At 40.0% G+C, this 125,325-nt stretch overlaps 5 protein-coding genes, 1 long non-coding RNA gene and 1 other non-coding gene across 12 annotated transcripts; 6 read left to right on the top strand and 1 right to left on the bottom strand.

The window, feature by feature from the left end:
• The first annotated feature begins 5,648 nt into the window (after positions 1 to 5,648).
• On the top strand, positions 5,649 to 52,996 carry LOC124303150 (scavenger receptor class B member 1). 4 transcript variants are annotated; one of them, XM_046760031.1, is made up of 10 exons: positions 5,649 to 6,590; positions 16,193 to 16,788; positions 32,481 to 32,572; positions 32,855 to 33,015; positions 46,979 to 47,117; positions 48,760 to 48,963; positions 49,503 to 49,647; positions 49,733 to 49,987; positions 50,141 to 50,259; positions 50,905 to 52,996. In XM_046760031.1, the coding sequence occupies exons 2-10, from the start codon at positions 16,608 to 16,610 to the stop codon at positions 51,334 to 51,336; spliced, it is 1,728 nt and encodes a 575-aa protein (XP_046615987.1). In that variant the 5' UTR covers positions 5,649 to 6,590; positions 16,193 to 16,607; the 3' UTR covers positions 51,337 to 52,996. The 4 variants fall into 4 exon arrangements, with proteins under 4 accessions (XP_046615987.1, XP_046615985.1, XP_046615988.1 ...); XM_046760029.1 differs by having other exon boundaries at positions 5,649 to 6,597; XM_046760030.1 differs by lacking the exon at positions 5,649 to 6,590 and adding an exon at positions 11,504 to 12,714.
• On the top strand, positions 26,380 to 26,503 carry LOC124304175 (U5 spliceosomal RNA). The gene has a single exon (XR_006908076.1). It is a non-coding gene; the product is annotated as a U5 spliceosomal RNA (small nuclear RNA).
• On the bottom strand, positions 37,833 to 56,822 carry LOC124303153 (uncharacterized). The gene is made up of 3 exons (XR_006907848.1): positions 56,419 to 56,822; positions 48,407 to 48,510; positions 37,833 to 38,364 (listed from the first exon to the last, which is right to left on the bottom strand). It is a non-coding gene; the product is annotated as an uncharacterized LOC124303153 (long non-coding RNA).
• A 97-nt stretch (positions 56,823 to 56,919) lies between these two features.
• LOC124303147 (uncharacterized) lies at positions 56,920 to 70,870 on the top strand. 3 transcript variants are annotated; one of them, XM_046760024.1, is made up of 9 exons: positions 56,920 to 57,296; positions 57,447 to 60,470; positions 62,345 to 62,506; positions 66,901 to 67,278; positions 68,204 to 68,910; positions 69,046 to 69,232; positions 69,359 to 69,604; positions 69,830 to 70,064; positions 70,147 to 70,870. In XM_046760024.1, the coding sequence occupies exons 2-9, from the start codon at positions 57,774 to 57,776 to the stop codon at positions 70,179 to 70,181; spliced, it is 4,647 nt and encodes a 1,548-aa protein (XP_046615980.1). In that variant the 5' UTR covers positions 56,920 to 57,296; positions 57,447 to 57,773; the 3' UTR covers positions 70,182 to 70,870. The 3 variants fall into 3 exon arrangements, with proteins under 3 accessions (XP_046615980.1, XP_046615979.1, XP_046615981.1); XM_046760023.1 differs by having other exon boundaries at positions 57,442 to 60,470; XM_046760025.1 differs by lacking the exon at positions 62,345 to 62,506 and having other exon boundaries at positions 56,921 to 57,296; positions 57,442 to 60,470; positions 70,147 to 70,869.
• A 250-nt stretch (positions 70,871 to 71,120) lies between these two features.
• LOC124303152 (cytochrome c oxidase assembly protein COX20, mitochondrial) lies at positions 71,121 to 71,824 on the top strand. The gene has a single exon (XM_046760034.1). The coding sequence runs from the start codon at positions 71,297 to 71,299 to the stop codon at positions 71,630 to 71,632; it is 336 nt and encodes a 111-aa protein (XP_046615990.1). The 5' UTR covers positions 71,121 to 71,296; the 3' UTR covers positions 71,633 to 71,824.
• A 309-nt stretch (positions 71,825 to 72,133) lies between these two features.
• On the top strand, positions 72,134 to 80,926 carry LOC124303149 (protein suppressor of forked). The gene is made up of 13 exons (XM_046760028.1): positions 72,134 to 72,491; positions 72,814 to 73,005; positions 73,236 to 73,268; positions 76,494 to 76,591; positions 76,746 to 76,899; positions 76,973 to 77,206; positions 77,291 to 77,674; positions 77,802 to 78,048; positions 78,157 to 78,226; positions 78,572 to 78,668; positions 78,768 to 79,026; positions 79,135 to 79,269; positions 79,386 to 80,926. Exons 1-13 carry the CDS (start codon positions 72,468 to 72,470, stop codon positions 79,598 to 79,600), a joined length of 2,142 nt encoding a protein of 713 aa, XP_046615984.1. The 5' UTR covers positions 72,134 to 72,467; the 3' UTR covers positions 79,601 to 80,926.
• A 6,273-nt stretch (positions 80,927 to 87,199) lies between these two features.
• Positions 87,200 to 89,008, top strand: LOC124302873 (uncharacterized). Its single transcript, XM_046759443.1, has one exon. The coding sequence runs from the start codon at positions 87,200 to 87,202 to the stop codon at positions 89,006 to 89,008; it is 1,809 nt and encodes a 602-aa protein (XP_046615399.1).
• Positions 89,009 to 125,325: the final 36,317 nt, after the last annotated feature.

The following is a 125,325-nucleotide window of genomic DNA, read 5'->3' as shown; positions in this document are numbered from 1 at the left end:
TCCGCATGTTGTTCTCTGTGGTGTGAAATTTTCCATTGTGGTAGAGATTTCGAGCCGTGTAGCTCTTTTACGGTCTTGAGTTGGTGAAATTTATTTTTTCTATATTTTCTTGTATCACGAAATCATTATTTTTCCATTCGAATTACGCATCTCCCAAGGATTCATGGTCTTCCATTGCGGTTTCTCTGATTGCACAAAAACCAGAAATAACCAGTGACATCTCAGTGTGTATAATGTGCCGAAAAAACAAGCCTCTACGTTCCGAATCATGTTCGCAACATTCCATGACACAATTTCTTGCTTCTTGTTTTAAACAGGCAAATTTTTCGCAAGTCAAGTAGCAAGAAAAATATTACTATTGAGACGTAAAAATTACTTCCTTATTCATCTTATGCACCATAACTGCACTATGCCCGCCTGCTGTGGTTGGCAAAGCCGTCCTTGGTCAGTTAAACAGTGAATAAAAAACTTGAATGCTCCTGGAATATTTTGTTGTTTTTTTCCTTGTGCATTGCGTTTCGCTAGCTTTCTTCCTCCCTTGCCCTCTGTATGCTGGGTGAGGTAATGTTTATTTTTGTCTGGGTAGAAATTCACGAAGGGTAAGTTCAAATGACGCTGGGGAATTCTCTGAGGCTAAGGTTCAAATAATCAGTGAGAAAATAGAATTAATAACGAGGGTGTTGTTGCAGTATGTTTTATACCAGGCAATAGACACAAGGATGGAGCAGAAACGCTACGGACACGGAAGAAGAATATTAATGTTGAAAGAGAAAAAATGCTTCCTGATTATTCATCTGATGCGCCATAATTGCAGTATACTCGCCAGGTGTATTTGTCAAACCCGTCCTGGCTCATTGTCAGTCTCAGTGAAACAGCGTATAAAAAACTTGCGCGCCCTTGACAAATTTTTTTTCTGTCTTTTTCCCCTCGTGCACTGTTTTTCTCTACCTCTCTCTATCTCCCTTACCCTCCGTTTTGTTAGCTAAGCTAATACTTATTTTTCTCTGGGTAGGAATTCATGGAGGCTAATTTCAAATGAGGCTGGGGTCTTCTAGGCTTGATTGTGAGGTTTAAATTGTCAGCGTACTTCCTGTGCGAAATTTTGTGAAATAAAAATTTGAACATCAACGTCACGAATGACTCTAAAAAGTAACAACTTTATACATCTGAGATGATCTCAGATCAGGAGTTAATTCATCTTGTAAGGGAACCTCTGAACAGTGCTTTTTCAAAATGATCAATCTCGTTTTTGCTACCAGAAAACATCCAGACACTGCACCGCTCTGCAGTATTAATGGATCGTTAAAGACAAACTGTTAAACTCATTTGCAGCCATGACCGAAATCATGATCCCAGAAAATATCTAGAAAATTTTTATATCAAACGGGAGGGGTGGAAATTAAAGCTAAGTAGGTATAATTTACATTCACGCTGAATATTTTCATTATATCGCAAAGAGTTGAACACAGTCCAACAAGTCGATGGGGTTGCGGTTACTCGGAAAATCTTCGGAACCACATGCACACCCATTGAATAAATATGAGTTTTAAATACCATCAATTATCTATCGGTTGCGGTTGTCGGTCGCAACTCCTAACTCGATGGTTAGTGTGTTTTTACTTCTTATAGAATAATGGAGCTGCTCATGTAGTTTGGTGAACACAGGCACTTTTTGCTAAGGCAATTCACCATCAGTTCGTAAAAATGAAGAGTTCCAATGCTGATGCAAATGCTTAAGGTATCTCGATCACGCGTTAAGTATCACAGGCATAAAGGTAAATTCAACAAACGCTGTATCACCTTGTGGCAGAAGCTGGATTTTAATTGATCTCTTGTCACAGGAATTAAATGAAGTAAAACAAATCAACTTGTTGCATTACTATATTCAAGGCAATAGTTAATAAGCTAACATTAAGCTGAACTTAAAAATGCATCGCGCGTATAATCTGCATAAATAGCGAATCCCACGTGCCAGCATCCAGATAATTAAAATATGAAACATAGTCTAAGGTGTTTGTTCAATATTGTTACTTTAATTATCGTTTTCCAGTACACGCAAAAGGTATACGGTGAGATTTTCGAAACGAGTACTTTTAGGCAGATGGCAATTCAGGGTAAATCTTGTACCCCATTACGTGACTGAAACCACGTGGTTATATTCGCCATACCTGAACCTACGTGCCAGCTTCCACTAAAGAGCCAAGATCCTTCCTCTCAGCGAATCATCGCCTCATGCACCGAATGAACGCCGAATACTATGGTGCGGAATTACGAGTATTGGTAAAAGTTACTACACTGATGTCACAATAACTGGGTGACGGAATTTTAAGAAGTATAACCACATCGCAACCTTGTAACATTTTTCACAACGCATCGGAAAGGTCATATCTGTGTTACCTATATCTATAAATTTCCACGAGATGGTCGTTTGTCACCTTATATGACGTGGTAACGAAAATCCACTGCAGTATCAAAACCGTGACACTACGGTGTCATTGGGGCCGAAGTCGCCTGAAAATTTGCGCTACGTGAATTAAAAGTGAGGTCATAGTGGTGTCCAAATAACGTGCAGTGTATTCGTGTCCGTAGTATGAGAACGTTAGCACCTGTTATCTGATTTGCGTCGAGTTGAATAGAGTGAAAATAAAATTAACTTCGGCGACGGGTATTAGGGTCTGGTAGGTAGAGTCGTGTGACTCTTGAATTGGAGACTATTGTGGCGGAGAAACCCAGCAAGAGACTCACATAGTGCGGGAATCTTCTCCGACCAGGATCTACAGAGTTTGAACATTTGATTAGCACAAAGAATGTTTAAGCAGCCCATCCGGTTTGCAAATTCCGTGAGCGACCAACCTTTTTCTAACAACGTGACTCAAACGTGATTTTGTGATGCATTATAGTTTAAACAATCTATTCCACTACGATTTTTGAGGCATGGTTGCTTATACCGGCGACCGAGTGAGTGAAGTTTTATCCAATATAATCTGCATATCTAAGAAGAAAAATCGATGAAGCTTAGTATTCGAGTATCTCTACAGCACTGAGGTGAGCAACAACTCGGTCTATGATGGTAGGTTATTGGAATGAAATCATTGTCAATGCTTTCGAAAATAGCACTATAAGCTCCAAAAATAACTTATTTTATATCAACCGACATTCTTCAGAAGAATAAAAACAATTTCCTGCCATGCACATCTGGCCACTCGATAATCGTTAAAATCCGAAGTTTTTCGATTGTTCGAGTGCGGTCCATTAATTTATGCCCTGGTCGTTCAGGGCCGGCAAGTTTTGCATTTTTGATACCGCAGTGACGACACTCGAAAAAATTTCCGCGCGTTGAAAAACAAGATACGAGGTTCCACCATCGCGGCAAAAATTTTTACAACACTTTACCCGAAGAGAAATATACGGGCAACAACTAGTCGACGTATCACGCAACTAGCTAATTTTCCAAATTTTAATGCGCACAAAGAATTTGGATATGCTTGAAAAAAAAAAATATTCTAAGCAATAAATTTTACTCTAAGCGAATTCCTACCAAAAAAAGTATTTTCATTAATCCAAACGACAGTCTACTACACGTGAAATATCATTGACAAGTTGCCAGCCCTGCCGGGTCGTTAATGGGATAGAGATTTTTTTTTCCCTACACACGTTGGCATTGACGTCAGAGCTGCAATGAAATAAAAAAATCCTGACGCTCGTTATCGCGAACGAAAAAAGTGCATTACTATGCTACGGTACTGTATTACTATATATATATGCGTTGTCTTATGTTGGGATCCCGAAAATGGAAATAAAAACGAAATTCAAGTTGGAATTCTTGGTCCTGCAATTAAGGAAGCTGCATTATAAAATATGTCCGCCGTTTGAGTCATTAATTGAAAAACTTTCCAGTCAACAGATGACAAAAAATATTGCATGACGAGCGTAACTTATTATAAAGTCTCAACTCCTAAGATCGAAACAATGATTGGAATTTTTCAGAACAAGTCGAATTCTCCAGCGTAGAAGGACATTAGTCCACAGAATTTTATTCTAGCAATAAGAAGATTATGAAATAAAGCAGGATGTTCAGTCAATTACACGTTACATAATCGCACATCTCAGTGCTACACGACGGACGAGAATTTTTGATACGGACAGAAAAAAGTGATGATATAAAATTGGCAAAAATTCGTTGTCTGTATTACCAACAGAATTCTACGTCGTATGTATATATACAATTTATGAAGCCAGTAAGTTATTTTTACTGCAGACGAAAAATACTGGATGCTGGGATCCGTCGAAGAAATTTTTTTCCAACAGATACCAATCATTTACTTACTACGATCTTTTTTCCAAATGCACAAGTGCTCCAACATATTTTGCAAAAGATAAAAACACATCCAACGTAGTTAGCATTATTCTGATACCATGTTGTACACGTAATGTAAAGTCATTGCTAGAGATTTAAAGTTACTTTTCATTCTTTTTCATTGATTCGTTCAAACAGAGGCTCGTTTTGGTAAGTCTAAAAAATATTTTTTGCAGCTGTATTCGCTAGCTCTCGATATTGGTTTAATCGAGTGATACTTCAGGCAGCATAAATCACCGGTGAGTATAGCTGTAAGAACAACGTGCCATGCATAATTCAATTGGAGTGCAAAAAGCGGCTCATTCTATTTTAATATGAAATATGCCGTTTAATCACAGTTAAATAATATTGATTAAGGTCATAAAGCAGGTAATACAAGATAGTGTTACTACAAGCTACAAGCCGATTGCAAAAACAACGTGTTGTCCCTCATGTAAAGAATCTTAAATACATTGAAAAATATTACATTTCCCCAGAAGCCCAAATTGTCTTTATACCCGTGGGAAAAAAACTATTTCTAGCCTAGTGCAAATACAATATAAACTTGCGGTCTTTTGTTCGTAATGAAACAAGAGTTGTAAGGATGACGTTAGAGGTTTGACAAAGAATCCGTTGTCCTTAATTATACGCAATAGACTTTGATTTATTCCCAGCATCACAGCACAGGTGCGAAGCATAAGTATATTATTATTTTTCAACTACCCATTTCCGGTTAATATGCACGAATTGTTCGCCAACAAAGGCTACTCGACAAGTGTGGCCGATCATTGCATTTAGCTTCATTTCGCATGATCCGATCATAAGTTAATCGGTGACAGGGACAAATTTGGCTGTTCAATATTCCGCTCACTTCCTAACTGCAATTGCATTGTACAAATGTTTTTACGCTGTGTCACGACGAAAAATTAAATTATGGACTATCTGTGACTAATTTCTACGGCATCCCGTATATAATCACATAAATATATCCAGCAAATCCATATGATTCTCAATTAACCGCTCATTCTTAGATGTACGGTATGCATAACTAATCCTTGGGCAGAAATCGTGTACAATAAGGAATAGTAGGTATACATCTACATATTAACTACATTCGTTCTTCGACAGGATTTTTTCTCTCACTTTATCGATTTTTCTTCTCTCTATATTGTTGCAAAAACTTGTAACACCGGCTTCTAGCCAACATGAATAATACACCCTGCCATGGCACAAGCTTGTTCAAGTACAATCGTGGATCGATAAATCATCGCAAATTTTTCAAATCAATTCAGACAGAGCAAAACGTTCATCCAGTAAACAGTTATCAACGCGAGCAAGTCGAGTCAAGTTCGATACTGATAGTAATTGTTTCGCCCGGCATTGAACCGTTGAAATCGTTAAACGGACGAAAATTCGCGGGTTGAATTACCGAGTCACGAGGCACAACACGCCATGTGGTTAAAAGCATAAAGATCGATCGAAAATTGAACTTGGTTTAAATTTTGACGGCAGAGAAAAAGTAGCACGCTACACCTATTTGGCTGAGAAAACACGCAGGTGAATCGCTGAGAGGACGGCGCTTACTTCGAATGACTATACATACAAGCAAACTTGAACCACACGATTAGCCGGGTGTGACGCGTATCCGTTGTTGTGTGTGTTATAAGTCTTTCATTTGTTTGGTGACGCAGATCCACGCCGCGGATCTTGACTTTATATCGAAGCAACACGGGCTGCCGGGCTCATTTGCACGCACCCTTCTCGACGTAGGAAGAGCAGGAGGTTCGTTTCGTTGACGAGGTTTTTCTCCATAGTACCGGGGTTCTAATCGATAATCGCATGATCAGTGCAATCTTTGTGTCATTACTGATGATTTCAAATTTTATACGTCAATTTATTTCATGATTTATGTGCTGAAACAAGTGCTTGAAATAAACCGAGCGATCATTTTGAAAAAGTCAAACGGGCTGAAACATTCCATTTCTCGAATTCACTGCTGAATTTTTTTTATTCAAATAACTGCTCGCGACAGAAAGTTTCGAGGTACACGATAAATCAATATTCAAGTATTGTGCACTGCATGATGGAGTGTATCGAATGAGTTGAGAAAAGTTAATCTCTTGTGCGAACTAACAATAAGTAACGTATTCCGGGGGTTGCTCTGGAGAGCTTTGACCGTGAAAGAGAACCGAAGGCCGGGTTTGCCACAACAAATTGGGTCAGCAATCCAGACCGGTTGAATTCTCCTTGAACAGTAGGTGGTGAGTAATAATATATTCTTGCAGCAATTTGGCATTCCATATTCGATCATTTGTTTTTTCCAGTAATCAAAAAGCCTATTGGGAAACATTCTTTCGTGAAAATGAAAATAATATTCGTTACTTCAAATGAAGTAAAAAACTAAAATGGGAACCGTACGTTACACATATATTTTGTTGAGTTATCACTCAGATCACAACATGAACCAATAAGAAAATAGTATAACTGCCATTTTCAATTTCAAATTAGTACTGAAAAGATTTAAAAAATTGCTTAACTTCATGACCTTCTGGTGAAATCGTTTGATAAATACAACGTACAACCCAATTTCGCGGAATAATCAGGTTGCCGAGGCAATTATATTTAAACAAGGCCGAAATTTCTAAAAGTTTAGTACACGGTGTAGTAAAAATTGAACATACGCTGGGAGAGTGTGAACTTGTATCTCTGTCATAACCCGTAGATCATAAATATTATCTATCTCTTTGCCATATTACACGGAAAAATTAAGAATTAAGCTTGTTGGATATTCTCGGCAGTGTTGAAAAATCGCAGAATCTCAAACTGTCAAACGTTTGCTTTGTTCATTCCGTGGAATGGCTATGATGCTATTTTCGAGCAGACAATCACGCGTCACAATGAATCTTCTGCACAAACTTTTCTAGTACCCCCGAACGATACGATGGATCGGAATAAATTTGAGACGTCTTGTGGAGTCTCGGACCCTTGACTCGACAGCTCTCGATTACACGGCACGTGTTTATTTGGAAATTAGTAATTGACGATACGTGACTGTACTGCATTATAAACGCCTCGCTCATGAAATATTCAAAGCTCTGCTAGTCTTCTTCGGGTGCAAACGTATTTAACTTCTCGCGGTCAGTCACATGGAGCCGCTATTCGGTGAATGGGCATCTCATTGTAAGCAGGTATCGTCACGGCTCACATGAAGATGCAAAAATGACATCCACTACATCCTTCACCAGATATAATTGGCAGTAATCAGGTATATTCGGTGGATTCGACTATCTATCTGCATAATTTTACACATCCGTTTACACAAGGTCCAGCCCCACTCGCATCGCTGGAAATAACGAATGCAAACAACTGGCAGTTCGCGTTTTCCCGAAAGACGTTTGTTTCCCTTGATGCGAAACCCATCCTACACGCGTGTCAATTCACGGTAACAATAAATTAGTATTCGCGTAACGCAAATAGAGTAAGTAAACTGATGAGACACTGCCCGAACGATATCGTATTTATTCGCGAGTTGCGTTTACCGGAGTTCCTCGAGTTCTACGTCAGTTCCGACAGTAAGTCAATAGTCGAGTGCCCTCCGAAAGCACGTTGCGAACCTTTGACTTTATTTATTTTTGCTTACGGGGAGTAATCCACCCAGGGTTTTGTGAGTGAATGATTATCTGGAAAGGTAAACCAACGGACGAGTCACTTTACAGCGAAACGTAACTTGGGCAACAGTGTTGCGATGCGTTTCTGTAGGGACATTAGTACTTTACAAGCTCCTGCCAGTGAGGCCTCGAGAATCTTGCTCAGCGTCGTGACACGAATACCAGAACCTGCGAATGACACGATATCGAAGTGATTCGCGTTATACAGGTTATGTGTGCTAAAAATAATCCCGTCCTGTGAGTAAGGTATTGGACGGCTAAAGCAGTAATAACATTTTTCATCTCCCGAGGCTCTCAACACGTACTACGTCACTCCAGTCGTCTAGCAATGCAGAGGCTCGGCGGCTTATTTCACAGCGAAAAAAAGTTGATTCGAAAATGACGATCCGTTGGAATGTTTAAAATAGAGAGTGCAACTTTACCACGAACACACGCAAAGCTGTAACGTGCCATTATGCGAAGAAAAATGACTATAAACCTTGATAATTCACCCAATTTGCATTGCGGATGATGTCGTATTCTTTTCATACGACGTGATCACCACATCGTACGTATAATAATATTCATATACCTGTTCTCGTCGAGTTATATTTGACAATTATGTCGTGTGTAACACGTGCCTTGTTGCTGGCATACACAAGGTAATTATCGTACTATTAATTGTTACGCAATCAGGGAATAAAAGTGAAACAAATAGTTTATAAAGCAAAAAGCTTGCACATCTGAAACGATATAACGGTGTAAATAAGTACAACCAAACTGTTGATATTGAAAACATCGCGCCACATTAGCGAATAATCGACGATTATAGTGGACAGAAATCAATTTATCGGTCGAAGAATACGGCTATCCTGTAAATTGTTTAGCATTGATTCTCGTCTTTTTTCCCACTTTGATACGTTTTATCCTTTAGACGTTACCACTTCGTATTTCGGTATTCGGCATCTTATTTACATAACGATGACTGGTCAGTAGTGCTAATTTAAAGAGATAAGGCTTGAATAATTCATTCGAACATTGAATAATCAAGACCAGTTTAATTTTGAAAACTTGCCATCCACACAAGCTTTACAGAAAAGTCGTACGGAAAATTCGTCCACCTAAATTGCACTAGAAGTAAAAACGGCATGTCAAGAATGTGGTAGTCATGTAATAATGCGTTGGCAGAATTCATTGTCTGCTTATGACGAACAATTATCAAAATCAACAACACCAGCTTGAAGTTTACTAAACAATCGTGCACGGTAATGTAACACGTGGACGAGAGCTGTAACAGGCAATTGCAGACTTGATTTAAATTTCTCTTGACTTCCGTTCTATTTTAGGCTCGTTGGTCTTCTTTGTAAAGATTTTTTCTTTTTCTTTGTACCCGTGTGTTCAATCCCTCTAGGCAGGTAATTAGTACAACAACTATTTAATCTCCTGCAATTTTATCAGTGATTCAGATGAAACAAGGCACCAGTGATATTTTCTCCAATTACGCTACATTTCACCACGATACACACGACAAGTTTGCAGTTTTTTCATATCACATGCGTCGTCTAATTTGTACACATATAGGTTCATGTAACTTGATACGAGTTCTCCGCAACTTCTTACACACAGCTTAGATATTCCATAAATGGTATTGTAATGGTGTGAAGCCGAATTTAACATGCGCAATGTGACGAAAGCAATTTGCACGCATACTTATCGCGTAAAGAATGTGTAAAATTATTTTCACAATCTTGTCCGATTGTACGGGAGTTTTGAAAAATCAATATGTAATCACATCAACTTGCACTTTCGGTGTTGGCACTCAACGGGCGTGATCGAAACCGCCTGTTTCGATTGCACAGACAATTATCAACGTTCCGTAACGCCGTGGTTGCAATAAATTTATTCTAACCTTTTGAAAATATTGTACCGCTTGGCAAAATCTTAGAAATAAAAACGCTACTAACCTGTCCAACTATTGCTAATGTTTACTAAGAATACAAATAATCATTACCAGCGCGTCGTACGCAACACCAAAACTCTATCCATCCACACCAACGAACGGAGAACTCGCCGGCTTTGGATTGATCTCCTCAGATGACCCTGTAGCCTGGTCAGCTTGTCCATCAGTTGCGAGATGAATCAGTGGAAGCGTGCGTGCTTATATGGAATGGCTTTCTTTTCGCCGGAGGATAGTACAATTTGTCAGTGCGCGGCAGTTCAAGGTGGCTTTATCACGTGGCGCATCGGTATGAGGTCGACGGAGTAAGACCGATGGTTGCGTATATGTTTGTTTAATCGGGAAAGTAAGAATATCCCGTACGTTAGAAAAGTACGTATGAGGCACTGGTTACATCGAAACGTAAGAGTAGAAATTACCAGTGGCAAACCGTGCATAGTGGCACTCTCGCAATGCTCGCCAGCGACCCTATCCGTTCGTCCATTCGCTTGTGTCCGCCTTCTGAACTTTCCTTGTTACTGCATGTCGAGTTTTGCTCACATGTTTACTGCGAATTCGATTCAGCAGCTTCGGGGAACCAGCAAGAGTCGATACTGATGCGTATATATGAATATACTGGAGAAGTATCAGATGTTTGATGAAAGAAAAAATAGAAAAATCGGTGATAAGCGATTGACCTGAGTTTAATAAAGAAATCGATAAGAACTACCAAATTCATTCGGAAAAATGAGCAGTAGTCGTAAGCCTCCGAGTAGATCGCCGTTTTGACGGCAATTGTTACGGTGTCTGACTCTGCGGAAAAAGGAGCCTTTCCGTCGTACGAAAAACGGAAATTTTGTGTTGAAAACACAAACGAGAAAATCCGTTAGCCTAGACAACAAAACTTTGAGAAAATACAAATTGAACGCGTTGTCTTCGTGTGTTCGAGGATTAATTATTTTATTCATTCATTTTTTTTTTTATGTAGAACCAAACGACCAACTAGGAGTTAAAATCAGAATAATAAATTAAAACGAGACCAGATCTAGATTCTCGTCAATCATTGCTGATTTCTTTATATACGTGATCCAGAGAACGAATGCAAAGTGAATTGAATTCTCTGAACTGAGAATTTCTCTTCACATGAATCATCATTTGCGAATTTGAAATTATACGCAAGAAATGAGGGTAAAAAAATTCCAAAGAGCTCGACAAATGCCGAACGCGTATTCACACGACGCGTGAAATGAACGAGCATTGCTAACTCAGAGAAGAGGTCTGATTAGAACCTTCTTGCTAACCGTTTGCCCATAAAATTAAGGCCCACGTGCCGAGATGCATTTGCGGTACGTAGGACAACACAAAGCCACTTACGATACGTGGAACGAAAGGTAGAGAGGCTTCCAGGTGGCATTCACCAGCCGAAAAAGCTACCCGTACCAACTCGACGGCATTCACCTGATGCGAAGGTAGTACTGACCACCGGAATGACCACTGTCCCTACCACCGGTGGGAGAGTCTTGGCGAAGCTGAGAGACCAACTCGGTAAAGCCAGGCAAGTCCGTGATTGCCCACTATATTGCTCACCGCGCCACGAAGACCGCGGTCCACGGACTGATCCACAATCTCCCGTGATTACTACCCGGTCAGAGCTGAACGGAACGTGTATTCCCATCGCGTCCCGCGAGTTTTGGACTTCCGTCGATATTTCGAGGGGAATTCGAAGAGGTACGAATTTCTGCTTCCCGCTACAAACGGCGGTCCGCAGCTTCTCGATCCATTTCTCCGGAGTGCCCGGCCGAGTGTTGCCGATTATAATATAAAAGATCGGAAGTAAGGAGAGAAAAGCTCGGGAACAGTTGATGCTGGACGACGAGAGAATTCATGTGGTTTTACGAAAATTCAATTCAGTGATACTCAGTGGAATAGTCAAACGTGATTTCGTTCGGTTTGCACTATCGACATTCGGTACGAATAATGGTGCCATCTCAACCGGGACATGCGACATGTACAATTGAAAGCATTACTCACCGTGTATCAAGATGACTTTTGCTAAGTGCCAAAGAAAGGATCAGAGCGAACTTTCCCTCGGCTGTGTCGCAATCTTATTCTCCGGCAGGGTTTTTAACTCGAGCAGTCAATGATCTGTGGAATTGTAACATAACCGCGTTACTCGTACACGTTCCGTTGCACACGAAGGTAAAGAAAAAGAAAAGAAGAAAATGTCAGAGAACGGCTGACGCGGTAAATTAAATTCATTCTGAATCCCTACATCCGGAATTCGATCTCCCGCGTCACGATCACAGGAGTGTTCACAGATTTGGTTTATTCCTGCATTAATAGTTCATTCCTGGAAGGTGTGATACAAATTCGTGCAAATTTCACCAACGACAAAATTAAACATAGCAACATTCTAGGCAAATGAATAAATGAAATATAAAAACTCCCCTCGAGCCTTAAAAGCGCGGGTCGTTGCAGCTGACGCGTTTCTTAATTCTCTGGGAAATGGTAAAGGAACATAGTGGACTTCAAAGGTACTCCACCGGGACTTTCGAGGTCTCTGCTCTCGAAGCATTATATTTGTCCTTCCGTTGGTCCCTACAACGATCCCCTGCACTCACCGACAACGGATTCAGGAAAGTGTGGGTAATGCACCTTAACGCTAGTGAAACTCTCTCGTGCCGAACATCGAGACTGCCTTGTGTTACGTAAAGTTCTGAACGGAGCGAATTTTTTCGAGGACTCGATAAAGCCGGTTTCGAACACGTGGAAGCCCGAGTGTCCGTTAATCTTACGTAAGTAAAAACGCATCTCTGACTATAATATGCATAGATTTATGGGTGAAAAGCAGAATGGTGGTAATAAATACGGGAAAATACAGTGAACGTTTTTTGCGGAAGTACGAGCGGCATGCTTAGCTGCACATTGCGTATGGGCAATGCGGGCATTTTCTTCGATCTGTGTAATATAACGTGTACAACGATTTGATGTAAGGATGAGCGCTTTCCAATTATACCGGTAGCACGTAACACATTTATTTGTCTGTAATCAGAACGTAGAAACTAGACTGTGCGATTACTGCTATAAGCTCATCCAGCGTGAAAACTGATTCCAAGGTTCGCCACGTTCTTTAAATTACTAATTATTCTCATAACGTAAAATGATTAAATAGAATTTTCAGCAGTGCAATGTACGCAGTCACGCTTGCACAAGATTCGGGCTCAACTTTGCTCGCTTCCGATATCGTTGTATGCAGCGCACAAGTCGCCGAAGCCAGAATCGTACTGTGCAAATGTGAAACTGCGAGTATTTATGTACAATATGTACATATTGAAACTTTGGATTACAAGCAATTGAAAGGGGTTCTTCGATTAATAAGTTAATGTAGTAAAAAAAAGAAAAATAAGATGGGAAAAATCGTGTATTCAAGAAAATACCTGCTCACAGGTTAACGTCTAGGGAAAGACTGCTTTTACAACAATACTGGTTGGCGCAGCAGCCGAGCAATTCATCTGTTTAAATATACAGGGTGAAAAGGTACCCTTGTTACAAAATATATCACGGGCACTAAGTACAGCTGCATCGTGCAGTGTGGTTGGAAGTTTTATTTGCCTTGTAAATATTCTCCTGCGTTTTTTTTCTCTCGGTAATATTTCCTTGCCCGTCACATTCAATTCGACATTTCTCTTTTACGTGTATATATCTACTCGAATTTTTGTACAAATTTTGAACCGTCTTTTCACCAACTTTCATTCGTTACGTCCGCATGCGTATAAATAAAACTATTCTTGAGCGTCAACATTTTTTTCACTTCATTAATTCACGTCATGTAAAATATTAGAAATTGTATTCTGTGAGTCGACGCTTTCAGTAAGTGCAGTTCAATTGAAACCACCTATCGCTGTTACAGTTAGCATTTTATAATTACGCGATATATTTTACACGTGGTGAATTTTTGCAAAGACGACAACGCGTTTCATTATTTCATGTCGCATGTTTCTCCAGATTGTTTGTACCTCGTGTACACGGTTAGTCATCTCGTAATACGCCAAAGTCCCGATTGACTTGAAATTCCTACGTGTCATTCGCCCATATGTACGAACCCTGACCACGACCTTAGCTAAGACTTTTACGATTTTTAATTTATAATTCAAATTAAAGGAGAACCGCTTGAACGGCAAAAAACTCCTTGCATTTTAAGTTCTTATTACGGGATCCTCTTAGGCATCACGATTGCAATTTTCACACGTTAATACAGGGCCGATGAAACACAGAACGTATAAGTTTACTGATCCGGAACGCCCGCAAGTTCGTCCTTGCAATGGTTACTCGGACGCGACTTTCCTTAGCTGAGACTGGACGTTGGACCATCGAGAGTACTAAGCGGGTTAAGTTGAGACCGTTTATTACGCGACAGACGCCGAGGGATATCGTGAGCACATGCGAACGCCACACGCAGAGCGAGAGATCGATAACGTGCATGAACGTTAAGTACGCGTGTAAAGGTCTTGAGCAACCGAACGAGTCTTTCCCTTAATTTATCAACAGGTTTTGCAAACCTCGATGCAATAATTGAAAGTGACTAGACGAGCACGTGAGAAACTAGCAAATTGAGTTCTTCAAGAGTTTTGTTTCACCTCTCAACCTCTCCCAAGTTTTACATGTGTCCGTAAGTGGGTTTTGATGGCTGGACGAAACGCTGGAGGATAATATGGACCCCTTGACTATAGATGCAAATCATCCGATCGTTCTTCACGGTTCGGTGAATGGATGTTGGTTTGCGAATCACAAGTGCATCGATCTACCGGCGAGTTTATTCAGGATTACAGAGTTTTTGCGCATGTCGTTCGTTCCACAATTCCGTATACCTCTTACAACTCTTCCGAATTTTTACATTCCGAACGTAGTGACGGGGTGAAAATTTCTGACGATTTCCCAATTCGTGCACTATGACAAAAGTACGAATATCCAGCCACTCGGAAGAATCGCAAGCCGGTCGAGGTGTTTGTACTTTTACCTGAACAAATGTTTATAGTAATAAATTTAAATCTATCCGAGGACTGCGCGTATGCGTTTTGTCGCCTCGGGAGGAGACTAACCGCAGAATCGCTTCGGCAATGAACACGCCGGAAGCTATACCGACCCGCATGAAATCCCGCGAGAACATCGCGTGAGCAGCGCCTTATAAATTCGTTGAGAAAAAAGAAAAAAACAACCCAGCAAAAACTCAACTTTCGAAATTACCGGTGTGCAATTGGAATGCAATGGAAACGGCCTTGCCTAGTCAAATAAATTTCGGTTACGTGAGCATCGCCGTTTCGATAGTAATTATCACATTGCAGCGCGGTCAGAGTTTATTTTTTTACCAGGTTCAAGTTTGGAAACTTTTTGGGACGTATCGGCTATTTCGTTATCTCGACGACTCTGAATAGGTGATTTTGCGTATCGCATTCACGCCCTCTTTCAAAGTAAAAGGTCATGCGCATCGTGGAATAAGGCTTGCAAAATAATTTTCACCACGTGACATTCAGGGCCTAAATTCAGTCTATCATAAGCCGTTACTTTCAGCAAATTTAAGCTCAACTCTTCGCGAAAAAACGCGAACAATAATATTGAAGTAACGATGATGATGGCGATTAACGTTTTTCGTTTTCTTGTCATTCTGGTACAATAAATCATTCGATTTGGCCCAATGGCGTGTTGTATCACGACAGTATCGAACGGTGTTTCGTCACATTGTTCACATAAGCTAGGCAGTTTCGAAACATTGAGGAATAATGTGTACAATTGACCGTCATTAACGATATACCATCTAATAGGTAGCTCGGAATACGTAATTTCAAAATATGAGTAAAAAGTGAGAATCGAGTCTCTCGGAAACGCGTGGCATATGGCGCCTATGGCGAGGCGTGGAATATCGGAACGACGAGTTGTGCTTGGTTTTATTCTTTAGTTGGAAATTGTTTCAAAATTTTCAACGACTTTTTCCTTCATCTCCACGTTACGACTAGCGCGGATAGGCATTACGTAGTTCGTTACCGTCGTAGTCCGATACGTCCAGAGCTGAAAAAACTGATTGTGAGCTTATTTTCGTTGCCGTCATTTACCAATAACCGAAGAAATTTTCACCAATTTTGGCTGCCAGGCCGGTGTCATTCGCAAGGTGAAAGAGTGTTCTTGGATGTATAATGAGAGAGAAAAAGCGTTTTGAAAACGAAACAATCTTGCTATCGGACAGGTTTTTTTAACAGAATCTTATACTTTTGGTTCCAGATTGGACAACACACGAGAAGCTAATTGAAAGGGAAAAAATACAGGCAAGGAGTGAAAATTTCTGTGCCAAGGAGACGCAGGCAGCTTGTTAAGTGGCATCGAGAAAAGTATAACCCAGACATCTTTATGATCACAATCGTCGAACCAATAATTATTTCGAATCGTGCATTGCCCAAGAAATCGTGAAGGATTTGAACTCACAGTTTGACCAATGAGTTTGGATTTTTAAAAAATAGCAAGTGTCGCGTTTCGATTAAAACCGGTGCAGTTTTAAGCGCGAAAAAACTTTTTCCCACAGACAATTAAAGGGAGTAAACGCAGCTGAAAAGTGCAGTGAAATATCAGGTGGGTGGGAGGGACGAGAAGCAATTTTGAACGACTAGTTTAGAGAACAAGTCAGTACAAATATTCCAAAATGAAGTTCATCACCGCGCTCTTCGGCAATGGGTCGCCGAAGAAAATGGGCAAGCAGTACATGAAGGTGGGGAAAAACGCTCTCTTCGGAATTAAGCCCAGCGGTATCAAAGAAATTTACGCAGAAAAAGGCCCGACACCTCTGAGTTTGCTGTTATCCAGAAAGGGCAAGGTCAAACACAGTAAGTTTTCGCAATCTTTATTTCGCAATCGTTATACTCACAGTTATAAATAGAATCACACGCGTAGATACACCAATACCAATGCCTAAGCCTTGTGCCGTGGATGTCTAATGTATTCATTGTCAGCGAAGACTTCAAGACACACGAGAAAAGGATTCTGAATTTGACACGTGAAAAGAAATGTATGCAAAATTGATTCCGGCGTTATTTCGTACAGTTATTGCCACTTCTGTATTTAAAAATATTCGTGACTGCGCGGCGGTAAGTCAGGAAATGGTAAATATTGTTTCGGTAAATACATGTGTACGGCGGGGTTTCGTAATGCCGCACTGACCGACAAAAGTTTTAAATAATCAATCGGAATTGTCCATTGGATTAACAGGCTGAGAATTTCATTACGTTTTCGTTGTACAAGTTATAGGATTATCAATTAGGCACTAAACACTCTGTCGGAAGCTGCATGCGAAATTAAATAATCCTCTTGATTGAGCCGAAAGCAGTTTCATTGTTATATCGTGTTAAAAAAAGGATGGGGTCATAGGCGTAATAATTTCGTGAGCTATCACGGCTAGCTTCGCCGAATACGAATGACTCTTTGCACGAACAAGGAACTGAATTCCTCATTGGTTTAAAATTTTATGGTAAAGAATGGTCGACCAAAACCGGTTCGTTACACGCGGAATTCTCCACAGTGAACAACTCAAATACAAGTAAATAACGAGGAATTAAATTTATCGACAGTTTTAATTATGGTCTTGACATTTTTTTTTAACTTTAGTAAGGAAAATGGGTGCGATAAGACGCACGAGCCTCGTGGGTAACTAAAGGCGACACATGTTGACTTCTTAAGCCATACCGGAGTTTATTGGAAACTGAAAATTAATTTTGTGTTCTGGTAGCAGGGTCTGCTGCCTGATCTTGTCCTTTTTTGAATTCAAATGATCTTGTGGTATATCAAAGTTATCGTTCCTGAATGGAAAATTTTTTCCAATATAAATAACTATTTATGTTTATGAATTTATGATTCTCGCAATTAGCTCGTCGAATCCGAATATAAAATCTCTGAATTTATGCCCCATTACGTGTGGAGAATGAATCACTGACTATAACCATGAAATGCCACCCTTTAACCAGACGATTAACACGTAGGTAGTTCTGTCGGTTCTTTTTTATCTACCATTTTCAATAATTCCATTAAAATAAGATACCTTCTTTCGATTTTTGGATCATTTCTCGAAATTTTCACACAAAGATAATAGCTTCCAGATTTGCGATCAGAGATTTGATCCCCGTTATTACGTAACGTTGCGGTCAGAACGACGGCCAGGCATCATCGAGTCTATAGAAATTGCTGTATTATTTCTATTGTTAATGTTAAGTTGTATTTTTCCCGTTTATTTGGTTCATTTTTCCCCTGATAAATTATATCTCTATGCTTAATTTAGATCTGTAAGGTGAATTAGCTTACTTTCGGGACATTCTGGCTTCTTATCACGTTAAGGATGTTACCATGACGACGTATCGAGGAGAAGTGACAGAGTGCAGGTGATTTTTACCTAAATCAACACCATACGGGGCTACAACTATTTTCATAGATCTACCGATGACTAGCCGTAGTTCCAGCCGAGACCTTACGCAATAAAGAAAATTAGGATCACTGATCATACTTCTGAAAACTATTATCTTCATTTACAGTCCCACGGTCAAGAATATCACGTACCTTAGAAATTCAGTTGCGTTGAACGTAAAAAAAGCAGTATTAAATTATGATTGAGGTAAATTTAGTTTCAGGGGTCTGAAATGTGACAAATCTCATGCAATCTATATTTCATGTATATGAAAGTTCTTGAACAACCTTAGTTAAAATCGTATTTTGAAAAACATATTTCGATGTCGTATTATACAGAGACGTTTAAAAACCACGTGGTTTACGCGATATGTTATTTCAGTTCCAATGGGACGGTGTGATAAAAGCAGCGAGTTGAAAAACGCAAACTACAATTTAAAAGGGAAACCGGAAACACAGTGAACGCATTATTGAAAAGGTAACATTTCACTGAGGTCAAAAATTAACGAACACATAAATCTCTCGTGTCCGTAATTGGCATTCAACGCAATCATTCACTGTAGACTGGCTTGCATTTATAACTATGCATATGTGATTCCATCGATTACGTTACAAGTCGGGAAAAAACCCAAGTTGATTTGATGAAACCCGCAATTCCCTCACTCTCGTTGCATGTATGCCCACTCGAACGACGCAACGTGGTCGGCGAGCAGCGATAATAAAAAAACATGATCTTCAATCTAGCCGTGAAAGCTAAGAAACCGCTGAGCGTGGGTATATGCGTACATACAGATACAGCATACATATCCGCACAACTTCCGGTATCCACTTAGCCGTACATAACCTGATATACATACTCAGTAGCAAGTATAGGAAAGAAATTTTTCAAAACTCACATCCGTCTCGTAAATCTACGTTGCATAAACATTGAAGTGCACAGCAAAAAGAGTTTAAGCAAGGTTGAAAAGGAAAAAAAACGTTTAAAAACATTCTGAAAATGAATTCAATCTCGAAAATACAACGACCTCGATTCGGATTTTCACTTTTATTGCAGATTTCACCAGTGGTTTCATTCACTTCGATATATCCGTACATGTTATATATATGTATGCATCACGCGTACCACCTGGAACGATTAATATCTGCGATACACCTTGATACGTATCTCCCGTCATTTGTCTAGCTGCAGATTTCTTACTTTCTATACTGACAATCGAATAAATGTACCTGCGACAGGCAATTAAATCAACGGTCAGCTTCCCTCCGATACATAAGCCGACCTTACACATGATACCACAGTGTCGTAGCCTTGGACGATTTATCGAACACACTCACACACACACGCACACCGCGCAATTAGGTACTACTATGGTAAACTGAAATTAGTTTGAATGATTCTTCCTCGTTACCGGTACAAATCTACCCGGCACACGCGACTAATTCAAATGAGACGGTGTTCCGTACTGCGGATAGTGAAACACACGTAGAGGTGGAGTCGAACGGAAAATCACAAGATCAGAATAATGTTGTTGAACGAAGGATGTGCACAGTCTGTTATTTCATTCAGTCAAATCAAAGTATTATACACGCATAATACACGTATACATATATGAGCTATCCAATGGTCATGTGAGCGCGCAGCACTCCAGTGACGAAAGAATTAGATTCGAAAGAGTGAGAAGAGTGGTGTTCAAAACCGCTTTAGATTTCATCTCAGATCTATTTTGCATAGAGCACTTTGTCATATTCACAGCGTTAGATTAACATGCAATAAAATTTCTTAACAGGTGTTCAATTTTTTTTTTTTTTTTTCATTATCTTTGAATCAAGCATAAGTTTAGATTGAACGATTAAGCTCATTTTTTGCATTCTAATAATCAAATTGACACGCTATTTTATTCATTTAATACACTCTCATCCGAATGTTAAAACTATTCTAAGAATGTGTCATCGTTACGCGGTGATTAGAATTTTTCCAGCTCAATTTATTCGTCAACATCGAGGGATATAAATATTTCTCAGCGGACTCTCTGAGATGTTCCAAGAAGAAATATAGTAAAAATCATATTTCACATCTTTTTTCATACGGTGTATAGTTCCGCGGGAAATGTGATCCGCACACCTTGTGCGCGTAGTTAATATATTTAACTGCCGACTTGCATCTCTCGAAAGAAATGCCAGCTAGTTTATATCCATTGCTCTTCCAGCATACCTGCCCTATCGGGAGTTGAATTGATTTACCAAAAAAGTGTAACTCCCGTGTAAGCACGATGTCCGTAGTCAACCTTAAATTACAAATAGCTCATAACAGGTTGAGCCCATGCAGAGACTCATCAGATGTAACACTGTGAGCATCCTGGTCCACGCTGACAGATGAATGCGAAAATTGGCGTGACGCGACTTTATCGAAGTATCCGATGATAGTGAGACGAAAAAACGTGAGAATATTGTGCGAGGGACGATCAAAGGCTGTACATGTCGGTAATGGGAATTTACTAGGTCGCAATGATCGCAGTAAATTTAATTTTCAACACATACTTCTCACCTCCGAAATCGATAGATAATGACGAAAAAACAGTTTGTGAATTAATTCTGGTTTTCGGCTTGATTGGAAAGGGTGCCGAAATCAATTTGAAGGAAATTTTGTTTTTTTTTAATCTCAATTTTCGATTTAAAAAGATGAAGATTATTGTTTAGTTCATTTTTTGTTCCTTTTTACTGGAAAATTAAAAAACAAATCTCATTTGTCTCGAACTTGGAAAGGTTGTCGAAATCAATTTAACAAATGAAAAGCGTTTTAGAACTCACGTCGATTTTTGCCTTTTTTCCGACCATATAAAATGAATCGAATAATAGCTCATTTCTTTGTAGCTCGAAAAATGAGGGTTTTTTTCAATTTTAAATCGCTTTCGGCACCTTTATCAATGAAGCTAAAAATATGGTATAATTCAAAACTGATTTTTCGTAATTATCTATCGATTCCAGGGATGAGAAGTGTATGTTGGAAATTAACGATCACCCGAAAATGTATGTAGAAAAACTAGTATGTTGCCAAATCGTGTATCTTATTATATGTAGTCTCAAGGTTCGTCTGGTTTATCATCGGCGTGCAGATGACGTACGAATACAATTTATTAAATTCACTTCACTTCGTTATTTTACACAACGATCATAAATATTACAAAACTTTCCCCCAAATTGCGATTTCCTACCAGCTTATTCATGCAATATTGAGATGAACTGCAGTGGAACGTAATTAAAAACGTAATGTCGTTATTTCGATGGTATAGCGACATTTGAAACGTTGAAGGTTATAAGTCAGTAATGTTAGAGCATTCAATTTACAGCCACGTTGAAATAACTCAAATATTACAACAAGTCTGACCTTCGAAAAATTAACTAACAATGTTGAAATTGACCCCCTTCTCTGATGAGTCTCCACTACATCGCTTCTCACACCATTTTGAAAGGCGACAATCAATCGGTCTCGTTCCTGTAAAGTCCGCGTGTAACAAAAAGATAAACCTGGAGACGAAGCATCGATTAATGCATCAATTTTCGTGGCATATATCACAGCGCATGGGTTCACTGTCCCATTTTGACCGTTTATTCATTCTCTAATCGGGGTCCATTGATGTCAACTCTCTTAGCGCAGACGCCCGATGGTCTGCATCACCAAGTTTCAAAGGTCACCTACATACTTCCTCCGAACAATGCCCGGGCCCAGCGTCTTGTGGACGCCATTAACGGGGCCGCAATGCAATTACTTGGACCGCCCGAGGGCCGGAATGTCCGTTACTTAAAACAAGAGTGTATTATACCTGTATCGTCGTACCTGGACAGAAAAGAAATTGTACCTATTATACGCAGTTTCAAAATGTGAAGACCGTGATCACGCGACTTTCTTGTACCGAATTGTGAACTTGTTACAGAAAAGAAAGCTGCGGCAGAGTAGATGGTTCGTTGAGAGAAATTAAACATCCATCATGTTTGCTGTTATAATTATCAACATAGAGGTTCTTGCTATTTCTTTTTATATTTTCAACTTTTTCGAATGTGCCGTCAGTCGAGTCGCACCGCGCTTTAATAACCATTATGCATACCTACAAGCCCCGTCAAGCATCAATCTTTGTCCGTATTACAAGTCTTATCTTGATTAAAAATCGATCATTCGCTATATTCTTTCTCTATGTCAAAACCTTCGCTGTTAATACAAGATTCTCTTTGTCTTGGTTGAAAATTAGAGCACGGAGACCAGGCAACGCGACAGTTGTTACTTCATTTCCTCGTAGATCGAAATTGCGAGCAACTCTCAGCCAATCAATTTTTTACCTAATTTTAATATTTCGATTTGAGGAATGTACAAATACCAAAAGCCGCGCTAGGCTCATGAAACATTTCAAAAACACGATGTCCGCTGTTCGCAATGAATAGGACTCGCAGTTATCGTTTCGAGGGTAATGCTAAAACCAGCGCTCCAAGCACGGTTTGTTTAACCATTCTATCACAATGGGATAGCTCGCGTGGTGTAACTCGGGGATTGTGAAAGTAAGTGCTGTACTTTGTTGTTCACAGTTCTACCGGTTCGGGTTCACTCTGCACTGCAGATCGTATACTTCACTTCGGAAGAGCTACGAGGTGCAATATCCATCAACATACATGTTCTGCACCAGTTTAAACACGACTTGATTGACGACCTTTTAATAAATTTTCTTTCATCTCCTAGTGAAGTTAACCGGTAATGACTATCTGGTGTAACCACAGCTATCGATCATAATTCTTTACCTAGCGGATTTTCGGATGATACGAGCTTTCGACGCAGCAACGTTGAAATGCTCCTTGCTTACGAAACTTTTCACGCCTCACTGTCGATTTATTAAACATCGTGACTCGTGACCTTGCGGAATCGAAGTCCGATAGGCCAAAATTCAGAATTCCGTCATAATGATTATCACGAAAATAAGTCCGTGGATTCATTTTAACAATTTACTTTCCAAATGTAGCGAACGCCTAATGTAGCATCAGATTTTCTGGACTTGAATCGTTCAGAGAATACTTTCGAGCGTAGATCGATTGACAGCTGCAACTTAGAATTATATACAACCCAAACTATGACTAGCAAGTTTCATAAATAATCAATTTCAATGGCTCTAATCATTTCTCGTTTGTCTTCATGCTTCTAAGTCACGCACCTGTTATATGCGATTATTATTATTATCTACAGATAATAAATCTGATTCCCTACGGCAACGATAACTTTTAATTTGACTATATCCAACCGTGAAGGGCAACTTCTACAGATTCCGACTTTCACATTACCGTAATTGTAAGACCTGGCAAACTATTAACGTAACAGAACTAAAATGTCGGAAAATCTCTTCGAGATACCTCAGTTCTTTGAGAATCCCTCTGTTTTAATCGCGCCTGCATCCTTCGCTGAAAGTAATAGGTCTACGGCGATGCGTTGGACCGGTTTAAAACTTGTTGGACTATCGCAACTATGTAGGGAGGTATAAGAGTTGTCACTGAGTTCCACAGCACTGCTACTACAAGAGTTATACTACTGCGTGATTCGAATTCCTTCAATGCTACAGGCATTTTCAAGTAAATTTGTTTTAACATTTACTCAATCGAAATTTAAGTCTTATATCTATCGTCAAACTCATGAGTTTGTAGTTGCGAACATTGAAGACTCCGCGGTAATAACTTGCGTAATACTCAAGGTGCATTCGCACCCAACCATGCAGCTTGACCAGCTTTACCGTTGCCCATGCCCTGTGCCCCATGCCAACAACAAATTCTATAGTTTCGATGGTCCTCAAAAGATACTAATTGAGATAGGGCCCATGTGAATTGATTATACCTACACGAATACGCGATGCGATCCGGACGCCAAGACGTTGCGCCGCGCCGGCTCGGTGGACAACGTGTTAGGCAATGACGAAACCTCGTCTGACCACCTGCAATAGTATACGTCGTGCCTGTACGCCAGGGAGCGTTTACAAGCCTACAAGAATACCGACATAGCAGGGCCGGCGGGTTGTCAATTTTCCATGTGTTTATTGAAACAGGAACAATTTTTTCGTACCTTGAATTCATTCGAAAGCAAATTTCGTCCTTGCAATATTTTCAGGTGTAAATTTATCAATGAGCATTGCTCTATCCGAGGTCAGAGTCATTTCTCAGCAGGCACGTGAAATTGCGGTACCATTCGAGCGATGTTGTGTTGGAAGTATACTATTGAAAATTTATAGAATAACGATGTTGCGCATGTTTGTCTAATGCCTGAACCTGTTCAACTGAAATGTCAAGAACGAATGGTTTAATTTGCATAAAAATTGGCCAAATTTTTTCTTACACGACTGGAATCCCGTCTCTTGTTTTCCAGCACATGAAAATTTTTTATTCCTGTCTTCATTGTACCAACAACACAAAAGTCGCCGGCCCTGAACGATAGAGAAGTTACTCAGGTATAAGGAGCGAGCGAACGACCGGCGAAGCCTGCAGCCGATCAACGTCCACGCGTTAACGCAATTTTAAGATCACTTTCACTCGCAGCATTCCCCGAGATGCTGAAAGAAGGTTAGCCAGCCAGCCGGCCTCTGTTGCCGCTGATCTTGATGTAGCCAACCAAAATAGTATTTGGTCTCGGCCTGCGGCACAATTATGATTATTCCGCGACGTTTCGAAACTCGTCTCCACAATTTGCGCATTTGTATTACCATCCATGGGCCTCATGACTGTGGCGTTGTGCACAGCAGGTACATCCCCTTTGCTTCCCAGACCCAATCAGCAGTATGCACATTCATTTTCCACACGCTGCAACTGCAGAACTGCAACGGAATTTCTTTCCATATTGCATGAGTCCTTGTGCTGCGATTCTCGGAAAAGGGAAAGAGTTTCAAGCGCCACTTTTGTAACACCTTCGGTCTCGAGGTGTTACAAAATCACGCGGACATCGTCATTATCGCACCCACACGTCCGCGCATCGAATTTGAAAATCGGGGTATCCGTCCCCGGGGTGACATTAGACCGTTCATTAAAAACCAATCCTCCGATTCACCTCGAGAGACTGCATTACAGTTTCGACAAGTAGGACGCGAGAAGACTCTTTCGTCGAGGCTGGTCGACTCACTCGGGACTGTGTAGTTGCATACTGGACTCGACACGCGTTCGATACTTATCACGGTTAGCTCGGGATCCGCTCGTTACCACCTGATGTAGAGTACATACATACCTGCGCATTACCCGCGCCCGACAACTCGATACATGATATTGACCCAAGTGCAGCGTTCTCGTGGGCGAGTTGATGCGATTTCACCTCGATATATATTAAGCTGTAACCTGAATCGACTTAGCCTCGTGCTTTTGCTCTGACTTCGAACCTGATTTACGTCATCTTCGCACAAATTAGGATCGGAACAAATCAGATACTTTGTACTGAACAGCTGTCTCATTTTCAACACCTTCTTCGAGTCGATAGCTGCGCTGCAGGGTTCGTGTGAAGGCCGCTGACTGTTTTTACAGGCACGGTGATACTCAGATTGGATAGCGCAGGGTTTGATATGCTGTTTCCTAGATACGACGGCGTTCATAAAGTTGAAACTTTGTTACTGATTTCTAAAGCAATCTTCGTAGCTTAAGTATATGACGACTCGTTAAATACTAAAACTGATAAAAAAGTATCGATTCCTCGCTAAACAACCTCATTAACATAAAAATAGTAACTGATGCGTTCTACGAGAATTCTCCTGTTGCTGTTCATCCATTTCGTTGGAACTTTTTCGCTATGTCTAAAACTCGGCTTTTACGTATTCAAGATACGGGTTTAAGTTGAGAAAAAAATCGATAGCTGGCCACTAGCGGGGCTGCAGAGTCGTGTGTAATTCCCTGGTAGGAACGGTGTGTTCCAGCTGCCTGCCCTAACTTCGCTTTTCCTCCGCTAGGAGTTTCACGATGCTCAACCTTCTCGAAAGAAAATGATCCCCGCAGGTTGACTAGAAGGTAGCCAAAACTTGCGATAGGCACTCTGGTTTCTCTTCAATACACGAATAAATCTTTCGCCTTTTACTAAAGATTTCCGTGGAGAGGAACAACTTGATGAGTCTATAACTCGAATTTTTCAACGTCCCGGTGAAAACTGGGACTGCCAATTGAATGAAACAGAATTATCCCAATAATTTAATGCATGACGACTCGTTGCAAGTCATTCAATGATTTGAACAATACGATTCTCTTGGAGTTGTCCTAAATCAGTCTTAGAAGATGCGAATAGATTCATGAAAATGTGAACGTTGTGCGTTGAATCGGTTGAAATCATCGTCATTGTTGAGGTCTTCATTCAAATCAATATTTCACATCGACGATGAAATGACAGTTCAATGGAAAACAAGCAAACACAGAAGAAATATTTTCAATGCGAACTCCGTAGGAATCGCGTTTTATGCACTGTAACAAAATATTTCTATGTGTGTTTAAAAAGATGTGATCAAGTATAACTATCAATAATTATTTACTTTTGCGGGCTACTCCCGCGATTACGTACGAAAGTGATAATTTCGTGAATTTGAACACCGTTGGGAAACAATTCATGAGGCATATTATACATTAAGCGCGCGCGTAAAATATTAGCCGACAAAAACTCGGGAATGTTTACTTCATGCAAAGTAGGCGGCAGTCTAAATTCCTGTAATAAGCGAAAACCAAATGAGTCATTGGAGTTGACACCCGAGCGTTCATCTCCTGGCGTTTAGTTGAACTCCGCGTCATGCAGCAAGGTGCATAGCAGGTAATGGCGACCATAGTAAAGTAGTTACGACACCCGTCCGGGCTAGACGAGCCTGCGAGTCGGTTTGTCAAGGTTGACAATTCCAGCCGAATTAGGTTACCGCGAGTAATACACCTGAGATTGAATTGTTCGTCTTACAACGATACCGCGTTAATCGTGAATCCAAACGTTTGCCATGCCTGCTATCTCTGCTGAGTTATATCAATATAAAATACTAGCCATTGGAATGCAGAAAAGAGAATTTACCTTTAAAAAATTCAGTTACTGTGAACGGTCATATATACTTTCAGTTGATGCAATCTTGCGGTCATTATCTAGATTCAAAAATTATATTTAGTCACTTAATCCACTTCGCGTTTGTTGGGAATAAGATGTAAAGCAATTCAATACTTGCTATTAGTTCAACATCGTCAAGGTCATCTTTAACAGTCAAAATAATTCACAACACCTTTAACATTCCAATTTATTGGGTGAAGCCGCTTCCACTTCTGCAAATGAAGTTAACCATCGTACTCCGGGCACTTGAGCAAAGTTTAGCTTCTGTTTAACATAAATCATTTTGACAATAATTCGTTTTTTCATATCTTATACGCAACAATACTTCTAGGATTTACTGTACAACGTATAAGAAGCCATGGACATAATTCAACTATTTTCAATATGCGATGTTCGCAAGTAGCTTTCAGTACCCGTTGACAAGATTTTGGATAGTTTTTTATACGCAGGGCAAATTGATGACTTATTCAATACAACTTTTGTCTCTGCATTTGCTTTTTAAAAGCATGGCAGGTAAAAAACAAACCTGCATTTCGCGACTAACATGCGAACATTTTGACGTACTGGTATTGAACCGATGAATTTAATGATTATTACCGAAAAACCAGTCGGTATTAAATATGTGTATAAATAGTATAGTTGTAAGCTATTTTACTGACGTAACGAATCGTTGAGATGGTCGTTTCACGTGTACAAAACGAGGAGAGAACAATCTTTAGATAATGGACTGGTCGCGAATTCTTACGTGAATATTAACAGTTCGTTTTATTTGACCGTTTAAAACCAGTTCCAATTAATCGAATGTATCCAGTAAGCAAATTACTTGAAAACGACGTCATGCGAGGCAGTAAATTCCGCCTAAACAAAGATAGAAAATAAACGAGCGAAACGAAAGACTTGTGTCACCGTTCCGAACACTTCTCCATAGACATGCAAATTCCTTTGAACCTGAGTTTTGGACCTACACTACAGATGTGTGCATAAACAGCATTTGAACATCTCCATATTAGGGTCGATCACCTCCTAAATTTACGGAACTTGGCGAACAGTCATGACCCTGTACTCACAAAAGCAAAGCGATGTAAGGACGCGACTCATTCATGAATCCTGTGTAAAGTAGACATCAAGAAGTGAGCTTGACGAACTGCCGACTGAATGGAGGAGCACCAGACTCTGGACTCGTGAAGTCGGGTGAATAGATTATACCTGCAGACGCGGATACAATCTGCAACACCGACCGAGTAATTTGGCAATTTTACCCGCACATTCAGTTCGATGGAACTGGTCTGGAGAGCATGAGCCGTACCGACGTTTTAGGGTCAGAGTCGCGGTTTTTGAGCTACGAATGTACTAATGAATAACCAATCAACGACTGGGTAGAGAATCAACACAGCATACGCTGCACGGTACTGAAAGGAAGATGGGATTTTTTCGGCAAAATCTGGAAATCAATACGTTCAAAAACCGCCGATGTTGGAACTCCATGCGAATACGTGTCGTGGATTTAAAATAATTTGGGCACGGTATATTAGATAAATACTCGCTAATAAACCGGCTTAAAAATCATTTCCCTCGAGCTTTCACTTTTCTGTAACGTCAATTAGACTCATGTGAACATAGTAATTAGTGGTAGCTGACTTTGGGTTAGAGTACCGGTGCTAGAATCTCGCTTTGCCAAGGCGTGATCACGTCCCGCAGATCAGCTTAAGGACTCGTTGAGTCGAAAGTTGTGCACCTGGCCTTACATATCCGTTACGCGTGGAGCGATCTACCGCCGAGTACGAAATCCGGAGGCAGCGTGGTTACGGGCTATGCTTATTAGTATCGCCAATGATCGGCATGTCCGAGAATCTTCTTCTCGCCAGCTGGCGTTTCTCAACGCTTATGAGTAAACTGCTCTTCGTCATTACCCGGTGGAAAAATGACAAATTGACCACTCACGGCGCACAGTGCCTTCCCAGACACTTAGCGTGGAAAAAAAATGATGTAGAAAATAATGACCCGTCGACATCCGAGTCGTGCTCGTAGCTCGATGTTCAGAACTAAGGAAAGTGACTCAAGTGCAGGAACATTGCGCTGACAATGAGCGTGAATAAAGTTATGCAAAAACTATAATGAGCGGGAAAAGGGACTCACGTTGATACAGTTTTACGTATCCGTCGTAGCTCGGGTCTCACAAATATAAATTGCCGTCGATTTGGCAACGATTAGCAGGATTTCCACCGACCGACTGATCCTACACGCATTCCTCACAAGTCCATTCCAGGCGCAAATGCGAAAGAGTCGTTGCCGCGTTGAAAAAAACTGGAATGAAAGACGGTATTAATTTATTGCCAAAATACACGCACACACGTGAGACCAGCGAGATTCCAGGGTATTCCCGCGATCGGTGCGCAGTAGGTGATAATTATAGCTGGCGATACTTAATGTGAGTATCACAATGAAAATCACGGAGACACGTAACTGGCAATAATGACCCCATACAGCCTTCGATCAACCTTGAGTACAGGTTTGCGAAAAAAAATCCAAAATAACAAACAGAACAAGATTTCCCAGGGCCTCGAGGAATTGTTATCTGGGCTGGCTTCGAGGCTTTTAATTCTGAGATACATCAGACACATGCGGTGGGCTGAATACCGGCATTGCAACCGCCTGCCCATTAATTCGAAAATGTTAATCGAGCCGACTTTGATGGTAGGAAACGTTTTTAGAAGGGAAGATGTATTTTTTTTTATACATTATTGTGCGTATTAAATACTGACTGTTTTGTATACATTTATTGTTAACAAGAAACGCACACGATTGTCGTTATGTGCTGAATTTATATCGAAGCAATGATCAGTTTCAACATCGTACAACCGCATGATCCGTTTCTAACAAACACATTTCATCACGCTGGATTTTCCCCGCTGTGAAACCGAGAAATAATTGGGCACTCAAGGGCTACATTACCATTGCGTGGACTTGTTTTGAAATGTCTCCGTAGCATTTCTTTCGCATGCGTATTAACCGCACGCATTTTGCAAATTCATGACATGCTGTACGCAGTTTCCGTTCGCAGATTTTTTTATTTTTTTCCTCTTCTAACGCTATTTACGTTCTAGCTGATGCTTATTGTCGTTGACATGTTGGCGGGCTTGTATCTCTATTGTCCGTGCAAATGAAATTTATTCGTTCGATAATTCAATATTCTTGTATCTTGTAACTGGTAAATATTGCACGGTTGATTTTTAGTCGAATTAATTATACCACGTTTATATCGATTGATAAAAACAGCTAGCAATGCTGTAATATGCTGTTTATTAAATAGAAATTTGCGAATGTCTTACGTAATTAAGAAACAACTTTTATCATACGCATATTCGCCGAGGTTGGTTATAATACGCATAAATGTTTCACGCTAATGACAGCTGACGTAAAATTTATTTGACACTACATTTTAATGAACGAAACTTTAAGCCCACAGTTTCTTACAATACTTCCTGATATAAATTTTCGTTTTTTTCAATGTCTGTTTGCGCGTTCAGACATCGTTTCAAAGTATCCGCACACGTTAATAACAACAATCTGAATATTAACTACTGAACGATAGGAATTTGTGAAACAATTTTCCGTGTCTTCGTGTAATAGGATCACATTTTCCGTTACCTCGAGATATTGGCAATTGGAAACAAGAATAACTAAAGTATCTGTGTACGCCAGAATCAGTTTCATCATCTGAGCCAATTTTTTCATCAACCGTTTCAATTTTTTTTTTACAATTTCTTAAACTGTAAATTTTTTGATTTCCCCATGTATCTTTTCCATGACTTATCGATTTACGAGTAAAAACTGCAGTACCTCCAGAAAAAAGTCACACGGTTTCGTCTCAGCTATATAGTTACTATAATTCAGCAGGTTGATTATGTGTAAATAATATATATTATTGTACATCGTAATCGTATTTGTTTTCTGTGTAAGCTATACACAAAGCAATTTACGAACGCAAATCTCTCTATCTAATAATCATTAAAAAAAAAATGAAATACCGTGTCTGACGGTGAAAAAAAAAGCAACGTAACAAAAGCCTACTTGCAATTAGGTATACTTGAGAGAGATAATATACTTGAGAGTTGAATATTGGACAGGCAGTAAAATACAACTTCATGGTTTCTGATTTTTGTTGCTTATGCTCATTAAAGTGGTTGGTGATTTCAGCTGTTTTATTAACTCTGATATACCTGTATGTTAATTACTGTCGTCCATTATACGCGCGTGAATTTTTTTGACCCTCCTCCCAGTTTTTATTCTCTCTTTTTCTACCAGTCACTTCCTTACCAAGGCTTCAATAAGTGCCGTAGAATTGTGGATGGGAAAAACCCCGTACCCATCAATTGCCACTTCTTAGGATAGACAAGACATAAGACGTTGCGTTTCATAAAGCTGAAATTACCGTAATTAGAATGTCGCAATCATAATTATAAATTTAACGAACAATAACCAATCTCGAGATCACTCGATTCACGATGAAACATCCCCATTCCCTGCCGCGTGTTCATTACCTCCAATAATTTTGCAAGAACATTTTCAATTTCATGTTGCTATAGATCAAGCATATTATATGTATATGGAGTACTCGGCATGAGTTCAGTCACTTCTTTACGAACTCGCTCAGATATCACTCATAACTGGCCGCATTTTAGTACCTACTACTTGAAAGTAATCTACGATTTTTTCACTTTAATTCAATCCTTTTCAGAGTAAAATTTCTTTGTTCTTTTTATGTAATGTATGTAAATAACTTGGATCGGTTGGGTGGAAGAAAAGTGGTGGAACTGAGGGGGAATGTCCTATATACCTACAGGAATTTAAACGGAATAACGTGTGAATTGAAAATTATGTCGAATTTAAAGCAATCAATGACGTGGCTCTACGGGTTACGATACACAAGTCTTTAGCCTTGCCGCGATCTGACAATAAATAATTAGAAAAAACACATCCTGTTTTCTTAACGTTTCTTGTGGCAAAAAATTTCTTGCCTTAATGCGATGCCTCTTGTAATACATTTTTATTTACTTGCAGGTCGAATCGCCGTCATCTTGTTCGGGCTATTCGCCTTGGCCATTGGGATTATCCTCAGCAGCATACCGTGGGTGGATTACGTGCTAATGAAAGTAAGTCGTCTGCGATCTCCCTAAAAAAAATTTCCGATACTCAAGACGTTCTGAACTTACGTATCAATTTAGCGATTGGCATAAATAACCAAGAATTCTAACGTGATTAAGGCAATCGCAGATATTTCATTCAAGTTGAAATTCGTTCTAACTTTTCTCTTTGAAATATGAGGAAAAAAGTTGATGGAATTCCGTTTTGGGAATTTTTTCCAATTCAATTTACTTTCGCATCGTACATTTTCAAAACTGGTTTACTCACCGGGGTTACGTTATGTTTTACAGCAATTACGGTTATGGAACGGATCCCTCTCATTCCAGTATTGGCAAAAACCTGGCGTCGTTCGGTTAACCAAAGTTTACATTTTCAATGTAACGAATACCGATGGGTTTTTGAACTTTGGCGAAAAACCAAAGGTTGAGGAAGTTGGGCCCTTTGTTTACAAGTAAGTAAATGTTACCGAAATTCTCTTTATCCCTCCAAGAGATAAAGTTTTAACAAAAGAATTTACGATTATCGTAAGTTTCCAACTTGATCATTCGTTTACTTTCAATTGACAGGATTTCTAATTCTTCTCGCAAATTGTCTCCGTAATACGCGCAGATAAAATTCAAGTGGCAAGTAATTTAACAAAGATATTTCAATCTTAGTCAAAGCATTCGAAATTATAAATAAAAAAATCGAACTTTATTAGATTAAACCCTGTTCGAAACGGAAGTCATAGATATTTTCCTACTTGTGCCGTAAATGATTCTTTCCCGAAGAGTTGGATGGCCTGAAAAATTCAATCTGACCAAGACCACCTCGAAGAAGGAGAAAACTCGATGTGTGTCTCAATTATTGAGAAGATCTTGACTATCCTTCACAAATCAATTATAAAAGTCGGTCAAATATCTTTTCCCGTTGTACTCGTTAAATTCAACTTATTATACGGGTAAGCTTGATGCGTTAGATTTTTTCAACGTAATAAAGAAATTCATCCAGAGATGCCACTTGACTCGGACTTACTATTTAAGTGGATTCAGAGGTGTGTACATAAGCGTGTCAAAAATTGCCGTACACTATTTGGCTCGTGAAAGCAATTTACAACAAGCTGTAATAACAAGACTTTGATGCACGCGTGTATAATAAATACACAGAGATTATTAGAGACTCCATTACCAGATGGAATCCGGGTCGATTTCTATCCCATCCACAACTTTTGGATCGTTAAGCTTACACTTGAAAGAGCCGTGAAACCGCCGAGGTGTTGCTTGTATGTAGGAACTCTTTTTCGAGACATTGAATATAGTCTTGTGAAAATTGTTAATAAACCTGACATCGAGCAACTGCAAATAAAAGAAGACGCGTCCCGTTATCGTCGTCAATATATACGTTAGCCTCCTAGCCTACTTGTCGTTATGCAATCTTTTCGGCGCTTTCAATGTCTCCTGCAAACAGCCTCGAAAAACACGTCCCGTTACAACCGTCTGGTCCATTGAGCCCGATGGTATATCTTTTGGAGAACGCGTGATTGTGAAATGTGAAAAGAATCCCCTTCCCAATCCAACTGAACTTGAATCAGTTCAAGTGTGCAGACTGACATACATTTTTTACCGTATGGTAAAATTGTGAAACAGAACGCGTTTCAAACGGATTGTCAAATTGTAGAAATTGCTAACTTCATGCTGGTATTTCAATTCATAGGTTTTTCAAAACGTCAAAATCAATTAGGCTGCTCTAGGCGAGAGAAAATTTCATTTGTTTTACACGTGTTTATGCCAATTCCGATTCGCTTAGATCCTCCACGATACATGTTGCAAGCTAAATTAAGGCAATGAAAACACACGTACGAACAGGAATAAAATACTACAAGGCGATCAATCATGTCGATGGACATGAATTGAATTAGAATTTGAAATTTATACGATAACCTGCGGCACGCGTGCTGATTTCGATGTAAAAAAAATAAAAAAATCTGTCCCACGTTGTAGGGACGAAATATCCGAAAGAAATTGAGCGAAGAAATTAAAAAAAATGCATATTTTTATAAACCGTACGGTTTTGTCACAAGACTAAATAAATCTGAATAGCCGTATCGAAGTACTCGCCTTGTCAACTCTTTAGGAAATATCACTAAACAGGTGTCATTGATGCGAAAAAAAATGTGACAAAGATCTTTATTGGCTATACATAGGGACGGAATGGAGAATTCAATATCGCAAGTAAAACTTTTACCCTTCAGTGTTTTGAAAAACGTAGGATTGATCTTTTAATAACAGCATAAAATTGAAATCGTCGTATTGCCAGCTTTGTACAAGTTCGTCAAATACACGCGAAACAGAAAACATTTTTTCCCCAGTAAAACAATGATATAACTAAAAACTGCAACCTTAAAATTTCTGACCAGAAGCGGTTATTTTCCTAATCAGTGGTAAATTCCACTACGCGAAAAAACCTATCGCAATACAATCCTACTCATCCGGGCGAATAGAGATAGGTTTGCGGCGGCGATGCAGGAACCTGGAACCTGTTACATCGTGAAATAGCGGTAGCGGTCAAGAGGCCGTCAGCTTCGTTAGATTCGGCCTGAATCCGTCATAGACACGGTCGGATAATCAATTCCGATTTCCGCCGTGTCTTTCGCTCCTGGCAATAGCTGGCCTCTGCACAGGGAATGTGGCACGGTGTGTAAGGTCCCGTTTTACGATTCGTTGAGCGGACCCCAGACGGCGGGAGTGCGGAACTTGTTAAACTAATTATTTACACTGCGTTGGCGAGCTGGTATTCGGGTCAGGTTCATAAGGTTCGAAAGAAACGCCCCTCGCAAGTGCGAAATTACAATGCTAATCGAAAGAGGGCCGCGGGGAAATTGGCCTCTGGTATCAGATGCTGCCAGGATACCTCTAACAGGTATCACGCCGCTCCGGAGATGACTTACACACGATGTACGATGAATATCAAGCTGTTGGTTCGACTCGTAACAGACGATCGGACCTTTCTTCTCGCGAGATTATATACCCGAACTGATTGCGGACTGGTTAATGGTATCGAATAATGCCCCCCCCCCCCCCCCCCCCCGACTTAGGTACATATTTCTTTGACCGATCCCGCTATCGGACAATCGGTATTGACTCTTTGTACTCCTTTGTAATACTATGCCGTTAGTAAACTGTCGAAGAAGAAGAGAGAGAGAGAGAGAGAGAGAGAGAGAGAGAGAGAGAGAGAGAGAGAGAGAGAGAGAGAGAGCAAGCAAGGCTTATTGTTAGATTTTTTACCTTCAGCAAATTTTCGAACGACTCAATCAGACGTTCTCTTCTATTAGAAGTAACCATTGAACGGTAGCTGTCAGGTTATGCCAATAACACGTGCAGCTTTTGAGCACATCAACTTTTTTTCTACATCCAATTAAATCTTATTAGCCTGATTCTGATGTGAAAAAAACCATGCGCAACAAACTTCTTTAATAGGTAAAAGTCGAAATCTTTAACCAAATTCTTGACTCATTTGAAGACCGCCACAGGATATGACGTTCATATCGTTAGACGTTGAGTCTAACATCGGGTCTTTTTTTAAGAGGACGCACGATATTTGCGCCTGCTACCTCAATTAACCAATAATTTGGTACCGCCTGATTGTTGACTCCGTGCCTCATGACGAAGTACAATTATCATTTCGGTCAATTTTTTAACTGTACTGAGTGATGCCATAAAATCAGTGAGTATTGTCGGCTCTAACGAATCCGTAATTTGTGTAAAAGTTAGTTTCGGCGGGATCGTAAAGTTTCACATACATTATTATTACTGTATCATTGATTAATATCAATAACCAACCGTCGTCTACCGATGGAACATTTTTTCGACTATGCGTGAATTACGTGGTACAACTTTCATAAGTTTGGACGTAGACGTGTGTGTAGAAGACGAAAATAAAATAAAGAGAAATAATTCATGAAAAATAAAAAATGGCATACATGCCCGAATTAGCATAATTTTGAAGAGCTGAGAGTGAGATTACGCGCGTTGCGAATGTCGCGGAATGCTCGAAATATGTTAATTGTAACATTTTATTACAAGTGATAGACGAAATGGAAGGGAGCCAGGGCAGGGGGTGAGGGTCAGGAGACAAGTCGCGACCCAAACGGCCGTTTCCACGTTCAATCCGAAACTCGAAATGTGAATAAGAATAAGTCGAACAAGTATACATGTTAACGTGCCCGGACTACGAAATGTGAGAAATAGTCTTGCTTACGACGCGCGGCATGTTGAAAGTGACAGTACCTACTATTTCAGTATAATATCGGAATATTTTTACATCGCGAGATAACATGTGATAATTTGGAGTGAACTCGGAGATTGCAGAAATCAACCCCACGGAAACCAGCGGCTTGTCTCGAAGCGTATTCTTCACGCACGATAACCTTGTAGCCTGTTTTTCATCGAGTCGATAATAAAAACAGGCGAAAGAATTCTGCGCAAAACCTCAATAACATCCGCTTCGGGTTGAACTGCGAAAAAAAATTACCTTACGATTCTGATAATTTATTATGTACAATCAATGTTCTCCGCCTATGTTTTCGCGTATCGTCGCGACGATGAGTAGTTGGCGAATAAAAACAGCCAACTTTCACGAAATGACTATAATCGGCAAGAAATGTTAGAGGCAAGCTTACGTCGCACCGTTCAAAACGATTGGAATCGAGAGTTTACGCGACGTCGATTACCTGGACCATTTTACGCGAGCGATTACGCCCGCTGAACAATGGAATACATGCATACAAACACCGGTGGAAATCTGCTTTGAAATATAATCCGTAATACGGAATATTTCTGCACTGTTTAACTTGGCAAATTTCTGCAAGTTTGCAGAAAAAAAAGAGATAAACGGTCGAAGTTGCAGAACCTGGTGTCGCAATGCCGGAGCCTTTCGCGCGTAGAACACCTGCGCTGCAAAATACTAACCGTATAGGTGTTGGTGTTTCGATACAAGGAAAACAAAAAAAAAAGAAATATACAAAAAAAAACATCGTAAACCGAAGCTGTTTTACCGTTCAATTAACGCTGGCCGAACCTAAGAGTTAATAATTTCGATTCCTCAGATGAACGACCCGTATTTTTCGAGAATATGAGGAAAAATGATTTATAATTTAATAAAAAATAAACGCGAGATGAATAGTAAAGTGGAAATCGGTAGTTACGAAGTCCGTATACGCGGCATATCGATGAGCCGAGTTTTATCACCGGGACAATACATTCACAGATTTAGCTAGATCCAATTTTGCCACCTAAGAAACTTTCTCCTCACGCCCTGCGCCGTGCAGCAGCCTGCAAATTATGCGGATGATCCAGGAACTGCGGGACACGCAGCGCGGCAAATTCCACGGATTGTGTCAACGAATTTTAGCCACTTTACATAATGGCGCGAAACCCGTCCGCATCGATCCAGCGTTGTGGAATTTACGTAATACCAGGTAGCGTATAATTTTCGTCGTCGATTCAATTTCACTATTACATGATCTCGCGCGTGTTTAGATACGTACCTCCTAGTCGGTAGGTCGCGACGAACGGCCAACAAGGGCATATCCGCGTAACAGAACCGCGGAGTCTAGACCTCCGGGAGGCAACATTCCCGAGCCGCGAATTTCTCATCGGCAAACACGAGCAGGTTTCTTGGTCACACTCCGTCTATCCCACGTGAAGTTTCGAAATTTAGTGGGATAGGTCTTCGGTATATCCACGCTTCAGGGCTGCTTGCCAATGATGCTATAATTGAACTTCGGTTCGATTTTTCATCACTCAAACCCGGCTGCGGTGTGCTGCGAAATTAGACGTAACGTGTAATTAAATTTTTTCGGAACCAGCCACATGTCAACATGCCTCGGAAAAAATTTCCAAACGATATATCTAGCGGAGTTAGGTATACTCTACCCGTATATTATACAACATTAATAATCTCGTTTTGTACAATCTTCGAGTATTGATTACATGAATATGTATGCGTATAATATTTCGATGGACACAGGGGGGAGAAAAAAAGAAATAACGATGAATGAAATTGGCAGACGGGTGATGTAACCACGTCTAACTCAGCAGTCAATCGAGCTATAGGACAAGATCGATGACCAACCGCAAACGGTGTAATGTTCGCTCTCAAAACACAACACGAACAAATTTTTTGTTTTCTTTTAGGATATTCAAATTTTTTTAATTACTATATTTATTTCATTCAAAATTCAAGGAACGGAAATTCCACGATACCATTAACATGGCTCCAGATGTTGAAATTAAACCTTGAGTTTCGCAGACAGGAAGAAACGAGACGTTCACCTTGGCAATACCGTTTTCTGCAAAGCATAATCGCCGCGATAAGCGGTACTCAACCATCAATGGGTTTAAAGTTGTGTAAATCCGCGGGCACGAATTCGCCTTCCGCGCTCCTTTTTTCTTCGTACATTCGTGGCTTGAAGAGCCCGTTCAAATACCGTTAAGATCTCCTTATGGGATTGGCTTTCTAAAATCTTACGACTCTAATAAACACGGATATCAAAGGTGTGAGTATGTAGGAATATATGGAACCGCAAGAAACGCGATATGCAGGTACGGAGTAAAATTCATTTGAATAATAAACCGCGTCTCATGTACACACCTTGACACTCTTTGCGTTTCCTACACATATTGTGTACGATATGTGATCGCAACGTGATTAAAAATGACAGGAAATTGTCATCGTCGTTCCAGAATCTTGATCTCTTTTTTCAACTCCTGTTTTTTTTCTTTAAATTTTGAAACACTAAAACGTCAAGTCAAACGGATAAAAACTACGAACGAATGCCGAATGCACAGTTTTACGTCCAAGGTTGAAACGAAATTTCAAGTTTAAAATTTTTCAACAGCTACGTAAAAATAAAAAAACTTTTTATATTGTTATTTGCGCGTGTGAATAATTACGATTTTTAAACCCAAGAGTCTGTATACCTATACCTATATGTACCTATACGTATAATAGCCTGTAATTTATACCGGATTATTCGATTCTTTATTTTTCGTCCGCCATTAATGTAAATTCGGAATTAGTTATAGGTTGTGGAAAGAAAAGAATCTATTAGTTTACGTACTTTTGTTTACGATAGAAAAATGTTATTGGTCATATTGAATATCATTATACCTTGCGAATAAATATGCAAATGTATATATGAATCTATTAATGTACTTTGCGAATGACAGACAAATTCCTTTCGCGATACACGTCCGCGTTCAAGATAATTTGTTACAAGAATTGAGTGTCGATTCACCGCAGCTGCGAAAGTATAATAAGAAGAAAACATGTTTTTTTACTAAGGAATTAAACTGTCTGCGGTCAACATTTTATAAGAGTCAACCGACGTAGGAAGATTTATATTCATTTAGCTTGAGAATCGAGAAAAAAAATCACATCCTGACCAGCTCTCAAGGTTCAAACCGTCGTATAAGGGACCATCCATAAATTACGTCACACGAATTTTAGAACTTTTAAACCCCTCCCCCCGTCCTTGTCACAGGTTGTCACATTTTTAGAACCTCCTCCCCCCTGATGTGACGTCACAAATTCTTCAAACTTATGCATGTATTTAAAAATAATCAAAAGAAAACAGTTATTTTCATTTTTTTCTTATTTTTATTAAATAATCTTTAATAAAATCAACATAGTGTCAAATATTTATGATAACAGAAAGAAAAAACGACTAGTTAGGAAACAAAAAGCGACTAATTATGTTAATTAAAGATAAAAAACTTAATCATCTTGTGTCCATGGAATTTGGACCCACTCCTTTATATTAGCTATTACTGGTAAATCAGGCACTACATTTTCATTTATTATTAATAAATATATCGATCAAATTCGAAAATTTAAAAAATTTTTTATTCACATATAAATTTCGTGTTTTAGTATTTTAAATTTTAACATGTGACGTCACAAAGCTTTTGACCCCCCCTGCCCCTTGTCCCACTATGACACATTACGGTGATACCCCCCCCCCCCTTCCCCCATTAACGTGTGACGTAATTTATGGATGGCCCCTAATATATTATAATTCGCAAGTAAAATCAAACAAGTAATCATCGAAATCGATTGCAATAGTAGAAATAAATGGCATTTAACGCAGTCGGTAAGGATTGGCTAAGTCATCCCCTTAAGGCGTAAGACAAAATCCGATTTTAAAATTTACAAAATCGTCGCGAAAAACGAATGATGATTAATGTGGAGAACAGAAATCGAGTATACGATGAGTTGCTTACGAAGTAATAATTCAGGGGTTAACCAGGCGAAAGTCTACGTGAGACTTTTTTACTCTTGTCAAACAAGCAGGCACTAAAGACGCCGCAAAATACGTGCGAGCGTGTCAGGCATAACAATGAACAACGCAGACAAGAATCACACCCGATTCTATCAAACCTCGAGTCGCGCGCGCGGCTCGATTCAAGATATCTGAAGAGATTTTTTACAACCTCAAAAGTGGCTTCCTCTCTCCGGGTGTCGCATTTCGCAACGGCTTTCCATCCTCCACCGAATATTATGTTCATGCACTCGTGGCCGCTTGTAGGAATTATTAGAACGTGCATTCTAAAACCGATGGACCGAAAGAGTTTGAAAGGTTGAACGGAAACGAGGCGAGGCAAATTTAAATAACTACAAAAACGCGGAAACCCCGGTTAGCGAAAAATTTTAACAAATCATATTGTTCTTCCGGAGTTCTGTTGCAATTTCAAAAACACAGTCGCGGCTTATCGCAACCTCTGCTACATCTGCTACATTTTTTACCGTCTGACAATTAAACGAGAAAATATAATCAGTCTCCTGTCGATTCGCAAAGAAAATTTAATTTACAGGATCAAAAATATTATTTTATTCATACTAATATTATTTGTACGGCACGCGGTTACGAGGCTACAGTATCGTTTGACAGAACGGAGCCTAGCCTAGACTTCCAACCGTTATTGCATCGCGTTTTACCAGACTGTACATTTGATAGATCGTTAATACCGCCTTCCACAAATCCAAACGCACGTGTATACATTTATGCATTTCTATAACTGCTTGATGCCGGAAAAATAACCCAGCCTTTAAGACGTAACGCTTTCGCCGCAACCCAACACGCATTGTTAATATTACGCGCTGATTGCGCGATACGAGGAAGGCCTCGGGGATCAGCGGACATGTGACATAATGGCTTGCGAACGGATGTTGTGGCATCTCCAGCGTATTAAATATCAACGAAATGTCAGGGGAGACCCGGAAACAAAAATTCGAATATTGCCAGATTTTTCACCGTAATACTCGAAAATTGTGTACCAGCATTACGGATGAGCATCTGGAATTCCGTGTCGGCTCAAGCTTAAGATTTATCCTCAATTTCTGAAACAATCAAATCTGCGTGGATTTGAGAAAGAAAATTATTTGGGCATTGGAAAAATAGTAACTGATTCGTAGAAAATTTAATGTTTAACAAGTGTGAACCTGTTGTAACGTCATTGCGTAGGAAAAAGAATACAACAATAAAATGAATAATTTTGTTCAACAGCTTTCATTTCATTTCTCCGATGTCTATTTGATTTGAGCATCAGAGTAAACTTTCTATGAAAAGATCGATGAATAAATCCTCGTTTCGATTTCTGCAGAGGATAAAAGCCTACGAATATTGTGCAAGATTTTTACTTAGACGCTTCTAATGGGAATAAACAAAAGCAACGACGTCTTTCTCTTTGAACGGAAAACTTCCTCTGTATTAAGAAGAACCTGTATAAATTATGTTTGAACTGTACACTTGGAGGATCTACGTACTCCATACGTATAGGTAAATATATGTGACATATTTTTTTTCTTTCCTTTTTCACCGACGTGAAATTAAAATTGAAGACAAATGAAGTGTACTTATGTGAAAAGAGTAAATAAGTAAACGTGATGGATATGAGGATCGGAATACGCTTGAGTCAGATTGGAATTCCTCCTAGAATATAATCCGCGAGTAATTTTAGAGGTGTGCGAGGTATGCATGCACATGAGCCAGACCTGCGAGCGAGCGTAAGTTGCGTAATTAAATACACAACGATTCCCTGCTGCGCTATGGCCGAAACCTATCGAATTGAAAACACAGCTCTACGAAATAAATACTTTTTTTTGTTGCTCTGATTTTTTCTGTGAATCCTGGTGTTTGAGAACGTAAAACTTACGAAGATAATTATGATTATATTAGATTGGCTCTGGTTTTTATGTTATTTTAGTATTGTATTCGAGATGACTCAATGTTTATAGGCGAATTTCTCTTGAACGGTTAAAGTTAGAAAAATTCTATATCAGTAGTTTTTTATAGAGCGTGAAATTTCCTATAAGAATCTGTTAATACAGATAGTTTATTAAATGTACGTTTAGATGGTTTATACGTCAGACGTTTATGAGAAAATAAAATTCAAAAATTGTCCTAAATTTTTGTACCTGTTATTTGAATGGAAAATGGAAAAAATCAATATTAAAAGCTCGTATTTGGCTGAGATATTCTATTTAAGATGCTCGACCGAAATTTTGATGCGTGTTTGAGAGAAATTTTTTTATTTTTTTTTCGGAACACCCCAATACTCCCCCCTTTCGAAGAAACTTGTCGTGCCATCTTTTTCATGGCGAGAACAACAAAGTATTATATATCTTATATTTTTTATACTTCTGTCCGAATAAAGTAAGCATAACTAAAGTTATTGATAGTATTTTTTTGATAAACTTTAGATATTAAAAAAAAGAAATCGAATTTTTCACCCAAACATTGCCTTTTTGAGTCATATATGAAAATGTCGATAAAGTAAATAACTAGAGCCAATTTCGAAAAACTACGCTTACTCCTAAGGTCGTTGACATCGAATCTTGCTAAGACGACTCAAATATCAATAGCAACGAAACCACTGTTGGCCAGTGAAATTGTAGTGCTGCAGAAAATTGACGCGAGAACAAAGCTGGCGAGTACTTGGATATGAAAATTCGATCATGAAAACCGGGAAGCCCGCAGACAACGTCGGTAATTCCGAATCGATCACTCAAGTCACACATCCGATCGGCATCATCGATTTAGCCAGAATCATCAGGGGGATCGGGATGCAGATTCCTTGGTATTGTAGCGCGTGAACGTCGCCGAGTATTCTCGCTCTTACGCAATTGATGTGCAAACATGCGAGTATGGAAAACTTGATAATCAAATACGCGCCAAACTCTCCGCGAACGAAGTGACTCGCAGAGACCTCGGACCCTGACCCAAAACCGAAAGGAAAGTACAATAAAACCTGCAAGAAGTAAGGGGAAGGGAAAGATTGGATCCTGGATAATAAGGGGCAGATGTTCGATGATTATACGAGCCGCACCGTTCGATCGGATCGGCGATCATCGCGAGATGGTGATCGCAAGTAGGGCGGCAGCTGTTTGTCGCAGTCTGGAGCGTTGGAACAAAAAAAGTCGTTTGGAAAGCCATTTACTCTGACACACTTTGAATATTGAGTAATCGGCGACCAGTTCGATAAGATTTACAACGCATAGAAATACACGTGCGTCTAATTGGTTCAAAAATTGATCAAAGCCGAGAGGACAAATCGTCCGACAAAAAGCTGCGGCATGTATTTTAACGACCGGGTATATCGACGATTTTGTCACAGCGACACCGGTGAAGTAGGTTCCAGGTTCTACGCTCGAGACAACTCGAACGGTGTTTGACGAATGCCTAATAAAATAATAATTATGCACGCTATCCGAAAGTATAAAGAGCTTGCAAGCACCGGCACTCGATATTTTAGCGAATATAATTTGACGACAGAGAAAGAGAGACGGCCTCTCGATTGTAAACATGAAATTTTGTACCTCGTTTTTCGTGTATTTACAAACTGTAAGCCGGCACGCACGCGTGCTTTGGTTGAGCAGGCATTAGAAATCGCGTACCTCGTAATAACTATAGGTATGTACATACGTATAATATGTTCCGCTAAGCAAACAACAGTGTATTATTTATACAAGTTTCGATTCTCGAAAGGGAATGAATATCGTTAGCGCAACAAAGTATAACAATTATCATTCCTACTTTACGGTTTAATTCGCTCGAGTCTGCGCCCGTATACCGTACACGTTATGTACACGGTGTACCGCGAACTTGTCACGGTCGATGATTTCTTGGATTAATTTTGCTTCGGATTACACACCTCCGGCGATCATCGCTGCAGACGGTAACGCAGCTACGTATCTCGTTGCAATTAGCGCCGAGTCTAGTTAACTTAAAATACGAATGTCGACGAAACGGCTCATCTTTCGCACAACGACCTTGATTACAGTTATTCTCAATCAACGCATGCGTAATGACGAACAATTTGTTTCTTTTTTTGTTCTCCTCTCTTTTTCGAAAAGCGAGCACAAAGCCTTTGGAGAGAGAAGAACTCGGTTCAGTTCGGACACTTGCAGGTACCTACTGCTTACCTCGATGAATTCAAAGCAAGGTCGCTACGTCGGGCTTCTAATCTGACAGCGTTATCTAATTTTTGGGAAACACGTGCTTGAGTAGATCCAAATATAGAGCGATGCCCTGCAGCAGCCGGAAACTGGGTCGTCTGGTTGTGCGCAAAGTTCACTTTCTCCGTCCACACTGTAGCCGAATTTCGTCGACCTTCTTGAGACTTAATAATTCCCGAGCATTGTTGTTCGCGCGTAAACAGAACGTGAAAATTAACTGCGAACTCGTGATGCGCATACCCGACAAGCGACAAGTGCAAAGGTTACCTGCCGTGCCAGCTTGGCGTTTTTAACTATGGGATTACGCGCGGATAATTATTCAAAGTGGAAAAACTTCCTAGTTTTTCCCGACAATTAAGCGTTCCTTCTGCCTGTCCGGTTGCTCGCGTTTAACGTAATGCCACGTTTCGCAACTATAGCAGTTCTCGCGTCAAGTACCAGGCACCTAAATATAAAAGAGCTGAGAAATATATGCAAGAAATTAAGATCAAGATACGTTGAAATTGTGAAGGCACGCCACGAGTTTGCGGAGTAACACAATGTACGTCGTACGGTAGCTACCTAATGGGACGGTATTCAAATCATTTACTTATACACTCGTGCATCTTATCGCACGGCGTTCATCGAATCCTTGAATACCGAGTGCGCCAAAGAAATGATTGGTCAGCTGGCACGCAGTCTGCATTGAGATTCAATTAGCGACCAAGATTCTACGGAACCCGTTGTCAGCGGCTCTAATAATCAGAGTCAGCTCGACTGTGCAATAATAATTGCTACTCCGAGAACGACGCGACGTCATCCGATTACGTGACATCTGAGGTCGGAACACGTTGGACGGGACTCTTTTTATCCGGCATAAATTAGCTCGAGGGAAGGTACATTGCGTTATTATTATACCGCTGAACTGCACCGTGTGCAATGATGCGTCAATGTATGCACACATGCGGCTGACGGATGCCACCGTGCATAATGCAAGGACTCTCCGCGTGTAACGAACGGCCGGGGTCAGAACCCCTGGTCCTTTATACGCTTATATCATTACGTCGCAAGACTGGGTCACCATCGTCGCGAATAAATCACTTCTTCGTGTAGCGAGCTCTTGCGGCGGTGCCTACATTGCGGTGCATGGCATGCAAGGAATTTTATATAGAGCTCGAGTTTTTCTTGGTAAAGGTACCCGTAGGTATGATATTACGTCGGAAGTTTGAAAATAAAAAATGTACGGTGTTCTACGGCCGGAGGATTATGTCGTTGCATAAAAACGATAACAATTTATTCAAACGGGCGTAATTTGTTTACTTATTTATTTATTTGTTTGTTTTCTCGGCACGTCAGGTTGTCACTTAACATCGCCTCAACCGTACCAGGCGGTAGAGATTTGTTAGTCGGGATAAGGAGAAAAAAAAAAAGAGAGAGAAAGAAAAACATCGAAACATTAATTATACTCGCGTTAATCGGATTTCGTAATTCGCGCGGAATTATAACCACGCGAGTTTCTCCCGTACAGACACGCGGCGCACAGAATTCGTTTTAAGAATTAAGAGAACCCTCTGTAATTTATTATTATACGTTATTGAGAGTGAAATCATTTCAATTACATACGGCTATTATATACCTATAATGCCTCTCTGTATACATCGCATGTATTACCGCACATAATTATATCGCATACACCTACAGTGTGCACGTATAATACACTCAGCGACATGACTTTCGATTTCCTTTTCGCATAAATTTAACATAACTGTGATCCTAGCAAGCCTGTGTACACTGTCAATCCCATACGGCGTACACGCACACCTGTCGCCGCTTCGTAGAGTTTAAGACACGCGAGATAGGGCGTAAAAGTTGGCAAATAAATTTGATAATTATATTCGAGTCGATTTGCCGGTTAATTTTTTTTAATTTTTATCTTCCAGAGAAGACATGGAGAAAGTGAACATTGCCTTCCACGACAACGGAACGGTGACCTATCAGCACAAAAAGATCCTGAATTTCATGCCGGAGATGTCGAAGGATGGGGACCTTCGCGTGATGGTTCCCAACATACCGTTACTGGTGAGTGCGTACGCCGCTCTTTTTCAGTGTCGTCGAATAATGTATAATTTTTAATAATTATTCGGGCAACGCGGCTAAGTAGGATAAGCAGCTGCGAGATAATTATGAATTCCGATTGAAGTGGAATTGGGCAAGTGATTTGAGATTCGTTGTTGAGTGAGAGTAAATCTATTCGAAAGAAAAACAACCATGTTGTGTCAATGGAAAGTTGAGTTTACCGTGAGGAGGGTCACTTCATGATTTTAACTATGTTGAGATACTCGTCAGGCATTCAACGAAGCTCTTGGTTAGGAACAAGAAGACACACAACAGGGTCATTGCGTTATGACCTATCGACACGATTCACCGCGCAACGTGTGTACGACAACAGGATTTCACGCTTAGTAAACTCAAATAGCGACCACAATGTAGGTACACCGTCTAAAGTTCAAGACGTTTCATCTCGCTTCGCCTACTTTGTCACATTCTGATGTCATATGAGAAATGCTAGTCTTTCACTATATATTTTCATTTTCTGCAAGGTGAGATATCTCGTGTAATAAAATCAGACGCAGTGAATCTGTAAGCCGGGGCCGTGGAGTCTTATCGAAATTCTATGACTCTGTCGCGTGTTATGCACTTGCGGTATGATTATTGGCGTGTACATATAATGTAATACTGTGTAACATTTACGTTAGGATCGTATACGGATTACGCAGAGAACTATAAAATGTACCAGAGAAGTTACAGGTTTATGTACAAATATCGTATATGCGATTAGTTAACGATGATGCTTAAAATTGTATTTACTATTTGTTCACAGCGACGCGCGTTTCGATGGATGCTTGCTCTGTGTCAAATGTATTTCACACTTTACTGCACTCCGTCCATGTATTATATTAGAGTTATATAATAGATTATCACCGAAAATTCATATATATATATTATCTATATATATATTATCGGATATATATATAGATATATATATATACATATGTATAGTTTCGAGATAGATACCATGTATGTCGTAACTGATACCGATCTACAGGCATACCATCGTGCATTTATCATCTTATTCTCAAGTTCTTCATTTATTAGCATATCAATTAACGTTAGACGAAAATTCTCCCCTCGCTTTACATGGTTGTCCAAATTTACTTGTAGATCAACGTGCAATCGATAATTGACAAAGTGCCGACATTTGTTAAAGGGGACCTATACAGATTGGTTTTAAAAATTTCAAACAGTCCAGATTTCATTCCTTCTTCAACCAAAGTTCATTTTCACATAAAAAAAAACATGTTGCTTACCAAAATCTGTGTCGTAAGGTTTTAGGCGCACCGTTGGTTCAATCCAACCGTTCGACGTCTCATCCTCTTCGGACAGGGCGTCGACATCTTTCAAACCCGGAGTTCTGAAAAAATAACCATGTGAAAAGTTGCAATCTAGTATCTAAAATTTCCAAAATTTTAGCCATTTATTGTCCAACAGCTTTGCATAAAAAATATTTTTTTTTTTTTATATTTCAATCTGTACCAGCGCCCTTGAGCGGACTGGTGTACAGTGTTATGCCTTTACATGCCTAATATATTAATACTTCAACGATGGTTTATGGCAGCCAATGATATTTCGTATTAATAAACTTTCACATTCATCATTACAGACACTGTCGACTCAGAGTAAGAGTTTGCCTGGATTCCTGACCATGGGACTCTCCGTTTTTCTGCAGGGTATGGGAATCGAGCCGTTCGTCCCGATTACGGCGCAGGAATTGGTATTCGGTTACGACGATCCTTTGGTCAGTTTGGCTCATCGGTTTTTCCCTAAAACGAGGCGACCAATGAGCCAAATGGGGCTTCTTTTAGGCGTAAGTATGTCAGCGATGCCTTCATCGTGTACGGAATTGAGATTATGAGACTGATACGGGAATTCGACGTAAAGGGCGCCCCCTTTCATGCCCGAAGCACTTCTTCGACAATTATGATCACTGCGGTAAATTTCATACAACCTTGAAAAAATCAATCCACAGGCCTTTGCGAAACCGCCCACTCAACGTTGCACAGACTGATTGCGAAAAAGAAAATTCCACACACGAAGCGTACATAACAAGCGTATCTATCAATATTCGCGGATAGCTCAAGCTGGAAATATCGAACATCATTCTTATAATCTGATCAACAAAGGCCTGCAATGCACGGTGTAAAACTGTCACGTTCGTCGCCGTTTAACCTTACAGTCTCTGCATCGTTGCACAAACTCTGTTTGTAACCAGTAACATACGCGAAAGCTGGCAGAAGTCATTAGAATATGTACCGATGCCTGTTCCTCGCAGTCATTCGTTCGCGATACTTCCGGAGCCTTTAGCTGTAACATGATTCGTAACAAACTTCTTCTACGCTTTTCCAGAGAAACGGCACGCTGAGCGAGGTCCATACAATTTACACGGGTGAAAAGGGTATGAAAAACTTTGGTCTTCTAAACAAATTGAACGGCATGGATACTCTCCCCTTCTGGCCGAAGGAGCCGTGCAACTCTATCAGCGCTTCCGAAGGTAAGATGCACTCGAAATACTTCCATGTTGTGAAATTACGATATCCGGTACGGCCATCGTAACGAGGTGTCCTTGCAATCGACAGGATCGTTTTTCCCGCCTCGGGACACCACTGGTTCCGACATTGTTCATCTCTGGGACAAGGATATCTGCAGAATTTTACCGCTCCAGTACCGTGGTCCAGCCGACAAGACCGGAATCAGGGCTGACCTGTACACACCGACAGACACCATCTTCGATCCACCCAGCGAGGAAACCCCGGATAACGAGTGTTTTTGCCAGGACGAACCGGAGAACTGTCCTGTCCGTGGTCTGCAGAATATCAGCCCGTGCCAGTACAGTGAGTTTCCCCGTCTGTCTTAAGATTACAATAATTGCCTGTGCCAGAATCTGCGACAAGTTCTGTGTCGCAGAAAAAGTGACCGTGACGAGCGGCGATCATCCGGAACATCGTGGTAATGATAATGATCGTATTTTTATCCTCTTCTTTAAGGCGCTCCGGTTTACTTGTCATGGCCGCACTTTTACAAAGCAGCACCAGAACTTTTGGACGCCGTTGAAGGACTGACACCGAAACAGGAGCTGCATGAAACGTACTTCAAAATTCAACCGGTGAGGAAATTGTACCCATCGCTAAACAGAGAGTAAAACGATTCAATTTATGAACGTGAACTCGCGATGTATAAATTCGTCTTAGACTTGTAAATTATTAGTTGCTGCGGTATAACGATAAATTGTAATCTGTGATCGGGTGTACAAAATTTATAAAATCCGTTACACTTGTCTGATCATAACTTGCACCTGAAGAGAGTTGAATTTGTTTGGTTTACAATGAAATGCTGTCCAAACAGATCCTGAGCATCGGCTCGGCATTATTAGCCGTCGTCAGGAAGGAGTAATGGTATATCTCAGAAACGGTCTAGCACTGTTATGACCAATATACTTTCGTGACGGTCTTTTGCGTTTATAACGGTAAATGCGGGTCTAATCCGGCGGATGATAATAAATGATTTTCGATCTACCTAGGCGTCGGATCATCATATATTTTTTTTTTTTTTATTCAAATGAATATAATTAACCGGTCAATGACGCTTGCTAAACGAAGCTTGACAAATCGTGAATGATAAGCTTAATAATACGTGGCAGAAATTTTTCAACGTAATATCAAAACCTCAGACTAACCGACCCTGCGTCTATATTGTTCTCTATCCGAGAATGATTTAATTAACCAGTATTCCAATTGACTTTTCGTTCCAGAAATTGGGAGTTCCGGTCGAGGGTAAGGTGCGAGTACAGTTGAACCTGAAGGTGGAAAATCAGCCGGCAATATCTGCGGCTGCCAATTTCCCGGACATCGTATTTCCGATAATGTGGCTGGAGGAAGGAATCGACGAGTTGACACCACCGATAAGAAGGTGGATGTACCTCTCGACAACGTTCATGGATGTAGCGGCGCCTTGTTTCGCCTACGGACTGACACTGATCGGATTTGCAATCCTGACCACGGTCGTCGTAAAGACTTACAAAAGTGTGAAGTTCGCCCGGGAAATTGTCGAGCTGAGCAGGCGGACGGAAAAAAAGGGTTCCTACCTTTTGGTCAACGGACAGCACAGGCTGATCATTGCCAGAGACTCTTACCTATGCTTGAACGAACACTATCCGAGCACCGTTGAGTCGGTCGCGGTATGAGTAGCGTTTTATCGAGCGTGGACAATTTTTTTTCTTTTTTAAGTTTGTACGTTCTTTTTTCTTCTCTTGATTCTTTCCGAACGGCGGTACAGATCGCAGACAGAGCCGTTGAACCGCGATGTTCGGAATATACAAACGAACGTTTACCTGAATGAATAAGCCGCGCCGCCAGCTTTAACAAGATATTTATTTCGTCGGGGATGCGGATCAGCCAGGAGTGAGATCAGTGACGATGTGTTTAAAGGTATAATTGAAAAACAAAATAAGGGTGGCCAAAGATCTTGACGCGAGACTCTACGGAGTCTCTTGATTTGACTTCAAACTGTAATCAACACCGACATCTGCCGGACGAACTGTTAAATTTGTAGCGCGGAGAATGGTTGGATGGGTCTTCTGTCGGTAAAGGAGAGATCTGCCGAGTCAAAGGTAAATGAGAGCGCGCACTGCCTAATCGTAGATCGAGCTTTACATCGAAAAAGCTTAAGGTCAATTTATACAGTTACAGTTCATATAATCATATATAAATGACTGTAACCATACATATGTATGTATACTTATGCATACGTATTGTTATATAAAAGTTAAGGTTGTATAAGATCGTATGATACTAAGGCTGCATTTTGGTGCCCTAGAATTAGGCATCGTATATTTTGTAAATACGAGGCAAATTTTTATGCATATCTATTATATACTCACTAAAACAATTAACACGGTCATTGCTCAATTCTAATTCAGGAAACTTTAATTTTTTTTTTTTTTATATATATATATATTATTATACATATAACATGCATGTAGTCGTAATTATTCATACTAGGGGATAATTGAATTGTATATTTTTGTGAAAACCGTCCAATGAACTCGTGCAATAAAAATATTTTCGTACTTACACTACGATATACGTATGAGTTGTATCAAATACACTGCATATTTGCATACGATATACTATAATATGTTAGATGAATTAATAATTTAGCCGTTAACTTTTAATTGCAATTAATTTTGCAATTGAGAAAATCAGCGAAATATTAATAATAATTAATCGTTCTATGATTGATTATTATTATTGTTATTCCTCTATCCGAAACGAAATACAACACTTTTATACGCATTAAATCATCATCTGTTATACCCTAATTCGTACGAAGTAGATTACGTATAAACACATTATTTTACGGCCATGACCATTGCACGATGATAATAATATATCGTTATAGTTATTATCACGACACGTTATTTTATAATATTTTTTACTCGACGTGGAGGTGCGTTAAATACAGCTAACGATATCCAACGCATTAAATTATATACATAGATGCATAATTTTATTTATGCCGCATCGAAGACAAGTATTCAGTATCCATATACGTATATACATTTATAGCTAGTTAATATAAAATAATAATTTCTATTTTAATAAATCGTATCAATACACGAATATACGGAATGAAATTCTTTACAGCGTGCGTAAAAAATTCCATTCCCATAATAATCTTATACATCCCGGTTATATTGCATATAAATATACCGCGTGCGTAACTCGATACGGAATAATGCTAGGGAAATAATGGAATAAAACGAATATAGCGATAATAACTTTTCAATGTAAAAATATAGTGTTTATTAATTTATAAAATAATAGATCAAATCAGAAATTTAATGGTAACAATTGTCTCAGTCAATTCAGTCTATTCATTTCCACGATCCAAGCCAGTGTGTCCCATTTTTTTATTTGAGCTTTTGTTTATATCTCAATATTCGCATCTGCAGGCTGCGATTATACCGTAATAGTGTACAGGCACAGCTCTGCACTCCTTATAAATAAGCATATTACCAACGTCGCGAAGCTGTCTTCAGGTTACTAGCCAGTGTTTGCACCTTGACGTTATCGTCGCAATTTGCAATCCAATGCCATATTGTATAAGTACGTAGGACAGATGCACCACAAAGAGCGGTCAACACTCGAAACGCATTACCCGCGTATTATATTACAAAAATTAATTGACAAAACACTGATTCCTCCTCGTTGAAGCGATTCATGAACAGTTTCGTCATTCTTTTATTCCACTTATTTATAGACACAATGTGCTAAAACATACTGTCAGCGAGGCTCTGCACGCCTAAGCCTTCGAGTACAAACGTACCTAGGCTACGCTCGCTATAGTAACGTCAATTTCGCAATGAATTCGACAAGCCGCACCGAGAAGAAAAGTTACTTATTGTTACTATACGGACCTTGACTAGTTTAATTTTTTACTATAACCGAAATGTACAGTTCTGGGTATAAATTGAAAATCAGTTTTGTTACCGTAACGAGAAAATTCAATATTATACCTGTTTTTCTTTTTTATTATTTTCGATCATAGTCACTCGCGTGTGCTATACTTTCGTATTAATTTTGCGATAATTTAATTTTGGTTCATCCAGAAATTGATGTCAAGGTATTATTTAACTAAAAGATTGTATTCAACTATGTAACGTCGATGTAATGGGAAAGTAGAGTATTCACAATAATAATCCCACTGACTAGTTGGTTGTAACACATTTTATTGTAATTCCGACGATGTTTAAACAATTGTTGCTACGACGACAGCTGTTGAACAAGAATTTTGTAGTAACCGTAACAAATGAAATTTTTCTCAATGCGGTTTTACACGCACGTGTATATATAGTTATTATAGACGTAAAAAGTCCGAAACTACCGACACTGCACCTGATTCCGAAACCGACTTCTCAAATTTCCCAGCGTAATACGAGACAATTATTTTCTAGACGAGCATTCGGTTTGTACTTATATTATGAAAGAGTCGCTGCACAGAAAAATTATCTGATTTAAAAAAATCATTAAAACCAATATGGAAAACTTTTCTCCCGTACATCAAGACCCAACCAGGTTGATACGATCACTTACAACGTTCATCGGAATAAAGATATCAAACGGTTTCCCATCTCATATACCAATATGTGGCACATGAAAATCTATGTATACTTGAGTTGATTCGAGTTTGAATGCCGCATGGTCGAACTGTCGTAATGAGTTTTGAAAACTGAAGTCGACGAAACGCTCGCGTCTCGCGGTGAGATCTTGTCGCGGAATGAAGCTAGCCTGAATTTGCGATAAGTTTTAATCGCATATCATTGTTTGGAAGGTAGGCGTGGCAACGGTGTGTAACGTATGACTGATCCAGCATTCGCCGGTGTCATTCTAAATGATCCATCGCTCGCAAAGTGACTAACTCAAGTGTTCGTAGGTGTCCCGAGAATACATCAGACCTTTAAAATAAATTTACACATAGTTCTCTACCGCAGTGTAAAATTCGACGAAGCAACAGACGCGTGACCGTGTTATCCAGCGATAAGAGATCCACTATTGAAGATCGTGCACGATCTCCGGTACGGTGAATAAAATTTTCCTCGCGAGTGACATCCGCGAATGATCCTTAGAACACTGTCGTACGAGGTTGTCGGCAGGCAATTGGCGGGTATTGACCTCGCATTAAATTCACGTCTAGTAGTAGATCTTTTCAGCGACAGTCGAGCATCTCCGCGCTCTTGTGGATCACCAACGACGAATTGCAGCATGCGGAAAAGGAGAAGATAACGACACGAAAGTGCAAGACTTCGAAGGTCGTTAACATGACATTGCAACTGACCTTGAGCTGTTCGATTTTTCACGCCATTGACATTTCGTCGGAACCATGTCCGTCGGCTTCAACGGTAGAACGACGATCGTCGTTCCCACGTATTCGCCAAACTGCAGTGCAGCTTGTAAAAATAAGGTGAGCTAACTCCGTTGCACGTTACATATCTATAATATGTATGATATATAGTTGTTTCATAGATACGGGTTGCCACCTTAAGTACACTGAAATAATTATATGAAGGTATCTTATCGGTGTTACCCAGCTAATGCGATAGTGCAAGTTCGGATTAATTTCAAACAGATAATCACCGACGCAAGTAAAGGTAATTTATAAGACAGGCGAAAATTCTTCAAGTTTTATATCTCGCAACTTGACTGCGTTTTCACAAAAATTACACGTTCGTTAAAATTTCCACCGAATTTTTGTCTCAAGATTTTTAACATTTCCAGGTGTCGAAAAAATGTAACTCATCGTTTTTTTTTTATACATTCAATAGTTAAATTCGTTTCGGGAAAGATCCGACGTGTTTGTTTATATCTATAAGAAAGATGTCGAGTTGCATTTTTCATCTGACGCTGTGAAATGGTAAATCTGGAAGTCGAAAATTCGGTAAAAAAAATTAATACACAGGTTTCTCAAGTACAGTACAGTTCATATATATAGATCTAAAATTCGAGAGATTTCAATCTCTTAGTACTCAAGATAATGTATCAAAATTTCAGTCAAATATAAATTTTTGTACCAAAAATCAATACCTTTTAATAATTTTATTACGAGTAATTTTATTACATTGTGTATAACATAATGAATTAATACATTCGTAAACTCCGATGATTTCTCCATAAATCAAAAAATCAATAATAGTATGATTATAAACGAAATCATATATATGTATACGTCCATGTTTCACTTCAAATGCCTTCAAAATAAAAATTTAGTCAGTTCGTGAGATTTGACATTAAGATTTAAGAAGATTAAGATTCCTACAAATTTACACAAATGTATTTTGTATTTTATATATGTAGCCAATTCAAATTGAAAGAGTTAACGCTGTCAAACGATTAAAAAAAATTGTTGCAGTAAGATTGTAGAAAACAATTTTATAAATAAAATGAGATTTCAGGGAGCAAAATCGAACGAACTCTGTAAATTTTTCATAAGTTTGAGCCGATTTAAATTGAAACATTGATAATCAAACTTGTATTCATAATTCCAGTAACTTTTGCTGCCGTATTTCGCGATAAAACAATGTAACTGTTAAACATATCAATTTGATCGTAATAAAATTAACACAAAGTCTAGATTTCCGGACGACCAATATTATTCAATATATATATATATATATATATATAATATTATTCAAACAGTCGAACACATCTCCTTTGCTTCAATAGCCAGCTCTGGTTAAACATGAGGAAATTAATATAATTGTACGTACGTAGTTTAAGCGCCGAGGCGTCGTCAGTCAATGCTTGTGAACCGTAACCCGCACTTTTTCCAAACAATATCCCGGCGCTCCACGATGCGCCTTATCCACCCACACACATATATACATATACCTAAACCCAACAACGAAACCAACGTAACAGGATTTCAGTTTCCCATGAGCGTAGAGCTTCGCGCGGTACGACATGGTGAAGCTATAATTGTGCGTAAAGCCAGAGGCGAGATTTCCGTGTAGCGAGCGCGTTCTGTTTTTCGAAAAAATTCGTTCGAATTGCGGCGGCGGCGATCCGTTGACCGTTGGACACGTGATTATGCGAGGCGCGATGAGCTGACACGAGTGACACTTTTCATGACCCAAGAGAGTTGTTTCTATTGGCGGTTCGGCCTGTGTGTACGTACCTAGGCCTGCATGCACACAGCGCACATAGGCATCAGGGTCACCTGCTACTCGGTGGTAAAGTATTAAATGTTGACGCGATGCAGTCGCCGCTGGGCTGGCAAGCGGGCGTGAAGTCGGTCGGCTTGTGTGCAAGAATCCGATCTGAATGTGACACCGCGAGTGCTGATTCGCTGTTCGAAAGGCTGCAGGCGGACTTCGCTTGTTTCTATCCACCGAGTTCTACGCGAAGCTGGCGTTTTTCTCGAAGTTCACGTCGTTGATAAACAGCTGCAATTTCGAATCTTTGAGGCTTCGTTCAACACGTTCAACTCACACGCGAGTCGATACCCGAAACAGGATGTTAGGCGGAGGGAGAAGACGGGACAAAAAGAAACAAGAGTGATATAAGAAAGAGGAAGAAAACAACGAGCCGTCTTGTATACACATTGATACGCATCAAAACGCGATCGTGCGATCGGGTTTCGCAATATGTACGTACGCACATACATATATCCATATTTTAATTAAAAACTAGCAGTACAGCTTGCAATGAGTTAACAATGAGGTAACACCGTGTTACGGATTAACTACTGGGCTTGCGAAACTGAGACGTCGATTTTCGTTCTTTCTCCTCAGAGCAGATGTAAGAAGACACCGAGCGACATAACCTCGAATCTAACGGGATGGAGAGCAACAGGTGTATAATAACAACGCTCGTGCGTGTGGATGCTACTGTTCCGTGACTAACTAAATGACGCATCTGTCGTAATTTATGGAGGATATTTTTTTTAAAGCTTTTTTTTTACATTCACATGTAATATTCATTTTATTTTTTTTAATAATTTTACGAGATATCTTCTTGCAAATATAATGGTTGTGAATTGTGACCTATAATATAACGATAATTGAGTGAAATTAGCTTCGGCTTCATGTACATATTTTAATGCGACGCACTAATCTTGCGCAAGATGTCTTATATTCAGCCGCAGAATTCTAATCGAGTTAATTCGATAAAGCAAAAATTCGAATCTGCCAGTCCAAGCCCGGAGAGGGATAATTCGAGTGAGAAGAAGCGTGACGACGAAAAAGTGAAGGAATCGCTATGCCGGACACTGAGTGCGTCTCCTGTTGTGCTGAGGAAGAATTTGAAGCTCCAGGTTACAAGGCAGCTCTCAAATCCTGGTAGAAATATTAAAAGAAGCCCTGCTTTTCGGGGAGACAAATTGGCTAGGACCAAGAATTTGCATTCCCCTACCAAGGAGAGGATCGTTTCGTTGGTCGATAAGAATGTCAAATTGTTCGAGGATAAACCCGAGTACGGTAAACTCGGTAAGGTCAAAAAGAAATCGAGATACAACGAACATGAAATGGGATACGACGACGTGGACTCGATCATGCTGTCCGATAATTTAAATAGAGAACTTCACGACAATGGCGGATATGGCAGATTGTTGCCGAGAGAAAAAGAAAAGCCAAAAGGATCACGAAGCCAGTCTTCGGAACGTTTGGGGAACAGGGAAATATCGCCTGCATCAAGAGCGACGAACGAGCAACGCATAGACTCTGTTAGAACGACCGTTATATCAAGACATAAAAATATATCCGCGATTTCTGAGGGGATCCGAGACGAGAACGATGACAGTGAAAGTCCACTGGACAGACATGAAATTAGGAAAAATAACAGTACCGAGGTTTGTCTCAAACTTGACAAATTTACGAAGAACGGTGTCGAGTACACGAAAGTAATGAAACCCAAACATAATCAATTCAATGAACAGAAGACGAATAACGATGTGTCAACGCATAAATACAGCAAGGACAATGACAACGAGGATTATAACGACGAGATCTGCGATATCAGGGAAGAATTATCGAGAAGAAAATCCAAAGTAAGAGAAAATGACAATGAATCCTCTCCACTTGCTAGTAAAAACAAGTTGTTTGGAGTAGCAAGTCGACATTCTAAGAATAGCTCCGAAGCAGGTCGAATAATTGACTTGTTTGCAAACAGCAAAGATTCTCCGTCGGCTCAAACCAACCTTGACTTTGTTCCTGTAAAAGACATTATTTTAAGAGACAAAAGACATAATTTAACATCGAGAAAATCTTCGATACTTGGCGCATCGCCACCAATGTTCGAGAACAAACTGACCGACACGTTGAAGGCAGCTCTCAAAGCCCCTCTTCCTTCTGGACCACCGCCCAAGAAACCTCCTAGAACCTTTGCTCATAGTCCGACAACGAACAGGTCTCCAGTCGACGACTACGAAGAAGTAAATGGGTTCTGGCAGAAGAAAAAATTTGAAATCAATCAGAGTGTGGGCCAAAATGTTTCTGATACAACAGCACAAAAAATAAATAGTTTCTTGCACGATGCTGGCACTCAGCATTTGAAGAGAAGAAATTGTGTGAAGAACAGAAAGGATACTCGTTTCAATTACCCTAATTCAGGTAATATTGAGCACAGCGATTTTCCTGATCAGGAAAAAATGCCCAGCGTACCACAGAGAGTTCCAACCCTGGACAGCCTTTTATATAGGATAAGAGGTCGAAGCGAAGAATCCTCAGACGTTATTAAGGATGTCGATAATTCAACAGATTATGAGCCTATCGCTGTGCCTGATTTAAACAGTGAGAATAATATTTCGATACCGTTGTCCAAGCTGTGCATACAATCGGGTAAAGAATCAGATGCCGAAAAGAGTTTCTCACCCTCAGATTCTTCTCCTGCGAGGGAAAAAAGTTTTCCGTCAACTGGTGCCCTGAACGACTCTGCATCGTCTGAAGAAAACTCAAGTTCGCCGTTGAACATTTCTTACTCACCTAAGAAGTTCAAAACGTCACCGATTAGGTCTTTCGGTTCATTGAATTCAAGATCAAGGACAAGCAGGGATTCCAAGGAGATGTTGGAAAAGTTGGAGCATGTTTTGATACAACATCAAAAAGCTTGCGGTCCAAGAGTAATCGTCCCTCGGCAAGATAAAACTGACCTCGGCATTACTACAAGTCCGAAAGTGAAAGTTGAAGTTGAAGAAGATACCGAAAACAGCAATGTTACAAGGCACAGGGAAATATTTCAGAAAACATTATCTCGAACTTTGGAAGAGGGTGGAAGGCTTGGGCCTCTACCCAACGTACCCAGTGCTCCGGAAAGGAGCAGAAACTTAGGATTCGACTGTTTACCTTTGCTGAACTGTGCTGGAAATTCTAGTATCTATGAGCAAATACAGAACCCAGATTTCAAGACTTACTTAACTGATACTAAAAACTCTCGTTCCAATTCCCTGAGAAGATCTGAAAATATTTACAGTAAATTTGGCCATGCTATTACGCATAATTCACAATTCTACGTCGCTGATAGCATGGAAAATTCACTAAATTTTACAAACCCCGATCCATACGACACTTTGCTCGTCAGTCCAGCGTCAAAAAGATTGTCATCGGAGTTGACAACGTTTTCCGACGCCAAAAAACACGTAACCAACGCTTCGAACAAGGAGGAACACGTTTACGCCGAACCCTTTACCTTCAACAAGAATTTCAGCACAGATATCACGGGATTGAAATCAGCCACGTCTTCTCCCAGAGTCGAGAGACGGTTTGGCATTAATAAACGAGAGGATAGTCCGAAAAGTTTCCCAAAAGGAGCGGAGTTGCATTACATGGTAAGATTGAGCTGCCATCTCTGACGTAAATTTATTTATAGTATGTAAGAGGAAAGAAAATTTGCTAACGTTGTTTTACCAATATTTCGGTGATTACCGACATTATTTCCCGAATTTGATCTTTTGGGTCAGCATCTTTTAATTCAATTTCACAATTTATTATTCATAAATATTAAAAGCTTTTGTTAAAAGTTGTATAAAGCCAAGTCAACAACCCTTTTTTTAAAAATGTTTTAATGTTGCTCGCCATCTGGCAGTGCATGAACTCGCAACATGCAGCGTATAATTATCATAAATTAGACTTTGAGCTCAGGATATTTAAACAAACTTCACATCTTTGTCATGAAGCTGAACGCCAATTGCGATGTTACGATTTACATGGCTAGGCTTCCACTTTCAAAAGCTGTCGTCGTAATTTCGACGTAAATTTTGTAACCATGTATGTTTGATTTCATTCGATTTAGATCAACCGTCTAACTTCTCCGGGCAGTGAAATTCGTTGCATAATAGTAAATTGCGAGCGCATTAGACTCGAACGATTTTGTGGGAAATTTACGCGTCGGGTTGTTCAGTATCACAAAGACGATAATAGACTCCGTTCGTGTAACGGGGTGTACGGTTCCACCGTTAATCATATGCAAATGATCGAAGCAATGTGGGAAAATTCTATGAGCGAGAATGATTCGCGTTCCAACGATGTTCTACAACTCTGTTATACAATCATGTGGAAGTTAGGAACGTTATTGTAACGATTCGTGCTGAGGAAAAACCGTAATTTCGCAATTTTGGAACTTATTTTTTTACGATCACGTTGCTAACTTCAACGATTTTTCTTAAACATACATCGTTACTGTAACGTTACTAACTTCATCCTCGTATTTCACGTATATACGGTCATTTACTCTGCAGAAAAAGTATCCACGTGTGTGAGTAATAATTGTATTCGTTAAAAAGTTGTTAAACTTTGCAATAATTTGTATATCAGCGTCGTGAATTACGTGTGTACGTATTTTACAGTACATTTATTTGAATCAATACTGGCCTTCGATTATAAATTATGTAAATTCAACGGCACTTTACGTAACACGGTTGATTAACGAATCGTTGGTAACGTTACGGTTGTTATTATACTTTTTCAACGATATTCTTATTTAAATATTTTTTCCATGCTGCATATCGGCATAAAGTAATAATTTGTGTATGAGTTTCAGTGCCAAGGCTCGTACCTAAGTCGATATTTACAGGGAGGTTCATTCGTGGCTGCAAATTTGACCTATCTCAAACTTATATTTAGCCGTGAGTCGGCACAACTTGGCACTATAGTTTTCGTTCGTTATTGACCCATAAGTTATCGATCGTATTATACATATTAACACGCACACACAGGAACGACAGAATAGCTTGTAGCAGTTCAGTGTTACCCTTGGAACAAAGCGAAGCTCGCATTCGAACAAATTTGCAAGATATAAAATACACAGTGACCGCCGCGCTACTATGATAAATGCAATAATAAGTATCGTCGATAACTTCGATGACTCAGACAGACAGGCGGTGTATTTTCAAATAACCATACCGCAGTAAGTGGATTGAAATTGTACATCAATTTTAGGCTATTCACACCGCCGGCGTTCCAAAAATTCTTGCCTTCCCAACACCTGTGTAATTACAAGTCCACTGAAACTGTCTTAATATGTATGTATGTGTAATTATACCTGGACACGAGTCTCGCTTTCCATTAAATATTCGTTCTCGCTTCGTTCAGCAATTTCATACACTTCGGTAGCTGGATGTTTCATGCCGTTCTACACTGTCGTGTAGTATGTACCTATGTGCGTATATTTTTTTATTATAATCAAAACCGTGATTGTCCGCAGTGTACTCCCATACCAACCGCTTGCGTTGAAACCAACAATAACCATATTGAAAATGAGTTTGCAATGACGAATAATCGTCATGAGAACAACGTCCCTAAGAAATCGCTACTCAAGTTGGCGATCCTGACGCGTCCTTCGCCCGACAAGTTTGATAAGACCAAGGTGATTCATTGATTCAATTTTATTTAAATACATTTTTCAACTCTCAGGTCTCGGTTGTTTTTCCCAATCATTTCTTCATTTCTTGCTTTGGCTTACGAAAACTTGTAGTTAACTGTTTCTACGCTACGGTTTATCAATACTTATGCAAATGTACACTTCAGATCATCTCTTGTGTAAAGCCTGTCTATTTCCAGTGGGTACACAATAATTACTCTTCGAAAATACATACATAATAGGTTATCGTAAACAATCTGAGTCAGCTGCTGTTTAATATTTAAACTAGATAAGTATTTCTATTTTGTTCAGTCTTTAGCAGAAGAAAGGAAGATACAAAGTAATGAGAAATAATTTCACTTTCTTCTGTAGCAATCGGAACTGAATATTTATGAGTGCCGAATAGATCCTTATTATATAAAGTCACAGCGTTATATATTTTCGTCATTTATTTGTTCCAGCCTCTTCGTATTCCCCGTTCATTGCGAAATCGATACCTGAGAGTTCACATTTTATACTTATTTCCAAAATTGCGTAACCTTTGGTTTCCGATTTTTCTTCGCCTCTACCTTCCTTCCCTATCGCTTTGACTGGATGCTGCAAAAGTATCTCTACTTAGACGGTGTAATGATTTTCTGGGGAAATCATTTGCTCATTAATCATTATAAGCTCGGTATGGTGGTGGTTATACAATATTACATGGTGATGGTTTAATTATCTTAATATTGTGAGATTTCGTAGTTTGTGTTACCATTATACGATAACGGATATTTGTTTTTCTACTTTATTTATCAAATTTGTTTCTTATATTTCCTGTAATAACAGTAATGGCGTTCTTCAACGTAGCTGGTTTTACGTTATTATGTGACGCTGTTTAATGCTTATTATTGCAGACAAACGTTTCTCGTAGTAGACGTTGTACATTACAGAAGAAAAATCGTGTATCGAAAAAACTGCGTCATCAATTATAAATTCTTCTAATTAGGTATGAGAGATTATAATCTTCAATGGGATAAAAAAAAAGAGATGTGATATTCCGGGTGGCAAAAGTCGGAAAAATCCCAGGGAACTTCATGAATAAATCTGGAAAAGTAACATGGAAGTTATGTTCATCCGTTGGAAAAATTTTCATTTTTTTTCGCAACTATCGAATGCCCTGTACTTCTTGAACTTAATGAAAAAGCATATTACGAGTCTTCTGTTTCCTCATTCTTATACATTTTCACTCCCATCCTGATAATCCGACCGTCGTACAGTTTACAGACCGCAGCCAATATAATTACAAGAACACGGATTCAACCAACTCTTGAATTACGCAATATTCATCGTATTATTCCTCATTGTCAGATATAAACTTATTTCTAATTAGTCTGTTTGACACTACGGAACTACTCAGCAGTATTCAATTATTTTTCTCACTCTTTTGAATTTTGTCGTCTTATCTTTGTTTCAAGTGAAAATTTTCCATCGTATCTGCAGAATACTTTCGTCGGTGTCATTTGCACTTTTCGCCACCGTGCAAAAATTCAAGTAAAAACGGGTATAAAAATAGATCACTGCCATAGCAGCTGTCAAACATTTGACTGGCGATATGCCGGCACAATCTCCGATGGCAAACCTTATGACAGATTTCGGTTTACGTACAACCAGGGCGGTGGCATCACGAATTGATAATATTGTGAGTAGGCTTAATTCTTAATTTTTTATACCGCGTAGTATGCGATTTATGCTTTTCTCGATATCAGTTACTGGGTGACAAAACTGGTAAGTGATTTTCGAAGACAACCGTTGATTCGTATATTAAAATGGATGTAGTTTGGCGACACAAGTTCCGTACGCATCTCATCTCACTTCAAACGATATTACGTACGAACTTACCTATTATTTCCGTTATTGTCACGTGTCAAAAAGGGTTAACGCGATTGGTATTGACCTTTCTGTGTCACGTTTGTGCCGTACGTACAACGCATATTTCTGAATTACTGGTCACACTTTGTGTTATACTTTGAGCCCACCAACGATAGAGACTGAGAAGAGGCACAGGAAGAAGTTGCTGATACTGTATTGTGACTCACGTGGCTTCCAGTGGTTTGTTATTTATTGTCAAGTCCGGACTGACGCAGGATGAGCTCTATGCGTATCCTTCGAATTGAAGTTAGTGAATTCATAAGAAATTTATAAATTTGTACTGACTGATCACAAGACGTTCACCGGTTACTTTAATCGTTCCTTTCGGAGCCTAATTCGTTTCCAATGTTATATTTCGATCAATGTGCGTCACCGCGCGATAACATGTACAGTGTCAGAATCTCCAGCCATATACCTTATTTTTCAACATGATTTAAGGAAGCTTGAATTCTTCAGTGCAGCTTGCATTAACTTTCTCTTATGTTTGTTTGATGTGGATGATTGTGAGTCTGCTGAAATTCGATTCTTTGCAATTGACATACGACGTATTTACTTTTTGGATTATGTACTGTAAATTTTGAGTACAATTGATAACGAAAGTTTACACCAAGAATATAATTTCTTGGACCTTGAACAGATTACGGAAATATAAACAAAGAAAGAGCGAGACAGAGAGAAATATCGTTTGCGGTTTTATGTGACGTAATTCTTAAGGCGAAACCTTCGATTAAAATCGTAAAAAGTGATGCATTTTTTCCCTCTTCAAGTTGCCTCGTGTCCGATACACTCAGCTCCATACGATTACCTCCGCAAATTGCTTCCACGAAACCTTTATGGCTGTATCCGTTGCGCGGCTATCGACGTGTAAACAATTGTTCCGAAGCTTGGATATACGCGTTACTCGGTGACATGTAACCTGGTTCCTTGTTGCGTCAAATTTATCCAGACGTTGTTGGACCAGTATAATATTATACGGCCGTGCTTCGGTTTTTATACAACGGTTAGCACGATTTTATTTTTTTCTTTCCTCGTATAAATCACGTGACTAACAATAAATAGTATTTTAAACCGTTTTGTAGACCACTTCCCATTCCGTAAATTTATAGCTAAAAAGTGTATGTGATGGTCAGTTTTACACGTGGCGGTTGACCGGCGCTTTAAATAATGTCACATAACTAAAATCACGTGCAGTAATCGTCGTCAAATAATTTTGCATCGTTTAATGAAATTCTAATAATTCGATTCACGATTTCTGTCTCACTTATTATTAGAATACTCACAATCAGAAACGATATGTTTATTTTTATCGATATGACGATTAAATGTGCCAAAACACATGTTTCTATTATTTATATCCAGAGGATTATTGTTTTTGCCACATTTTGTATAATTAATTTCCATTTATTTATTCATTGCGTATGTACGTACTTTTATAATGTTTTACGCGTTGTGCTTTGCATTATAGATTTGCCAAAATTTATTATTACCAAGATTTATCCTACAGTTTTCTATTACGTCCATTTTCTATTACGGTTTTGTCATTATCACATGCATTCTTTTTCCGTTATAATAATCTTTTGTATGCTTCTGTCTTTTGTTATCGAAAGTGTTTGCTTATCGTTCACGATACTACACGACAAGTGATATTTTATGAGGATACATAAAAAATAAGTGGGTACTTGATCGTAACAATTTCTGTACCACGTACTTATCGCATATAAAATGGTGAATAAATTTTCAACAAAACAGTTGGGAGAGTTTAGACTCGAAAATATTGCTTGATGCGATTTTGTGTTATTCTGTATAGCGTCAAAAATATGGGAATCATTTGTTCGAGTATCATCTTCAGCATGTAATGAATAAGTTTGTGTAATACATTTGAAAAAAAAACTAGCTGCTACGTTTAATCTTTGCAACATGTGTATAATACAATTCGATTTTGTAATGCGTATATAACTATATATATATATATGTTACACATTGGTTTGGAATGATTTTCTTTGGGCTCTATGTCAGATGCACCGCAATCCTACAATAGTACTCATTACAAAGTTACATGCTTAAGTAATTTTTCCTTTCGTATCGTAGTTGGTATCTGGTCGTAATTGGCACTGTCGTCCTTTCACTTTAAATTTTGTATCGGTATTATTGGAAGGGATATAGTAAAGATTATCGAGATCCATATAAAGATGCTTTCAGAATGAGAGTTGAGTAATTTTATGTGTTTGGTTTGACCGTTACTGACTATCCGATATTCGAGGGGATCAGTGAAAGGAATCTATCTTGTCATTTGTAAAATGTTGATGTTAAACTTTCTATCTATAAATGAATAACATACCTTGACGGTGTGTGAGTAAAAGATAACGCCTGAAATAATATAAAAACAATGATCACGAATGAATCGTGTTCGTACACTAGCATATGAAAAATATAAAATCAATATTAATTTTGGCAAATTTTTTTGTTACAACGTAAATTTAAATACATTTTAGATAGAGCAGTTGCTGGATCAAGCATTCGGCCAGCCGGTTATGGCTGGATCCCAAACACCGACGGATTCGAATACTTCGTCTGACACCGACTCTTTGGCCTCATCGACCTCGATCACGGAAGAATACTCGACCTTCAGTGAAAAACTCCAGGTGTTCAAAGAGAAGCAGAAACCGTTTCGACCGAGCAAAGCGGAACTTCACAGAAGCCAGACTGATAAGAGGAAACACTACGTTAGACGGGTTTCATCAAAGTTTTCGGAACGCAAAGAAGGTCCCGTAGTCAGCAAACTGGTTGATAATCTTTTCGAAGTCTGTCTCCTGGTTGAAATTAATCTTAGTACCAGGAAACCATACGTTAAGGATCAATATCCGATACATGTAAGTTTAGCGATTTAATTGACAACAACTGTAAAACAAATTCGCTATTAAGAAGTCAAGATAGACTCGGGGTCTTATCGCCACGACTTTTTTTTAATTCAATTAGCTTGACACCGAAATCAGTGTATAATTTTGTTCTGCGGAAAAGATTTCCATTATCAACAATCCTAAATGTTTTTTTTTATTTCTTCTTTTTAATCGACAAAGTTGCTATCACGGTGGCTGGACACATTACGAACGTCTTTTTTTTTATACGGTATACAACATACGAGTTAACTACTTTTGATTGCTTATAAATCGAGGAGCATAGTTCGGTAATCAGTTTGTAAAAAGAAAAAATATCGAAAAAACATCCGTGGTCAGTTTTAGAATATCTTAAATTTAAAATTCAATTATTTTCACGGAATAATCTGTTGACTTTACGAAGATGACTTTTTGCAGAGAACGGTTGATATCCTTTTTTATATTAGTAAAAATAATTTAAAAAATGCGCCTGCAAACCGGTTTATTTCCATATTATTCAATCTGGTTTCTCACGAAACAACTCGCAGATCAACTGAATTTCGATGACGAACCCGTTTGGAGATAATTAATTTACACGTTTTATCGTTCGTTGCGACTTCAGTTGCGAAACTTTGAAAGAACCTGAAACAATCTACAAAGCTTGAATTTGTGTAAAATTTAATACACGAGCTAGATTCGGACAGGTTAGAATTATTTAGGCTCGGTTCAGATTTCAAACTACAAATGCCACGCAAAATAATAAATTTCTTTTGAGACTAAAGATACTCATCGTCAGCGAGCTATGTAATTATCAGGCGTTTTTCATTCGTCCGTAAACTAGTTATCGCAGTTTTCAGCGATACCGTTTTACCATACCATATATTGTATTTCTAACGCTCCTCCGCGTAATCTTGTATTGCAGGCAAAACCCCCGGCATGGATAGAGTACTTCTGTTTTCCCGACGGACTCGATTGGCCACCTTTGGAATCGGATCAAAACCTGGCGTACACGTTCGTCTTGACGGACGAGAAAGGAAATCGGAGATACGGCCACTGTCGTCGAGTCAGGCCAGAAGGAGCACCCGTTTGTCTACCTCTGGCATACTGCCTAATCACGAAGCACCGGGCGAGTGGTTTTTACGCGAAACTCTTGGATGAGCTCGAGTCGCGGCACGGCCAGCCGGATGTAGCGAGGCGAAATTTTATCGAGCAATTATACAACAGCAGAATGCCGGAAGCTGGGCAAGTGCTGAGGTTCAAACCCATTGTGACCGAGACTGAGGAAGATTGCGACGGGTCATCAAGCGGCGCCGATAGCCCGACGTTTAACAACAACGTTGTTCTTGGTAACAAGTTCACGAATTCTTACGGCCAAACTCGCAGCATAGGTATGCCGAAGCTCACCACCGCGGCCTTGTTGCATCATGAAAAATCCAAGGGTACCGAAGACTCTTTGAACGATCGGGAATCCACGAACGACGAATACACCATAGTTAGACTCGATGATCATCGACTGGAGGAAAGGGATATGAGTCAGTTATTCGACGCGGTTTCCGTCAAAGTGTTGCTCCTTCTCTTCGCAAGTTTATTGCTCGAACGAAAAGTCATTCTGATTTGCAGTAAATTGAGGTGAGCTTCAATTTTTGAAAGAAATATTGACGAAAAAGATATTCAATTGCCAACGTACTTAAGTTCAGAATTTTTCCGAGGACTTGATGAGCTTGTTATTAATTCTTGTTCCTTTTTTTTTTTTTTGCTTTGCAGTAAATTATCGTCATGCGTCGAGGCTCTGCAGAGTTTACTCTACCCGTTTAACTGGCCACACCCGTTTGTACCGATTCTGCCTAACATTCCCGAATTTTCTGAAATCCCACAAGCGCCATCGCCGTTTGTTATTGGAATTTTGAAACAAAGAAATGGAATCACTATCGAAATAACGCCGATGGAAGATGTAAGTACAATTTACCGAAACGGGTGTCGTCGTAGCATTGACTAAACTCGAGTTTTATTTTGCGAATTGTCTATTAAAGCTAAATAATGTGACCGCCTCTGTCTAACAATTGGAAACGTTTTTCAGGGGATTATTGTAGACCTGGACAGTTCAAAGGTAATCTCAGCCGTTGGAGATGAGTCTTCCATTTTACCATCAAGACTTCAGAAGGGACTGAAATCAGCTCTACAATTGGTGTCTAACAACACCAAAACCGGTGATGGTTCTAGAAACTTTTTAGTTTCTGAAGCATTTTTAAGGGTCTTTGTCGAAACTTGCGCCCATTGCGATTCACACATTGTCACTCAACAAGATGGGAAAATCGTCTTCGAGGTACGTACATGCTTGAACGGCAGTTACATAAAGGATAGAACTGTCTGTATTTTGAATTAAATGCTGTTATAATGTGATCGTCTCAATGATTTGCTAATGTGAAAACTAAATTTTATGTTGAGTATCATTTATTAATTTTCTAAACACATTCATCGTCTAAATTCGCATTGTGGTATAATGAAAATATAACACGGGCATTACATATTTCTGACTTCGGTATTACAGAAAGAGTCATTTGTAAAGGCTGGGCCATCGCGTGGAACTCAATACTTCCTCGAATGGTTTGTGGAAACAACGATGTTCAATCAGTTTATACACGATCGAATTTTGAAAATGGAAGGGTTGAATCTACCTTGCGTAGATCATATGAAGTTATTTGACCAAAGGGTGGCTGAGTATTCGAAAGCTGCTGATAAAAATTCTCAATCAAAGAAAGGCTTTGGTAAAAAGAAAACCCTGGGTAAGAGATCTTATATTAAATTTGACCAAAACTTGACACCATGATGAATGAAATGCAATGTTTGGATTTGTTTTTGTTCCAGGTGACCGATTCAAAGACTTAACTAACTTTAACTAGCAGCAAAAACAAAACAAATTGAGATAGAAGAAGATTTTCCAAAAAGTCGCTTCCCCATCGAGACTGTGTCAGCCTACAGCTTAACGCTGTATATTATTCCAGAATATCTAATTACCAGAAATATTACAAGTAAAATTACTTCATTTTTTTTTTATCTCGTGTCTTAAAGTGGCATCTTGTAGCTTTAATTAGTTTAAGCGTTGGGCTATATTTGTACAGACTGTTCTCATTCTATAGTAGCCATTATTAGTGCCTTCCGTAAGTAGTGATATGTATGATAGCAGTGATATAGGATGATATGATAAAATGTAAGTAGTAGGTAATCAAATGCATAGTGGAAAATCAAAGGCAATTTAAGATATAGTATAGAATACAAATGATGTATACAAACTTATAGCCAAAGTATATTTTCATAGACGGAATGAGCATAACAAAGGTTAGTTTGACCAGTGTTGAAAAAACTCTGTTCCCTTTAATTAATTACTATTATCATACTCAAGTGGCACAATGTTTTTTACCTGATAAATTACGCTAATTGTAAGTGATGTTAATTTTATTATTATTATAATCAGTTTTTGTTTTTTGTTATTGCCATTACTTACTCATACTGTGATTATTTATTTCATACTATTCTATCCACATGTCCTTCTTTGTATACATTCTATAAAAGAAAAACTGATTTGCTATATGAAAATAAAATGTTGATATCATAATGTCTTCTTGTTTATCTTAGCGATTCGATGGAACATATATACACTGAACAACGGTTGGAAGATCGTGCTCTGAACATTTACAGATAAATCTTGTAAAATTACCGTCACATATACTAAACTGGAAAAAACAGTCTTCTGGATCGAATTTAGGCGCGCTTGCTGCTACTATTTGTCGTTGACTGAAGACTCTTCAGTCAACGTATTTGTCAAAGCTGGGGTGGCGCTATTTTATCGGTCGTATTTCCGCGCGGCGCAAGACAGTGTGATTCGCATCATACAGATGCCTCTAGTCTAGTCGAGGTTACGTAAAACTTAACTTGCCGTCGCTGCAACGCTTTTCGGCCCCTGTCAAGTAACGTAAATCCAATATATTTTGAGAATATATAACGTACTCCGCATGCGATGGACGAAGAAGACGATCACAAGCCGCTGATGTTATTCGGGAGAGACGTTACAAGGATTCCATGCTTCAGAAATAGTTTCCTATCCGGAATAACCTGCAGTATTGTCGGCGGCTTAGGTACGTTCATGTTTACCAGCAAACCGAAACTCGCCTCGCACATCGGCATGGCCACCTTCGTCGGCTCGACATGGAGTTACTGGGTTTATTGCCGGTATACGTGGTCCAAACAACAGATCGAGGTGGCTAGACTGCAGGAGCTCATCGAACAGCACGCTACCTACGCAGGGACGCCGAAGGAGAAGGAAATTGACAGATTGCCTCTGGTGGATGCGTGAAAGTTTTGACAATGTAGAACAATGAATAGTTGATTATTTATAGCTATCATTATCGTTATTTTTTTATAGGTTATACAGTGTGATAATAGCATGTTAACAGAGAACGAAACATCGTTGTTTTCACCTCCACATTTCTTTAATTAAAACGTATTTTAAACTGAGGAAAATACCCAATACACGATCTATCACTTACACCCCAGAATAATTGAATTTCAAACTTTCCTGTTCTTGTGACGATTTATAATATTCTTCTTGGCTTGGTGATTATTATTCAAGTCTATGGTCTATTTTTCAAAGATAATTGAGACCGTATGTCCGGTATTTTCGGCTCAGGCTATGAACGGTAGAGGTAAAGAGAAATGAGAAATCACGTGAATGGGAATGGTGCTCGTTAGAGTCATAAGCATGGTCATAAGCAATAAGGGTCATAATTTGATTGGCGCTTAGCAATCAGGGTTCAATGTGATTGGCGCTATGTGGAACTTTTGCTGCAGCAATGCCATCTTGATTTGCGTCTACTGGACGGACACTTTGTACAGAGAGAACCTCTTTGTATATCCCTCGTATACATGGTACATGCTTTGGTACAGGCTGCCTGTTTTATCGGCAAGTCACGAGCAGATTCAGAATAACTGGAAGAGGTCGCGCTTTTGTGTGGTTTCGAAGGGTCGAGTTGCATCGTACTTGTATCGAATCAAGTAGTGGATAAATAGTTGAATAGTGCGTAGTGGGTACCGACGCGGGGTTTGGATAATCTTAGGAAATAACAATTTATTTCCTACGTTATTTTTCAGAGATATACGTGTAGGATACCAGGCCACTGATCCTAAGAATCATGTCTGGAGAAAAAACTGAATTTGTACGTATGAATTATTGTACCGGCAAACTGCTGATTTTTGTCTGCAACATAACCTAATCCCAAACCTAACCTTACCTCGCCTAATTTCACTTCTTAGATCGGAATGCCCGACTTATTTATCGAGTTGACGGATTACCGAAAAACTGTAGCTTTTTCCTATTCTTTTTTGTTTCTGTTGCTGATATTAGTCTTTATTGAACTAGAATACGATTCTAGTTTATTCTTTAAACTGTGTTTCTTCCCACATTACAGTTTAGAAATTCTCATTTCGTATGACAAAAACTTCAACAAAAACATGTAAGACAAGTTTAAATGCTTGCAGGATTGGGGAAACGAAAAACTACAACGGGCTCAGAAAACTGTCGAAGAATCGCCGTACGACTTAGAAGCATGGAGTATATTGATTAGGGAGGCGCAAAACAGACCGATCACCGAAGTGAGATCCGTATTTGAAAAACTTGTCAACGTGTTCCCATCAGCTGGTCGTTACTGGAAAATATACATTGAGCAAGAGGTAATCATAGCTGTCATTTACACCTGTCAAAATATAAGCAGTAAAATTGTGCACGACGTAACGTTGAATTATGGCAAACCCTTATTCATCCTCATAGCTGATAGTCATCGTATGTATTAATGGATTTGTTTTCACATAAAATACAGCGTTTATACGCTAGTAGTAGTTCGTTGTCAAATAATATTTACGACTTGTCATTGTATAATTGTATGATATGTACTTGGTTTCAGATGAAAATGCGCAACTTTGAGAAGGTGGAAAAGGTATGTTCACAATATTTGTCTGGATTACCAACTTGATTCTGAATAATTTGTGTTGTGGTAGTTTCATGTTGGTTTTCACTTGTTATATAATATATACATGTATGTACATGTTGTTCAGTTAAAAAGTTTAAAAATGACTACAGAAATATTCATAACCCAAAATTCGGGTGAAGTATGAATTTTTTTCATTTCACTATTACCGAGAAGGTATGCTAAATTGTTAGGTTCTGTATTGAATACAATATCTAAATTTTCCTTGCTTCGACAATATTATGATTAACAATGATGTGTTTGTGATTGGGCAAATAAAATATTTTCAAATATCGGAGTTTTATTTATATATCAACCAGTGAACAAATTCTTAAATACACAGGGTTTTCATAAAGGTTTCTCGGTATATATTTTTAGCAAAGTAAATCAGAGTTCAATAAACCAGTTGCTACAATAAATTGATTCAGGTGGTTTTTCTTGCATAGTTAATAATATATCAAAGTAATTATAAATTCACATTATTATGAAAAACGGTATCATTTATTTTAGGTTCAAAAGAAGTTGTTAAACCGTTATCACTCTTTAAATATAAACCTTCGGAAAGTAATAAATATTGAAAGAATATCAGTCTAATTTCACGTAGCAAATTTGATATTGAGTATTCAGAACTTTTTCGAGTATTCTGTTACAATTGTAAACAATTATTTTCATCTTTGGTGTCACAGGAAAAGCTTGATATCTTGCTCCACCTCCATTTATGATCTGGACCGCGTTATCGCATTTATGGGAATTGTTTGGCAGCGTGAATCTGATTTACAATAACAAATGGTACATAGTATTTATATTGGCTGAAATAAATAAACGCCATGCTTATGCGTTGAACAGATCTAAGATTTCACCATCTTCGAACATCCAAACGAATCTGTGTCTTCGAAGTATTTCACAATTTGCCATTTCTGATAATATTCAATCTTCACTGCTTCGTGTGCAGCAAGATGTCGAGTTTTTACCGTAAGTTTTCTTTCCTGGGTTAAAGTGATAACAAAATATCAACACTGAGTAAATTTGAGGCACATATGCAGCTCGACTGGTTTATCACAGGTTTCCATGTACTTAGTTTCTCAGGGTTAAATGGTCATTTTAATCCTGCGATGGAGCACATTCTATGCATGCCTGAATGCCTGTTGCTGTCTGCCGAGTGTGATGAGTTATATTATGATTGGTGAGAGATAGGTGTATGTGAAGCGAATAATTAAAGACTTATAAAGTCGTAATTATTGAATATCAATGCCGGGACATATGTAGTCATGCATTTAACTGAACAACCCTTTGCATAGGAATACAGATGATTTGCTGTCAGTATAAATGGTATTTTAATCCGTCGTAACAAGATACTATCATTTTATGTGATGCTGAGCACTTTACATGATACATGTGAGGTGAATAAAAAAAAATTTATTTCACCACAAACAAGCAATAACTTATTTCATTGATAAATTACTGCTGTGTTCAAACAATCGGGAGGTCAGTTTTGTCGGTAAACTCAAAGTTTTGCATGCCCCAGTTTTAGATTAATTGATGCGAATCCCAAGTATTAGAAAAAATTTTACATGTATCGACAAAGGTGACTTTCTGAATGTAACAGCCTTATATTCCTTCCTGCTACATATTCTTGGGTCTCGATTAGGTCACTGGTTGAAATTATCAACTGTACTTCTGGTAGAATAAAGTCAAAAGGTAAAAATGAAAATTTAGCTTGTACTCTAATCTTCCAAAATTCATAGATCACTGCAATTCTTTTGTTGTGTAACTGCCTCGTACAATATTCACCCTATTTTGACTTATTTCAAGTAAATAATTATTTTCGTAAACTAATTTTCGTAAAATGTTGTAGTTTCAGCGCAATAAATGAATAAGCTTTGAATACAGTGAAACTTTGAAGAGATAAATAAAAGAGCGTAAATACAAAATGAAGAATCTTTTTAGTCTGTCCAATCCTTCTTTTATTTTGATACTCAACATATTATTCGTGGAGTAAACATGCGCATTTTACGTCAATATTACTAGTATCAGATAAATTCAATTCTGTGACCTATTCAGTTAATAAAAGCACACTTGTGCATCGGGATTTCCTTTGACAAACTGTTATTACAAATATTACAATACCTTTCCTTGGCACATCTACTTGATGCAGTTTTATTGCGTACATATCAATGCCTCAAGTATTTGTAGAGAATAAATAGAGGTAGCGTGAAGTGACCAATTGCTATTTTCTAGACTTTTCAATTGTTAGTATTTCATACGACTAACTTGTACAGAAATTGTATATATTCTGCCATACTTTTTGTCTCACTTCCTTATCTTTTGAACTATCTCTGTGAATATTTCCTCATCCATAGAAATGTCAAAATTAATAAAGCCTTTGCGGAGATTGTGTTATACAGTTTGAACAGTTCCCAAAATTAACAAATTTATTTCATCCATGATGAATTATTTTTCTCAATATATTATTTAAAAGCATCTTTATTTCTTGCTATGACAAGCCCATGGTTTTATTTCATAACGCCAAAAACCGGTGTCACTTCATGCTGCTTCGCCTTGTCTTCATTTTCTTCGAATGTTTTGGGATCATTTATTTCTCGATCCCATATAGTTTAAGGTAAAGAAAAAGTATCATCCCCACGTTTGCACTCAATAAATGAATTTTTTATTTTGTGGGGTTCATTTTCTCCTATCACGCATTCAATTTTTTTCTATCACACGAACAACTTGGTTTCATTCTTATTACCGATGCATTGCAGACCGAATATGTATATGTATCTCTTCGCCTCGGTGTAGATCGTGAAAAACATGCACGCATAGTCCGTCTGTAATGTGTTAAGTGAATAATGATCAATCTTAATGAAAGAATAAAATATAAATAATAAGTAATGAATGAAATGATGTATTGTTCAACCCACAATTTATCGTTCACTTAATAGAGTGGACCACTGTTATGGAAATATGTACAGTAAGGAAATTTATGTTTATTGTTAATGTTACACATTCCTTGATTTCAATATTGTACAATTAATTGTGCTAGACAGAGTTTGCCCTTATTGGTAAGTAAGGTAGTGGATAAATGTACAATTCAGTTTCAGATTCTTCTGTGACTATCATGTAATAGATACCATTCGTTCAGTAATTTATTAAACACGAATATTACATTTCATGTTGTACGATTTGTTTCAACAGCTCTTCCAAAGATGTCTTATGAAAATCTTAAATATTGAGTTGTGGAAACTCTATCTTTCTTACGTCAAAGAAACAAAAGCAAGCCTTGCTTCGTACAAGTAAGAATAAACAGTTTTATGCATGATACTCCTCGCTTTTATTACACTAGATTTAAGATAGTTCTTTCAATTATCAACTGGATGTAATTAGCTATTTTATTACATAGCATATAAACACCTCGAATATGTTATAACAAAAATTAAAATTTTAAAGGGAGAAAATGGCACAGGCGTATGATTTTGCATTGGATAAAATTGGCATGGATATCCATTCTTACAGTATTTGGAACGATTATGTCACCTTTTTGAAAAGTGTTGAAGCTGTCGGTTCTTACGCAGAAAATCAAAAGATTAGTGCTGTGCGAAAGGTAACTTTGATTGTTTTATCCGCACATATTAATACTACGTTAGATTATAATATGAAGTATCGCTCGCTTATAGGTATATCAACGCGGTGTTATAAATCCAATGATTAATATGGAACAGTTATGGAAAGATTATATGGCATTTGAACAAAACATCAATCCCATAATTGCTGAAAAAATGGCTATTGAAAGGTCTAGAGACTACATGAATGCGAGACGAGTGGCTAAGGAGCTGGAAGCAGTAACAAGGGGCTTAAATAGAAGTGCCCCTAGTGTTCCACCAACGGGTCACTCTGAAGAAGTTAAACAGGTACAGGAATTCAGACATTGTGTAACGATTATACAATCATAACATACCGGTATTAAGTATTGTCCAATTTTTTTCAATGTCTAGGTTGAATTGTGGAAAAAGTACATTGCCTGGGAGCGCAGCAATCCATTGCGAACAGAGGATACGTCGCTTGTTGCTCGCCGTGTGATGTTTGCGATTGAGCAGTGCCTTCTCTGTCTTGGGCATCATCCTGCGGTCTGGCATCAAGCTGCACACTTTTTAGAGCTGAGCTCAAAGATACTAACTGAGAAGGGTGACGTGAATGCAGCTAAAAATCTGAGCGACGAGGCTGCAACAATGTTCGAAAGAGCGACAAATACTCTACTTTCGAAAAATATGCTGCTTTATTTTGCTCATGCTGATTTTGAAGAAGGACGAGTCAAGTATGAAAAAGTCCATCAAATCTATCAGAAGTTCCTAGATATCCCAGACATCGATCCAACTCTGGTTAGTCTTGCTTATTGCACTACTAGAGATTGCAATGAAAAATATACATAAATGTTTTGTCGGTGGAGCTTGCTGATGTTTGTTACGTTAATTTCCTTTACAATGAATCATTTATATTTTTCCACAGGCGTACGTCCAATACATGAAATTTGCAAGACGTGCTGAAGGGATCAAATCAGCCAGGATAGTTTTCAAAAGAGCTAGAGAAGATGCTAGATGTGCACATCAGGTTTACGTTGCCGCCGCGTTGATGGAATATTACTGCACCAAAGATAAAAATATAGCTTTTAGAATCTTTGAATTAGGCCTAAAAAAATTCAGCGATAATCCTGAATACATCTTGTGCTACATAGATTATCTCTCTCATTTAAATGGTAAGATCAGCATCATATCGCAAGAGTATAAAAAAAGAATCCTAAATTGTAAACCATCTGTACTTATTTCATTTAAATTTGAATATAACATTTGATATTACCTTGCAGAGGACAATAATACGAGAGTACTTTTTGAGAGGGTATTATCGTCAGGTAGTTTAGAGCCAGAAAAATCTGTGTAAGTAGCAGTGTCAATACACGAACAACTAGTTTAATTTAGTACATTTCTAATGTAAATGCAGAGACGATTTAATTACGATTTTGACTAATATGCTGCAGAGCTAAAACCTAATCAACGTAAAACTAAAGTTGTACAGTTATACTTACATTTTATGCTTCTGTGGAAAATTATTTGAAGAAAACTTCTGCCGTTTACGTTTACAGCACTCGTAGTTGTACATAGAAGTTTCTGCTTTGAGTTTCGTTTACAATGGTGCATGAAACTTCGTAAATGTTGGTTTACTTGTTGAAGGACTGCAATTCTGAATGTAGTGTAAATTTATAAAGAATCGTGTTTTTACAGTGATATTTGGAATAGATTTCTCGAGTTTGAATCTAACATTGGTGACTTGGCCAGTATCGTAAAAGTTGAAAAGCGGCGAAGTGCAGTATTAGAAAAGGTCAGTACCTAATGTAAGTTTTACAGCCTATAAATGACTGTCAAGATATTCAAGTATAAGGAATACTTGCTAACTCGATGATATTACTTTGCTTACTAGATAAAAGAATTTGAAGGTAAGGAGACTGCTCAGCTGGTAGACAGGTATAAGTTCCTCAATCTCTATCCTTGTACACCAATAGAATTGAAATCTATCGGTTACATGGAGGTGTCCAACGTAGTAAGGAATAATTCTGGCATAACACCTAGGGTAACCGACCCTGAAGAGTCCATGGCATCTCTGCCAAGACCAGATTTGTCACAAATGATACCTTATAAACCAAAAGTAAACGCCCTGGCGGGTGAACATCCAGTACCAGGTAAGATTAGGTATCAGTAATTGTACGGTGTATTATATCGAGACTGTATCAGATTTGGATTGTTGGTGAGTTGACATTTTCAACGAGAATTGAATTATTTGTTTTCAGGCGGTACTTTCCCGTTACCTCCAGCTGCTGCTCAACTATGTACAATGCTTCCGCCGCCTGGATGCTTCCGAGGACCATTTGTTGCAGTCGATTTGCTTGTCGACGTTTTCAGTAGAATCCAATTACCGGAGCATGGTGAGTGCCGAAGCCTTGGTTGATGTGTTTATGAAATTTAGTGAAGTAATCTCGCTAATTTGGTAAGCGTTACATTTTAGATGCACAAATATTCAGATGAATCCGTGTTATTTCAGCTCCACTTCCTGTAGCAGACAATGGATGCGATACCAAGCTTTTTGATCTTGCAAAGTCTGTGCACTGGATAGTCGATGAGAGTAACGACGGTACACAGATTGGATCGAAACGTCGAAGAACTCGTTTGGGTGGTGATGATAGCGAAGATGACGATCTGCCGCCTCCACCAGCGAATGATATTTATCGTCAAAGACAGCAAAAGCGAGTGAAATGAGTAGAAGTAATTTGGTAAATATTCTATGAATTATACTAGGATATGATCTCTGAACAACCGTGATCAATTGAGAGCGAGACAAGTACCGATGATTGACGAAGCACAAGCTTGAATGTCACACATTCATATTTTTAACAAATATACGTAGAATTTCGATCCAACAACTATACTGAAGTGACTGTAATGTTCAATTGCTGTTTTATTAAGAAAACGTCATTGAAAAAAACATTTCTACACGGTTTTATACTAAATACATAAGTAACTGGACTGACACAATGTATAAAGTCATTGAATTTCTCAATATGATTTATTATTTTTGAAATCATCGAATCCAATGGCCATCTATCAGGTTCATTTATTTTAAATTACCTATTTTTTTTCAATCTTCAAGTTCGAAGAAAAAACTGTTTATTAACCATTCATCATCTCGATTGTTGACAATTTATCTATTTTCTCCAGTTCTTGCATATTTAAGTTGTTGTTCCAACAGACAATGAAAACATTCCAAATGGCTCCTCATTGCCTGATGGCTGGTTGTATAGTTTTAGTTCTCACAAATTGTTCGTGGTTTATTCAAAACAGACTCCGTACTAGAATTTTCGATCATAAATTAAGCATAAATTACGCATACGTTCGCTTTATGCCTTCTGATTTGTAAACCTGATTTATCAATAAGCTTAGATCGTAAAAACTTGTGAAGTTTTCTAGATTTAGAATTCTTTGTCTACTCCGGGCGTGTTGTACCATATTATTTCAACCTCATTTTTTCAGGGTACAGCTAAAGATATTTAAAATACTTAGAAAATTCTGACAGAATCAGTTTCATCGGAGAATTTTGTTGGTTTCGCAATGGACGTGAATCTATTATGGTTCCACAGATAGACTTTAAACAATCAAGTTATGGCCCACTTGACGATAGGCATATTCATGTAACGAAAGGAATATGTATTTAATCTCGCTTACTGGGTATATCAAATCATACAGTGGGTAGCATTATCGCGTAATGATATGTCGTTGATCATACATAATGTGAATTCGCAAGATAACTCATGTTTTCATGAGTATTACATTATACATTGAAAAAAATAGAAACTCTAATGTGCTTATCGAATGCACTGTATACCAGTAGTGCACAAAAAAGAAATTCTACGCTTCCTGGAATCGAACAGCGAGATCACTGTATATACTTTTTTTTTAAGAATTAGAGTTAAACTCTACCAAACTCGGATTACGCGGTCTCCTTAAGTTTCATAAACGTTGTAATTTAGTTATACATTTATATTGATAATATCTACAATATTCACTACAAATAAAAAAACTTTAATTAATAATCTCATACGATCTAATGATCAAGTTGTCCCTTGAAATCTCCTTGAGTTTATTGTTGAGAACAATCGGCTCAACTTTTCTGCACATCATCCATTAAAGTGGCAAGTCGTGTTTAACTGGCACGGGTCGTTCTTTCATGTTAGATAAAGCCAAGGATAGTCCGCGAATATTTGCGAAATGAGTATAAAATAGCTACTGAAGAAACGGTTCGTTTCGCCAGCGGCGTAGCTTGAAATGCAAATTGTTTTACATCCTTCTTTATGGTCCGTTAGCCAGACCCTTTGAGACAGTTACCTAATCCTTCCTTGCCCCGAACCCATCCTACTATTGCTCACTACACAGCCCTTGCTAAAAGCCCGAATCTAATAATGCCACTAATTTAACCGAGCCGTTGATCATTGTAAGAGAGTATTTTTATCTGCTGTAATATCGATGTTGGCATAATTCTGACTTTCGCCGTACGTACTACGATTGTAAGTTACATAAGTTCAATGAAACCGCTACTTCGATCAATCAAATATTGGGCGTTGGACACCGGCACGAAAATATTTCAGATCTGGTAGCAGGAATATGGCAATTTCTAGGCATTAGGTCTCCTAGAAATAATTCACGGACAAACACATTGCGGCCCATCAATATTCTCACCTTCCAAGAATTTTCGCGTAGCTGGTAGCAGCGGGCGCTTGAACGTGATCGGAATTCGCGAATGAATGACAAAAGGAAAAAAAAAAAAATATATTAAATAAAAGTGGTGGTCTACTCTGGGAAATATAATCTTGATTGTTCTCTAAAACGGTCGGTTATCGATGAGTGGCAAAAAATTTATAATACTTACGAAGATAACAAATTAAGATTGGCAGCGACGAATTGTTATTATTTATGCGCTCATACCGATTAGTAAAAATCCTATTCCTCGACAAACTAAGTCTATACCTGAGCGACGAGAAATTTTTGATCATAGTACTAGATTTTTAACGCACTTAACACAGACGGTGTGTTACATTTTTTTTATACTTGAAAACGAATTGTTATTTGCCGCACTCAATCGCCGTCGTCATAGTTTATCAATGTATAACGACTGCGGGGCTTGTCTGTTTTTTTTTCTTCTTTTATTTTATAAACGTAATTGGTGTTCCGTATGTACTAATTATCGTGGATTTAATTAATAAATAGATGTACGGTTAGTAAAACCGCACCCGATAACACAATTCAACTTATTTATCAGCAAAACTCCATCTCGACTGAGACACTGATTGCAATTAGTGACTCCTTTGTTTTTTTTAATTTGAATTAGCTGGTAGCTATGCAAATATTTGCAGGTCGCGTAGCCATTAGGAGTCGTGACAACGTTAAGAATCAAGGTAAGTGTACAAGTTACTGACCCTGTCCCAATTATTAACTTTTTTTCGTTGTATTTGTTTAATCCTTGATTCCAAAATTATCAAAAAATAAATTTGTGGTGTCTAATCCTCTAGCAATTGGTTTTAGTCATCGAGAAATTGAAAATTTATGCCATCGATTTATAATTTTGGAAAATAAAAGATCAATAATTGTGTTCAAAGGTGTCAATAACTGGTCCACTATTTATTACCTTATACTCGACAGTTGTATCGAACTGCGCGATCTGTTTCCGCAAGTCTCTAATCTAGTCTTGTACAAGTTATTGGGGCTTTATTTTGAAGTTGAAAACATATATCGCTTCGCATCTCCGTTATCGTGTGTACAACAATATTTAAAGAATTTTTTCGCCTTTCTTCATTGCGACCCCGGCAGTCCTTGTTCGACAAATCCAAAATCAGGGGATCGGGGTAACTTTAGTTACCGAGTCGGAGCCGGTTATCTTTATGATCTTCCCTCTTCCGGTAATCGGGAAATGAAGTACCTCACTGCTTACTATACGGCGCTAGGAAACCCCATTACCCAAGTATAAATCCACGGGTGGTTGGCGCGTGACTGCGGCATAGTTCTGCTCCATCCGTCTTAAGACTCTTGCATTTGCTGCAGGCAGTCCCGCACACCTCGGGTCCAATCTCGTTGTGACTAATTATACCACCTCGTCCATCATCGCTCCGAGTTCTCGGTGCTCCCCGAGCCGTGGTAAGTGTCAGGAATAACTATATTAAGAATGTTAATGTACTAGGTATGCGCCACAAGTTCCTTATTACATCAACCGGGCTCTGGGAGAGATTGTGATCCGGCATCAAGCAGCTCTGTAGCCTCATCGGTGATTTCTTAATTAACAAATTTTCTGGCATGGTTAGCGAATAAACGCAACATTGTGGTAATTGGCTTTGATCGTTCGTCAAGACACTTCGTCATATGCTGACTCGGGAATGTTTATGTCTACAGTTTAAATCCTAAATACTGAACCAGCACGACCATGTAGTTTATGGCGTATCCCAAGAACTGAAATACATATGACACATCAACATTTCTTTGATAACCGATACTTTTCACGATTTTGATTATTGATTTTTCTTACGGTAACTGGAAGACGACTATCGAACGCGAATACTCCACAGATTTTAAATGGCTTTCTCATGTGCAGTTGTTCCATAAAGACTCTCGACACCCTTAAAAAATATTGATCTTCGGAAGCGCTTGCCTTTTCTTGTACGGTATACTTTATGGCCACCCCCTGATAAATGAACAACTCATTCGTAATGTAACAGTTTTACTCAAACAAATTTACTCGTACTTATGAACATATTTCTACAAAATGGTGAGGTGCATCAATCATCCAAACTCGGTTAAAAATATTCTGGCCACCGTTGATTTTTCAAGAATTCGACAATTATTGCGCTTATATCTACAGATCGTAGAAATGATAAAACTACTAGGTCATTTTTAATTCTATGCTTATAATAAATAGTATATTTACCTCAGCAAACGCTTTGTCCGTGTAATAACATAGCGTGAGCAGTCTGACCAGGTTGGACGTGACAATCCCGATCAACCTTACAGCCAACCATGTGGCGAAGTTTGAATGAATTCTAACATGCTGTGTTACACTAACAAAGAGTATGAAAGTTACACTGGTTATTTCTATAATTGAAACACCCGTTGAAATAAATAGCTGATATTGGTGCAAAGCTGTATATTTGTATTGAATGTTGAACATTCTCAAATTTATCTGCCTCAGATGCTCCAACTTTCGAGCTGAAATTGATACGTTCCAATCTGTAGCATGAAATAAAAAATTACGGTTTTAAAATTGATCGATTACCGGTCATCTGTTACAGTTACGTTACAATTAAGAAAACACGAGGCACTTACCGCAGGCATAATTGATTTGCGTTTTCGTTACGTCAAATTGCTCCGTTTGACTTGGAAAAATCTGACCAACTGCTATTTTGGATGCATAGCAGTTACTTCCTTTGGCAATTTGTTCGCTTCTTCTGGGCACTGCTAGGTCTGAAATCTTTTTTCTGATTGCCTGTTGATATTTTGATAGTGCCGAGTAGACAACGCACAACATGATTTCATCTGCAATTGCTGGTAACTCTATTGCCGATGAGTAAAGATAGCACACTGTGCAGTAGCCGGTCGATATGTTCATCACTGGTATAGTGAATTTACTTAAGAGTGAAATACACAGGGTGGCGATGAAATAGTAATCCGAAATCACCGTGCAATTGAAAATTGAGTCAAGCTTATGTTCACAAGAAAAGATTAAAATCTCGTTCAAATTCTTAACGTGCTTATTTCTCCAAATGAATTTGGTCAACACTGCGGTCAAGGAAGCAGCCATATTTCCTACAAATATTACTTTTGCCATAACATCTCCCGGTAAATAAAGCTGGTACCGCTCAGTTAGTACTAATTTTTGAGGTACTCTGTTTTCTACCATGTCAGTCACGAAAATTCCAGCAACTATTACCAGACACATTGCGATGAAAAGGTTCGATATAAAGTATAACTTAGATACGCGGAAAGTTTTATTCTGCCTGATAAACGGGAATACCCCTGATATTTGTGAAAATATTTTCAAAATTTGAAACACCAGCATGGTTTGCTGAACGTAATTGACTTTGTCGGTATTGAAAAGAAAGAGAAAAGTGTACAATTTTTATCGAGACGTGAATGATGTCTGTTCACGAGCAAGTTGAGCAAAGCACTAGCCTCGACTTCACAAAATGCTCATTGAGTACGTATTTATTCATACGTCACGTATTTTCTTTTTTGCAATTGGCATGGGAGGTGAAACGCTTCTCCATGCAGTAATAGTATACTTATATGACGACAATAGACGTTATACCATCATCAATCATAGCGATTGACAACATTTCAAGTTTTCGTAATAATATTTTGTGCAATTCCAAAGGGTCGACTAATTCGGACAATTTTCGTTTCCGGTACTACAATGACCATGCAAATTTCAGAGTGGTTCATTGTGACTATACAGGTTACAATACTCAACACACTTTTAGACTTTCCTATCGTAATTCTTAGCTAATGGGTTGACACACACCGGGGCAAAAAGCTCATCTTGGGTAAAAATCGTGAACAATGAAAAAAACATTAACTCATTTCTAAAAATTATTCTCCCCGACGACGATGAAATTTTTTTACTCACCTACAGCCGGAATTAAGGTAGCATGCGGCTAAGGTTGGTAAAGAGAATTAATGAAAAGTATGAGGTGTATAAAATGAAGAGAAAATAGAATGAACGCGAAGAAAGGAAGACTAGGTACGTATAAGAGAAGACCGTCGCAGCCAAGAGCGGCTTATTTAATTAAGCGGAAATCTCATTTTTCCTCGCTGCTTGCGCTCGAGAATACCTGTAAAAGCAAGTTACGGTTTTGTTGGTCCATTCCTGGTTCACCATTGTGTACCTTCTTAGTTGTCCTGATCTCCGGCGTAATCAATGCCGTGCAAATACTCGAAGAGGGGGAAATATTTGTGGCCAATCGAATCGGTAGCACGCACGAAGGTGCTTAGTGTCGTTAGTTGGCAATCAAACGAAAAGGTACTTCGATAAAAATCGAATCGTTATCTGATAGCGGTTGTTTGATCAGAGTTTTACGTCTCGCCCAAACTCTGTCTAGTTTTTGCCGGGAATTCCGCACGCCCGCGCTTAACGAGGGTTAATGAATCCACCGAACTGGAAGCCTGTGTTGCCCCAGGTCCTCGAACAGGATCGCTGTCGATGAGAAACTTTCCTGTTTGTACGCCTCTAATGTCAACGTGTCCAATATGTAATTTTCGTTCTGGATTATTGCACCGCCTATGTCTCGTTAATATTCCCGTGGTACTGTTTTTTGAAATCAAAGCACTTTGACGGGGCGGTAAAAGCTGTGAACATTTATCTCTCAGCAGCGGTGCGTATTTTTTTTCAAGCTTGCTTTTCCATCATCAACCGTTATCGTACCGTATCGGGACATATTTGTATAACATAGTATCGTATTTGTTATATCAAGATTCCCTGAGGTAATATTGCGGACGGCTTCATCACGTGTTTCTTCCTACACAAGCAATACTCTTGGGGGAATAATATTCGCGTCTTGTTCAATGATTGATAGCACAGCGTCATGTCGTTAAATGTATATATCATCCACCATTGTAGCATTTACCGAGTTTTAATATTCTTGTGCATTCGTTACTGAATGTAAACTTTTCGTTGCGTAACTAAACTATATAGAAATTTCATTGTTTCATAAAAAAAAAAACATAAAAAATACTATATGATGAATCGTCCGAAACGCGGTGTCACTTCGCGAATTACGTAATTTTTTGCACAGGGCTGAATGTAATTATACACCGTCTCGCAACTTTCACAGCTATCTTTGTACTTTATGAAAAATCTGGCAGTGCAAATGGGATACACAGTTGTTGTGGACTTGTGTTGCTGTAGATCATTTCATCGCTATACATATACGTACGGTTGCTTTGCGCGTCCGTATATCGGGAGTGAAAACTTTATCCGGCTTGTAAAGTACATACGTGACTATTCCGGTGAATATGAGGCAACTGTAACAATTTGTGCGCCAGTGTGGGACAGTGTGCATGCTTAATGTACGACAATTTATGATAAGCGCGTGCGAGAAACGGCTATGGGTATAAACGCATCTCTTATAGCTAGCAGAAATTGAGCTTCCAGAGCGGGACAGCGCGATTTCTCATGGGAATCGTAACGGGGAAATTTGTTGGTCGATCAGGGTTGCACTTGACGGATAGCTGATGCTTATCTTCGCATCGTCCATACTATTGAGTCTAACGCCTGATGGATAATAGCCATTTTTCACTTGCCTTTCGTTCTGTCAAGTTGCCATGCTGGGCTGGTTCAGTGTTCTCGTGATTTTTGGAGTTTTCATCACGCCGAGTGAAGGGGCACAATTTTCCGCTAACTGGGAGAAAATATTCATTAATCATGAAGACGAAAATCTCCGCGAGTACGAGAATTTACTTTTGAAAATTATGAAGAATGCTTTTTCTGAAAGTAAAGCTAACGTCGTTCTAGTCAGCGGCGAGTGTCCAAGATGCAACAGGATATTGGATATTCTGATGAAAGGTACGAAGCTGCCGTTAGTAGCAGTGACAGAATTCCATCTCGCAAATTCTCACAATAGCAGTGATACAATTTATAAATTCGTAACAATTGTGGTAAGTAATTTCGACGAGTTACACCGACATTTTGAAAAGCTTCGGCTGCAGTACGCATGGAACCCAAGAGCGAAACACCTGATCGTGACTGCTGTTGAACCAAGCGCAAAAGAATTGCAAATATTTTTCGAAGAGTGCTGGACCCACAGAGTTCTCAACGTTGGAGTTTCAATCTACAACCGTTATGAGGTTTACACGTACAATCGCTACCTGGGAAATGCCCCGTTTGAAAAAGTCAACGCGTCAAATTTATTTTACGACAAACTTCGAGACATGATGGGCCATCCAGTCCGTACCAAGTATGTCCCATTTGTAGGAAGGAACGTACCAAAGTGGATCCCGGAAGAACGTAAATTCGTGTTTGTCGATGTGGACTGGGCTTACGCCCAGGCGTTTTTGCAAACTGTCAACGCTACCGCAAAATATCCCGACCTATCCAACGAAGAAGTACCTCTGTATGCAGGCTTCAACTATCGTTTCGAGCGTTGGAAACAGCGTAATTTCTTCAGCAACGAATTGTGGTTCAACGAAAAGCTGGCGAACTTTATATTTTTCGAAAGAACTGAACAAGTTTACCCACTTGGTTTTGACGGCATCTACGTAATCGCCCCGAAGAGTGGTTTGAAGTTGCCGAACGTGTTCAGGCCTTACCAAAAAATGAGTTGGCTCGCCATCGGCATAAGTCTCGGAGCCTACGGTCTCTACACTTACGTACTTCATAAGCGGAGAAACATCACTGCTGACGCGTTTATGAGCACGTTGGCGACATTTCTGGGTCAATACTATCCCAAAAGGTACCGTCAGCTCGGAAATAAGGGTCCGATTATCGTTTGGTCGTTGTTCTCGATGCTAGTGATAAGCGCTTATCAAGGCGCACTGTACAGTGCATTAGCAATTCTGACCTACTACCCAGAAGTAAACACTTTGGATGAAGTAATCAGACTCACGAACACGGTATACGGTTACGAAGAATTTTACGAGACCGTCAAAGACCATATGCCACCAACCATCAAGTTGATTTTGCTAGACCAAAATACAGACTGGTACAAATTCATGAAGCTTCATCCCGACTATTTTTATTTGGGCTCCTTGACGGCCGTCAAACACGGCATCATGCGACCGTTGCTGTTATCTCAGCAGGGAATTCCACTCTATCACGGGGTTGAGCAGTGCTTCGTACCAATGTACACGACGTACTTCACACCGTACGGTTCACCCTACCTGGATAAGCTGGATTGGGTCACTCTAGCCTTTAGAGAAGCCGGCCTTCATCAGTACTGGGAGAATCAAATCAGTATAAACTCTTTGCTGACTGGGTTGACCGTCCCGTTCGACGGGCAGATCAGAACCATTAAGAAGTTGTCTTTGATGACGGAGATACTTGCTTTTTACATTTGGGCTGCGGGGCTACTGGTCAGTTTTTGCTGTTTTGTCTACGAGGTATACTCCAGACGTTGTACGGAAAAGAAGAGTTAACAAAATTAGCAATTGTAAAAGAAAGAAATTCGGATTCCATCGATTCAATTACAAGCCTGATATCTCATGGATGCGAAAATGCAGATGTGCTTAAGGAGACGCCCTGGTCGATTTCGACGTTGGCGTACATGTCGCATTTCATACGCAATTCTGAACAAAAATACTCCAACTTATTTTCATTTGCCGCAGAAATAAAGAAATGGCATAGATTCTACGATATCACAATAGTAAACTCGTAAAATTCATGCCATTTCTTTATTTCTGCTTCAAAGGAAAATGCATTGGAGTGTTTTTGTTCAGGATGGCGTATAGAATGGGACTGTTGAGCTCCTTTTTGCGTTTGAGATACGTAGGACTTTGAAATTTGGAAATATATACGACAACGTCGAAATCGACTAGACCGTCGAGACCACCCCTTTAAGCGATTCTAAGGCCAACTAAAGAGCGTCAGATGTATAAAAAAACGTACTGCTTTTATTCATGCTTTGCTACCAATAAAGATATCTACAATCTGTCCTTGTTCTAGAGTTATTAGCATAAAGTGGTCCATCGTTTTGAACTACTAATTTTAGACACAGCTGTTCAGATTCTAACTACCACTGTTACTTAGATACTATCAAGTGAATAAAAATTTTCTCAACTACACCTGCATTTTGTTCTCACAGTCTTCAATAATTACGCAGTCTTCCGTACAGCACACGGTGCATTCAGAGTCTATAGAGTAGCGGGCAGCGAACTCCCGCACTGATAATTAAACGAGAAAGAGAAAAGTTCGCGTATTTGAACGTTTGGAGATAAAGCAGTGGACTGAGTGAAATGTTGTGTCAGTCTCTCACCAAAAAATATAATAAAACATAAATTTGACGACATGATGGCTGCAAAAGGAAACAAAAATATTGGGTTAATTCGTGATGTTCTACCATGGTAATATTCATTCGATATTGTCACTTTATACTTTCTTTATACTTTATCCAGGTCAGTGAATAAAAGAAACTTTGATACTGCAATTTAATTCTAAAGACAGTTTCCGTACAAATTTACTTAACAACTGATCTCTTCTAGTCATAGAACTTTTAGTTGTAGCTGATGCGGGAACTTTGGTAGTGTTATTGACATGGTGTATAACGTTGAGATTCTCATGTCACAGTCATATTGTGTTTCCTTGAAGTTTGCTAACGATTTGTGAGACAGAATCGATGAAGTGGCTCATACCGTTTGCGATAAAAATGATTGAGGGTGTCTTGACTTGGGAGTGTTATTAAAAATTCTCCTAAAGAAATATTAAGGTTTGGAAAAATTCATGAGCCAATTTCGGGAACATATCCTTCATAAATATTGATGATGATTATACATAATAATAGTACATCTGTGTATAATATACGTATTTATTCATCTATACATAGGTATTTCTTGATGAACACGATACAATTGCAAACTAACTATGGGATTCAGTTAGGTGAAAAATCAGACGAATTTAGGAAGAGAGATAATCTCAAGAGGAGTCTTGATTTGGTTCAGGAGTTGGTTGGTTGGACAGTAATAAACGAGCAGCACTTAATTACAGACATCGACAACGAACAAGAATCGAAACACTGTTGACACCGCTCGCCTCAGAAACCAAACATACATGGCGTCTACGCGTGTTTTGAAGATGATTAAAGTCAAGCCAAGTGGCTTACAGCTTATCACTCCAGTGTTGGAAGGGTGCGGGACCGCACGCGTTTCACCGATACTAATTGTAAAATCGGGGATATCGAGAGATGCCTGAACATTGCGCGCGTGACTTATCGAAATTGCGAGTATCGAGGTTGGATTCGCCGTGTTCCAAGTTCAGCTACGACAGTCACATGCCCACGTATTAATTCTGTCTCGTATTTCTCAGTCTGTGGTGCTTTACTGTCTCGTCTGCTACCGTGCAGTGAGTTCCATTCATGCAGTGTGTACAGTAATATGGCTAAAAGTCGTGTGCGTATATAGTTCTATTCGATGTCTGTGCTTTGTTCTTCCGTTCTTTTTTCGTACTTCTGGGTTCTCTTCATTACTCATCAACAAGGTAAGGTTTTAATTTTTTTTCTGTCATCGCGAAGTATTTTCCATGTCGCGCAGCATCTTATTTGCGTTCTTTCCAACGATGACTTTGTAACTGGCTAATTGTAAGCGTAAGTCTCGTTGTTCGTTGCTCGAATTTAGCCCAGATTATTTTCATGTTATTTGCATTTTACTCAATTGTTGTTCGATGTTGCTTACCACTCCATAAATTTACCTCATCCTTTTGATCTAGCCTAGGCAAATGGATCTAACCTTTCTCGAAAAAACTTGTAGGTTTTGCACTAAATTGTGTGGATTTTCATGAAATATATTTAATTTGTCACACGAAAATTTTATATACTCTGTTTTAGCTTTTCATGTGCGAACTCTGAATCTTTTCCCCTTTACGTTTTTCCATTTACTCGGTATCTTTCTTCTTTTAGTCTCTGTTCAGCCAATACTGCTCCTTGTTCTATTAAATTAAATTAAATTTCGTGACACGAAAAATCTCAGTGAAACAACAAGTTGAGACCTTGAATCGACCGTAGATTTCCTACAAATCGCGGTGAGCCTCAGAGCATACCATATGGGTCGTGGCATAATTTTTGGTAAGCTTTCGATATTTTTTATCAACTTCAAAACGATCGGGAATGGTATCTTGTCTGGTGGAAAGTAAAGGTTTACCGGTAGAAACATTATCGTATAATGGGTGGTGCGTCGTCGAACACGAAGAGTCATTAATTTTCCAATGAGTAAATTTAGGAGACGCTTGTAACTATGGCTCCCCAGCCATGCAACTTGAAGAGGTCTTTGAAACTTCGCTCCTATCTTGGAAGAAGACAAATGAGGAGGGTTAGCGAGACTCTGGTTTAGAGGGATGGGAGGTCTCTTCCCCTCTCTTCATTGCCTCTCACCCTCTGCGCGTTGGCATTGATCTTTTATATTTTCGTATTTTTGGCAAATTATTGTTCATTATACAAATCATAACACAAATGGGTACAAAATTTTCCTTGAAAGTTTCCGTAAAGTGGTTTTTTGTTTCGATTTTAGAGCAACTTTGTGAACATTTTCGTTTCATAACACCGCAAATGCTTCATAATTATTAATATCAAATGTTTGGACTTTGAGGCTAGTCAAAATTGTTTACCCTGAGAAGTTCTCTACTAAATCTGTATCTATACAGCTAAGGTTATTGGTATGAAATGCCTCAAAAATGCTTCGAACGTTACAATATTATTCCTTTTTTTTTCAAATGAAAATTCAATTTCGTCGTACAAATTGAGTTTCCATTCATTTGACGTGAAGCAGAAATAACTAGAAATTGGTGAAAATTAATGGCGAGCGCGGAGCCCAGCGCCTGGATACCATCTTGATTCAATTCCGTTGAGAGTTTCCAATTTTGCGTTGAACAAATTATTTACGCGAGTGTGGGACGGACGTAGGTTATATAGAAATTGCGTATATAATGTGTACAGCAGCGCATTCATTCGAATAGTTGAAAGGCAGGCCGAAATTCTACGATTACGTCGTTTTCCCTGTCTATAATAACTTGAGCTCCTTCAGGGAAATGGTTTGACCATTATTTTGGTAAATGAGTGCAAAGCGTGGCATATAATACTAACAAGGAGCCTATTATCGAGGAACCGCTCTCAATGGCATTTGTGTCTGGCGATGACGTCGTTATCTTGACAATGGCTAGCCGAACCACTCGTGGTGGTTGGCAAAAACACGACGAATATATATACAGATGGTCCTCCGCTATCCTTGCTGACCAATTCTTCGGAACGTCGAGAGTTGGCTGGCTGACTGGCCTCTGGTTGGTCCCTGAACAGCCTCTGAACGGATCATCTCTTCGTAATATTCCCATCGCGTTTCACCGGGACGTAGGGTGGCGCAAAAACGAGCCCTGTGGGGTATCTATATCCGCAGATATGTTGCCGCGAAGCGCGTCGGGCCAACCCATAAGAACTGGGTCGCTAATAGCACGCGACGACGTGTTACGACTATATATATATAGTTTCTTGCAACGCCCAGAAGTCATTCCATGCGAATTATTTCCCATTGCAAAAACATTGCGGCCTGCAAAGAAAAGGATTCGATTAGATTATAAGTTTATACGGAATATACCATATTTAAATCTAAGCATTCTCTCATCCGTAAGTGATAATTGATTTTGAGTTTTTGCGGACTACTTTTATTCCATAAAGAATTCTTCATGGGGTAAATTTCATTTTTGGGGCTGATTGCGCAGACGAAACTCATACGCCACCTGTAATTATACGCATTTCGAAGCTGTGAAAATCATCGTAGGATTAACAAGGGTTTGTTCAAACTAATGCGTATAAGATGTGGTCGTAAGGAGTGAGTCAAATCTGAATAGGATTGAACAGAGCTGATCGGAGGGAATTGGAACTGCACACCGTGAGAAGCACACATTGCTGCGGTGCCTCGCAGATCGTTTACATCACATTGCCTCCGCAGGCTTACAGCCGTCCCTGAACGCTGTTTCACCCGTGGGTTAGCTGTAGACAATCGTGAGAACGTGCCGGAATCAATGTAACGGCATCGCGGCACAACGATACCTGCAGGAACAATGCGGTTATGGTTTTTCGCCACGCAGGACACGTTAGGATTCGTGTTCCGTTCGAATTAGTCGTTTCTGTTCCGCGTACCGCACGCAACAAACCGAACACAATGTGTCGCGGAACAATGGTGTTAATTATACCGACGTTATCTAATTGTAATTATGCTGATGCTAGCGTTAACATTAATTATCCGCCCTAATTGTGTGTATTGCGTTAAATTACCACCGGAGCTTGACCGCCGGGCGTTGCCTTCGCGCGAATCCATTTGTCCTGCAGCCCTGTGCATCTAGCGGTGGAATATTTATGCATCCTGGAAAGCCTCGCACTGATTATTCGTGCAAACGTCGCTAAATGAAGACGTATCGCTGTTTGCCGGCCCCGAGACGCGGGCGCGAAGAACCGTCGACACCGTCGAGCCGCCAGCTGCCGAATGGAAAAAGACCCTAGATCAGAGCTGATCGTCATCCTCGTTGTCGAAGAGGAGGAAGGCGTGTCCGGGTGACGCGGGTTCGCCATCTGCCTCTGAACGGGCGAGCAGTCTCGCCTGCATTTCGATTCGTGAATAAATTTCGTTCACTTTTAGGCCAGCGCCAGGCTTGCTGGCCCCGTGATCGAGTCAACCCGCGACCCCCGTCCTGGCAGCCACTCCTTTTATGGGAGTGAAAACGAGTAATAAATGGAAAGAGGCCAGACGTTGCTTCGCCCCTTTGGCTACCCTTTGGACGAGAAATTCTTGGGCGTCCCGGATGGGAGAATAAAATTTTCTCGAATACTCGCGGCTGGGATCTCAGAAACAGCTATTCCTGTCTGAATAATCGAGGGTCTCTAGGCTGAAGACAGGAGACGTATAACGCCTCGGATGAAACTGCCGTAGCGGGTAGTAATTGTGTAATTATAATCGAAACAAAGCAGACTGGTTTGTGAAAGTGCAACGGTGCGGCTTGGGTTGAATTAATAGTCGCGCTAAGTAGGGACACGGTTTAATTACAAGCTGCATTTTTCTCTCGGTAACATATCTCATCCCCCTTGAATCCCCATCCCCATCCTTCTATTCTTCGTTCCGGAACTGCGCGTTCTCTGAAACTCCTTCATTCTACTTGCCATCGGAATGATGCAGGTCGGCTTGCATTGGTGAAACATAGCTGCAATTTTATACGTTGACCGGAATGGATGGAATGCCTCCGCCGGGCTGAAGTCATAAATTGCATGTTCTCCCCTGGCAGCACCGTGCGTTAAGGTTGGTAAAATAAGAAACGTTCCAAAACATTGTTAGATTTGTTTTTTTTTTTCTATTTTTTTCTAAATTATAAAACGTTTCTAGGTTGTATTTGAAATTGACGAGCAATTTTCACGAATGCGAGAAAAGCTTCAACTTTGATCGCGCGGCTAAGTTGTCACAGGTAGTTTCGCGTAATTTATATTCTTCAAAGGAATGCAGCTGCAGACTGTGCAATGAAATTGCATTGCGGAAAATAATCCTGCAGGATATACCAGGTTCTGGAAAATATTCTCTTTTCCTCTGTTCCGTTTTACTCGTCGGACGCCGGGATACAACCTTGGAGACAATTTGATTCATTGTTGGGGGATGCGTATTCACTTGGACATCTGCGATCCGGCACTGCTTCATTCTTCTGCTTCATTGGCCATTACCGGGTATCGGTTGGATCAGCGGAACACGTGCGTTGAGGTAAAGGTGTTAACCGCGATCAATCGGGTTTTCGTTTTGGGGGATTCAGGGAGCGGGCTACAAAGGTCGCTTCGATATACACCCTGAGGCGTTTTACGGACGCCGATACGGGGTTGTCACGTAGAAGGAGAATTCTGAATAAGAGAAAAAGGCTTACATTTGTTTGCGTTTTTCTTCGCCTCGGCTCACGCGCCGCGGCCGTTGGACTTTTTTTTATTCCCACATTGGGAAATCGCCGGAGAATCGAATCCTGAGACCCGCGAGAGTCGAATGAAATTTTATATTAAAAATATTTGCCATAAATAAACTCGGGCTCTAAGGAAAGGGGCTGTAGAGCTGATGCTGATGCGAGTTATATCCTTTGAAAAATCGGATATCAAACTCTGCCAGTCAGCAATAGTACCTATACAATGATGTTTACCGAAGACGCGAAATGCAACGAAAACGGAAACCGGACATTGCTTATTTTGAATTGTCGACGTGGAAAGGACTAAACTAATCCTCCAAGGATTGTAAATCAATGTTTCATTTCGCAGATTCGATTCCAGTCACGCGTTAGCTGTAACATGCTAAATTGCCGTTTGAACGGGAAACCGAAAGCCATCATTAAACTTGATTGGAATTGGGCGTATTTTCGAAGACGTGGAATAAGGCGTTCAAACTCGAATTTGAATCTAAAAGTGGCGGCGAGTGTACGAGCCGAGTGCAAGCCCTACACGAAGTTGAATCGCAGAATTCTGTGGAACAAAATTACGCAGTCTAACCGCGTGCGCATCCGTTTCTTCCTCAAGTATTCGCTTTTTATATAGTACAATAAAAGTACAGAACGGAAGAAGGAAGAACGGAAGACATAAAGTCAAACGGTGCGCTGTGATGCGTTGAAGATTTATTTTTTCTTTATGAAGCTAGTAAACATTTTTCACTACCTTGTAAAGTAAAGAAAAAAAAATTCTTCTTGTTTCTCGTTAATTCGCACGGAAGAATTAAACGAGGTGAAGTCATCGATGGAAGACTATTGCGAATTTTATTGAAAATGGAGAGAAAACTTCGAGCGATGATGTAGATATGGAAATGGCCGATGAAACGAACGCGCGTTGTTAACTGTGCAAATCGTGACAAAATTTGGATGAATTTTTACCGTTTGAAAATATATTCCGTCGCCTGAATCCACGATGTTGATTAAATGCAGATGTGGTTCCAGCGGTGGCTTCAAACGCCCATCCGATTATTTTTATTCAGCAGCTTCCGAGGAAGGATTGTAAAAAAGCTTAGAAACCGAGAGCACGTAAAAACCTCGTTATTGTTGGAGAAAAGTGTTAAGGTGTTTCGACACGCGAGTTGTTTTCTATTTTCTTTACCTCGAGTATACCGCTGCGGGGTTATCGCAAGCGCTTTTATCTCTTCGGCGGTGTAATTTTCTGTTCTAAATTTTTTTTTTATCTCGACGGCGTCTTTTTTCTTGTTTTTTATCATCTCTTTACCGCACGGTAAAAGAGCTCGACGTTTCGCGGCAGGAATAATGCGATAAAGAGAGGCGAGAGGCTGCAGCAAGCTTGCAGCGATTTTTCAAAGAATTTTTAAAATCACTCAAGATATAGACTCCGACATACGGTACACCTGCAGGTACATGCAATCGATACGATCATTTGTCATGTTTGAAACGGTTTTTGAAAAAAAGAAAAAAACTTGAAAAAAACACCCCGAAATATACACACTCGTTACAGCTGCTGAAATTGGTAATACTTGGAATGGTGCAATGATAAATAGTTGCCCTCGCTTCGTGAGAGAGACCGAGAGAGAGAGAGAGAGAGAGAGAGAGACGCCGGTCGCTGCCCCGGCAAAACTATTAATCAACTCCGTCTGGGGTTTTGTTTGTTTTCCCATAAAGAAGATTCCCTGGCCTCCGCACTTCCATCTCCGCCGACCTCAAACCTACGTCTCATTCTCCATCCAGGTTTGCGGGCATTAAACCTGCCGTCCTGCCACGTCGTGTATAGGTATGATAAGATTGTTTAATTAGTTCTGACGGGTGCCAGATGTATATCTGTATATCTATGCGTTGAACACACATTTCTCGCACCCTCGTCTCTCATCATTTACGCGAATAACTATTCGACCCGTGGATGCATTTCAAAATTCGTATTGTTAATCGTGGATAAGAGATGGCGTCTTATTTCTTACTTCTTGGATTGCAAAACAGGGAAACCGCTATTTGACAACAGAGCATGGCGCGCAAAAGCTTCGATCCATCAAATTTTTATCCGCTTCAAACGTTGGCAGAGAAATTTCCGCTCATCAGAATCTACTTTGTGTGGATGTTAAATTTCACGAAACAATTCCCGGTGCTGATTTGTTGGAATTGGCAATTGTTGGCTCAGATTTTCCACCCCCATCCTGCTGGGTAACAGGCATTCAATGAATTCGTGCGCTTCGTGTGTGTTTCCATGGTGTTAAAATAGACGAACGGTGGGTACGAATTTTGTGAAACAATCAGAAGCCAAAGGACTCCCGTCCACGTCGAGCTAACGAAATGTTTTAATTACTTTCTGGAAAGTACAAAAGCTCTGGCAGTGCCATAACGTTAGTAGAAGAGCATATAGTCAGAGTAGGGTACCGAAAAGTGAGCTGGGACAAAGGGCGGCTTGGCAGCCGAGCAGCAAAAGAAAAAAAAAGAAATTTAGATTTCGGATGGAAAGTGAAAAACGGATAAATCGAGTGAAAAAACGGAAAGTATTTCTTTATTTTACTTCTGGTAGAGCATTGTTTCAGTCCTTATAAAGAAATATCGATTATCTACTACGGTATTTGTCTCACCGTTTTCAATTATGTTCTTCCTCGAACAAATCACTTGCCGTAAAATGATAAAAACTTTAAGTAGAAACACGTATTTTTGAGTCGGCTTCGACAAAAAAAGTGTTTCAAGGGTTAGACAAAGGTGAAATGACTAGAGACCGATGGATTAGATTTTCTAATCCACTCCAGTCTTGTGAATCTCATCATTCTTTCATCACCGAAAAGTTCCTTATTCCGTCCACACCATCCGTCTATCTGTAGTATAGCAAAAAAAAAGCGTTTTTCTGCATGTTGTGCAGACTCTTTAAAGATCGATATTAAAAGGTTGGAGTTTTCGTCACTTTACAGATTAGTGATTCTAGAATTTTGCAATTTTCAATCCGTTTTGTCTACCCTTATACTTACAAAGAGTCTATATAAAATTCGAAGAGTGATCTCGAATCCGTGCGAAGTATCGGTAAAGCTCAAGTTCTTCGTCCTCAGCGTTTCACCGGTAAAGTGCATTGAGCTTTTTCCCAGAGTGTGCCATCATCGTAGGTATGGGTAGGTGTCTAAAATCTAAAATGGATTTAAGCCCAAGGAGAGAGCTCTACGATCGAGTAAGGACAAGAAATACGTCCTTTCGGTACAACTCAAAGGTCGCTCGAGCTACCGGGAATTCAGGGATAGTCACTGAGGCGGCAAAGGGGTTGCGGCTTTTTTTCTTTACATCGCAGATTATTCCACCTTCGGGCCGAGTGGAATTGCGGCAAAGGGGCGCAAGGCTAGCCGCACAAGGTAGCATGCGACTTATCGCGTCAATGTACCTTTGGATAAGTATGCATAGAAAGAAGTTGCGTTGGTTCGAGCCGAGTCTGCTTCTTCGGTCGGTTTTTTATATTTCTGCCACCTTATCTCCGCGGCCATTACTCCACTTATGCCCCTAGTTCCGTTTTGCAGGTTAGCACACACTGATCGCTAATTCAACCCTTATTTCCCGGACCATAAACACGCGGAAGAAATCTTCCGGCTCGTAAACCGGAAACTCGGCTAGCCCACTAAACTGGAAGAATGCAAGGAACGCCGCCCAGCTGCCGGTGTACATGAAGACCAGGCTGGATCCACGCCGGGCGTCCCTCCCTTCCTTGTACGCGTGTTGAGAGCACGCCTTGACTCCGAGTGTTAAAGCGACCGCATTCTGTTCGCAATCAATCGATACGCAGGTATCCGAGCAATCTGGTAATTTCACGGATGGTAGACTTTGTCCCGTTTCTTTTGCCGCCTTAATAGAACCTATTAGGGACGAGTTTTCTCGCTGCTGTTGCTGATTTTTTCTCCTCGTATTTCTTTTCGCTTTCATCCTCATCGCATTATATTTAAGCTCTGCTGAATTTTTTATCACTCAAATTGGCTCAAGGCTGAAAGCTGCCAATGACAATGAAAAAACGAGGAATGTCACGCCGGGGTTGCACGAACCGCACTTTGACGTGCTCCTATAAATTGTATGTAATATTCGGTCGAGATGGAGAAACACGTTTTTTTAAATACGTGGTTTTTTGATCGAGGTAATGTTGTTATTTGGAATTTTAGCGATCGAATGAATTCACTTGACGGCATCTTGGAAGAGCTATGATATTTTTTTTTCTCAAGCACATTATTGCTGATGCTTCAAACTTATTGGTACTTACATCCAGAAATGCATACATTCGGTAGAAAATATTTCCTTTTAAATATTTCTTCCGTAAAATGTTGCAGAACCATTTAATACCACGGAATATTACGAAGGAAGTACGGAGTGTGTAGGTGATATTTTCGCAGGATCGAAGACCAAATAAAATACTGGAATAATTCCAGCATTTTTGTGACGGTGGTTCTTAAGCCGTATGTCCAGTCCTGTAATATTTCTGCCGCAGGGAAGTAACCATGACGAAATACGCGCACCATGTTTATGTATTCACGTTTGTACGGCGCACTTAGTTATGCCCCTCGAGTGATGAATATTCAATGTAATTTTCTATTCTTTGAAGTCTTGCCTGCAGGTCAAATTACAAATCAAACAACTCTAGATTCTAATTTCCAGCCTTTTCCCCTTGATACGTAACCACGCATACATGGAACGAAACCTAAATCTGCGCATTCGAAGCGGTCATTACTAACTCGAAATTACGGATCCAACTGCAGGCATGCAGTCCGGAAGTTGACGTGGGCGGTGTTCGTGAAAAATGACATGTTTCCACTACCGTATCATCCCCCACGTACCACGTTCGCGAGGTTACAAGGGTCATAACGCTCCGAGTGTTCACCACATCGGCGAGAGGCACGCGAGCACCCTTCGATTAGCCTGCTTAAGAGCTCGGTTCTCCAGGCAAGCGAAACGAAAGGGGTTGCCACAGGGGTTGCAGGCTTGGCACCGATTTTCCCTAACAAGCCGTCGCCGTTGCCTGCAGGGAGTAAGTATAAAGGAAAAAAGGGGAGCGAAGCTTCTCCGGTTAAGCCAAATTCCATTTCCTCAGAGACAAGCACAATCTACAGGGGATTTCCTGATATTGCTAGACCTCACACTGCAGGAGCCGGGCTACACCGAAGCGCGATATAATAACGGTAGCAGGTAGCACGAATAACTAAGTAGCTCGCTCCCATTACCCTGGCGCTGAGGAGGCGGCGGCGGTCGTGTCTGTGTAATTAATACAACCGAGTCTGCGTCTTGAATGTTTAGAGGCATCGTAGTATCCGGAATTTTCCTTTCTCAGGCAAATATGCCTAGTGAAAGGAAACCCCAGCCGACGAAGACAATCGGTGGGTATTCGGCTCCGGAATTCGACTTTATATCGTTTCATCTCGAGGTGCACGATTGTTACCAATTTAGGTAAGCTCTCGGCACGAGAGTGACTATGTCGAAATTCAAAACGTACAAATCTCCACTCGAGAAACTCAATTCGAATACTCTCTATATCTGAACGGGGCAGAAATATGTAACGGTAGGAAACTAAGGCGTTAAATTGTATGTTGACAAAATTGCGGAGAGTGTGTTTCGTCAGTGACAATTCTGTAATTGGAAGCGTGAGTATCCATGTGCTTGTAAACCTATGCGAGCTTGGAATTGATCTGATCTGAAAATAATAATATATTTGATGAAAGCTGTGATATTTTTAGTGCCTAAATATGACAAGAGCTTGAATTTTGTAGTCGCTGATAATAATTTGCTGTCCAAGATGTGCGGTTACAACTTACTTCACAGAGCTCTGGCTGTAAGGTTGGGAATAAGGATGAGTTTCGGAGGAAGAAGGGTGAAGGGGGCGAGAGAGATTCTTGGATTGAAAGTGATTTGCCGGGGGGTTGATCGCAGGATTTGCAACCGGAATGAAAATATTGGCAAGTCGGCGCTGCAGCCAGTCGTCCATTCATAGTCGCTAGACGAAAGCTTTCCAATCGTTTCGGGTTTATTCGCTTTTCATTGTGAAAAAGGTAGAATGAAAAAGATCGAAAAAAATGGAACTATGGCGCGCATTCCAGAATGCAACTGCAGAGCTTGGAAACTGACATATTTCATGGCGACATTTTGAAATCAAAAGACGACCGGACGTGATCGTTTGGAATTTTCGCGTTTGGCCAGCGACTCTGCAGAAATGTTACAATCTCATCTGCACAGCTTGTACTCTCTCTTTTTCTTCAATATTTCAGTTTATTGTATCTGGCGTACGGTTGAATCCATCAACTTCTCGATTCCGGTAAATATTTTCAAAAGGTTTGGCGCTCGTTCGATTTATTCTGTTTTCTTACGAAACAAGTTACATATGGAGTAGCATGCTTTTTTATACACCACGCACAGCTTTTTTGCCCGAAAACCATGCAGAGGTATATCGATAATCTTGTTTGAGCATATGATGAAAGAAGGCCTAGAAGGCCTAGAAGGTAAATTAAATAGTACCGCCACTGGCTTATTGACTGTGAGGAGTTTCAAGTTTTTGAAATGAATCTAGATTGACTCACGATGTAATTTATGTTGAAGATAAACTTAAAAGTAAAACAAAATCTTAATTGATCCTTCGCAATAGCTTTTCTGATTTCCCTACTTACATAGGAGTAAACAAGGTGTGACTTCCTACAAGATCGATCACTCAGCAATTTAAAAATCGCATTCTTGAAAACGAAATCCCGAGCTTTTTCATCGTGTTATACTTTCGCTTGACTTACTATACCGATTCGTATTTTTAGTTATGTCGAAAGAAGAAAAGGTCACCCGCTTCACGCATTAGAGAGATGAGAAAACTAAAAGTATTTTGAGACACCGTTGAGAAACTTTTTCGATTCCATTCCGGGGTTTAATCCTGTCTTCACATTACGCATAAAATCCAAAGCAGAAGCGTGTAGTACAGATTGGCTGGATCAAAAAACACGTTCGAAAATTTTTATTTTTCGACGAAAAAGAAAAAACCCATTTTTTTACCGCAACGTCCGTCCAACGTTCCTTTAACGAAACCCGGCTTAGACCGGTCACTAAAATGAATGGATAGAAATGGATTGGGTGGGTCGATCGTCGTCGGACGCATTTCAATTTCATACGCCGTTGCCCCCGTCATTTTCTCCTGCATGCAGGAAGTGTCAAAGAGTTATGAAAAATTCACGCCAAACATGACGCGACCGGTTCTTCGTCCTGCATTTCCTGGTCGGTGATCGTCTGCATCGGCGTCGGTGACGAGCACGAGGAGGAGTTATATCACCGTTGAAAAACCAGTCGTTGGTCGGTTTACGGGAAAAGGTCAGCAGCACGTCCGGCACCGTTGGTTACAAGCGAATTGGAATGAGAGTGGCTACGTTACCCAGTTTTATTCGAGAAAACCCGGGTGAAAAGGCCCGCAGATGCCAGCGATTCTTTTTACTTTAAATTTTATTCCCGGTCACGGGTCCCTCGTTTAATTGCGCTTGTTCCCCGGCTCTCGGTTACGGTGAACGAGCCACGTTCTTGTCTCGGATTCCGCTTTAAACTTTCCTATTTCGATCTCAAATGCTTTCGATAATTATATCCTTCTCGAAAATTTCTTTCGTTGGGTGAGAGGCGATAATCCGACAGCTGCGAATTGCCGAATTCAGGGTCACAATTTCGAATCATTCTAATTAATTTCGCACAATTTTTGTTGCGCATCAGAAATTTCTTCAGTAGCATTGCAGAACTATTCTGAATTTAATACCATTCGGAGTTTCGTCTATCAAGACTGGTGTAATTCTACAATTTATGTCAACAGTGAATCCGTATTTTCGTAATTCGGAATCCTGGACCAACTCCTTTTTTCCGGACTACCTGCGGCGATTGCGCGCAGCTGTCGTTTGGTCTGTGCGTCTGACTGTGCACCGACCTTTTCCACTGACATGGTATACACGGTTATACAGGCGCGGATAAACGTGCCAGGCTGACGGAAAGCGTTGCGTCTGTTCAATCGCCGAATTCCGTTTTGACCGCCGATCGCACGGTAGAGACACGAACATAGGAAGGAGGAAAAAAATAATGGACAGGATCAAAATCGACGGAATTTTGTTTGACATGCGCTTTTTTATGGGAATATTTTTTGCGGGAGTTTTCAGCGCGTCACGTTATCGTATGCCTAACGCGGCTGCTATTCAATTTTACGATGAACAATCCAGACGAAGTAAAACTGTTGTCGAAAGAATTACTGTACCTCGTAAACATGTTGATGTGGTGTTTGATGAATAGGGAAGTTTCACGGAAATTTTATGGTACTTTTCATATGTGCGTTAAGTTGAATATTTAAAAATAATCAAATCACTTGCTATAATTTCGACTAAAAATGTTAGTTAGAAAATTTACATCATGTAATTGAACCTCACTGTTTTGGATACATACGTATATGTATGTATATGTATAGATTGTATACTTTAGCATAGGTAACTCAGTACCTTTTTCCAACCTGTTGTACCTGCTTCAAATTTGTCACAGACGAAAAATAAAATTCTCCAATTATCTTTCACAAAACTACTAAAACAGGAACTAAAGGAAAATTTATGAAATTTTCCCATTGCAGTTCCTAGCGAGGGTTTCGTCTATAGTTTTTTTATTGACGCTATTTGTTCCACGATGCATGGCAAACGCGCGTTATCGGAAAATCTTCTTCACAGTATTACTGTAGACCAGTTTGTCTTCTCCTGCGTGGAGAGTAAAGAGAACCGTGGGCGCTCTGATCCGTTGCAATGGGGGCGAAAGAGGGGTCAAAAAGATCACGTGGTAGATCGTGTGGCCGTTGGCGCTGTTCTCCTCCACAGACGGTGTGTGTCATCGGACGTTCCCTTTAATAGAAACTACGTCTTCGCCGAGGGGATCGAAATTGAGTTGCGGCTTTATTCGTCGACGCAAATGACGCAGTCCACAGATCCTTGCACGTTGGAATACTTGCCTCGGTATTCTCATGCCTTTCCATAGATGATTCATCCGATACTCCATTTCGTCGTATTTTCCGCGAGAGAGAGAAGACGGACGGGAAAAAAAAACATCTCACGGCTGCACTTCGTTTAGATCAGAGGAGGGAGAGATATTCTTTGTTTTGTTGATTGATACTTTTCGTCATCAAATTCAACCCATCCACTTCCACTCGTGTCCCGTATCGTCCGCGTCCTGCACAGACGTAGATAGCGGAAACATCATGTGAAAGCGTATACCGGTACACACAATGCGTCTTCTGTAGGTTCCGTCGCTTTTGAAGCTGAATTTTGGCTACGGGTTTTGAGAAGCAAGCGAATAAACAAGGGAAAACAAGAAACCATCGAGTATATACCTTAAAACCGGTGAAAACAGTGAGTTGGATTACGTCCAACGCTGAGGTAATCGTCAGTCACAACCGCCAGGCGGGCTTTGAGTAAACAGTAAAAACTCCCCGAGCTGGAATAGGACCAATGAATTTGGGAGTGTCCTTTTCGGTAGAAAAAAATAAATAAATAAATAATTGACCGAGTTCACATCGCCTAGGATGCTGTCTTAAATTCGTCCCTGCGTTGGTTTTTGTCTGGAATAAACGAAAAATCGTCTCAGAGTTCCGGCATCTGCAAAGCCTTTTTAGAATTAGATGTTTAGGGTTTTGCGTTTCATTGATCATTTGGAAGTACATCATCTGCGGTTAATTTATTTGTCAACGATTGAAAGTAGTGCTACATAAAATGGAGTTGAGCTAGGTCAGAAAAGTTTAATTCTTCCACCTTCGATCATCTGGTATCTACCTTTCACCTACGATATTAGTTACTCGTATAACGCGTTGCACTAGCTTCTGTCGGTTCAGAAAATCATGGTGAAAAGTTGCGGGGAATTATTTACCCGCGCAAAATAATCATACGTGTGAATTCGCTAAAATGGCTGCTTAGTTACTACAGGTTGAGCTCATGATTAATTTGGAAGAGTGATAGAATAAATCAAGTCGTTGATGTATGACTGAAACCTTCGCAAATATATGTGATTAACTTGAAATTAAATGAAAAATGTGTTGAAAGCGTTTTTGAGTTCGTTGAAGTAAAATCAGACTGCTCGCATGCGACTGCAGCTGTCCGAATTAAAAATGACCCAGTTTATTTAGAAGCCAAGAGAACGTGACACGACAAAGCCATTATACCCGAAAAATTTACGATCGCTAAATTTTTGAAAACTTTAATAATTTTCATATGCGTTAGTATAGTTATTTTTTCCGCATTTATGTTATGTACATAAGAAAGTTCACCCGTGGTTTCGACTTTGGAAACTTGTTTCACCGTAAATGTTGGCTTCCAATAAAACTTCTTAATACTTTTCAGCCTGTCCATTTGTTTTGTCCTGACAAAGAAGTGTAGCTTTTTTACGACTCCGGAACTTATAAAATGACCCTATCGCTACTTTACACCCTCCTTGGGCGGTATTACCTATGGCGGTGCTAATTATCGTTCTTCCATTTTCATACAAAAACTATCAAGAGCGTGCGAAAATAAACTGCGCATAAATCACCAGCGTATCCTCACTTTCTCTTTCTTTCTCACTATTATTGTACAACATAATGTACACACGATAGACTACATTTAATCTGATCTAATTTAATCTCTGTCTCTCTCTCGCAGGATGGCAACATTTGCTTTGAGAATAAGTATACAGTTCGTGGAGTGAATGAAGTCATGTATTCATACAGATACATGGAGATATTCAAATTAAATTATATGAATCGATGATCCGTGATTGAAGTTTTGATTTGGTGAATGAGGTATATACAAGTTTTTTACCAACTGGGTTTATTTTTAATTCGATTTCTAAATGGTAAGTCAATAACGGGCAATCTAAAGAGTAAGGGTTTCTTTCTTGAGATCAGGGGCACAAGAACGAGAGACTCAGCAAGTTACCGAGGGTGGTTTAGCGTTTGAGAACAGAATTAGTAAACCAGTGTCCTACCTACGCGTCCGCATAATGTCTATACATGTGTGTATGCATTTATGTCGCGATATCGCCTTGCCAGAAAATACAGAAACGTGAAACCGTAGGGATTTCGGGTGTAATGCGTGATACGGGGAATGCGGGTCCCTCATGCGGGAACCGCGATCTCACCGTCTCCGATCTCGTTCCGCACCAACTTCGGATTATATGAAATCCCCGTTTTCGGAGGGTCGTGTTAAAAAATCCGCCAGGCGACCCGACGGCAGTCCACAAGTTCGGTGCGAAAAAAAACGTTCGATAGTTTGGATTCGTTAAAAAAAGCTCGCAGCCGACGCGTTTGAGCGACGTTTTGACGTGCATTTCCGAAGCGCGATGGAATAAATTTGGCGAACTCTGATGCGACGTACACGGTCGTCCAGCCGCCGCCCCTTCGCTGATGAACAGAACCCTCCGTTTAACGTGGACATTATTCACACCCCTCCCTCGATACGCGGTTTTTCATTTCTCTTTTTCGGTTTTATCTCTCTTCTCGTCTCCCTTGACGGAATATTTTCCCCAGTGCACGCCCCGTAATGTACATTGATTTGAAATCACGTACTGTCCGGGTCAATTCAACGGAAAAATTAAACGTTCGTTCTCCATTTCCGTCGATTATCAAATATTTCACATTTTTACCGCTCGCATTCATTTTCAGTACCAGCCCTTTTCGTCAGCAATTCATAACACTGATTAATTTTTGTCAAACAAAGCGGACGATGGAGAGAACGATTCGTTCCTTGTTTTTTACGCGCTTCAGATTATCTTCGGATATTTTTCATGGTTACTTTGTTGATAAAATTTTCTGACACATATTTTTGTTCGTTTCACACTCTGTGGAAATATCAAACTGACGTCCATGTTACAGTAGAATTGACAATATATTTTGTTGGTCGGATTTATATGCAGTTGGATGAATAAATACATGTAAACTGAACTCAAACCTGGTACGTCAGAATCGTGACAGGGCCGTTAAAGCTAAGCTGTAAAAACAGTTTCGAACTCCCTCATAGTTCGAGAGTATTTTTGTCACTATATATATTTGCATGTTACACTCAAGACCATCAGTTGTACTATTCGCAGTGTTTCGTCCTTACTGCTGAGAGTTTGAGAGTTCATCCTTACTGTGAGAGCACATAACTAGGTACGGATATTGCAACCCGATTATTCGATGTTCAAAACTGTGTTAGCCTAATGTTATTAAGAATCGATACAGATATTAACGGAAGCTTCACGTTTTCAATAGAAAGACGGAGTTTGGAGAGCAATTATTTTAATGGTTTTTGGATCGCCGTGTCGTCAGTTCAAATATCCATCGTAATTGGTTTCGTCACCCGGTTAAGAAAGGAGATTAATAAAAATAATTGACAAAGGCTAAGGTTCGTGGTTTTTATACGCCGGCAGATTCTGCGCATCGAATATTGCGCAGGTTCATTCTTCCAATTTCTAACTCCAAGCTGGAAAGGACAAAGTTTAATTGCATCCTCGGTGTCCGCGTTAATTTATAACTCGCACTTTTCTTCGTTCGCTTTTATTCTTGAAACTTTTACTTCTACCTCTCAATGCCCCCGCTTGTATTCTGAAAGTACACACCATTCAGAGGTAGACGACTCTTTCGGATCATTTACAATGAAATTTTTTATCGTCATAGTCCGCAAATTCTTTTCATCGTAGCCGTTGTTTTGCCATTCAGCCCCTTGACTATACGTCATTCGATATTTATGTATCACTTATACACGTTTTTTTTTCATCTAGGTCGCTAGAAAGGCGTGTACTTGAAGTAAGGTATTCTTTGGATAAACGATGACGAACGGAATTGTTGACCCCCCCCCACCCCCCTGTGAAAGAGGAAGCGCTCATTCAATCGAGCGGAAACGGTAGAATCTTTTAATCGGAACGCTTGGGAGTGAATTTTATTGTCTTTGTTTCCGACGAAATACGACGAAAGATTCAAGGAAGGGCGTCAAATGGTTTGACAAGGTGAAGGTGAGACTGGTTTTCGATTATTCCGAAAGACCTGCACGCGGATGGCGTTTCGTATATACACGTATACAGTATTCCACCGTTTGTCAGACGAGTTGAGTTCGTGGCACCTTATATATTGTACCTTGCCGAGGAAACTGGGTCAGAAATGGTGTACGGATCGATGGATGGGGAAAGAAAAATTCTGTTTCTTTTTTGCTGAAATGGAAATATTTCAAATTGTTGCTAGGGGGAAAAAGAAGAGATATGGCTGAGGTCTTCAATCCGCCTGTTTTTCCTTCCATTTTTTATTTTTCATTTTTCAAAGCATTTTTCATTTTGCGTACGTCTCTTCCTGCAACACGAACGAATTCTCCGCGAGTGCAGATCTGATATTTATTCTACTTCTACCTTTCATGGAACGGAGATGGAATAACCGCAGGGTTGTTAAGTCCCGTTCAAAATGTGATAATTGCAAGCAACTTCGCGCGAGTCCGACGTGTGAAAATCGAATTCAACTGAAAACGTATAATCCAAAGCGCGAGAATTCAGCGTATGTTCGAAATGGCCTGTGGTTTCGATACAAGCTTTTCGTGAAATTCCATATTTCGTTACCAGAATTAATGCCTGTTACGATTCATAATTGCTCGCGGCTATCTGTGCGCAGATACAGTTAAAAGCATCGTCAGCTATAAATAATATGCTGCAATTACGCTCCAGAGCTAGTAGGTATACACGTGAAGCACAAGCAATGACGCACTATTGGAGTGTTGTGAGATTTTGTGTAACAAATTAAATTATGATGTTCCAACGAATAGGTAGGGGATAATTTCAACCAGAAGGAAACTGAGGGTACGTTGAAAATGGTTTTTACTAATATTCGCATTACCGGTACATGTGCTGTGCGCCGAAATTAAATACCGACTTACCCTCAATTGAATGATAAAATTTTCGTCTGCCAATTAGTCCGCTTGCCAAAACAATACCAGGCAATTTCAAGTAACAGAAATATGACGTTAAACTCGCTATTCTTAAACAGAATCCATCTTGAAAGACATATACGTATACATGCTCGTCGAACTTTCGCAGCGAACAACTTCCATTCAATCGAATGGATCGAATTCGGTTAGGGTTATAAGCGGGGCTGCTTCTTCCCTCGACTTATTGAATACACTCTTGTATCGTCGCGTTCAATACGGCATGGGCAGTTCGCCCTTTGTCAGCACGAGCTTTTCACGGCTGAGGGAAGAAATTGTTATTGCTGTTATTACTATTATACAAAGCAGCGCAGCACGGCCCCTTACCGTTTTATCGTTGCAAAATATTTCATTCGTATTCCGGTTTAAAATTGTTCTAAAAATATTTCGCGTCGTTGAAAAAGTCACAATCTGTATTTATTGGAAAATTTATAGATTTTGATACGTTCTCGGAAGGTCGAAGTATTCCATACCCTTTAAGGTCTGAACTTTCACCCGGTACTGTAAAGCCTCACGTAATACGTCCGACGAGGGCTCAGAAGTGCCTTGATCAAGCCTTCCTTTTACGCTTCTTTCATCACGCTGTTCCGCGCAATATTTGATCCGCGAGAAGATTGAGTATTTTTCTTCGATTCTGCAGCCTTGTTGAATAAATATAATGAGCAAACGCGGCCTCTCCGAGCTAAGTGCGCCCACCTACCGGCGCTTTATCGCAATCAAACGTCTTGTTCCTACGAGAAACACTGACAAATTAGCCCGGAGCTTAGCTCGTGCGCGCGATTTATCAGCGATGAATAACATGCAGTCCATGCGTGCCACACAATTCGATTGTCACGCGAGAAGCAGAACTGCGGTACATTCATCGCACCGCCTTGACGTCGCTTAAGGTGCAAAAGCTTGACGGACACTTCGTTTCCCGTCAGTCAAATTGGCGTGAGAATCATTAGTCAACATAAGAGTCTGCCACCGTGATGAATGGCGAGAAAAGCCAACCAGTATGATTTTTCAAAAAGGAAGCTGCAATTACTACATGCATCAAACTTTAGCCAAGTCCGTTGTAAAATTGAGAAAAATCATAATTTCGTACGGAAATTTTATAATTTGCGTTTTTTTTTCTTGTTACCGGAACGTGGCCGCGGAATTTGAACCACTCGCCAAGTGAGCAATCACTCTTTCGCTTGTCTCTCCTTATAACCATGTGTCGTTTTTCCATGAGCGATGGTGACACCAACTTTATTGGGCGAAAATAATAACGAGCTTTTTTTCACGAGGACGACACGTGGTGCTCGATTATTTTAACGGGAAGCGCGGATGGGTGGATCGAAGCAAGGTTACACGCACAATACCGTCAAGGTGTGAATTTTAGCGCGCACGATGTGACGGAGTTACTACAGTCGGGATTAAAAAGTCTGAATCGAGAGCGGAAAATACGGTCTTCTTGTTTTCAGATGCGAAACGTTCGCTTTGAAATACGAGGAAGCGGACGGAAGCGTGGGGTAGGTGTGTAGCGACGTGCCTCCTGGACGTTTATCCTTCTCTAATAAATTGCGGAAAACAACGTGCTGCACGGTATGTTTTGAGCTATCGCCGTTATACCAGGAACACCTCCAACCAGATGTGATAATTTAGAATCCTGGGAAGCGGAACCATGCCGCTGGATAGACGCTCTGCGGAATCGACAGGTTTGATGAATGCTCAACAGCCTCTGCCTACAAGACCTGCGGAGAGTTTGTTGCATACCCATTCTATGATCAATCTATTGCGAACGTCCCTGTTTCTCCCAGAGTTTGTTCTTCCTCGCTGCACCCTCGATCGACACTCAGCTCTCTTATCCCCTTCAATCGCTTCATTAAACATGTACTCTGCTTCTTACGTTGCACTTCTTTTCATCAGAGTTCATCTCTCATGGATACGACAGCAGCGCAGATTCTTCAACTCTGTATCGGTAAAAGTTCTTTTTGTTTGTATACAGTGAGTTCCACTATTACTTATCATTATAGTTGAATTGATGATTAATAATTTGATGAATGCATTTTTTTTTATTAACTAAGAGTGAGCTGAAATCGTCTGTGCAATATCATCTACTACGATAGTTTGTGTTGTTTGAAATCAAAGCGTTTTTGTCGGTGCGTGGATATTTATATGTGATATACTATTTCACAACGGTTAGAACAGAACCAATTGCCTGAAATAGACTTTGTTGGGTCTCAAACACTGTTGTTGTATTGTCAAATAATCGTAACTGGATCCACATCGCGCCATGGTGGGCATCGTTATCATCACAGAGATCGTGTGCATATTATGAAGAAAGGGGTTCTTATCGATAAAACAACATGAGATTCAAGTCGTTTTTCAGAGCTGAGAAACGGATGTATCTTGTCGAAGAAATCCAATCAAGGGTGAATCAATCAATGTGTCTCGAAGACGAAAGATCGATGTTCCCAAGGGTCCGTGGAATGTCTAATTGTCACACGTGTCGATTGAGGAGAACCAATAGCAGGAGCTAGACCGCAAATACGGTGGTACTGAAACGTAGGGGAGAAGCCTAACTGATCGAATCGAGACCTGAACCAGAGGAGTCCAAACAGACCGCGTGTTTGCGTTGATCTATGAGCACCGAACTAAATTCCGATGGGGAAACCAGTTCTGTCGTCGTGAGCTCGATTCTGAGTAAACAGCAAGCGTTTCGCGAACCTATACTATATTACATAAACAAGAAGAAAAAAAAATCAATTTATTCATCCGACGGAAAGAACTCCATCCGCAAAAAGTACTCGCCCGATTTTAGTCCATCTTATCCTCGCCGACGACCCCATAATCAGTTTCGGCTGTTGACGGAACGTCGAGCTGACAGCTTCCTCTGTGCGGTGGCTCATTATGGACGAGAAAACCAGTATCTACCTTCCGTGCAGTATTCAACAGACGTCATTCGCTCCTCTGCAGATTCGGTGTCCGCTTCGCCGACCGAGATCGTTGCCATGGAACTCCCGGGAAGGCGGCGACTGAAGGCAGGAAGGAAATCATCAGTACCTGCCTGCAGGGCTGCCGCTGTAGGCGCTGGACAATGAGTTATTGTCATCTCTCAGAATTGTGGAATCATGACGTTAACTCTGTCTACGCGGTACAAGTTGCCCTCGAATCAGATCCCAGAGACATCGTTACGCTCTGCGAGATCGCGCGGAACGTGATGATGTTCAAGTTACTCCTGCACGTGTGCAGAGGAAATTTTTTAATTGCAAATTGCTTGCGAGTCGGGATATGAGCGACGGAAGCGAACAGTCAGGCAGCGATTGAACTGATAGGATTGCTAGGATCGTATAACTGGGATCGCTTATAGTACAGTGAATAACGCCAGCGTGCACGTACGCGAGTCGAGTTTCGAAGCGTTATAACCGCGATGCTAAGCTATCGCCGGCGTTTGGTCCATGGAACGATTTTCGCGCAAGCACACCCCGGCTATCCATAATGTAAGCAAAATTATTGCTGTACAACGGTTGAGTGCTGCACGCGCGCAACGCTATCAATGCGCGGTCAGATTATTGAATCTATTGACTGTCGGAGCAATCAACACCGAGTGCTCTCCGCAGTGAATGTAGGTGAGCGCATAACCAGCACGGATAATAACTTAACGGCAAATTCCGTTGTATCCGGTATTGATACCAACGCCGTCGAATGATGATCGTCCCTCTTCTCTGCAGTAATGATAATAACGACAATGCCAATTGGCTGACGGTTAAACTGATTAGCGTCCACGATGCGAGCTTTCAGGCTCCCAGCTACTGGCTCGTTTCGATTGGATTCGATTAGCGCCACCGCGAACTATCGGAAATCTATTAAGATGTTTCGTTTGTCGGAAAATGCTTCTGTCGAGGATGATCAATTCTGTATAACAAGTTTTGTTTCGTTCCGCGCTCTATAAAACGGATTATTCCCTTCGCGGCTTAGCATCACCCACGTCAGAGTCGCGATGACACCCAGCCAATCTATTCCGACGTTTTTCGTACGTATAATTTTTTTCCTCTCTTTCCGCATGTCCGATATATATACCTCTGCCCTTCTCTGTTCGGAGACACAATGTTCCGTGGGTTATAAGATAGATAGAGAGAGAGAGAAGAAACACAAATTTTTTACCATCTCCTTCCCTTTTCTACCGCACGTCCGACGGAGATCAGTTAAGAAATTGCAGCACCAAAAAGACGCCGACAATTTGAAGCGTAGGTTTGCGGGAAAAAAATTGCAGATCCATTATCTTTGTGGAAAAGTTGTCTTACCAAGCCTGTTCGAGCTACCAAAGACTGAAGTCAGCAGGGTTTTGGTTCAAATTGTGGGAATATATTTTATTTCCTCTCTCTCTCTCCCGTTCTCTCCATCTCTCTCTTTTCTCACGTGTCTGTTGTACGCAAGAAATCGTGTCAAGCACGTTTTCCCTTTTCAAGGTGTACCCTTCGCATTTACAACTGTCATGTTTCGCGCATGTCTGCCAAGTTTCGCGTAATGCCAACTTGGCGTGCAAGATTCGCTTACAGCTTTATGCAGGGTCATTGTGAAATTGAGGAAATAGGTGGCGAGGGCATTACTCGCTGATAGACTGTTTAACAATTTTCCAACATGCACACGAGCAAATCTGACTGCTTCGATCATACATGGTAAAAATGCACTTTTCCGTCATCATCATTTTTACCTATATGTCACGGTGCGGGTAAACTGAACCTGCAATGCAGGTGAATAATTTTCCGACTGCTCTGGGAATCCCCGATGGTGATTATCATCTGGATTTCCTGCTAATTGGCGGCTTGACACAGAGTCGAATGACAAATGGAATAATTTATTCTCCGAGTGATAGACACCGTTTTCCAAAAATAAACTATTACACGAACGGGTATTACGCTGCAGTAATTTAGGGGTTAGTATTACATATATGTATTGTATATACATTCATATGTAATGCGTATGTCAGTAGTGGATTTGGCTGGGTGTGTAATTTAGGGGGTGGTAACCGCAGGACGGGATAATATCGCGCTGAGAAAAATCACATCTTGAATATTGCTAGGCGAAGCATCGAGGTGGAAATATCCGATGAAAACTGAGGTTATAGTTTGTTCAAGATTATGCAAAGTGCAGACAAGGGGCCACTTCAACCAATCTCCAAGTTGTCGCGCTGCAATTCTAGCCATTGTTTCATATTCTGAGTTCAATTCTTACTCGGGTCGATGTCTCGAATAAAAAGGAGCAAGAGAGGGGATGATATGGCGTCAAATAAATTGTATTTTCATTCTCTAAATTTCACTCAGAGAAGAACGCCGCTCGCGCGTTGAATTCAAGATCTAGTAGGGACACATCGTTTCGTATTCATACCAATTGAAGGTGATACGTTTTTCATCCTCTTTGTATGCGGCCCGAATTTGTTTTAATATAACATCCCCAATAGCCAGAAATGGATATTCGATTGGCGTTACCGTTTATCGATCTTGAAGGTTTGGAAAATTTTCAGCCAATCTAATCTGGCCATATCACATCACATCTGCTTCTGATGCGGGAATAACTTTTCATTCTCAAACAATTGTAACTGGACTGACTGGTTTTTCATACGATTTGACTGTTCGAAGTGAAATCGTAGTCACGTCCAAATGATGTGACTAGATTTTTAACAGCAAGAAATATCGCCGAGTATTTCGATCAACCAAGTATAGATGTGCGTCGGTATTGCTTGGGGAGAATGTTTAGACAACGGCTGGAAGGGCCTCGAAGCCAGGCTGTATGGAGAGGTCGCGGATTCCGTGTCTGCGGTTGAGGAAAGGGTTTCACACATGGTTTCGGGCACCTGAGTGGCTGTTTCCATCTAGGGACGCGTAATTGCCCTTATCTGATTAATTTCAACACGTACCCTTTAGGTTGTAATGAAAATCTGCTAGCAGTAAACATTCCGACGTTCCTACCAACGAAGCTCTAAATGGATCCAAGCCCTTTTACCCTTTCTATTTTTCCGCAACTAAGCTTTTACCCACTGCCTGAAATTACGAGTATTTATTGAGCCTACCTTTCCGTTTCTGTGAAATTTTTCCTTCGAGGTGTTCTTGGAAGCCCACCGATTTCAAACACTTTTTATAAACGTCAAATCTTATCACCATAAATTGTGGTTCAAATCTATGAAATTGGGGCTTGCAAATTGTACAGCCTTATTTCTGTGTATAAGTGCAACTAAGTTAGAACATTACTATGTAGCATGGAAGTGCAAGTTTCGCACCGTATTCAGCCGGCCAGTTGGCAATGATTAAGCAAGTTTGAATCGTCAAAGTTTCGAACTAATATTCTACGATTAGTACCAATTGGCCTGTCACTAATTCCAACAAATTGTGCTGGACGAACATGGGCTAAATTTGACAGCGCTTTTTTCCCCTCTGCAGAATTGTATGGTAGGTAACAGCTAGGTACTTCGCTAAAACTTTCAATCGATTACCGTGATGCAATCGAGCTCAACGGTGCTGAGCGTACGGAAGCCCCAATTCACTAAGCTTTCTGTGCAACTTTAACACGCGAACTAATGAATTTTTATTGAGCCCATCAGGGGGTTGAAGATAAATTTAGCTGGAACCGTTTCGTACAGTTAAGCACAGTATTTCCTCCCAGTGACGTATGAAACACATCGATACGTGAGAAAAAAAATGTAAAAGCTGAAAATTGACAATTCCTGAAAGCTGTAGATGACTGCTGCTCATTAGCAAATTGTGCGCGTGCGAAACGAAGTATGTATCAATGTCCGGTCCATGCACGGGATGGATAATTAATAACCAAACTTCCGTGGTTACACATCCATCATCTCGTATCAGGTGTTAAAAACGGAGTGTTCATCGATACTTCGTAAACGATTAGTTTCAATTTAGAACAATCCGTTGCACCATGAAATTTCATAATGTGGATTCGGAACCGAACATTTTTGCAGTAACTTTTAATCTCACTTCACCCGTTCGAGAATGCAGAAAGTAGCTTTGCGCTGAATGGCTGATTTTTTCGTGTTTTAATCACGAAATGGACGATGAGTGGTTGCTGATTGATTAGACAAAAAAGTGACTTCGGACACTCAAGGGTGAATGCCTCTTGGTCAGGACACCCAATTCGCGCGAAAGTCTATTAGTCTGTGCGAGACGAAGTGATCGTACTAGCCAGAGCATCAAACGGCTTTCTGCTTCGTTTCACTCGAATAGATTTAACGACCGAACGGACACTTAATGCTTTCAAAAATCGCCTGATCCACACTTTTCACAAATTGCCCCCACGCGACTGGCAGTTGAACCCTGTGGAACGGCCAATAACGTAAAATTTACGTCCGGAGAGACGGAAAAACTCAAATAAGAAGGGAACTTTTGCCGTTCATTCATGAAAACGTTTCACCAACTATACATGCGAAACATTTAAACTTCATCGGTGCACATACGAGAATCGTGAGGGTTGTAATGCAAAAAGTGCCACTTCATGGGAGGAAATATTCCGAACGGTCTATCAAGACGACTTTTTACCAGTCTTTGACCCTTTCCAAACGTGTTGTGCAAACAAGAAAATATTCGATTTTTTATCCCTCCATAGTATCCGCGAGTGACAATGCGAGTAGATCATGTTTTACGAAACCCAAGAGACATTAGATGGGGTAGAGGATTTACGTAAAAGGTGCAAATTTAGTCTTTTTGACACTTGATTCTTATTGCAGATGAGAAAAAGAACCGAATTCAGAGTAATAACGTGTAAAGGCCATGGGATTCACCAACTGAGAAGATAAAATAAATTCCAAGAGGCTTAACTAGCCATTAAGCTCAGCCGCTTTACCCGGCTTTACTACTTCCAATGAATCACATTTATCTCTAGTCTTATCACCGACGAAATGTTTTCTAATTAATGCATTCCAAGAGAGGTGCTGACTTAATTAGTGCTCACCATTGCGGATTTCAAAATACCGACCAAAAATGTTTGCTGTATTTTTTTTCAATTGTTTTTCCCCTCTTCAACCTCACTCCATCCATCTGTCAATAGCCTTCTGTTGATCGCTATTCTCGAACGCAACATGTAAATATGTGCAATCTGGCATGCTGATGGATGCCGCCTGTTTTTGACGGAGAATTATGATCGGTCACCTGAACCATTGACTAATTGTAGTTTTCAGGTTGAAAAAATTCTACACGTAACTCTGACGCCGCGGAGTTGCATTTGCGCATTGTTGCATGCGGGTTAAAAGCCGTGTGTTTTTTCTCTGCAGCAATTAGTGGGACAGTTATTTCTGCTTTTACAAGACTCTCTGCCTGCATTGACAAAAGTGTATAAAAAAATTGATCCAAGTATTGAAAATTACTTCTCAGCCTATATAAAAATTCATTGTGAAGGTTGAAATGACTTTGCGGAACAGCTTTGACAACAGCTGCCCTTATTGTATGGAGACTAAACTAACGTGACGGGGTTGTCTGCTAAAATGTAAACTCGACGCATGTCACCCCGTGCAAAGCGCAATCACCCATGTGGTTCATTGTAGTAGGCGGACAAATGGAGACTTCGAATTGCCGCCCTTCGCCCTTTTAGCGGCCCTCCCTGATCGCGAGCCTGTAATGGCATTTCTGTTGTTGATTGTCCATGTAAAATGCGCGGCTCTTGTCCACGCGGTAGCCTTTTACGCGAATCGATAGATTCATTTTAGCGCACCACATTATTTCGCTAACAGCAACGGACCCCTTTCTTTTTCACCTTCTCTTCGGGTCACTTCACCCTCCACGCACTGCCAATCCTGGGACGTTCGAAACATTGCGTTTTTCGGCTTTCGGAACCGTTCCTAATCTCTATTCGAACACCCTGGTCACTAATCGAAGAAGAATTCCTCGCACTATTTATCAACGTGTCCTCTTTTTCCCACTGAACCCCACCAGTTTTTACTGAAACGCCATCAGTCAACGCGTGACTTTCACCTTATTGTTAGAGTCAGGTTAATTCCGGGTCGAAATGGAACACCGGAATTGGCCAAAGGCGAACACGAGTGACCTAATTGCAATGCCATTGACTCATCCGTCTAACGTGCATTCTCCGTGAACTCAGAGGGTGAGCCCTGCTGTGTCCCAATGAATTTTTATAGTCTTCGAACTAGTTATCACGCTTCAAGTGACTAACCAAGTTACATGCACCTTCTTATAACTGTAATCGATAAGTTTTCTTGCAGCTCTTTTTATTTCCATGGTGCGGAGCGAAGCAGATGCAATGCGGTGGGATTATTTTAGCTGCGTGAGGCTTGAGGGTATTTTCGTGTACCACTTAACGGCTTATAGTTTTAAATTCCTTTAGAGAAAGTCGTCAAGCCGAGTAACATTGATCACGCCACTTTCTTGCCCGTCTCTACAATCTACAATGTTTTATCTCTATCGATGTAGGCTTTCATCTTTCTCTCCCTACTTCCTCTTGCTTTATTTTTCCTAGCAGGTTCACCCTCAGCGTCTATGAAAGTGCCTCAGCGCCATGGAATTTCTTTTAAATTGTTTCGTATCTTTCCGCTCCCTGATTCATTGCGCAAATGATCTTCCCTATTATTTATGCAAAGGACCTCGCGCCAGAAAGGACGAAGTTTATATCGAAAATGGGCTCTCCAGTTAATTCAGGTCGAAAATAATGCGCTCGAAGGGCTTGCCAAGGGAGGGCACAAGAGCTCTGGGAAATCGAAAAAGTAAATAACGACCATGGCCCACCATCTCGAGTGAAACAAGAATCGTTCCCGAAACCCACTCGTTCTCAGATTCGCTTGATGATTATTTATAAAGCGGGTCATTATTGTCAGTGAATTGACGCGCTTGAAATAACAAGCGACCTCTGACATTTCTTTTTACAGAGTAATTTCCTTGTCGGGGTCTCTCGGGATTTCTCCTTGTAGGTCCCGCTTTATCAATTGCAATTCTACTCCGCGAGGTTGTTGTAATTAATGTTTCACTCCCGTCCAATCTCACCTTCGTACTCTAGACTTTACGGGTTTCACGTTAAAGCACTTCATTTATCCAGGTAAATTGAGTGGATGAATATAACCTTCTCGTCAGTCGTCTCAGTTTGGTTGTCCTGAGCGAAAGTTGACGCGAAAATCACCTGCTTCCTAGTCGTCGTTGACTAATTTCCGTACTGGCGCTCGTTTCATGCTAAAAAAAAAAGGTGAACTAAAAGCAATCAAACGTCATGAAAGAAAATCATGCAATAGGCTGTCGATTGAAGAGTGCCTGTAGATTACACAGGTCGAAAAAAAAAATTATTTTTCTTAAGTTTATATTTAAATGAATAAATTTTGATTCTATACATCGAATAATAACGAAAATTTCCATTTATCATTTGTAAAATTTGCTTTTGTCTTTTTTACGTTGATAAATAAATCTTGAAGTTTTTAGGTCGTAGTACAAGCACCAAGTAGCAGCACGTTGAAATACGAAGCAAACTTTATATGATAAAACTATTTTTATTTATTATTTATGTGGAAAAAATAAAAATTTGACATCTAGAAACCAGACACAAAATTCGTATTGATCGGTGTTATGAAATTTATAAAGGGATGATCAGTTGTTTTCCCAATTCATTCCGTATCTACACTCTGGAATCAAACCTAGCATCAAAGAGCAGCAAAAATCTTCTACGTGGTGAGCAGTGAAGCAGTTTTCACATTCCCTTAAGCTTCACTTCGGTGAAATGCAAGAAGAACCGTTGTGGACGTCGCACAAAAGCTTTCAAGCTTATCTGGCTGAGAGTAAACAAGATTCTGGATAAGCTGAGTGAAATTCTAAAGGACTACGGGCGATATACTCAAGCTATTTGGATTAAAAAATTCTACGCAAAAAGACGATCCTGTAAATGCTGTGATGCAAATGTTAATGGCTTTGAGGCTTGCGATGCCAGTCACTTTATACACTGTGTCAAAATGAGGCGAAACGCTTTTTTGAAAATGTCAAATAGGTACAGGTCATCATCATTGAAATGTATCTTCTCAATTCATATGGGAATAATTCAATTTAGGTACTGAGTCAAATAGAAAGAAATACCTCCAATCGAGTGGTTGAAGTATTTTACGTTTAACAGGATCAAGCTTCGGGCAACAGAGATGGTAGAAAACGAAAGCACGAATTCAATACAGATGTAAAATATTCTTTCGAACGAATGAGTTTTATCGGGGTTACCGTGATATATTCACGATAAAAAGCCAGAAACTGTTTCATTCCGAATCAACATTTCAATTGGCTGAGTAATTTATTTATTTTTTTTGTCCTCTTTTAGAAAGACAACACGTTTTGTCGGGTTGCCTTGCCAACGAGGTTGTAAGCACTGGACTGCACAGCTCGTTAATCCAATCCAATCAGATTGGCGCCTAGCTACTTTGACAACGCGTAATGCAAGATGAATCGACGTGCCGTTTGTTATCCAAAGTCCCTGGCGATTCATTACTCCTAGTAAGCCCGGTGACCCCCACCAGATTTGGCTCGGCATTAGTCGGTGCATGATTGTAATTGCATCGTGTGTTAGGCTGAGGGTGATTATTCTCAATACCGGTTCTCTCGATCCGGGTACCTGCATTGACCATTATACAACTTTGATGTACCTACAGGTTAGTTTTGTTCTCCATTGAGTAATTTGAAACTTTGACAGAAGAATGAAATCATGAACATTCCATGCAACAAATTTTCATACGTTTTTATTGCAATTTTCCTTAACTCTATAGGTACATCCCCTATTAATCAGGAGAATGAAACAGATGACTTGTTAAAGTCTTCGTGGTAAAATTTTCGGCGATTAAATTTTCCCGTTCCTTACGCTTTCCTGAACCGAAGGAAAATGAACTCTGTGGGTATTCGATGCCACTAATTCTCCGCTAATTTCAGGCGAAGCACGCGTGTTCCATAACTCAATACGTCTAATTCCATAGAATTAATACGATTCCACGTGGCTTGGTATGTACATACGTGTAACGCGGATCTCGCTCTACCTGCATCGAGGTATAGTGCACTGGGTAGTAAACTAACAGGTCGGCGAGAGAGAATTACACGACATTCCAATTAAGTGTCTAGGGCTCGCAGAGTTTGGTACGCCCCTCTGAGTTCTGAGACGCGTTCGTCAGTTTACAACAGTTGAACGAGTAACTCAGCAAAGATCTAAAATACGTGCAATACCACTTTATATACGCGTCAGGATCCTTGATGCGGCTAAGCCAGACAATGTACCACTCTCACTTTGCAATTAGATAGTTACTACGTTATAGGTAGCTTTATGTAACCACACTGCAATTCTTGGTTCAAGGTAGGTGTTGCACTAAAAAGCAGAATTAGCGGTGAGAATTTCTCCTTCAGTGAAACGTGGTTAACATGATTTGCTAGAAAATGGCAAGTAAAAGTAAATTTAGCACCTTCTCGACTTGACCAGCCAAATATACGACTCGAGTTCGTTGACACGCATTATCCAAAAGAAACTTCGGGAACTTGCCAGATATCGGAGCCCCAATTTCTTGGGATAAGACCTTGCATGGGTCGTGTTCAACTCGGGAGACATGCGGCACGCCCGAAAGAACCTGCTCGGTGTTCTTTGCCTCGAAGTTGGGCACCAACTTTCTTGCGATGTACCGTGTGTGGGTGTTAACAGGACAACAGTGGAGCACCAGATGTGCTTATATGTATACAATACATGACGGTGTGAAACTATGGACTCGGACAAAAGGTGGCGATTTATCAGCCGAGCGCTTCGAGATCGAAAATCAATGTTTTTGTGCTCAATGGTAAGTGAAGTTGGGACCAACAAGTTAAAATATTCAACAGGCCATCGCATTTTTTATTTTGGACATAAAGTGCCGTTTACATAATCTAAACGGACCCACATATCTTGTGTTGCGTCTTCTGTATTCAAAGTTTAACAACAAACTGCTGAGTTATGAGTTAGGCAGAAAAATTTCCATCCAATTTATTGGACTTGCTCATCACAAACCGCGAGATGTCTTAAAATGTGGCTTAAGAAATCAGAGGAAGCTGTCAAAAGGTATGTGAATACTTGACGATCGAGCTGCATGAGGTATTTCTAAATGAATTGTTTGAAAGTGTCCAAGAGGCAATCTCAGTTTTCCTTCTGCAGGTACAGAATTAGCCCAAAAACAAAAATTACATCCGAGCATGGAAAGGGTTTGAAAGTTTGTGGTGGGATTTACTATCTAGTATGACCGCATCATCTGAAAATCACATAGAATCTGCGACACTGTCACTGTGAGGTGAATCTTGCGAGTGAGCAAACTTAAAGAGCTGCGTCTCAGACCTCCATGATTGAGGTCTAGGTGTGTAAAAAGGGAGAAAAAAATGCAATGAAAAACAAGGTGGCCGTGTTCAAAAGAAGCACAGGTGGGGAAAATGGAAAATTAATATTTCAGAAAGCTCCAGAGGGAAGGAAACCATGTGGCAGTACCGCCAACGCCAACCTTCCAGTCTTCTTTGTTTTACACCTCTAATTTTTGCGCGTAATCGTAAAAATACCAACATACGCGCGGATTCAGAGCGCGTCTCGTGAGATGTCTTTACCCTGCATAGCTTTGAGAAATGTAAATCTCACCTCACGCTTTACGACGAAGGACGGAAAGGACTTGATCCTGTCAGCGGTCTCTCAGCTCGTCGTACCTGCTGTAAGACAAGATGAGAATTCCTACGGTCGTAGGCATTATTGCGTGTAAGGTGTAACATAAAAGAAGCCGGAATAAAACAGAGGGGATGTAGGTACGACTCCGACGGCTGGTCGGCCGGGGTGTATTTACATGCCGCATATTTTACTCGTTAATGCTTTTGAGGTGGAAGAGCGCCACAAAAATAAATGCAGAAGCTAATACCACCGGCAACTCTTAAGTCCATCTCACTCCACTTGTTGGTATTTCATTACTTTCAACTGCTGCACGATAAATCTTGGTTGGATTTCAATCCTGAATAATTCATGATATCCTCCACCGCTGGGTGGATATACCGCGCCAAGAATGTCGAGTCTAACTTAACCTACAATTTTTCTCATCGAGCATCCCGTCAGCAAGAAGTATACCAATTTGTCCCCAAGTGTGTTCCAGGTCACGCTTGCTCGTGTAGTATACCCTGGAAAGACATGGCAGGTCAGATTCTGATAGTTTCGTCTGATGCGAAGTCAACCGGAAGGCAATAATCAAGTTTCCAGGACAGTTTAATGGCCTATGCTTACACCAGTAAGCTCTGGCGGAAGAGCGAAAAGCTTGTCTTTGGGTGATCAAACTGTGACAGGATGGGCGGCTTGAATATTCTCGGAGACGGCACTTTGCGCGTTGGTTGGCGCACTCAACCGTTGCAGTTATAATTAGTAACAAGCTTTGACCATCAACTTCTCTATCCGCAACACGTCAACTTCGCTTCTCTCCTACCTGTCCACCTTACGTTCTGATTGCAGTTTTCTAGCTTTGTACAACTTTATGGTAGAGAGGTACATCCAGATGGAAGATGCAGCCAAGCATTTCAGTGCTAGAGAATTACCACAAAAACTAATATAATAGTAGCAAGTTATAGAGCCAAGCCACTGCTAGCCACCACAGGAATAAGAGCATGTTCAGGAATTTTGACAAAAGATAAATTCAAGCGATGATTATCGACAAACTCGGAATTGGTTTTGTGTGTATACTCGTGTCTGCGCGATATGCAAATTGGCGTACAACTCATTTATATCCAAGAAGTAATCGAACTCATTGCCGCAGCGCTGTAAAGGTGATATTTCTTGCAATATTCTGAGGCCTGTATAGACAAGAGTTTAGTCATTTATGTCATATTGTTTACAAGCTTTCCGTAAGAGGAGAGCCGTCAGAGCAGGGTTTTCACTCATTCAATTAACCTACAATCTTGGTTATATATTGAATATTGACGATGGCAAATGCCTGTGTCGTAAAGTAGATACGCAAGACCTACCAAGCAGCAAAAATGTCTTCGTTACATCGATTTGAATCCATCTGTGACTAAAAGCTGCGATGAATGCTTGTTGACATGCTGACTCTCATGTCACTTTAGGATTTCAGAATGATTGTGAAATCTTATCGGACGTCCTCCTGAAATTTCATACATACGTCATGTAATGGATGTTGTGCAGGTACTCAGGATCACGTCATGTCGATTCTCGTATCAATCAGAGTCTATAAACTTGAAGTGCCGTAAATAATTCTTATACGAAATGAGATACTTACCGTCAAGGTGCACTTTGGCCACTGATTCCCTCCGTAAATCTTCTTGGTAGTCAGGCAGAAATTACGCGATCATCCGTAGCCAATCTGATGGAGTTTTTTTTCTGTTGGGATTGCATTCGACCGTTTGCCACTACTTGCCCAAGTATATTAGGAGGTGGATCCATTCAGTACCTATCTGCCGGAGATGGCCGGTCCATTCGTCTTGTTTTTGTAGCAAACCCAGGAAGACCAGGGACGAATGTCCACCGGCCGGCGATGTTACAATGGGACTGGCCCATTGTAGCTCGAGTATTCAACGTCGCGGCCAGATCAGCAAAATTAATTAGACGGTACCGATAGCCAATTTGAATTTCCAAACTGAATCGGAGGGATGCTACCAGTTCGGACGATCCTCCCCACCTTGAACGGGGATGAAAAACTCCCGTCCGGATATGTTAGACGGGTCTTAAATCAGTTTGACACTACATTTCCTCGTGAAATGTATTCCTTCTTCCCGACAGCGGGTAGAATTGGCGAGTTTCTATTATTCACGCTCAACCCTACGTCGTTAAAGTATAGTTGCCATAAATTCTGGGTGCGTATAAACTCTTAAATTGTTTGCGTCCCAAGTCGATGGCGATAAAACGTACCGTATTAAGAAAAAATAAAATGTCAAATATGCAAAACTAGACTG

This window comes from Neodiprion virginianus, chromosome 4 (genome assembly GCF_021901495.1).
Source record: "Neodiprion virginianus isolate iyNeoVirg1 chromosome 4, iyNeoVirg1.1, whole genome shotgun sequence".
NCBI classification, from domain to species: Eukaryota; Metazoa; Arthropoda; class Insecta; order Hymenoptera; family Diprionidae; genus Neodiprion; species Neodiprion virginianus.
This window is presented reverse-complemented; position numbering and strand designations above follow the sequence as displayed.

Excerpts from the sequence above, each read along its gene's own strand:
- LOC124303147 (XM_046760024.1), top strand. The coding sequence starts at position 57,774 with ATGTCTTATATTCAGCCGCAGAATTCTAATCGAGTTAATTCGATAAAG. Across the intron at positions 69,233-69,358 it reads AAATAACGCCGATGGAAGAT|GGGATTATTGTAGACCTGGA; the intron begins GTAAGTACAATT and ends AACGTTTTTCAG. Across the intron at positions 69,605-69,829 it reads ATGGGAAAATCGTCTTCGAG|AAAGAGTCATTTGTAAAGGC; the intron begins GTACGTACATGC and ends TCGGTATTACAG.
- LOC124303152 (XM_046760034.1), top strand. The coding sequence starts at position 71,297 with ATGGACGAAGAAGACGATCACAAGCCGCTGATGTTATTCGGGAGAGAC.
- LOC124303150 (XM_046760031.1), top strand. The coding sequence starts at position 16,608 with ATGAAGTTCATCACCGCGCTCTTCGGCAATGGGTCGCCGAAGAAAATG. Across the intron at positions 16,789-32,480 it reads AAAGGGCAAGGTCAAACACA|GTCGAATCGCCGTCATCTTG; the intron begins GTAAGTTTTCGC and ends ATTTACTTGCAG. Across the intron at positions 49,648-49,732 it reads CTCTATCAGCGCTTCCGAAG|GATCGTTTTTCCCGCCTCGG; the intron begins GTAAGATGCACT and ends TGCAATCGACAG.
- LOC124302873 (XM_046759443.1), top strand. The coding sequence starts at position 87,200 with ATGCTGGGCTGGTTCAGTGTTCTCGTGATTTTTGGAGTTTTCATCACG.
- LOC124303149 (XM_046760028.1), top strand. The coding sequence starts at position 72,468 with ATGTCTGGAGAAAAAACTGAATTT. Across the intron at positions 72,492-72,813 it reads CTGGAGAAAAAACTGAATTT|GATTGGGGAAACGAAAAACT; the intron begins GTACGTATGAAT and ends AAATGCTTGCAG. Across the intron at positions 79,027-79,134 it reads GGGTGAACATCCAGTACCAG|GCGGTACTTTCCCGTTACCT; the intron begins GTAAGATTAGGT and ends ATTTGTTTTCAG.